The sequence below is a fragment of the Micromys minutus genome, assembly GCF_963924665.1.
Source record: "Micromys minutus genome assembly, chromosome: 20".
Lineage (NCBI taxonomy): Eukaryota > Metazoa > Chordata > Mammalia > Rodentia > Muridae > Micromys > Micromys minutus.
The window spans coordinates 45,498,664-45,600,441 of record NC_137955.1 but is presented as its reverse complement, the minus strand read 5'-3'; the positions used below and the strand labels follow the sequence as shown (position 1 = coordinate 45,600,441).

At 48.0% G+C, this 101,778-nt stretch overlaps 1 protein-coding gene across 2 annotated transcripts; it reads left to right on the top strand.

Annotated features, from left to right (window-relative positions):
• Positions 1-13,794: 13,794 nt before the first annotated feature.
• On the top strand, positions 13,795-80,949 carry ANKRD33B (ankyrin repeat domain 33B; the record flags this gene model as incomplete). Of its 2 annotated transcripts, none has more annotated exons than XM_080933859.1 (4): positions 13,795-14,121; positions 50,920-51,049; positions 72,044-72,184; positions 79,826-80,949. In XM_080933859.1, 4 exons carry the CDS (start codon positions 13,795-13,797, stop codon positions 80,653-80,655), a joined length of 1,428 nt encoding a protein of 475 aa, XP_080789985.1. In that variant the 3' UTR covers positions 80,656-80,949. The 2 variants fall into 2 exon arrangements, with proteins under 2 accessions (XP_080789985.1, XP_080789984.1); XM_080933858.1 differs by having other exon boundaries at positions 13,795-14,148.
• Positions 80,950-101,778: the final 20,829 nt, after the last annotated feature.

The following is a 101,778-nucleotide window of genomic DNA, read 5'->3' as shown; positions in this document are numbered from 1 at the left end:
AGGCAACCTCAGCACCAGCAACTTGAGGTACGTTAGGCCTCAGTGAAGTAGATGGTGATTTGAGTATGGTTGGGTTCAGGGAGTGGCACTATTAAGAGGTGTGGCCCTGTTGGAGGAAGTGTGTCACCATGGGGATGGACAATGAGACCCTCATCCTAGCTGCCTGGAAGACAGTATCCTGATGGCAGCCTTCAGATGAAGATGTAGCAGCTCCTCCTGCACCACGCCTGCCTGGATGCTGTCATGTTTCCACCTTTATGATAACAGACTGAACCTCTGAACCTGTGAGCCAGCCCCAATTAATGTTGTCCTTGTAAGAGTTGCCTTGGTCATGGTGTCTGTTCACAGCAGTGTAACCCTAAGATAAGGAGGCACAGGATTGACTTGTATATGTTCTTCTGGTTCCGATAGTGGCCCATTGAACCGGCCAGATACAGTCAGCCACTGTTCATCTACCACACCTATTGCTGGGGTAATGAAGTCGCTCCCTACCTGGCTTGTCTGGAGCCAGATAGGTGTCAGCCACCCCAGCTCTCTCCAGGACTCTACTGAGGCCCTGCTCTTTTCAGGAGTATTCTCTCTCTTGAGGAATATCTGTCTTTTCCTATCTTAGCGATACGAAGGCACCGCAGTTGGAGACTCTCCAGATTCTAGCTTCATACCCTGGGAGACGGCTGTGGGCTCAGATAGCTTTCATCCTGTTCCTCTGCAAGCAGAGGCATGCCCGGGACCTTCTTCTGTCCTTCCCTAGCTGCAGTGGGCCCTGGAAGGAAACACATAAGCAGAAAATCAGTGCTCAATTAATCATAGTCGGGAGATGATGAGAGCAGAAGGAACGGGAAAAGTCTAAGCAAAGCAGAGCCAGGTCTCAAGGGGAGCCATCCCCTGGGGCACCCCGAGGGCTGGAGAGTCAGAGAGCCAGCTGCCTGCAGGGCGTGTGGGCCTGAGTCACTAAGGGAGGAAGAGTGAGCAAATCAGCGGTGGACTGTGTTTGGAGAGAGGTGTGTTCATCTGCTGTGGTCCAAAGCCGCTTGACTGAGGGCTTACGGATCAGGAGATGGAGGCACATAGGATGTGGGCATATTTATCTTCCTTGAAGGGATAGTTCTGGTGCTGAAAATAAAATGCCAAATGTTCTGGTGAGTTGTCCAAGCGATCTTACAGAGAAGGCACTGTATAAAGTAACAAACTGGGTTGTCACCTTCTGGGTCAGACTAGGACACTGGCTCCTGAGAGCTGTCTCCAGGTTCCGAAGGCCTGGTGGGCAGGAGAGCAGGTTGCTTGAGAAGGCTGGGATTGCTCGGGGGATTGCTCGGCTGTCCCTCCATTATTTGTTGGACATGCTTCCTGAGTCAGGACCACACCGATGTAGATAGATACTCAGGAATCTGAGAAGTCACTGTCTAATTTAATGTGGGAAGGAACTGACTAATTCCCTTCTCTTTCTGGCAGCCTTAGGACAACAGGACTATTCAAGCTCCCAGCAGACCTGGGTGACCACAGTATGGCCATCGGAGTGTGTCCAGATGGCTGAGTCTGCACTTTCTCACTGCTTAGACAGACAAGGGGGCGGGGCCAGTGTACACAAGGCTCAGAGCTGCAAATGTGCAAAGAGCTCACAGAACCGAGGAGAAGAAGCAGTTTCAGGCTTCCTTGGGGAGCTGCGGGAGAGAAAGAGCAGCAGGTACAAACAGCCAGGGGAGACTGTTTGCTCTTCCTCCAGACCATGGTGTGCCTACTAGAAGTCCCTAGAAGCATTGACTTCATTTGTAATTTTCAAATATTTCAGTTTTTGCCTTCAAAATGGACCTTTTTCTGCTCAGAACCAATAATGAAATGGAGCACCTACTGGGCATGAAGGGAGGAGGGAGAGGAGTGAGGGAAAGAGGAGGAACAGGCTTAGGAATTGGTTGTGATTACAGATACAGGGTGAAAAAAGTATGAGGAGAAGCAGACACTCTGGCTCAGTCTGGCCATCTCAACCCTTGGGTGGGCTGAGGCAGGAGGATTACCATGAGTTAGGAGGCTAGTCTAGGGAAGGGATAGGCTAATAAAAGTGAGGGATACTTTTGTCTTTTCTGGGAATACAGGGATTTTCTGGGATTAACGCTCTGCTTCTTTCTTGCTTTAATTTGATTTTTTTTTTTTCTCAGCCACAGCCTGGGTCATTGTCAGCTGACTTGGCGCCAGGTTGTTTAGCATGCCGATGGGATTCTTACGAAGTTAAGGGTCTGTCAGGCATCACACTGGCAAGCCTACCTAAGGCCCAACCAGTTTCAGCCAGCCTACTTAAGAGGGTCTGCAGGCATTCGGTCTTCACAGATAAACAAGATCAGGAAGACAGAAACTCAGGCTTATTTATGTGTCACCCTGAGAAATACAGGGCGTGTGCGGGAAGGGGATGTGGAGTCTGTCTTAGCCTCAGTGAGGAGTTGAGGCCAAAGGACCCAGAGGAGGAGTGATTGAAGCCGTCCAGAGTCCTGAAGGCTTTGGGTTTGGAGTTCAAGGAGGGACAAAGGGCAGAACTTCGGGGGACTGCGGTAGGCCTGAGGTCGCTCTAGGTGCTCACAGAGGTCAGCCTCCACCCTCTCTCCAGAGAAGGAAGCCATAGGTGGAAGGGGAGTGGGGCCTTGCGAGAAGGCCACCTTGGGGACTGGCAGCGAGGACAGGGTGTGGGAACCTGCACCTCAGGAGCTAAGGTTGCCTTGGGGACAGGTCAACAGGCTCTGGAGCTGCTGATCTGGAACAACTTCCCCCACTTCCAAGGACAGACATGAAGATGGATGGGCTGGAGCTCCTGGACCAGCATGCCTTGTTCTTCACTTCCTTAGGGCCGTCATTCTAGGTAGCAATCTTCTCGAGGGACCTTCCCTGGCTTTCTCATCTAAGACATTGTCGTGGACACTCCTGCTTTCTTTTGATGCCCAATCCTTCCTTACCATATAATATTACATAACACACTGTGTATTTCAACTGATTGGAGTCAGGAGCAAGGCCACCTCCTTTGTAGGCAGCCACAGTAAGGGGCCCAAAAGAAAATGTTATGTCTAGCCCCCACCCCCGGTGGAACCAGAAGACAAGGTTTACCATAAACTCTGCCTATCGGTGCCTGAGCACTGAAATACCAACCAAGCCAACTGCTCAGACTGTGTCGTGTTGGACGCTCTGGGCCTTTGCTATTTTTACTGCCTGGTTCTTCCTCCCTGTTGGAAAGATTTCCCGGTCTTCCCTGAGAACATGTACATCCTCCAGAGACAACATACGACCAGTGTTCCTCCCATTTACATTAACATTAACCAGTGAAGATCACGTTCACACTTTACATATGACCTGAGCCATGCTCATTTGAAACACATAAAAGACCGTACTTAAAGCTAAAAGCCAAAAACTAGCCCACCCAAAGTAAAGGCAACAACAACCAAATGTTGATTTCGGTGACTGTGTGTGTGTGTGTGTGTGTGTGTGTGTGAGAGAGAGAGAGAGAGAGAGAGAGAGAGAGAGAGAGAGAGAGAGAGAGAGAGAGGGAGGGGAGGGAGGGAGGGAGGGAGGAGGGAGGGGGAGGGAGGGAGGGAGGAGGGAGGGAGGGAGGGAGGAGGGAGGGAGGGAGGGAGGGGAGGGAGAGAGAGAGAGATGGTTTCTCTTTATAGCCCCGGCTGTCCTGGAACTTACTGTAGCTGGAATAAGACCATGCTGGCCTCAGGCTCAGAGATCTGCCTGCCTCTTTGTCCCCAGTTCTGGATTAAAGGCCTAAAACTCTAATCCTGGCTGCCTCAAATGCTCATTTTTAAGTCCCCAATTGGCTATGAGGAACTGCATATGTCCTTTTTGATAAACCCTGCAAGGCTGGCTTTCTTCTATGGTTCTCCCTCATCTTTCACTAGTATGAGACATCAAACTAGGCTCTGGTTCAAAACCAACAATGATATATTATCTTTTTACTTACAGGTCTCACCAAGTGTCTTAGTCAGGGTTTCTATTCCTACAAATATCATGACCAAGAAGCAAGTTGGGGAGGAAAGGGTTTATTCAGCTTACACTTCCACATTGCTGTTCATCACCAAAGGAATTCAGAACTGAAACTCAAGCAGGTCAGGAAGCAGGAGCTGATGCAGAGGCCATGGAGGGATGTTACTTACTGGCTTGCTTCCCCTGGCTTGCTCAGCCTGCTTTCTTATAGAACTCAGGTCTACCAGCCCAGGGATGGCACTACCACAATGGGCTGGGCCTTCCCCGTTGATCACTAGTTGAGAAAATGCCTTACAGCTGGATCTCATGGAGGCATTTCCTCAACTGAGGCTCCTTTCTCTGTGATAAATCCAGCTTGTGTCAGGTTGACACAAAACCAGCCAGTACACCAAGGTAAGGAGGCAGGAGATAGGAACTGAATGGAAATAACAGTATTTATTAACACTAACACACTAGAGGCTGGAGGGATGGCTCAGTGGTTAAGAGAGCTTGCTGATCATCAGAGAACCCAAGTTTGATTCCCATCACCCACATCAAGCAGCTCACAACAGACTAACTACAGGGAATCTGATGCTTTCTCTTTGTGCTTCAGGGGGTTGCAGTGTACATGTGTGTACATACATATGTAAAACAGCCATGTTGTGTGACAGAACTTTTCCAGAGAGAGTAAACTCAATGTGAACTCACCCTAGACAAGGCACCAATGACATACCAAAGTACAGATCCAAACAAAGTTCAACTTGGTTATTTAATGAGTTTTACTGGAGTTCTTATAGGAGCAGACATGATTCAAAGACTGTATCACCAAGGCCCACCACAGCATGAGTGACAGCTCTCAAAGCTGGGAACTGGAATCACACTACACAGCCTGCAGGCAGCTCAAGGTTGAAGAGTGTCCTTTCCAGGTGCCTAAGTTGGTCTAAACCTCTTCCAGTCTGCTCTGCTGCTTTCTGTTGCTCCCAGAATGCAGATGGTCTGGTCTAGTAGTCTTCTTGAAGCTCAGTTTAGAGTACTTACACTGGCAGGGCCGGGCCTAGTGAGTCTTGTCAGTTTCAGGGACTTCCTGAAGCTGTTGTGATTTGTTTTCCTTCCTGCTTAAGGAATTTCCCTGCAGGATAGAATGGTTCACTCTCAGAAGAAACTGTTATTCAACAACAACAACAACACCAACAAGTAAACTATTATCTTTTTAAAAATTAACATTTGGAAAAACACTGTTTGCTGAGGAAGACTGGAAGCCTTTCCTTTCCTGAGCCTTACCTAATGAACAGAGTATACAAATGGGGAAGGCAAGGACTATCCGGGTCCTGTAAAGAGCTTTCCCCTGAGTAGCCAGATCGCTTTGGGGCTTGTTGCTGAGCTCGTTACTGTGTGTCCACCTCAGGTTGTTTTTCCTTCCTTTCTGTCTCATTGCTGTGTCCTTTGTTGTGGTTTGGCGCCAGCCATGCTTTCCCTAATGTCGGGCCTCTTCACTGTTTCTCTGGTGTCCATGACTAAGTTAAAAAGCAGAACTTTCCATCTCCCTTTTCCTGGAGGCTGCCAGGATTTCCAGTTCACTTATAGTATATATATACTACTTTTCTCTAGAACTCTAACAAAATTGCCCTTGACCTATTTTCTAAGTCTGATTTTTATTTATTTTTTTCTAAATTTTTTTTACTTAAATTTTTTGATGTTTGTGGTTATTTTGCCTGCATGTATGTCTATGCATCTTGTGTGAGCCCAGGGCCAACGGAGGCCAAATGAGGGCATTGGATCCCCTGGAATCCATCTCTCTAGCCCCCCCAATTCTTTTTAATATGGCTAAGAATATAAAAGGGACCCTCAGTTTCTCCATTAAAAACCAATAAAGTGGAAGGCTTCCAAACGCGATGCTGTGGGTTCAATTGTAAACTTCTCAAAGTCATGTTATACCCAACATTCTGAGGACCTGGGGTTCCTCCTGTTACAGCTGAGGATATATATGTGGTTTTACTCGTAAACAGGTATCATCAGAGTGGGCCCATCAGTCTGGGTGTTTCCCCACAGAAAGGGGTTGGACAGACACACCAGAGGTCACATGCAGATGAAGGGAGAGATTTGGTTAATGTTCCCAAACAGCCAAGGGGCACTATAGGTGGCCAGTACACTGCTGTGGTGAGATATGGTACGGAGTCACCCCCCAAGTCCTCAGAAGAAACACACTGGGGACACCCTGACTTTGAGACTCTGAATTTCTGTAGTTTAAGGAACCAAGCGTGTGGTGTTTCATCAGGGAAACCCCAGGCAGAGAATACTGCAGAGAATTTAAATTGCATTTAATTTCTTCTAGACGGGACACATTTAGGTCATGGAGGAGGTCTTCAAAAGGTTAGGAACGGAGACTGCAGGCTTCCCAACATGTACTGCACACTCAGCCAAATGTCTCCCACCTTGAGTTTTGTCTCCATAGAAACATTTTGGTTGGAAACGTATTAAAAAAAAGAATAAGTCAAACTGCAGTTGACAGTGGGGACTTGTGCAGGACAGTAGTGCAGTCGACTGTCTAATCCTGATGCAGCCTGACTTCCATTCCTAACTCCGTTAGGCGAAAGACCAGGGGGTGATTTGGGTCTTTTCCCTCTTGGAGTGTCAACATCAGTTCTGGATGATGCCCAAAGCTGTTTGGTTTGTGTCTCCAGCAGTCTAAAAATAGTGGCAAGATAGACACCAGGTTCTATAGGGAACTGCTGGATTTTAGAACTGGTCCCACAGTCTAGGGTAACCCCAGGGCACCCTTTCTTCCTAATTATGCACTAGGTTTCAAAACTATTCATGACAATCCAAAGACTTTGAGCTATAAATGGACAAAGAAAGGCTGGGTTCCCTCCCAATCCGTTGCTCTGTGAAGCTGTGTGACTCCATAGGTCACGAGATGAAGCAAGAGAATCCAGGGGCATCATCTTGCCATTCACCTGGGTTGTTGAGTATCCACCAAGGTAGTGAGCATTCTTTCTGGATAATGGAATTAAGGGAAACAGATCTGGTCACTGTTCTCAGTTGCAAGGGAGAAGATAGTTCTGCACAATCCCACTGGGAAACTCCATACAAAGAATGATCACAGAGCTCATATGAAGACACTAGAACAGGGAAGGGTGGATACCCGCCCCCATCCCTGCTCTTGGAGGAGATGGGTCATCTCACCCCTGCCTTGTTGTTTCTATGCAGGTAGCCAGAGCTGAGAAGATATGGCATCTGGGGATAGTGCAGGGAAACCCTGGAGTGGGGTATGTGAAAGAAAAGAGAATATGCGGAAAAAGATGATGTCTCGGGTTTTAGCACCAATGTTGGGAAAGAGATGAAGAGAGTGGTGGGGATATGGTCTATGGAGGTGTGGCAAGGGAAGAGGGTAAGGGGGATGCTTCTGGGGGACCCATGTTGGGTATTCCTTCTCCCTGAGGGACCAACCACACAACAACAACAACAACAATATAGTACAGAATAGAGTTTATTCAGGGCATGGGAAGGGGAGTTAAGGGAAGGGGGTAGTAGAGAGAGAGAGAGAGAGAGAGAGAGAGAGAGAGAGAGAGAGAGAGAGAGAGGGTTTGCTTGCATGCAAATGTGCACCAATATGTATGTGGGTTATGTGGGTGCCTACAGGGTCTAAACGAGGGTATCAAATTCCCTGGGGCTGGAATTACAGTTGGTTGTGAGCTATATGATTTGGTTTGTGGGTGCTAAGACCCAAACTTGGGTCCTCTACAAGAGCAGCAAATACTTTTAACTCCTGAACCAACTTCCCAGCTTCCCTACCCCCCTTTCTTCCTGATAACTCATTATTATACACCAAATGGGGCTTGAACTCATGGCAATCCTCCTGTGTCAGACTCCCAAATTCTGGGGTTATATGGGTGATCATTCCAGGCTTGGTCCTTTTTGTTTAATCCCATTTACCTGGAAATGTCAGGGTTAACAATGAGTAAACCGGTTCAGCTTTCTCTTGAGCCACAAGCCATCCTCGTGCATTTGGCTATGAACCAACTCCAGGTAACACACAGCACAAGGAATGTCTTCCCAACATTGTTTTTTTTTTTTTTTTTTTTTTTGTTTTGTTTTGTTTAATCCCATTTTGTGTTAAAAAAAATCATTGCTAGAAATGGAAAAGCAGCTCTGTAAAACTTAACAACAAAGAAGTATGTCAGGCATGCATTATCTTGAGAGAACTGCTTAGGATTCATTTTATTATGATTCACCAGAGTCTCTTCTGGAGTTTGGTTACATCATTTTAGAACAGTGGGAGGCAGTTACGATGTTTACAACCCCTTCCCAAGACCCTAGTCACTGACTTACCATTTCGAATGTAGCAAGATATTAGAGATAAAGCTAGGCTTGATGGTGCATGTCTGCAGTTCCAGTGTTCCTGAGGCCGAGGCAGGAGGATTGCTAAGAATGCAAGGCAAGTCTAGACTACAAAGTGAAATCTGAACTCAAAAACCAAACAGATAACCACGTTCTTTTCGGATTTAAGTCATGCTTCACGAAATGAGGCCCGTACTTGGCTTTATTGCTGGGCATTGAATCTGCAGGTAGACTCTGGGACCGTCGTTCTCAGCCTGTGGATCACAACCGCTTGTAGGTGTCAACTGACCCTTTCACAGGGGTCACCTGAGACCATTGGAAAGCACCGATGCTACATTATGGTTCATAACAGTAGCAAAATTACAGTCACAAAGTAGCAATGGAAATAGTTTTATGACGGGGGGATTACCCCAACACAGGGAACTGTATTAAAGGAGCGCAGCATCAGGAAGGCTGTGAACCACTGCCCTTGGAGAAAGCCTACGACTATTATTCTGCTAATTGATGGAAGATTAAATCGACTGCCAATGCCTTGTCATTATACCTATAGATTATGCAGCTCAGTCCTCATCAGGAAAGCTTTCATTTGCAGTAGATGAGCAACATGAAGACCCACATGGAGAATAAGAACCTTCAGAATGCTCAGCCATAAATGGAACGTCTCTACTGCACCTTCTCCTCCCAAGGCTCAGGGGACATTTTGGAACAGGAAATGGAGGCTGGACTAGCCAGAAGCAGTAAATGAGTTTAAGGAAGTAGTGTCCTCAGGATAGAGCAGGGCAGCTGCACACACGAACTCACGGCAGGTACAACAGCACGCACAAGCTTGTCCACTACCAAGTCCGAACAAGGGGAGGAGAGGTGGACAGGAAGTCCCGCCCCTAGCTGAGGAGCTATTGGTTAACCGGCTGCTGGGAGAGGAAGAGTCAGTTTTCATTCCTCCTTTAGCTCATCCTAAATGGACTATGGTCCAGTGGAACATCACACAGCCAGGACTACACGAGCAACCCAAACTGGGTGTGATGGATGAGGGAATAATACTGCTAATTATAACGACGACGATGACACACAGGTGGGTGGATAGGAAAGCAGGGCATAGATCTGGTGAATATCATCAAAATACATTGTATAAAATTCTGAAAGGATTATAGAAAATAACAAAACCCAAAACGAACAAGCGCGTTGGTGTTTAAGGAGCCCAAGCCACTTGAGGTGCCATGTCCTTCCAAAGAGACACCTAGGAAGTTGTGTACACTTTGGAGAATGCTGGAACCTTGAACATCAAGAGTAGGATATGGTTATCCATACCTGTTCTCCCGGCCCTTCAGAAATAAAGGCAGAGGGTCAGGAGCTGGCCCTCGGGGTTAGCCAGAGCTACGGAGACCCCAAGAAAATGTATAGGAGATGTAGTCAAACAAATACTGCAAACTTACTGTAACAGACGTGCAGAATCTAGTCCCCTGACCACAGGCTCAGCAGTGGTAGGTGTTGCTTAGGAGGCAGGCTGCCTGACGGTATAATGCCCTCTTGGCCCCAGCCACCCAGCCTCCCACAGCACAAGATAAAGCAATATTTCTTATTGCCTCAAGTAGGCTGTCTTCTTGAATGAACTATTTTCGGAGTGAGCCATCACAGAGGATGGCTTTTTTTTTTTTTTAAAAAGACTTGTTTGTTTTATTTATATGAGTACACTGTAGCTGTCTTCAGACACACCAGAAGGGGGCATCAGATCCCATTACAGATGATTGTGAGCCACCATGTTGTTATTGGGATTTGAACTCAGGACTTTCAACCAGTGAGCCATCTCTCTAGGCCCTGTTAGGGCTTCCTAATCCTCCTTTCCAACAAGGAGGAGAAGGGTAGTATAGAGGGTTATACGTGCTCAACACCATCAGGGATAAAGATGTGGCCAGTTTTAAAGACTTTTAATTTTAAGAAGATCTATTATTTTACATGTACGAGTGTTTTGTCTGCACGTATGTGCGTGCATTCAGCATGTGTGTTTCTGGTGCCTGAGGAGATCAGGACTCACAACTGAAATTACAAGATGGCCCTGAGCCACCGTGTGGGCATTAGGAACCAAACCCCAGTCCTTTGCAGAAGCACACCGTCTAAACTGCTGAGCCACTGAGCATCTCTCTGGTCCCCACTCCACCCCATCCCCCGTTTCAGTTTGAACTTGCAGCAACCAGGAAAGCATTGGTGTGCCTGGCTTTACACTTTATTTTTGCATTTGTTTACTTGTGCATGTTCGTACGTGTGTCTCTCTCTGTGTGTGTGTACCTGTGTGCTTATGTAAAGGTCAGAGGACAACTTTCTGGAGTTGGTTATTTTTTTCTGCCATGTGTGTTCCAGGAATTAAGCCCAGGTTGTTAGACCTAGAATCAACCTACCACCCTAGCACTGTAACTCTGAAATGCCTGATACAGAACAGTACCTGAGGTAGTGCTGAAGATACTTTAATGTTGTAAAGACAAGTTATTAAACCACGTGGATGAAGCAATATATCTATATGTAACATACAGATCTATATGTATATATTATAGACAAATCACCTTTAAAACTCACAGACAATCTATTGAATAAACACAACATCTCACAATGCCATTGATTTAAAAATGAGCCTTTGTCTGTATGAAGCTTTGGCAAGCTGTTCTTCTTTGTCACATAGATTTTGTTCACATAATATGTACAGGTTAGCTTTGCAAAAAATAAAAAAGCAAACAAGAATCCCTTTTCCCCTCTATGTATATACATGTGCCTCGTTTTGATTTTTGTTTACTCTCTCCACCTTCTCAAAGGTGAGAGATCTGTTGCTGGTGTAAGAAAGGAGTGTGCGTATGTCACGTGCACATGCACATAATTGTTTTTGAGACTGAGTCTTTTTTTTTTTTAATTTAAGATTTATTCCATTTCATGATTGCAGACTTAGGGCATGGTAGGCAAACCGGAATCAGTAAAGCACCTTTCCCCCACTTAGCTGGATGCCTTTTGCCCTTTATGTGATATGCACATTGACTTTAGTTCATGGAGTTGGAGGATAGCAGCAGCAAACCTGTGATGCAGGTGACTCTTGCACAGTCCCCGGCGTTGGAGTTATGAGTATCAGGGCTGTGAGCTCCAAAGTGTCATCTCTGTCAGCTCTGAATGTTAAGCTGACACCTCGTTAAGGCATGAGTTCAGTAATGCTGTCTTCTACTTCCATAACCTGGACAGCATCAGTTGAAACTTGAGACTGAGTCTTAGGTAGCCCAGGCTGGCTCCAAATTTGCTGTGTCCCCTCTTCAGTGCCCTAGTACTGGGGTAACAAGCACAGTGTCTGCCAGGCTGAAGAAAATTATGCTTTTAAAGATGGGGTTGGGTGGGGGCGGGGCAAACAGCCAGATAAAGAAACTCTATTAGGACCCCTTCTTAGGACCCCTTCTTTGGAACTACTTTGTTTATCCCTCCCACACTTTAAGTGCTATACCCTATACCTGCCCTAGGCCTGCTGCTGAGTTATACCGGGTTCCTTTGGTGTTTATCTTTAAATGGCCAATAATTCTCAGCGCTATTTGGACCTAAACTTCTGAGGAAGAAAAGAGGAAGTAGATAAGTAACCGCTCTCCTTCCATCAGTGATGATGAGCCACAGCTGGCTTCAGGACGCATCCTCCCCCACCCTCGGAAATAACTCTGTCCCTGAAGCTGTCCCGTGGGGTTGAGGATGATGGTGGTGGATCCAGAATTTAAAGCAACCCTCTGCCAAACTGGGAGGAGAGCGAGGCCAGCAAGCCCGTGCCGCCAAGGGCTGCCAACTTCGCTGTAGTAGGCAGGCTTTAGCTGGGCAGCTGCCCCTTGTAAATCCCCCGAGTCCCTCTAACAGAAGTTGACCGGGAAAGGGGAACTTCCCAGCGGGAATTTATGCAGCTGTGGACGGCTACAGAGAGTGAGAAGTTGAACAGTGGTTTCGAGCGGGGTGGGGTGGGGATTTGGGTTTTCAGAAAGAAAGCCCCAGTATACCAGCTCCTCTGACAACCTCAGTGTGACTGGCCCAGTGTTGGTGGCACCAGGCTCTCTGGAATCTAGAATGTCTTTCCGCCCACAGTGCCTGCACGGAGCTCTCCCACTACGCCCTGGCTTGCCCACCCACATCCAGGGTCCTCGTGTCTTGTCTCCAGGATCTCAGTCGTTTTCGCCTTTGGGCCTCCCACAGGCTGGCCTGCCTGGTGGGCTCGCTATCAGAATGGTGGAAATGAAGAGGAGGCAGCGAGGTGAGGGTTTCTTGTCGCCTCAGGAGACGCGGCGGCGATGTACAGGTTTTCCTCTAGAACAGGGCCATGCCACCTCCTGTCTTTAAAGTGAGGGGGCTCCAGGTGACAAATTCTTACACACACTTCCCGCCAAGCTGCCAGGCAATGTCCTTGGCCAGTAATCTCGATTTCTGAAGTGTTTGTTTCTGTCCCTTGATTAAAAGGGTCTCTGGCCATTTCGGGTTCATCTGCCAGGACCCATTACCGGTCCTCCACAGCCCCGTCCGCCAAATGACAATGGCCAGGGGTGGGGGAGAATGGAACCCCCTCAGGGCTCTAGCCGGCTGTTGTCCCTTTTCACCCAGATGTTCTCCCCTGAGGTTCCTAATCACCTTTCCATCTCCCCAAGATTTCTTTCCTATCGACCTGCCAGTCACAGACGGCGTGGGTAACTTGGAGACTCTGCAGATCCTGCCTCCCTTTCAGGTTAGCCCCCCAGAACAGCCTTTGGTCCTTATTTGGATCAGGATTGTCACTAGGGTAGGTTCTCCCCAAGGTGGAATTTTCTCCAAAGTGGACAGCTCCACCATCCGCCCCAGAGTGGACGCCTTTCCATGCTCCAAGAGTTTCCAGGGAGTGTCTGGAGTGCAACTGGCCCAGAACTCCAACTGCCCGGGAGGTGATGGGTTCTGAGGCTGCTCCTCCTCCGGCCCCCGGGCTGATTACCGTCCTCGGTGGGGAGTGGGAAAGGGGCGGGCCTCCAGGTGCGGGTACTTTCCGACGCTGGAAACTTAGCTTTTGCGCCTCAGGACCCCATCTCCGCCTAGGTCTCCAGGGAGCGGCCCTTGGAGGGGCGGGGCGCCTGCTGTCCCTCAGGCTGGCTTTCAGCCTTGGGAGTTGCAGCTTCAGGATCTCCTGCGCGTGCCTTTCCTGCTCCGGACAAAGCGGCTGGGTGGCGGCGGCGCGATCTGGAGAGGACCTCCGCTGCGCCCGGGACTCCAGCTGGAAAGGCGCCCCGCCCGCTGCCTCGCTTTCACCCCGCCCGGCGGGGCAGGGAAAGCCCCCGCGGCTCCTCCCACCCAAGGGGCTTTTCTCCAGTTGCCAGTGACTTTGCTCCGGGAGCGCAGCCGCCTGGAGCCGCTTTCCGCCAGGCTGGAGCGCGCGGGGCTCCTGCTCTCCTGAGAACGCAAGGGGGCAAGGGTCGGTGACCTCGGGGCACGCCCCGTCTCCGTGTCCCCTAATCCGAGCTCCAGCCCCCGGCCCGCGCCTTGGCCTCCAGCATGGTGCTGCTGGCTGGGCCCGGGCCGGAGGGCGACGGGACACGCTGCTTGTCCCCGCAGTCGCCGACGCCACCCCGGAACGGAGAGATAGGGGACGACCCAGAGGACTACGAGGAGTACGAAGACTTCTCGAGTCTGCCGGACACTCGCAGCATCGCTTCGGATGATTCCTTCTACCCTCCCGGAGGCGAGGAGGAGTGCGGCTCCGAGTGCGAGGAGAGCGTCCCGGAGGGCATCCCTGAAGCGGCGACCCTCCTGCGCGCCGCCTGCGCCAACGACGTGGGGCTGCTGCGGGCGCTAGTGCGGCGCGGACCGAGTTCCGAGGAGGTACAGGAGACAGACCGCAACGGCCGGGTAAGTCCCGACAGGGTTTGGTTTCCCTCCGCTCTCCTCCCTTGCCCGCATTTCCGAGTCACCCTAATCCTGGATCTGATGCCTCTCAGAACACCCTTTCCTTCCTGTGAGGTAATATTGGGACCCCATTTGTGGAGTGGGCGGATGATAGTCCAGCCTGGCTCTGTACTTCATCCAGAGCCCTTTACTGCCCCGAGGATCTCCGAATCCTCACCAGGGGAATAATTCTCCGCACTGGAAATGTGTTGACATCTTTGGGGGGTGGGGTAATCCCTTCTACTCAAGGCTTCCCTGACTGTTACATTTCCCCAGGCCCTAGGTAGGTGATGGTCACTTTCAGGGGACATATTCCTACCCTCAGCCCCATTTGTCCGCTCGGCCTCTCCCGTTGGCCTTGCCTAACAAGTTGGTGCTCGAATTAGGATTTGGAAGCTACAGTTTTTCATTACCTAAACCGCTCTGCTTTTCTTAGTGGCCCTCGTGATGACCAGCCAGCTTTATGTGCGGTCACCGCTGCGGGGAGAAGCCTAGGAGCCTCACAACCACGCTTCAGACAGGCTGGGTGCTCCGCAGCTCAGTAGGGGCACACTCCAGGCTCGCCACGCCGGGAAATGGGGAAGCAGTTTCCATTAATCACACCAACACTCAGAGATAGCAAGGAAGTTTCAAAAGAGAAAAAAAAAGTTGGAGAGCTGTTTCCACTGAACATTAACTGGGAAAGTGACCGCTGTGGCCGTGTCCCCATTAGTCTCTTGCTGGGTGGACAAACATCCTCACCTGATTTCCATGTTCCCAGAGGCCCCGTGGGTTTTTTTTTTTTTTTTTTTTTTTTTTTTTTTTTGCAGACTCAGCTTTGCACAAATTAGGGACGCCTGTGCTTCTGCTTGGGAATCACAGCTGACGGAAAAAAAAATATGCGCTTTAATATAGGGACCTGGTGACCCTGTGCCTTTGGCTTATCCTGGGGCTGTTTATGCGCAGCGTTCTGTGCCTGACTGCAGTCTGGGTCCGGCTTGGGCAAGTGTGAAGCTAGTGTGTCACTTTCTGCTTTTGATAACCTGACATTGAACTCGGAGGAGTGGTTTGTGTTAGGACAGGGAGACGGGTCTGATGAGGCAGCGCTACTCCGGTGTCTGTGGTGGCTGTTCTAGCTGGCTTGCAGCCCGAGAGAGGCTCAGGGGGCTAAGACTGCTCCACTTTCGGTTTCAGTCAGTTTTCCGGTCAGGTGCTGGCTGGAGAAACCTCCCCTTCCTAAGCCAGCATAGTAGCAGCTTGGGGTGGTCTTTGCTTGGAAGCTTTCACCTGTGATCAGCCACTGGCCTCTCCATTTTATTATGTTTTCCCCGAACAACAAAGTTTGAAAACAGCAAGGGAAATTGAGAATTAGTTAAACCTTGCACAGAAGGCCTGACAGTTTGAATTCCAAGACCCCTGGAGAGCCCCTCCCAGGCCCGGAGGCAGGAAGGACAGGCAGATAGCTGCCCCCCCCTCCAGTTGGCCTCCAGTGTAGCTCGCCCGCAGCCACAGTCCCTTCTGTGAGGTTTGTGAGCCTGAAGTACCTTCCTGCCCCAGAGTCCAGAGAAGTCCCTCCCACCTGGCCATCTCTGACTTGTCTTTCTCCCTAATTTGTTTCTCGTTTGTTCTGAAGAGAACTTGGAACAGTCTTGTGCCCAAGCTTTCTGTTGGGTCCGAGCTGTTTTTCTCTCCTTTGGTTTTGAAGACAGAGACTGAAGGGCTTTTGTTTTGCTTGAGTCTCCGTCCCTTTGCACCCATCAGACATGCCTGGAACCCGAGGAAAGAGTCCTACCTGGGCTTTTTATCTCTGGGTCAGAGGACCAGGCCTATGTTCTGTGTGCCCTGAGAGGAGAAAGCAAGAGACTTAGGAGTGAGGTGGTATGTGGCAGAAGACATTTTGGGAACATGCAGAATGGTTCTGTCTTAGCCTAGGGAGGAAGGGAGGGGCCATGGGAGCTAAGGCTAGAGAGGCCTATCAGGCCAAGGTGAAGCTGGCTCAGGTGTGGAGAACTGGGAGTGAGGGAGTGTCACCAGGCCAGTGACTGGTCTGTAGTGCTTCAGCACCTCTTCCGATGGTTTTCTCATCAGAAGAGATGACTGGCTTTCTCACCACCTATCCCCCATCTAAGCCCTGAGCTGGCTAAGGGTAGTCCATCTGTTGAGACATAGGAAGAGGGGGAGTTGGGGGAGGCTGAGATTGTCAATAGCATAGTCATTCGCAAGCAGGCTTCCTTAGAGCACAGGGAAGAGTCTTTAGGCAGAGAGGCCAAAGTACAAAGGTCCTGGTGCTCCAGCCTGGCCTCCAGGTTGATCTTGATTTGTCCTAATGAAAATCATAAGGCTGGCCCCAGAGCTTTGGTGGAATAATAGCAGGGTGACTGCATTACAGCAGGTGACCTCGAACTCTGCTCAGGCACAGCTTCTCAGAAGCCAGTAAAGCAGAGGCTCTCAACTTGTGGGTCCTGACCCCCATGGCCTATGTTAAGCACCCTTTTATATATCAGATATTTGATATTACAGTCCTTAACAGTAGCAAAGTAGTTGTAGTTGAAGGAGCAGTAAAGTAATTTTATGTTGGGGACACAAGAGGACTGTGTTAAGGGGTCACAGCGTTAGGGAAGTTGAGGACCACTGCTCTACAGGGCTTTTGAGTGTTGCTGCTCTTCTGAATCGGTAAGGAGTCCAGTCTCAGCAGCTAGCCACACAACCTCACCTCTGAGACAGTGTCCCGGAAGGATTTTAGGATTTACAGTATTTAAATTATCTGTGACATCATTCCCCTGTAACTGCACACATGCTCTCCCTGTGTTTTTGGATGCAGGTGGTTTCACATGCTCTCCCTGTGTTTTTGGATGCAGGTGGTTTCACATGCTCTCCCTGTGTTTTTGGATGCAGGTGGTTTGCTTCATTAAAGGATGGTTTCCTCCAGGAACTCTTTTCCTAATTCTTTTCTTTGCACCCAGCCTGTCAGGCTTACTCCTACAGCCCAGGTGGCTCTCCCTTAGTCAACAGCAAAATGGAAGACACATTTGGGGCATCTAAGTTTGTCATGGAAGGACGTTTGCATGTCAGATACCCAAGTGTCTCTGTGTGAAATCTCAGGACGTTTTCCAAAGTCACTTTATTTTATGGGCACAGCAAAGCCCCCTCCTGTGGGGTGCCTCCTCCCATGAAAGGCTTACATCCCAAGTTTTACAGATACTCTGGTGTGAACACTTTACCTTGAAATACAATTGGAGGCATCTGTTGCATGTTTTTTAAATGAAAGATTTATGAATGTAGCAATCTCATTTTCCCAGAGGGTCACGGTGTTGGAATCCACGCGCAGCCACCGGTCTTCCCAGGCCTCAGTGTGTATGGCCTGTGTGGACACAGTCAGGCTGACTCACAGAGAAGCTGAGCTCCCGAGTTTTTGCTAATTACTGTGGACAGTGGGTTCTGGCCTTGAACCTCCAGAGCTTGCCAAGGCTCATAGTCCACAAGGAGAGGTTTGCTTTGCAATTTAGGACAATGTGCTCAGTTCATGTGTTTTCCTTCTCCTTAATCTTGCTTTTCCTTTGCCCCCCCCATCTGTGTGTGTGTGTGTGTGTGTGTGTGTGTGAGTATTCTCACCACAGTGCTTGTGTGGATGTTGGAGGGCAGCCTTGGGTATCTGTCCTCATCTTATACCTTTGAGTCGAGGTCTCTTATTACTCATATCAAAGCGGATAGATCCCTCAGTCTTATAGTCTCCTTTGAGGACACACACCTCAAGTGATATGAGAACCTCATGTAGAACCCCACCTTCTAATGGTTTCATCATTTCTTAGGAGTACCACTTTGGGAACCAAACTTAACCCAAGGGCCTTTGGAGACATTTTTTTGTGGTAACCTCTCCAAGTAAGCCCATGCAAAGAAGGCACAGCTCAATTAATGTGAATACAAGCTGTGCCTAGATTGAGCAGATCAACCACTGCACTACTCTGTTCCCAGCTATGAGACCCCTTAGAACCTGTGGTTTCTCCAGGCCACGTGCTTCAGCTCCATCTTCCTTCCACCTCCTCCTCCTCTGTCCTCTCCTTCACCCTCTCCTCCCCACCTCCCAACTCTTCAGCTCCACCTTCCCTTTCCCTGCCCAATCACCAGCTCTAGCCTTTATTTTACAAGCTAAAATGGGGAGAAGGTTCCAATGAAGTCACCTGAGTACAGAATTCACTCCTCATCCTAGGGGAAGTGGAATTACACCAAAATACAAACAGCAGCAGGGCAATCCACAATCATTATGCAAGCCAGACCACCATGTGACTCACTTAGGAAACCCCAGAGGTTCAGTGGTAACCTCTCTGCAGAGGATGGCCAAGTCTAGTCTATGAAGGCTAGGTTTTTCATCTGTCTGCACCCAGCTGGCGGTGAGCTGCTGGTAAGACCAGGATGACATCTGCTGATGACCTCTCTCTGCTCCTTGTGACTGCTCCTCTTCCAGCAAGCTTGTCCTGCTGGCTTTCAGTGGCACATGCAGGCCCAGGTTTAATTCCACTTCTGTTGAAGCAAGTCACAGGTCAGGCCCAGGCTCATGTGGTGAAAATAGACCTTCTTCTCAGTGGAGGAGCTGTGGAGTTGGGGATGACTTGCTATGTCAGTCTAGCAGACGGAAGATGAGCAATTCTAGGACAATGATATTATGCATATACCCATGTGTGTATGTGACTATTGAACAGTGATATGTGCATCTGTGTATGTGTGTATGTATATGTATAAGTGTGTATGTGCATCTCTCTGAGTTCATGGGGAAGTGCTTGGGGGCTTAAGAGGTCATGGTCTGAGGGTGACCCTCCTTGACCATTGGAGTTGAGCTGTCTGTTGTTTTGATGATGAGTCCTCAGCCACCATGTCAGCAAGATGCCTGGGACTTCTAAGCCACTGAAACAGCCTTTGCCTCAGAATTCAGCTCCCAGGAGGCTATGTTGAGGGAGTGGTTGTTTCAGAACAAGCAAGGGGACCCAACAAGATAGGTCAGCAGGTAAAGGCGCTTACTGCACAAAGCTAACAATCTAAGTTTAATCCAAGAAGTGACATCTGGCTGGGAGGGGCGAACTCACTGGGGAACATTGTCCTCTGATCTTGCCCACGTGCAAGCTGTGGTGTGTGCGCCAGTAAAAAGATTTATTCTGGCTCATAGTTTCAAAGGTTTCAGTCCGTGGCCACTCAGGCCTATTTTGGGCCCGTGGCTGCACAGTTCAGCATGGTGGGAACATTCGGTGGGAGGCTACTCACTTCACAGCAATCAGTAAGCAGAGAGAAGGGCCGAGGACCTATTATATCTCCCAGTAGGTTCTACCTCCGGAGGGTTTTATCATATCCTGGTATGATACAAGTTAGAACCATGCCTTCACCCCATCGAGGGGAACCGCCAATGTTCATTTTATAATAAGATAATATATAGAGAGCTTTCATTTATAGCTGGTAACTAAACGAGACTCATAGGGCAGGCAAGGAGGCTCAGAGGGCAGAAGCACTTGCTGCCCAGTCTCATGATCACAGCTGTCCTCTAACTTCCACACACATGTGTACCAGCACATGGGATGCTAGGTATTAGCCCTCTGCTGGCTGTATGGCCGGCCAACGTCTTCTGTCATTCTGTAGGCTGCTTTCCCACTTGGTTGACTGTTTCTTTTGTTCTGCAGAAGTTTGAGTTTCTTGTGGTCCCATTTACAATTGTCAACCTCATTTCCTGAGTAATTGGATTCCTATTTAGAAACCCTCACCCGTGCTTGCGTTCTCTAGTGTACCCTCTACCATCTCTTCAAGCAGCTTCGGGTTTTACGTGGAGGTTTTTGATTCATCTGAGTTGTTTTTTTTTTTTTTTTTGTGTAGTGAGAGCTAAGGGTTTATCTTCTTTCTGCTATATTCGGTTTCCCGACACCATTTATTGATGTTCTCTTTTCAGCATGAATCTTTGTAAAGTACCAGGTGGCTATAGTTGTGAAGAATTAAATCTGGAACTTCTGTCTACATGCCTGTTTGTGTGCTGATACCACGATGTTTTATTACCATAACTGAAGTATACCAGGTGCGCTGAGACCTTAGTCTTTTTGCTTTAGATTGTTCTTGGCCCTCCTGTTTGATTTCTGGTGGACCAGTGTTTCAGCTTACTGGGGTAGTAGTTCTACATCATAGCCATGGGGCAGACAGAAGTCAAAACCATCCCTTATGTAAAACAATGGTCAGTATTTGTTTTAATTAAAATGAATGAGAAAACTAAAGGTGTTGAATTGGGTGAAGGCAGTGTGTTTCTTTCATGAAGTTTGGGAAGTAATTTGTGTAGGTGGGTCTGGGGTTTGTGCATACAGACACACATACACACACACACACACACACACACACACACACACACACACACACGAACATGTGTAATCATGCCATTCTGACTCTTCCTGATTTCGGTGGGAAGGATTCAGATGAGACACAGAGTATGGTGTAGAGAATGAGAGTCTATTACTGAGTAAATGGCATCATTTCTAGTGGGTGAGGTTGCCCAGTGGCCAGAGAGACCTTTGCAGAGAAGAATGCTCTTAGTAGGAGAGCTGGACAATGGCCCGAGAGACTGCCGTGTAGCACGCTCTCCATGGATCAGCATGAAGAGAGCCAGACACCATTACCCCAACTCATGTTTCAGGCAGGTTCTATGCTACTTCAAAGTCTCCGGGACAGCCTCCCCAACGGTCATTTTCCCAACAGATGATTGACAGGCATGCTTGGATTGACTCTTACCGGAGGGAGCAATGGTATGTAAAACCTCCTGTTAGATAGCCATCTTGGAGGAGTCCGGATTCCTGGACCCAAGGCTAGATACCGATCAATTGGTAACCTTCCAGGAAGTCCAGAATGTCATGTCTCCTCCCCTGGCCAGAGATAGGATTCAGGTCCCATTCTTCTGACTGGTCATTTGAGCCCTGTCCCCATTCTTGGTTTTACAAGGTATTGATTATGAGGGAGGAGACCTTACCCAGTGCCTATCGTGTCTGCTGATACCTAACTGGATGCTTAGCAATCCTAAGAGAAAGATCTGGGTGGGGAGGGTGGTGGACGGAAGCCACAGAGTACTTACACCAGGAAGATCTGGGTAACACGGGGAGAGGTGGAATATGGTCTCAGCCTCTTTGTAGCTCTCAGGAACTTGCATTTAGATCAAGTAAGACACTAAGAAATTGGGGCTGGAGAGATGGCTTGAGGTCAAGAGCACTTCCTACCTTTCCTCAGGACCTAAGTTTGGTTCCCAGTACCACATCAGATAGATACTGGCTGTTCTTCTAGAGGTTCTGAGTTCAATTCCCAGCAACCACATGGTAGCTTACAACCATCTGTAATGGGATCTGATGCCCTCTTCTGGTGTGTCTGAAGACAGCAACAGTGTATTCATATAAATAAGATAAAGAAATCTTAAAAAAAAGAATCTTTCTTGTCATTCTGCATATATGTATGCAAGACTCTCGAACAAAGGTTTTATTTTTTATTTATTTATATTTTTCCAAACAAAGGTTTTAAATGGTGATTTGGACAGACGGAAGCAAAGTTGTCTTATTTCTGCTGAGTCAGAGAAAAGGAAATGCGGCAGCCATGGTGTCTCCTGTGACATTTGGCTTCATGGGAAGATGCATTAAAGTGGTGGGATTTTTAGAGCAGTATCTAAGTAAGAACAAAATCAACGCAGGCTTCAAAGACGTATTCATGTCAGAGCCAGAGAAGCTCGTGCTCAAAGCAGGCACGGGATGAGCAGGGAATCGGCATTCTGTGCAGCTCCAGCTGGTTCCTCAGCTGCCCTGGGATGTCTCAGCTGAGGTGTACTGGGTGTGTGGATGGAGGGATGGATGGAGAGGCCCATCTCCGTGTGTCTGTGGGAAGTGGGAATTTAAGGGGGTTACGTTTTTAGTAGCACATTCTCCAAAAATATGTGTTGATGCTGAAGATGGAAGCTAGGGCCTCACGCATGCTAGGAAAATGTCCTTCCATGAAGTTGGTTAGAATGGAGAAGTTGGTCTTCATAGTGCAAGCCTGTAATCTCAGTTACTGAAAAGGCTAAGACAGGAGGATGAAAAGTTCAAGGCCAGCCTGGGCAATTTATGGAGGCTTTATCTCAAAAGAAGAAGTAAAAGGAAGGACATAACTTGGCAGTAAGAGCTCCTGTAGCCTGAGGGGCCCTGGGTTCAGTATCCAGTTCTGGGAGTCGGGGAGGAAGACAAAGACATTACACTGAGTGAAAAAGGACCATTCGCAATGGTAACACTCGAATAATGTGTCTGTAGAGACGGAAGGGAGCTCAGGCTTGGGGAAGTCCTTCTGCTGCTACAGAGAATGGAGGAGCCGTGGGGACGGAGTAGTTCTGTTCCTTATAGTGGCTATGGGAAGACATAAATGGGCTCAACATACATGGAACAAATACAGGCATGCATATTCCCTCACACACATGCATGTCCACAGTCACGTATGTGTGCAATATTCTCTCTCACACATGCATGCACATATCCTTTCACACATATAAGTATGCACCCTTCATACACATGCAAGCACAACCCTATACACAGGTATGTACAACACATTCTCCCACAGTGCAAGCACACGCTCTTACACACATGTATGAACATACTATCTCACATGCATTCATGCACATACTCCAGTACATATGTGTGGACACACCTTTGTACGAATGTATACAGACATACACCTGCACACCGCACATGCATATACATACACCCTTAAGCACACGTGTGTTCACCCCCGTGGTTTGCAGCAATGTCAAGTTCCTGGTATTACTGTTATGTCATTTTTCAGGGGAGTGGCGTCAAGGACAAATGCTGCCACTTCCTGTGGACCATTACCTATTTCCAGGGACATCCCCTGTGGTGTCACCTCCACCTGAATTCACCTTTGGTGATGAGGTTGGAATGAGCCTGGCGCAGCACTGACAGCAGACCCATGAGTGTGGGGAGTAGGAACCTTCCTAAATTCGGGGTCTTGGGCCTCCTGAGGCTGCTGATCCCGGAAGCAGTGTCCTGGGTGCTGAGGGCCACTCCAGCCCCTGCTGCTGGACGCTGGATACAGATGCTGCCGCTTCAGGCCTTCTCTGCCTCTGGGCACCGGCAGGCACTCTTACCTGTGATCTTGGCTGGAAGCTATGCCAGGTCAGAGCAGGAGTGAAGCCACAGCTGAGCACGAATCTTCATCTTTCCAGATGTGTATTTTCCATCCCCCTGCCCAGCTCCTCCTTCTGGATGCTTGGGGGAGGGGTTCCCAGAGACTGTTGTGATGTTCGATTAGTAAACGTGACTCTGAACCAGTTTCTCCTCTTTCCTTGGGATTTCTACTGTAGTGGACCAACTGAAGTTTTTTTGTTTTTTGTTTTGTTTTGTAGCAGATCAGGAGCACACAGGCTTCACAGCCCACAATGGCACTCATTGCAGGTTTATTATTTCATAGTAATTAAAATTCACGTGTAGATGCCAGTCTCTAGTGAATGATCTGGTCAGGCAACTCAACAGTGGGTCATTTTGCTGTTAAATCTATTTGCTATTTGTTACCAAAAAAAAAAAAAAAAAAAAAAAAAAAAGCGAAGAAGGCGTGCATTTGTTTTTGGGCCCGCTGCCACATTTAGCTAGTTTTGGAAAGGAAAGCGTGGTCAGAGCTGGTGGCTATGTAGGAAGAGGATCTGAGCCAGGGGCATCGGTGACCCCCGTGTGCAGGGCTTCATGCCTCTTCCATGCCTGTTGAAAGGCCTCCAGGTGAGTCTCACGTGCCCATAAGTACAGGAGCTCTGGAGAATTACTTGGTGTAGATACTGAGTCTGGTATCCAAGGTGCAAGTGGCAGGTCACATGATCCTCTGCGAGCCATCTGCTCTTTTAAAATGTATTTTTTAAGGTTTGTTTGTTTCACTATTTTGTGAGCATGAGTGTTTTGTTTGCAGGTATATTTGTGTGCCCTGTGCTTGCCTGGTGCCTTCAAAGGTCAGAAGAGGGCTTTGGATTCCTTGGGACTAGAGTTACAGATGGTTGTAAGCTACCATGTGGTTCCTATGCAAGAACAACGCATGTTTTTAATGGCTAAGCCAACTCCCCAGCCCTTTTTTATACTTATTCGTTTTCCTCGTGTGTGGGCACATGTGCCCGTGTGGGGGGTCTGAGCGCAGCCAGGCTTCCATTTGTGAGATCCAGAGTCTGAGCAGGTTGCCAGCCTCAGCAGCAAGTGCCTTTCCCCACTGAGCCTGATCTTTTGATCTTGTTTCCTGTAGGTCTGAAATGGAAAGGCCTGTGAGGTTAGCACCACCTTCCTGTGTTTCCCTGGGGGATACGTAAGCTCCTTAAACAGGAAGCATTCCTCCAGCGGCAGACATTCATTCGGCAGCTATTGTCTCTGAGTTATATAAAGGTCGTTTCTCAGTACTGCTGGCTGCGCTTTAGCCTCGGAAAAGGCGCCAGTGAAGCAAATGTTTAAGCAAAAAGCAGCGATTAAGGAAATGGAGCTGGGTGTGGTGGTTTACACCTGTAATCCCAGCATTCAAGAGGCTGAGGCAGGAGGATTGCTTGGCTGTGAATCTGAAAGCCAGTCTGGGCTGTAGTGTGAGAACCTGTCTCAAAAATAAAATAAAACAAGAAGGAAAAAAGGAAAGGGGGGAGGGAGTGGGGTGTTGTGGTGGCACATGTCCCAGCACTTTGGAGGGGGGGATGGGAGAAGCAGGAATTGGGAGTTCAAGGTCATCCTTGACTGTGCACAGGCGCCCACAAGTCAAGGACTGTGGAAAGGGGAGCTGCAGGGAGATGAGGAGGCAGCTGCGGCACATATCTGGGCACCCCGAGTCTGAGCCGGTGGGGACTCAGGTGCTGCGGTGGAAAGCTGAGGAGAGGCAGAGGGGCCTGGAAGAACTGTCAGTGACGCCCGCAGCCTTACATCTTTCTTGAATACAAGTCAGGGCAAAGATGGCAGCCCTGGGGGCAGTGGTGCCGACCCACCCTAGGTCTGCTATTGGGGTCACCAGTCAGCCGAGGTGTGATTCAGAGGTCTCCTGTAACTTCAGTGCGGGCACAGTGCCAGTTCTAAAAGACCCGCCTCCCACTCTGCTGCCTCTGCCGAAGCCTTCAGTGTTGCTATTCGACAGTTCACGGGACAATAGTCATCTACTAAAAATAGGCAGTGACCCGACTCCTTCTCCACTGTGGCTGGTGGCACTAGGCTTTTTCTTTTCCCCTTGGTGAGAGAACATGGGTGGGTTTCTAGGAAGTGAGTTTCGGGTGGGGAAAAGTTGGCTCACTCATCAAGTTAATAATTGAACCCAGCTTACTGAACTGTGGTGACCTTCTTTTCTCTGCAGTACAGATACCTGAGCAGGCCAGGGACGTTTCCCGAAGTTCCTAAGGCCAACTGTGGGCACCGTGGAACAGGGGAAGGAGAGACTACTGAGGTCTGTCGTTTGTGCGTCCTGTCTTCAGTGGTAGCCTGGGCCAGACCACATTGATTGTGATGGTGGGAAGGTTACTTACAAGGCACCAACTGGATGGGGCTTCCCACTTATACCGGTCACTGTGTGTGTGTGTGTGTGTGCGAGCACTTACTGTGTAGGTGCATGTGGAGGTTAGAGGTCCTTCACCAATGTCCACCTTAGTTTTATGGCAGGGTCTCTCAGTGAAGAAGCTCCCATTTCAGCCGGACTTGCTTAGCCAGTGAGCCCAGGTCTGTCTGCATCCGAGAGCCTTCACCTCTCAGCAGAGGGTTGCGGATGTACACACACGGTTCCTGACTTTCACCTGAGTGCGGGCATCCAGACTCAGGTTCTACTGAGCAACCTACCTTCCAGCCTTACACTCATGACGTGAACGCCATCATATGCAGCGGGGAGCAGGGCACAGAGCAGAGCTGTCTGCTAGGGCAGGGGGTATTTGGGGGGGGTGGAGAGCACTGGTTGGAGTGAAACTGGAGTTAGGGCTTCCAACCCCTGAAGTGTGCAGGGAAGTAAATAGACTCTCTAAGACAGTTTCATCAGGACACACTGTGGCGGCAAGTTCATACTGAGCTATGGGTTGGTTTGTGTTGGAGCGAGACTCTGTCTCAAACACAGAGCCAGAGAGCTGTTTAGGGGATTTTCCAGTGAGTGAAGCTACTCAACACTCCCCCCCCCCAGGCGTGTGTCAGTAACCCTGGCAACCCCCTAAACTGAACTGGCCAGCCAACCTGTCAAAATCGGTGAGCTCATCTTCCATGAGTGAGCACCCCTTATATCAACCTCTGATCTCCACCTGCATGTATGTACACACACACACACACACACACACACACACCCCACCCCCAGCACAGCAGAGAGTGAACAGACAGAAACCCAACTGCAGCACAACGTGAGATCTGCCCATCTTCATTCTTTAGGGCTGCCCTGTGGATTTGATATTGGCTGCTCTCACAGTCATGCAAGCCGGTTCCTTAAAATAAATCTCTCCACGTCTGAGCCTCCTATTGGGTTCAAGTCTCTGGAGAACCCGCACTGACTCTGCCTCAGCAGTATGCTCTGCTGGCCACGCCCCCTAGTCTCTGGAAGCTGCCCACTCAGCCTGGCTGCTGCCTTGAGGGTCACACTGACAGACTGGCAGGTTTCCTCCTGCTGCCCTCCTCCCTCCTCCTGCTTCCCTCCTCCCTCCTCCTGCTTCCCTCCTCTCTCCTCCTGCTTCCCTCCTCCCTCCTCCTGCTCCCCTCCTCCCTCCTCCTGCTCCCCTCCTCCCTCCTCCTGTTTCCCCTCCTCCCTCCTCCTGCTTCCCCTCCTCCCACTCCCCCTCCTCCCTCTTCCTGCTCCCCCTCCTCCCTCCTCCTGTCCTCTGCATGGAAAGATGTTTAGTAGTGTCCCAAAGTTCTCCTATTAGATGATAGAATAAACTCTCCCCAGTGGTGACAAAACTATCTGGGCACTACCATGTGTTCTCTAGGGACATAGTTACCCTGAGAAAGTCCCTAAGCCAGGGCAGGTGGCCGTGAAGCTCTGGACGTTGTCCTCCATCTGGAAAGGAGCTGTCTGCTTCTTCTACCTCTTCCTTACCAACAGTCTGGTCAAATGGTTCTTAGCTGCACAGTCATTCTTTTTGTGAAGAGCAGGTTGTGTGTAGCCCAGCATGACCCCCAGAGACCACTCTTTTGAAACTTGAAGAATGTAAATGCCTTTGAAGAAAACTGTCTACTGGCTCCTTCAGAACATGCCTATCACAATGTCTTGTAATCAGGGTTCCTGGCCCTGCAACGTGGCTGCCTTTTTCCCCCTTCTAAAACAAAAGCAGGATCTCATTAGGTAGCCCTGGATGGCCCAGAACTCTATGTAAACCAGGCTGCCCTCAAGCTCATAGAGATCTGCCTTCCTCTGCCTCCCAAGTTCTGAGATAAAAGATTGTGCTACTGCATCTGGCACACAGCTGCTTTTTATTCGGAGTCTTTATTGTTTGAATATTAGTGTTATATCATATTTTCCTTTAGGAATTATAATAGAACAAATGGATTTGCAAAACTCCGAATTGAGGCGCTTAGCCCCATCAGGCCAAAACCTCTGCTCCTAATTCTATAAATTCCTCTGAGTTTCCCTGTCACCCTCTGTTATCCAGGGCTTGCAGTGAGGGACACTGAGGCAGCCAGCATGTGCTCAGTGAGGACACAGTAGAGCCAGCCAGAAGCCAGAGACGCCTGCTTCCTCCTGCTGCAGCTGTGCTTTACCAAGAAAGCTGTATGTGTGTGTGTGTGTGTGTGTGAGAGAGAGTGAGAGAGAGAGAGAGAGAGAGAGAGAGAGAGAGAGAGAGAGAGAGAGAGAGAGCCTCACCACACAACCCCAACCACCTTTCTAGTTGCCATTTCCCTCCCCAGTCTTCCGACTGTTGGAACCACAGGCATGGACCACCTTCTTGGCACACATTCATTTTTGACTTTTTCAGAGGGACATTTAGTAACTAGCAGTGCTTTGATATAAAAAAGGACATGCACAAACACGCTAGAGTCTTCATAAAGCTGCCTCAGGGTTTAATGTATTTACTTATTTTTCAAATAAGTAAACCTGTGTTGGGCGGTTCTGGCAATAGGGTGCAGGGATGAAGTTGGGGTGCTGTTGGGGGGGGTGGCTGCAGAAATGCCCAAGTGAGAACTGTGTCCTGAGGGAAGTGTAAACTGAATAAACCTTTTCCTCCCCAACTTGCTTCTCAGTCATGATGTTTGTGCAAGAACAGAAGCCCTGACTAAGACACGGTGTCAGTCTCCCCCTCCCCCCTCCCCTGTAAAGACCTCGGGCTCTTTGTTAATCAGGGTCTTTATTTCTGTCATCTGTTCATTGCCGATTGCTTCTTCTGTTTTTGCTGCCAGATGAGAAAGCAGAGTAACATGGCTGCACGTGGGGAAGAGAGGAGGGTGGCACTGGTTCCCAGCCAGTGACCCCCTATGTGCTTAAGAGCTGCTGTTTAGATTTGATGCAGTGTTAGAATACAGTGTGCCTAGGGCTTCCATAGCTGTACCTCTGTGTGTGTGTGTGTGTGCACTCGAGAGAGTTCTCTTAGTTTCCCAAACACTCCGTAAGATGACATTTACGTCAACAAATTGTTCTCATCAGTCTTTTAGCGCAGAACCAGTTTTGCTGTGAGGCACTGTAATGCCTAATTTAGGAAGTTGTTATCCATATCCTGTAGTCAGAGCCAGATTCAAATGTCGATCTTTTTTCTGGGTAAATATGGGCCTTTCCCGATACATTTACATTGCCAGGGCATTACTCATATTTCCTGGTGTTTGACTCTACAGTGCAAATGTGTGCCTTCCCCATGCATTTACATGTACCAGGACATTATTCACGTGGTTGCTTGCTTTTAACTCACTAGCAGTGTGTGCTTCTCTACGGAGCTGGGAAAACACTTTTTCTTGCTCAGGTGCATTCTGGGGGTATGGAAAGTCTTTACTGCAAGAAAAATGCTTCTGCTTTTAATGACTTGAAAGACCTAGTGTTGTACAAGTTCTTTAGGTCATGCTCTTAAGGGACCATATGGGGTCCCAATGATGGCCCTGCACCTGAGCTTCATTCAAAATCATCCCTACCTTTGCCTGTAGAGGTCTTTCTCCCTCCCCTTCCCACCTATCCCATGCTGCTTTGCTGCCAAGGTGTTGCATTAAACAATAAAAAATGTAAAGAGGCACCATGCCACGCTAGCGCACTGGTGACCACATGGCACCAGCAGGCCACGTGGCACAGGCAGGCTGTTCTCATCTCGGCTGACTTTGGCCCAGAGCTTCCGAAACCTCTCCACCCAACTTGCTAAGTTCCATGGCGAGTCACTGCCACACCAGCCCCACGCATCCCAATTCCGTGGAGGGCTTGGCGCACCTTGCCACCGTACTTTTCTCGGGAACTCAGTTATGTTCCCGTGAAGGAAAACACCACACAAATTTAGTTTAAAATTAGCAGGTAGCTCAATCGCTGGGCGCAACAACTAACATCCTAATTAGTACGCCATACCAAAACTAATCCTCCTTTGGTGGATCTTGGCGGATCTGCCATTTTAAGGGGGGGGGGACGATCTGATTCGTTCTGTCTTGTACCCCTAGCTCTGTCCTAGTCCCCAAAGCTGCCAGGCCCTTTCTTTTCCGGAAGTCCCGCCTACTCCTCACTCAGTGATTGGTCCCTGAAATCTTTATTCATTAGGGGAAAGTCCTTGCCACACCAAGGGGCCAGGGTCTGGTGGGAGTGCCTTCTAGATTATCTCTCTTTCCCTTCTTCAAGGAGGCCTGCAGTTTCAGGCAGTCTATTCTACCACCCCAAGCCTTAGAGAAAGTAGCATCGGAAAGAAGCGGTGGGCCTGTAGTGTGAGCAAGAAGGAGATGCTTGCCCAAGCCATTGGGCCTGAGGCTGGCTCATTACCCCATCGTCACCTAGCAGGGACTGACCAAGCAGTGCAGGTGACAAACAACCGCTCAGGAAAAGAGATCACCCTTGCTCATCATGACTTACTGTTTATTGTTATGACTCTCATGACTCCCGTGACTGCCTCAGTGTCTACCGTCTCTCCTGTCCTTGCCTCATGACCCTTGACCAACATACTTCAAAGCTATGCCGCCTGAGCTCCCATTTTTGTGTTGTAGAAAGAGAAAGCCCTGTCCTCTCAGCTGCTTGTCTACGCCACTCCATCTTCAAACCCGGTGAGCCCGTGCACAGCCAGAGAGTCCAAGATTTGCCTTGCGCTTGCCCCACATGATCCAGTTCAGTTCAGTCAAACCGCCCAGTGACGCTCGGGACCCCAGATTGTTAAGTGAGCTTTTCCCAGGGTGGCTCCTTCCTCCTCATTGACTCTGCAAGGGGTTGCCACCCTCAGGGTCTGTGAGCAAGACAACTTGCTCATGGTCCAGCTGGAATCTCTTTCATTCCCTCGCCTGACTGTCAAATTTGTTCAAGATTTTACTTTAGGGATCAAAAGTTACCCAGAGTGACTCTTATGCTCCTGTTTGTACTTTTATTTTCTTGTCTGGCCTTAAAAAAAAAAGTTAACCAATCAGCCCTTTTGATACTTTTCTCCTTGACCTAATCTTCTATTAGTTTTTAAATTAGTTTTTTAAAAAACGTTTTTAACTACTGACATGAAACATCCGAATTATACACATTAAAAGGAATGTTTTGATCCCTGCACGTAGTGTGTGACGTTTGAGACTGGGTAAGTTAATGTCTCCTCGGATAGATGTTATAAAAAGAATTTTATGTAGTCGCCCCGTGTAGGATGATGTCATTATACAACATGGCGGGTCGAGCCTATCATTGGATGAGAAGGAAAGGTAGGCGGGGAAAAGCTTAGGAAGGCGAGAGGAGGAGAAAGAGGGAGACTCAACAAGAGGCAACAAGGAAACAGAGGTGGAGGTTTCTCTAGGCACATCTATATGGATAAGGTTGTTATGAATATTTTTATGTTTCTATTCAATATTTTTATATTCTCTCCCTGTCTTTCCTTCTTTCTTTCACTTTGAGTCTTTGCTAGAAAAATTGCTTTTGAAGAAGTTATTTTAATGTCTGAGGATTTGATATCTGGGTCTCCTGGAGGATGTTTCTCTTGGTCTTCTGGTATATTCTGGTCATTATTTCCTGTATTGTCGTATGACAATTAAGTAGCCCTGAATGGCTGGCCTTCCTCTAGAGAGGCAGGCAGAACAGGGCAGCCGGTTGCAGGCTGGCTTGTGGTCACTGTAGTGCATTCTTCTTCTGGTTTACCTCACTTTAGGGCTAGCTTTAGGTTTCCTTATAGTAATGACGGGCTTTGAAGGCTCATGTCATCCAGTCTTCCCAACCATTACCTCCCTGTTGGGACTGTCGTGCCTTGCTCGCTGCTGGCTTGGTTCTCTGCAGCCCTGTAGCACGGTCACGGTCACGAGGGGAGCTGAGGTGCTTTCACCTTTCTGGGAACTGGGCTTGCCACGCCTGCTTGGCTGGAAGAGGGTTGGGTCCACTGGAATTTTGTTTTGTGGAGACAGCGTTTCACGATGTACCACTGGCTGGCCGGGAACTCCCCGTATAGACTCAACTGTGGAATGTTTAGAAAATATTTAGTAATTTTAATGATTTCAGGCACCCAGTTCCCACCCGTCCGGCTCTGCACAGACCCAGTCTCCCTCTGACCCCGGGCGGTCCCTTGGCTTCCGAGGTGGGCTTGGTGCACCCCGCCACTGCACTTCCTCTTCAACTCAATTAAGTCACCACATGATAGAACACACCAAAAATATTCATAACGACCTGTTATTTATGTGCAGAGAAAAATCTTAACATCTGCTTCCGTGGTTGCTCCCGGCTCCTCCCCTTTTTTCACTCTTGTTCCTCCCTCTCTTTCTAAAACTGTTGTTTCCGCCCATCCTTCCTTCTCGTCCAATGACAGCTCTCTTTTAATTTCAACCACACCTTTTAGTTTTGCGTGTGATGTTTTAAAGCAAGAGAATGCTAGATTTTTGCATGTCTGTTAAACTTAGATTTATATTTATTTCATTGCTTCTGTGCTCCCAAAATGCTTGTCTTATGACGAATAAACCATTTTAGGATACATGTGTATATGTACATACATATGCGTCTGCTTTTGTCCTTAATTTTTCATGTTCCTTCTTTTGTTTGTTTTTGTGGGATGGGCCAGGATGCATACTGTGGCTGGAGGTCAGAAGACAGCTTGCAGAGACTCCATTCTTTTTCTACTCATGTAGAAATCCTAATATTAGGATTTGAGGCATGAGTTCTCATGTCCCCCCATCTCTCTCTCTCTCTCTCTCTCTCTCTCTCTCTCTCTCTCTGTGTGTGTGTGTGTGTGTGTGTGTGTGTGTGGCAGTGGGTGTGAGACACATTGTCAATTTAATCTCAGTCTACCCTGGAGATCTCAATCCTGCTGCCTCCTTCTGAATTCTGGGATTGCAGGCGTGTTCCACTGCCACACCTGGCTTTAGGCATGTGCTTTTATTGCTTAGTTATTAACCTGCCCAACAAATTGGTTTGTGTATTCTTTCCATTGTCCATGTATTTCCCCAACACTTAACTCAATACGCTGGGCTGTTTCTGGGCCGCCTGCCCTACCCGTACTCCCGTTAGTGTATTCTCACTCGTACCCCCGTTAGTTTGTATTCTCACCTGTACCCCCGTTAGTTTGTATTCTCACCCGTACCCCCGTTAGTTTGTATTCTCACCCGTACCCCCTTTAGTTTGTATTCTCACCCGTACCCCTGTTAGTTTGTATTTTCACCCGTACCCCTGTTAGTTTGTATTTTCACGTCTATGTTTAATTTCCTCTCTCTTATTGCTTGAAGTATCAGACACATGCATTTAGAAAGCCATTGAGAAGCCCGTGAGCTTGCGGCAGTTTTCTCCCAGACCGCTTGCCTGGATGCTGCCCCGAGTGATGGATCTCTTCCCACCATATTCGCTTCCACGTTCATTCCATCTGGCCGGGACCGGCCGCTCTTCTGGCAGGGAACCTGCTCTCTCCTGATGAGCCTTGATTTATCAGTTCAGGGTGACGTTCATGACTCGCTGTTGTGGCAGATGGAGTTTTTTTGTTCCTATCCCTCATTTTCCCCCTTTAGAGTCAGACCCGGCCAGCCATCTGCATAATTTCGTATTTAGTATCCTCATTCCTTCTATGGTGGGCTTGCGTGCGTGCTTCCGTGCGTGCGTGGGTGGGTAGGTGCGTGCATGTATTTGGAATAGGTTTTCACTCTGTAGCCCAGATGGGCCTCAAACTTGAGCTGCATGTGTCCTTGGCCTACAGGGTATTGGGATCACAGATGTAGATATCTACCACCATGCCCGCCCTTGCCTGTTTTATTTTACCTAAGCCCCATACCCTTCACTCTGCCTTCTCTGGTAGATAAAGGAATTCCTCGCCCCCTTCCACGGCTACTTCTGTCTTCAGTATCTTTCTGCAGACAAGATTAATGACATTTTCTTGACTTTGTAACTATGCCATGACCTCGGCTTTCTAGTTTGACTTCACAAACTGAAAACGAGTAAAATTTGTAGTGTCGTAACCAAGCGTTGAGACAGGATCACCTCTTCTTTTCGGTGTGGTTTTAAGCTACCGCGGCCTATCTTTTACTCAGTCTTTATCCTTTTTTTCAGGGGCAGAGCCTTAGCTCTTAACTCATCACTCTTTACAAAATATAAAGCAAAACTGGTGTTTCACCGCTCCACCCTGGCAGCTTCCTTCAGGCACTGCTTCAGGTATGAGAAGGCAAGCGTGTGATTAACCTCCCTGCACCTGAGTCTAGAGTCATCCAAGGGGCACACGCACAAAGTGTTACAGTTGCGGCCATGAGGACTCTGAGCAGGCCGGAGGTGACAAGCATCCCTTGGTCACATCACAGATGGCAAGCGTCCTTTTCTACTGTCTGCTTGTGGGTAAAAGATGCTTGCACAAAATTCTCTACATGATGAAGATCTTGGAACTTCCTGAGCCCTGCTGCTCCCCCACCCCCACCCCTCCGAGCTGTATCTCCTAGAACCATAAGCGCTGGGCTGGCTTCTTCTTGACTTTGTGATGCCTCTTTAAAGATTTGTGTATTTACCTTGTGTGTGTGTGTGTGTGTGTGTGTGTGTGTGTGTGTGTGTGTGTGCTCGAGAGTCATGGCGCATGGGTGAAGGTCAGAGGACAACTCAAGTCCTCAGACTTGGCAGCTGATCCCTGAAATTCCTGCCGGTGTGCGCTACCCTGAGGACCTCCTCTTCATCTTCCTTTGGTTGTTTTTAAAGCAGCAGAAGACATTTGCAAAGCGTTTGCTCTGTGTATTTGCTCTGTCAGCATCATTGTCCCTCGGTACAAGCTGACCCAGCCTTCCGGTCGCTGGAAGGAGAAAAGGTACGCAAATGACAAGGGTTTTGAGTACAGTCAGATTTCATTTTATTTTACTTCATTTGCCAAACAAATACCCAGTTTTACAACAGGTGCCACTGCCAGGGTGTGACTGAGGCTGGCAGGACCCCACTTCCCACCAGGGATGACAGCTGAGAGACGTTCTTTATACCCCTCAAGTAAATTGCTGTTTTTTTAAAACTGTTTTTATCTTTTCTGGTTTATTTTATGTATAACTCATATCCTTTTATATATTTGAGATGATCAATTTATAGCTACTTGGGTTTGATATTTATATTACCCACGAGGGAAAAACATGTCTTTGATTAAAGAAACTAGGTACAATGTTTTGGATGTTTACTAGAAGCTTAGTGAAATTCCCAGGATCTAAATCACTTTCTTTCTCACAGTATCTTTTACAAAGCTTGGATTCTGCACATTGATACAAAGAAAGAGTAAAAGCAGCTGTCAGATGCAGCCCTGTGAGCCAGCAGAATGAAGCAAATGCCTGGCCCTCTGGTTTGCAGTGGGCAAAGTCTCAGTTAGTCTCTGTTAGCTTTAACTCAGGATAGACAGCTCAAGCACTTCCCAGAAGTGTGTTCACTCAGTTGATACTCTTGTAAAAAGTTGTGTTTGCAGACATGGTTCCTATGTTCCTTTGAGGAATATGAAGGACCCACTGTTTAGCCCAGGCTGGCCCCAACTTAGACTCTTTTTGCCTCTTATGATCCTAACATTTATAAGACAACTAGCCAACTTCTCTTTTCCCCTTAACTTCCTCCTTGTCTGATAACCATATTTACCTTTACAACAAATCTCCCGGTGTTAAGAATGGAATGCAAGGATCACAGGAATCCCAGCTTCTTTCTGGGCCAGTCTCTCCCTTGTGCCCCAGCTCAGTCTCCCCCATCTTGCTCACCTGGAGACGCCAGCTTCTGTCCAGTCACCCTGTACCCCGGCACACACCTGACCCTGGCAGAATACCTGCAGATGTGCCACCCATCCTGTGAAGCCATGTTTCCCTCCTCTGTCTGAGCCCACCCTGTGCCCTGCCTCCGCTGATCTCACCCAGCCTTAGCAGCTATGGCATCCATCCCTGGGAACTCCTTTCTGGGCTCCTCACTTTCTGCCAAGAAGCCATTCTTATTAGCTTCCTGTCTTACACAACAGAAAAACCATCTCTAGGAACTTCGGGAGCCCTCACATCCTTCTGTCTTTAGACATGCCCTCCCTCACTGAGGCATGAGAAACAGTTTGCAGGCCAAAGGGAAGAGAATTGCCACCCCTCCCCTCCCTTTCCCTGTGAGAAGGGAAACCCTCCAGGGTTCTGAGGTGGTCATTTACTCACCATTTGGTCTGACAGCTTTGTTCTTGGAGGGGACTTCTAGACAAATTACCTGTCATCATCACCTGGCTGTCACCCCAGTGAGCCACATGAGAGTTGCTCATCACCATCCAGTTGGTTTCCTGGGACCTGAGTCCCAGCCTTTGAATGGGAGGGGCTATAGAGGAGGTATCAGCTACAATGGAGGTCTGGGACCCAGCAGTGGGAGCTGAGTCGTGGAGGGCTCAGATGGGGGAGAAATGGGAAATGGGGCAAGGGTGACACCCTAGCATGATGGGAGTCAGGAGAAGGAAGTACTGGCCTGATGCTGGGTCGGGGAGGGGTGCCGGTTTCTACCTCAGTCCTTACTAAAGACTACAGACTGGATGGGCCATACTCCCACAGTCCTGACATCAGGAATCCAGGAGACAGCAGAGCCATGCTCCCCATCTCTGATGCATAGCTCTTGTGCCTCACCTTGTCCCTAGCGTAGCCAGGCACTCCTGGGTGTGTAGTGGTATTGCTCCAAACATCACCCCCATTTTCTGGCACTCCTGTCTCCTGGATGACCCACTATGATCTTTAGATTCCTATTCATGAAGGTACTGTTTCCAAATAAGATCACATTCATATATACCAAGAATTAAGAAGCACCCCCACCCCATGTGAATCTATGTTGTGAAACGGCATCTCATCAGAGAGCTCATGTTAGCCTCAAACTTGGAATACTCCCGTATTTCCTTCTCTGGACCTAAGACTGCCATTCATGCCGTAGCACCCCACTGCGCATGTCTTTTTGGGGTGTGCGATGGTAGCTGAAGGAGAGAGGAACCTTTGGCAGGGTGTGCTGAGCAACCCTCAGGGATCTGCACGCTTTCCTGAGGGGCCTTGTGAGTCCTCACCCTGACACTTCCCTATCTTTTCTGGTCATAGCCTGCAATGATTCTGACTCTGGAAGTCACCAGCGGTTTCCTCTTGAGTGGTTAATGCCAGTCTGAAGCTGAATAGCTTGTTTGCGGCGAGTACCTTCTTGAAGGGGGAAGTGCTTTCTTAGAGAATTCAATCCAGGGCATGGTGGAGGTGCTGTGGCCAGCTCAGCAGTTGGTGACCCTGGCTTGGTTGTCCCTGTCATCGGTTGTACCCGGAATAGCTGGGCAGCGTGTTCCAGGCAAAGAAGAAAACACCAGAGCAATAGGATGCTTTCATTATGAGTGTAGCTCTAATCCCAGCATCCTTTGCAAATTAGGAGCCCTCACCTCAGCTTGTTGCTAATATGAACCTGTACTTCAAACTGCTGTATGTGGGGTGTACACATGGGTGTTGTTCTAAATGGTTCTGGATTTCTGAACGTTGCTGTCTTTATGGAGCCCTAGACTTCTTTTCCTCAATGTCTCCTTCAGGTGCCTAGTCAGAGGTAGATCTCTCCGCTTCTCCTCTGCCTTGCTCGCTTTCTGATGTGTCTCTCCCTGCAGTTGCTTTCTCTCCACCCCGAGGAGATGCTGCTTTCTCATCCAGTGGCTACAGTGCTGTTGGCTCCTGCTCGGAGCCCTGCCCTCTAGCCCTGCAGTGCTTGACCTATATTATGTTAACAGCGCCTCACTGAGGTGCTGCTTACGTACAGAATGTGTAAGAATGTGTACACTCGGGCAGCTGGGTGCTTTCCAACAGGTTTGGCCATGCACCGTGTATGTAGGTATGCCCTCTGAAAATAAGTTGTCAGGCAGTGTACCGAAGCCATACATTGTGCTCCTGAAAGCAGAGGAGGGCCAGGTCCTTGGTGGCCTTGTGGTGTAGTAAAAACAAAATAAATGGGGAGACATAAAGTTGTTGCAACCATACCAGAATATCCTGTTTTACTAGAAGATTCTTTTTGCTGGTAAAAGGACATATGGGAAACAGTGGTCAGAGCTTTAGCGTTAGCCCGGTCTCCTGTCTGGAGTTCGATCTCCAGAACCCACATTAGTAAAAGCCAGGGTGGTGGAGGGCACTTGTAATCCTTGTGGGGTGGAGATGGAGATGGATCGTTCCCTGACTCATACGCCAGTCCGCTAGTCTGCTCGACAAATTATAGGCCACTGAATGACCTGAGGTTGCCCCCGTCCTCTATAAGCATGCACAGTATGTGGCTGCATGCCTGCACATGTGCAATTTCACATACATGAACATGCACACATGTGTACTCATGTATATGCATATACAAAAATATATGAAAGGTGTAAGATAGGACTTGCGCAATCCAGGAACACACATACTCACATGTTGTTATCAGAGTCAATGTGCGAAACATCACGTATGTGCTATGCTTCCACGTGACTGTCAGCATAGTGAATTACAGTCAGCGCATCCTCGGTGGGACTGTGATGATGGCTGTGAGGTCTGTGGCAGCAGGAAGCTCCATGATCATCTGACATGCGTGGCATGTGGCTGTGTCTGCGTGTGCGGACATCTCTCACTTCTCACTCCGTCTCCAGTACGCTTCCCTTTGCCCACTTTCTAGTGAGTCTCTGTCCGTTAGAGATGGCCGCTACGCAGGTTGCTTTAAATCCACAGATCAGTACGACAGCCTCAGTTGGATCACGCAGCCTCGGCCCTGCCTGGTTTTCTTCATTCATCGTAAAGGGTTTTGAGATTTATGTGTGTTCTGTGTACCTCTTAAGTTGCCTTTTCTTTGTTTTCTTTATTTTTTATTTTTTAAGTTTTGTGTGTGTGTGTGTGTGCGCGCAGGAGCCCACGGAGTCCAGAAGAGAGCATGTGCACTGGAGACAGCTGTGCTGTATTACCATGGGTGTTGGGAACCCTGCTTCAGTCCTTGCAAGAGCAAGATTTCCAATGTACCGATCCACTTCGCCAGCTCTTTTCTATTTTAACAGCTGCTGGGAGAAGAAGCGCTTTACCTGTTAGTTCCCCTGTTTGAAAGAAACAGCTCAGTGTGTGTGTGTGTGTGTGTGTGTGTGTGCGAGAGAGAGAGATTCATATTTCATTGTTTTAAAACATTGCCATGTGTGTAATAAAACTGTCTCCTTTAACCTCTGTTGCAAGAGCGCAGCTCGGTGACATAAATGACTCTCTCTCTCTCTCTCTCTCTCTCTCTCTCTCTCTCTCTCTCTCTCACACACACACACACACACACACACACACACACACACACACACACAGAGCAACTGTGAAGTCTTCACTAGCTCCATCAGCCCGGCGTCTGGGCTCTCTAGCTCACTCTGTCTTTATGATTTACTCTTTATTCCACATAGACAGTAGTGGTTTGAATGAGCCACCCTGCCACCCCCTCTGGTCAGGTGACTAAATGAGCCATCTCCCCACCTTCCTCAGGTCAGGCGTTTGAACACTTGTCACTGGTTGATGTGTTGTTTGAGGAGGTCACTGGACAGTTAGGATGTACAGTCTTGCTGGAAGGGGAGCTTTGGGGGCTTATAGCTCACCCCATTTGCAGTCAGCTCTCCCAGCTTCCTGTGTGACAAAACGTGATCAGCCATCTTGCACCTGGTGCCCACTGCCATGTTTTTCTTGCCATTAAGGACTTCTCCTTAGGAACTGGAAACCAACAGAAACCCTAACTTTGAGCTTTTGTTGTTGCTGGGTTTTTTTTTTTTTTTTTTTTTTTTTTTTTTGAGGGGGGTGTTGTATTTTGATTTGGTCCCAAGTTATTTTACCCCAGCAATAAAAACTAATGAACACACACGGGGATGCGTGTGCCCCTTTGTACCTGGCTCACAATACTTGCAGTTACTTACGTTGTTCTCCAGATTCATGTGTGCTATAGCATGTATTTGAATTCTGTTTCCTTGCGGAGAAATAGACTTGTGTGTGTACACGCTTTATCCATTTGCTGACACCTTGGGATCAGTTTTAGTTTTTGTGAGCAATGCAGCTGGGAATGGGAGTGCCCAGGTCTCTCCGGAATCCCTGCTTTGAACCTCCTCAGGCGAGTCCCTCAGACTGGAGTCGCTGAGTTCTGTGGCAGCGAGCACTCCCTGGGGTTTGGCTGTTTGGTTCAGTGGAGGAATATTTGAGATCCGTCAGTGCGGTTGCACGCAGCGAGATTTTATTGTTAGGGATGTTTCCTGCATTTGTATATTTCCAGGTTTACTCACTCAATTCCCCTTTCACTTCTCTTCCTCCCCCGTTCCCCCTCCCGCAGCCTAAGAAGTAGAGAGATCTGGAGCCACCCTACCCAGCTTCCTTAGGTTTCTTGGTGACGAACATCTACTCTGTTGGCCATTTGGAGCTGTGTGTTATGAATCAGGCTCCCGATGTTCTTGAGTTGGTCTTAATTTGGGGACAGATATTCTTTCTCTGGAGCATGTCTGTGAGTGATGGCACTGCTGTGTCATGAGGCAGGCTCATGCTAAGCTTCCACAGAGACTGGCTCCCCAGGGGTGCTCACACCCCCATCTGCTGGGAACACGCAGGCTCCACTCCCTCGCCAACATTTGGTATTGTCAGTCTTTTTAATTTTAGCCGCTCTGGTGGGTGTGTGGTGCTGTCTCTTTGTGGGTTCGACTTGCATTTCCCTGGTGACTAATGATATTGAGCACCTTCACATTTGGAAAAGGTTATAATTTAAATTCTTTTACATAAAGACATCTCGTTGGGAGACATTAACGAACACCTGTAAGCACAGACATTCCACAGCCCAGAATGTCCCATTGGAGTCATCTGCCCTGACAGCTATGAGTCAGACAGGCAGATGTCAGTTTCAGATATGTCTGAAATCACGAATGAGGTGGCAGCCTGGTTAGAAAAAAGAAAGAAAAAGCAGAGAGGAGCATGCACTTAAAGACTATTTTAGAAATAAAAGAACATGGAAGGCTGTCTTTCCTCCTCACCCCCATGGGAGAGCCAGGCTTGCAGGGGAAAGTCTGATCGTACTTCATGCTGGGAAGACCCTGCTGTGGTTCCCTCTGACCTAGCCTCAGCCATAATTGTGAACCACCTTGACCTGGAGGCTTCTCTGCATTTGTGACATGGTCCTGTCCTCCCTGGCTCCTTTGGTGGCAGCCTAAGAAGTCTCTGCCTGCACCGTGCCAAGCCCTCTACAGCTTGGACCAGTTCCACCTACTGTGCGCCACCCGCTATCCCCCTGGGCCACCCGCTGTCCCCCTGAGCCAGTTTTCATTACACTGTCTATTTCCTGGGCTCCTTCCCCAGAGGAAGGACCTCGTGCATTCATCTTGGTTCCTCTTTCGATTTCCGCACCCCACCAGGTCCTAGCTGGCTACCGGTGCCCGCTTGTAGGGTATCGGGTGGAGACGGTTCTAGAGGCAACATGACTCCCCTCCCAGGAGACTTTCTGTGGACATTTGTCTAGTTACCCATTCTTAGCAGACATAACTATGCCTATATATTCTGAAATCTAGAAGACAAAGTACGAGCCGACATTTCCTGACCTTTCTTCATGACGTTGTACCCAGCTGGTCCTCATTTGTTCTCAGGGAGGAAGCCTACTGGTCGTATCACTTAGTAGGCATTTGAGGCTGACTGTGTGTATGTAACTGGAAATCGGCAAGCATTTATAAGAATATAACCACGAGAAAGACAGAACCAGGCAAGAGAGCGCCTGGCATTGCTGCAGGAGAGGAGGTGTGTGGATTCGGCTTCCCGGGCAGTGTGAGCATCTTCACTGCCCAACTGAGACGAGAGACTTGCTCACCCAGCATCCTTGCCTGCATCTTCCCGCCCCATGTCCTTTCACTGCTCTGCTGAGAGTCTCATTCACCCCACAGCCTTGTTCTACATCTTCCTGCCTCATGTCCCACAGGTCACTTGGGAGCTTATTAAAAAATGTAGGTTCTGACTCAGGAGGCCGTGGTTGGGGCCCGAGGTGTGCATTTCTCTCCAGCTCCTGGCAACACGGATGCTGTCGGTCCAGAGACCTCCCTTGAGTGGCTGGGGCCGAGGGTGAATCCAACCGGGTTAGGTGTTTGAGGGAATCGTCGGCCGGCTTGTTCATTCTCCACCCTTTGCATTGGTGGTATTGAACCCTGGCACCCTTCACATGCTGTGAACTAACCTTGGAGCATCTAGCTCAGTATTTTTGGAGATATAGTCTTTTAAAAAGTTGTGGGGAGACTGGGAGATGGCTTGAGGTATAGCATGAGGATCCTGAGGCAGGATCTCCAGTACTCACCCCAAAATGTCAGAAGCTCTTTAAGTAACAAATGGTCCCAGGGGTTTACTGACGAGACAGTGAGCTCTCGTTGCAGGGAAAAGACGTCATACTTAAGACAAGTTGGGAGAGAGGCTGAATTAGACATGTGACATCAATCTCTGGTCTCCACATGTACATACATGTGTCAGTGCACATGCCTGTATATACACACAGATGCATGTGCCAATGTGCACATAGAGACAATCATACACAGACATACTAAGTAGACTGGGTTGATGTCTGAGGGCCTGCAGATAACCTAATGTGTTCTACGTGTTCAAAGGGGTTTAATTTTCTGAGTCTGACACTAGTGGGCAATTTAGGTTCCTATATTGAATTTTATGGAGATTTTCTTCCCCAAGAAATCCATAAAGTTTATCATAAGCAGTAGCCCTTGACAGGTTCAGTTTCTTGTTCTCTTACTGGCTGATGGCTGGTGTGGTAAGCTCAGGGGTCCCTCCCTACGCTTTCTGTGGGACAAAAGCAGTTCCCCCCCACCCCGTACTATGTCTTCACAAACCATGGACTTGCCCATGGACTTGCCCGTGAACAAACAGCCCGTGAACTTGTCAAAGGCAGGAGCTGAGAAGCTTTGCTGAAGCTTTTATTTTCTTAAAAAATAAGTTTTTGATGATTAAATCAGACAAACCATTCATTACTTAAGAATGAGACTTACTACAGTGGAAGAAAAAAATGTCATTCTGAGCTGCCGTGCTGAGGGCCTGGTGCTTTTCTTCCCATTTCCCCTGTACTGTTTATGTTCATTTTCAGTTTTTATAAAAGTTCACTTGTTTTTACTTTATTTTACTACTTAATACTTTCCCTCATGATTAAATCTCTTCATATATATCACTTTAAATGTTTAGTGAGATCGCACAAATAGAAAAATTATTCTTTAACTCTTTGTCCCAATTTCAGAAGGAAAACTTATTTTGAAAACACCAGCGTTGATCTCATTGTCTTCTGAGCATATAACAAATCCTGGTTGAAGTCTAGAGAGAAGTTTCCAGGCTGATAAGTGGTGTTAATTATATCCATTTAGCCACAATTAATATAGCATCCAGTAATTTTTCATGATTCTGTATTTCAGTATGTTGGTTATTTTTCTTACCAGCGCTACCAAGTACCCAACAAGAAGCAACTTAAGGTGAAAGACTTTTAGTTCATGGTTCAGGGGATACCACCCATCTAGTCAGGGAAGAGCTGACAGAGGGACCAGGTCATGTCTAGTGTTGGGAGCTGCTTGCTCACATCTGGGCAGATGAGGAATCAGGGGAAAGGGATTGCTGATCAGCTGGATTTTTCCTATTTTATTCAGCCTGAACCCTAGTTTAGGGAGGGTACCACTTAGGGTAGATCTTCACCTCTCAGTCAAACCTCCCTGGATACGCCCTTACATACGAAATCCCAAAGTAGATGCTGTTAATACCCTACACCAGTAGTTCTCAACCTGTGGGCCACTAATTTTTTGGGGGGATTGAAGGTCTCTTTCACTGGAGTCTCCTACGACCACTGGAAAACCTAGGTTTACGTTCTGACTCATAGCAGCGACAAATTACAGCTATGATATATCAATGGAAATAATGTCATGGTTGGGGAACACCACAACATGGTTGGGGAACACCACAACGTGATGAACTGTGTCACAGTGGCAGCGCTGGGAAGGCTGAGAACCATTGCCCCAGTCAATTCTTAATCCAGTCAGGTTGACAGTCGTCACAAGTCTATCTTTGGTCAACTGACACCCAAAAGCCTCACCTCAAGTCATAACCATCGACCTTAGAGCTCAGATTCTTACGCTGATCCCAATGCAGCTGCATTAGTTCTTCTCCAGAGTCCCCACAGGCTAGTGTCCTGAGCTGTTCAAACCTCAAATTTCAAAGTCATCCCGAAGACTCAAAATAGTCTCTTAGCTGTCAGCTCCAGTGAACATCAAGAATAAGTGAGAGCCTGCGATGCTTTCAGTGTGGAATGTCTCCATAGGCCACTGGTCCTCAACTTTTCTAACACTGCGACCTTTTAAAACAGTTCCTCATGTTGTGCTGACCCCCCCAACTGTTAACTTTTTTGTTGCTATTTCATAATTCTGATTTTGCTACTGCTAGGAATCGTGATGTAAATTACCTGTTTCTCTGTGGTCTTGGGCAATCCCTGTGAGCCATTGGACACCACTCCCATCCCCCACCCTGTGCACAAAGGGGTCGAAAACTTCTGCCATAGGCTCTTTATTTGATGTTATTTGTTTTTGAGATGTAGACCTGGCTAGCCTGGGACTCGCTGTGTAGACCAGGCAAGCCTGCAACTTACATCTGCCTGCCTCTGTCTCCTGAGTGCCAGGGTGAAAGGGGAGTACTGCCATGCCTGGTTTGTAGGCTCTCTGTTTTAGCTCATGGTCCCTGGCTATGGTACCTTGAGGTATGGCCTCACTGGAAGAAGTGGGTTTCTGGGGGCAGGCTTTGAGGTTTTAGAGCTTGGCTCTACTTCCTGTCTTCTTTCTGCTTTCCTACTGAAGGTACAATGTGACCAGCTGTCTCCTGCTGACATTAGGGATTACCCCCCATCAGAGCTGATTGTACCCCTCAACTATAAGAGGAAATAAAGCTTTTCTCAGAAGTTGATTTATTATCAGGCGTTCAGTTACAGTGAAAAGAGGAATGACTAATTCACAGATGTCCAGGATACAGAGGTACAGGGTAAGCATTCCCGTTCCAGGAGGGATGTGGGGCAGGAACTTAGCAAGACCACTGAATGTGCAACTCCATGTTTGATATTCATGGCTCATGGTGGCATCATCTGGGTTCCAACGGGCTTGAGTAGCCCTGTCTCTCTGTGTGCTTTGTATATCTTATGGCTTCCCTCTTGAGGCACTATAGTCTGTGTCTCTGTCCTGCCTCATGAATGTCCCACGGATCTGGTATCCTAGATATCTTCGGAATGTTGGGATGTCCACTATAATTTCTAGACACTCTTCAGAATACGGTCTTGAGTGTTACTTGGGTCAGAGAGAAACACTGGATAGTGTTTTACTTCTAGCGACTTCTTTTACTGCAGATTGTGTGAATTCCTTTAGTGTATAGTGCAGCAGTAAGTCAGCGACTCTGAACAGTGGCTTCCTTTGTTCTTCCCTGGGAGATGCAGAGATTCCTATTGCTGGCAGCCTAGGCATCATCCTGGGCTGTCCTCTCAGGGCCTATGGCCTGGTGTTTGGAAAGTTTACTCATTCCACTCCTAATATGATTTGATTAAAAAAAAAAAAAAACAAAAAACAAAACAAAAACCCCAAACCTAGTTAGTGCCTTAGTCTGTTTGCTATAAATTTAGTGTCCATGGAGTAACATATATACAATGGCATTGTGATTGTCCCGGGAAGCCAGGATCTAGATTATGGAGCCGATTCCGGCAGATCCTTTCTCCCTGTGCTAGTCTGTGGCAGGATGAAGAAGTGCTAAAGAGCCTGCATGCTTGAGCAAGCAAGAATTGAAGTTGCTGTCTGAGGCTCTTTATATAACGAGTGTTAATCCACACTTGAGGGTGACTCACTGCACACTGCCACTTAGGACGTTAAGTTTCCAACTCGGTCAAACCTTAGCACACTTGGGATAGAAAGTCTGCAGTAGTGTTAAGAGCAAGGAGATTAAACACTACAGTGTGAAGTCAGGAGCATTTGGTGGTTGATGGGACCAAGTTCCAAAAGGCACTCTGATATTCCTGAGTGCAGTGTTACCGACCAGTGGAGATAGAATTTGTCCACAAGTTGTGATGACAAAGTTGGCTTACCATGTGGAAAATGGAAACATTAGACCTCTACAAATTATCTATCACCTATAGAACTTAAGGCAGTAGTGGGTAAAAGACCTAACAATAAAAAAGGAAACCCCGAAACTTTCCAGATAAAATATGAGTATCTTTGTGGTGCTTTAATAGAAAGGAAGTGATTTGTTTGTCTGTCTCCTTTCAACTCTGAGTGCTCTGTCTGCAGGTACATCTGCAGGCCAGAAGAGGGCACCAGATCCCATTACAGATGGTTGTGAGCCACCATGTGTCTGCTGGGAATTGAACTCAGGACCTCTGGAAGAGCAGACAATGCTCTTAACTGCTGAGCCATCTCTCCAGCCCTGAGGTGTTTTAATTTTATTTTTTAAGTTCTCATGTAACTTGAGGCTGGCCTTGAACCCCTGGTCCTCCTGCTTTTCCCCGAAAAAGCAGGGAAATTAGAGAAATATAACAGTGAGAAATAAATTAGAGAAATAATTAGAGAAATAAAGCAGTGCTGAAATTAGAGAAATAGAACACCATGTCCAACAGGAAGGGGTTTCTCGTTTTTTCGTTGAAAAAGTTATTATTGCATGCGTGATGAGCATGTGATGCATGAGAGACACAGCACGTATGTGGCAATCGGGGACAACCTTGTGTCAGTTCTTTTCACCCGTGTATGGGTTCTGGGGATCAAACTCGTGTCGTCAGGCTTTTGTGGCAAGCACCTCTTCTTTCTGGTCCATTTCTCCAGCCCAGGCAGGATTTCTGAAGTTACAGAAAGCATTACCATAATGGAAAGCACTAATTATTTTATTACACCAAAATGAAAATTTTGATGGTGAAATAGAAGGTAAGTAGGAAGGAAGGAAGGAATCTCCCCTCTTCTGAACTGATTACTATTGAAATGGAAATATTTTGAATATGTCGAGTTAAATAAGAGACACTTTCAGGATAATTGCTTTTATTAATAGGGCCATTCAAACATTTTATATATGACATTCATTGATGACACCTGTTCTATCTCTCTTGGGCAGAGCTGACTTTGAATACATAAAGAACTTAGTCTGACCAGTGAGGAAAAGGTGGAGAAGCCAGAAGGAAGTGGACGAAAGATATACATATTGTTGATTAGAGCGGAAATGTAGACAACGACGATGGTCAGCCTTACTCTGAGTTGGGGAATTGCAAACTAAAATCAAATAACGTGGGAGCCCTGAGTTGTTTCAGCCAAGACAGGATTCAAACTTAAAGTTTTTCTTTTTTTAAATTACATTGAGAATTTCAGACATGCTTTCAACTTATATAATTGTATCCACCCCTGTAGTTCCTCCCACCTTCCCTATTCTACACCCATCCCGATTTCCTGTCCTCTTCTTTCATGTGACACATTGAGCTGCCTCATGTATACAGATGTGGGGCCATCTACAGGGCACAGGCAGCCCACGAAGGCCCATGTCCTTGGAGAAACCCAAATCTCCCCTGCAGCCTTCAATCGTCAGCAGCTCCTCAGCCAAGGAGGAAACTCATGAGCAGCTCTCCTTCATTCTGGAATGTAGACTCAAATTTTAAATGTGGATATGCTGGTTATTTGGACTAGTCCCCAGAAAGACAGGGAACTTGATTTTGCATAGTCACCAAGGCCTGCGGATGGGGGTGGGGAGGTGGATGGATGAGCGTTGCTGAGCGTCACTGCTTCCTGTCTCTTGCTGTCTCATCCAGAACCCCCAGGTTTAGTCATCTCTCTCTCTTTCACAGCCTTACTTTCTGGCTACACGTCAACAGGGCGCCATCATCCGAAGCCTGGTTCCTGTTCTGGGAACTCTTTATCAGGCAGTAGGTGGGACACACTCCTCAGTAGTAGGGGAGCAGGATTACAGTGCCAATGGTCCCGAGAGAAGGGCTGGTTAAGACCCAGGGACCCCAAGAGTCACATAACTGCCTGTGGAACTGGAGTATTTACAGGAGAACAGCCCCATGGGATGGCAGTTGGGCTGTGTGTATGATTTCAGCCTCTTATCTGTTCTTAAATCTAGACATGATGCACGGATGCCTCCCAAGAGCATCAGGACCTGAATGTAGCAAGCCTTAGGCCCTCCAGGATTTAGCAGGGTCTATACACTGCTAAGAGAGAAACAGAAGGGCTTTGTTCGGTGACTGTGACTCTTCTAGGGCTAAGAGTTGCTATCAGAGGTGCTTTTGCTGATGTAAGAAAAACTGTGTGCATGCATGGGTGTATGCACGCCTTACTGCCTGTCATCACACAAGGAGGATGTTATAGTGTGTTCAGTCAAATGTTAGAGCAATGTTCCCACCCAGTGATGTTCAGGAGGAGTATGGATGCTCCCATGATGAGCTGAGAGCATTCTGTCTCTTTCGTGCAACTGTGAGCCGACAGTTGAGGTGGGAGGATGGAGAAATTGGTGCAGGGACCGGATTGGCAGAAAAACTGTCAACTACAGCATCTTGCTGATCTAGCCTTCCTGCAGCTGCTCTGTGCTCTTTCTCCTTAAAAATCAAGAACTGGAGAATAGTTTCACCTTACATATGGATGACCTATTTCAAAAACTCCATCTGCTAGAGAGTGTCAGTTAGCCTTTATGGAGTTGATTGTGCTGTCTCGTGGATGTCAGTTTAAAACACCAGTATCGGGCTGGAGAGATGGCTCAGTGGCTAAGAGGACTGTCTGCTTTTCCAGAGGTTCTGAGTTCAATTCCCAGCAACCACATGGTAGCTCACAACCTTCTATAGTGAGATCTGGTGCCCTCTTCTGGTGTGTAGGCATACATGTAGACAGAACATTGTTTACCTAATAAATAAATAAATAAGACCCACCAATATTATTCCTTAGAGCTTGAAGCACACGGGTACATCATCTAGAATTTGTTGTGGTAATAATCTTACTCAGGGGTTTCTACCCCACTTTAGATCATTCAGTTCCCAGATAAAAGACACAGAACTTTTGTATTTATAGTAAGACTTTAAAGCACTAGCTATGGGCAGATCTGTACCCTCTAAGCTATTGTGTCTACTTCTCTATTGATAACCCTGTGATATGACTTACCATGTTCTGCCTGGGCCACTGTTACTTCGGCTGGCCATCCCTCATGGCCAGCTCTCAGGATAGTTTACCCCATGGTGTCTTCTCTTGTGGTCTTCCAACCCCAAGCCTGAGAACTGAAACCCCACCAACCTCTCTTCTGCCCAGCTATAGGCTGTTGGCATCTTTATTCAACCAGTAAGGTCACATAGCATCATTTGGTGTACATGAGGATTCGCTTGTCCCGTGACAACCAGATCTTGGGAGCCAGCATTAGCACTGCAATACACAGCAGAAGATGGAACCTCAACAAAGTACTTTTTGGCAGGGCAACTAATAATGATAACAGGAAAGGTACCATATGGAAAGTCAGCCTTTTCCGTACTTTTGAGTCAGCTCTGCCCCGCAGCTCAGGCAGGCTTTGTGTTTGCTGCCTCCGCCCCCGGGAGCCGAGATCACAGCAGCATGCCACCATGCCCAACTCATAAGTGACACTTTCAGTGAAAATCTGGTTGTGCTAGTGCTGGGCCACTGTGGGAGTACTCTGAATTTAAACCTGGCCCCCTCCGTGTAGCAGAGCATGCATTGGCTGTGCTGAAAGAGGGTTACTCATCTAATCTTGCTCTCCAGAGCTGGTATGAGCTGACCATTAACATCTCCTTGAACGTGTGTGTGTGTGTGTGTGTGTGTGTGTGTGTGTGTGTGTGTGTGTGGTGTGTGTGTGTTAGAATGCTGTGCCTAAATGGTTTGTTTGTGCATTTCCAGTGGGCAGTATGAAATTGCCGCTCTCCTCTCGGTGTAGCCCTGGCTGTCCTGGAACTTGCTGTGTGGACTAGGCTTGTCTGCAATGTCAGAGATCCTCTGGAGGGTTGGGACTAAGCACACGCACTCCCACCACCCAGCTTGTATGCACTTGATAATTTGGCAGATATTTGATCAGTAATCTCCCAAATCAACCATCACCCTGTGGCCCTCTCCTGTTGCCCCAGAGCCTTCTCTCAGATGCAGTGTGTTCTGGTCTGCTTGCCGCTTCTTAAAATACCTGCTCTACCCAGAGCACCCTCCTCATCTGATGGTGGACATACTTAGTTGCTTAGGGTGCAGACTTTGGGGTCTGCTTGGTTTTTCGGTTCTTCTCAGGTACCCCAGGTCCACCCTGACAGAAAAATACCTTCACGAGATACCAGAAGCCACACATACTTGCTACCCAAGGCTCCACCTTAGTCTACTGTCTCCTGATCAGCTTTCAGAGCACATGCCTCTCTGCTCTCCTGGAACCAATTTCTGCCCAGCAGACCGAGTTAATGCAGAATATTGATCGCCAACTGTTCAAAGAGCTCTGGGGTTCTTCATGGCTTCTGTGGGCTTGGGCACCCCTCCCCCAGTTCACTCTGTCCAAGTCTCTGCGCCACCTGGGAATCCCCTGAAGGACAAGCCCAGCTCTGGCTTCGCTCCTGCTGTTTTTCTGCCTGAGTTGTTTCCCAACCTTGCCTCCGTGGCTTGTGTGTGTGTGTTTTTTTTGCCTCCTTTGTATCTGGGTCCAAACACTCTTTGTGATTCGGCTTTATTCCTGTTTGCTGTCATTCACTCATATTCGGTCTTACCCCACACTGATGAATACTACACATGGTACTGGCTGTGTGTGTGTGTACATGCATGTGTGTGTACGCTTGCTTTCTCTCCCATCAGGGTCTCCATTTTTGTTAGGGTCTTACTGCTATGAACAGATACTATCACCAGTGCAACTCTTATAAGGACAGCATTTAATTGGGGCTGTCTTACAGGTTCAGAGGTTCAGTCCATTATCATCAAGGTGGGAGCATGGTAGCGGTAGCATCAAGGTAGGCGTGGTGCAGGAGGGGCTGAGAGCTCTGCATCTTCATCTGAAGGCTGCTAGTGGAAGACTGGCTTCCAGGCAGCTAGGGTGAGGGTCTTAAGCCCACACCCACAGTGACACACCTACTCCAACAAGGCTACACCTTCTAATAGTGCCTGTCCCTGGGCTGAGCATATACAAACCATCCCCGTCCCTGTTGCCTTGGGTCCAGCCTCCTGGAAGGCAGCTGTTTCCCTCAGGGTTCCCAGAGCTCACTGATGATACTTTGGCTGTGTGCCTCTGACCCACTTCCCCTCTTCCTTTCTAGACTGGCCTTATTGTTGCGTGCTACCATGGCTTTGTGGATACCGTGGTGGCCTTAGCAGAGTGTCCCCACATTGATGTCAACTGGCAGGACAGCGAAGGGAACACGGCCCTGATCACCGCCGCACAGGCAGGTAAGAGCTGGCGTTCATTCTCCCTCCTGGGCGCTGACCCCCCCCCCCCGCCCCCCGAATGCATCCCGCAGAGATGGCTGGATCTGCTAGAGCACGTGGCAGGAGGGGGCTGGCCGGCATGCAGGAGAGAGTGCACATCTCTCTCTGTGCTGTTGCAACATTCAGAATGGCACGGCCACCAGCTAGTATCTTCACCATAGAGCTGCCTCAGGAAGGCGGCTTGCCTGCCCCTCAGAGCCCTGACATCCCCTGAGATTGGGTGGCATGGTACTGGTGAGCTGGAGCCACAGTCACATGCTTTACTGACAGTTCTGTAACTAGATCCACTGAGAAGGTGACCTTGCTTTTTACCTATAAAGAAGTGCTGGGGACAGTTCTCTATGAGCTTCAGAGGATTCATGTAACAGAGTGAGACTAAATTAGTTAGAGTCACATGAAAGTGGATCCGAGTTCATGTCAGGCTGTTTCTGGAAGTGGATGTATACGCCACCATTACCAAGTGCATGGGGGTGCCCAGGGATTTGCAGTCCATTCAGAGTGCTGGGATGAAGCTCAGTCGGTAGTGTGGTCCCCAAGGATGCTTAATAGCCCTGAGTTCACTGTAAAAGTCAGGCATGGTCTCTGCTTACCAGTGATGTCAGCACTCAGGAGATGGATGACACAGGACCCGAAGCTCAGATCATAAGGCCACCTATCTGGAGTTAGAGGCCAGCTTGGGATATTTGAGACTTTCTATAAAACAAACAATTCATCCAACCACTTCAACGTAAATGCTTACACGTTTCCAAACAGTCGTGCCACTGACTGTTCCCTATATTCTTAGCCTTTACACATCAGTCAGCCCTTTGTATCCTGAGATTCCCCATCTGCAGATTCAACATGGATAAAAAGAAAAAAGAAATCCTGTTCTAATCGGATCTGGAAGAGGGGCTATAGATAGCTTGGTGCTAAGTCGCTTGCTAACCAAGAATAAGGCCCCAGATTTGATCCTGAGTGAAACTACTAACAACAGCAACAACAAAACCCACTCAAAGGACAAGTGTGTGAGCACCAAAGCACATACAGTTCTCCCCACCATTATTTACTTAAAATGCAGTCTAATAAATATTTGTTATATCTACACTGCATTAGTTACTGTACATAATCTAGAGGTGGTATAAACACATAATACAATGTGTGTTTTATATTGTTATACAGTATATGCCGATTCTACACCATTTTAAAAAATTAAAAATTATTCTATTTTATGTGTATGGATGCTTTGCCTGCTTGTATGTCTGTGCACCAAACACGTCATGCCCACGGAGGCCAGAAGAGGGCGTTGGATTCCTTGGATGTGCAGTCACTGATGGTTGGGAGCCACCATGTGGATCCTGGAAACAATCCGGGTTCTTTGTAAGAACAATAAGTGCCCTTAACCTCTGAGCCATCTCCCCAGCCCCACTACATCATTTTATAAAAGAAAATCGGGAACCTACAGTTTTGGTATCTACAAGGGCTCTGGATCCTGTCCCCAAAGATACTGTGATGGTTTGTATATGCTTGGCCCAGGGAGTGGCAGTATTTGAAGGTGTGGCCTTGTTGGAGTCGATGTGTCACTGGGGATGTGGACTTATAAGACTGTCACCCTAGCTGCCTGGAAGCCAGTCTTCCACTAGCAGCCTTCAGATGAAGATGTAGAACTCTCAGCTCCTCCTGCACCATGCCTGCCTGGATGCTGCCATGTTTCCACCTTGATACTGGACGGAACCTCTCTGAACCTGTAAACCATCCCCAATTAAATGTTGTCCTTTAAAAGAGCTGCCCTGGTCATGGTGTCTGTTCACAGAGGTTGGTATCAGAGACGGGGGTATTGCTGTGACAGGCCTGACCATGCTTTTGTTTGGAAGAATGTGGATTCTGGGACTTTGGATTTGGACAGCAGTGGAATGCTTTAAATGGGGCTTCATGGGAATATGGAATGTGGAAGATTTTGTTGCTGATTTGGAACTGTACAGACCTGGCCCAAGAGGTTTCAGTGGGGAAGAATCTCAGAATGTGGCCTAGAGACTGTTTTTGTGGATTTTGGTGAAGAGCATGGTGACCTTTAGCCCGTCTCTGAAGAGTCTGCTTGAGGCTAAGGTGAGGAGACTCATATTAATTGTCTTGACAAAGAAAGTCTCAGAAATGGCCACCATAGACTTTGTTCTCTGGTTCAGTCTCATGATGAACATGTTGAACAAGTTTAGAAAGGAAAAATATAAAATATATGGTTTGAGTGTTAAAGGGGCACCAGGAAGTGAAATGGAGCTGAATCCTGTGTTCAAGGATATTAAATAGATTAAGGAACTGGTGACCTTGGGGCAAGATTCCACCCAGCTAAGTTTAGGTCCAGGCATGGTAGTAAATCCTTTAATTCCCAGAGGCAAAGACAAGCAGATCTCCTGAGTTCAAGGCCAGTTTGGGACAAAGCAGGTTCCAGGTGAAGAAAAGCTTAAATCCAGGCTTGGTGGTACACGCCTTTAATCCCAGCATTAGAGGAGACAGCTGTGCAGATCTCTGAATTCAAGGTCAGTCTGCAGAGCAAGCTCCAGGAAAGCCAAGCTTAGGCAGAGAGGGAGTCGGAAAACAGAAAACTGGTAATAGAATAAGGTGGGGGGGCATTCCAATCCCAGAAAGCAGCAAGAACATGGCAGCTTCAGCCATGTGGCTTTGGCTTTAGAGTCCAGAATAGAAAGGACTACTGGGACATCTGATACTGCTTAGCTGGAGCTAAGAAGTTAGCAGTGATTAAGAAGAGACCAGCATTGCTGAGGTGCAATCTTCTGAGAAGTGTTTTCTGAGAGCACAGAGAAGCTGTGTTCCAGAGATAGCCAAGATTGTAACCCTTACTGCAGGTGGACTCGGTAACGTGTAAGAGTCACCCAAGTGGTACTGGTTTTGAAGGTGTAAAAGGGTCATGAAGAGCAGCTGAGGCTTGGCACTGTGCAAGGCCAGGGAAGGCCATTGGTGAAGGCACAGCCTCAGTTGCAGTTGGATGCCTCAGGACAGAAGGGGTCATTCAAAGGAACTGAGGCTGGGTACCATGAAGAGAGCTCATGAGAGGCTATTGGTGAAGCCTAGTTGCAGTAGAAGACCCCAGAGTATTGGAGATGCCAGTACCATGGGATGATCACCAAGAATGGCAGTGGAGTGAATGAGCCTGTGTTGCAGAGGGCAGAGCTGAAGAAGTGACACCAGCCCTTTGGAGGAGCCCAAAAGATCATGTGTGGATCCCAGACATTGGAACAAGAAGTTGTAACATTGAAGTTGTCTTGGAGACCCCAAGATGTTCAAGATGACAGATCCATGGGCTATCTGCTGAGGAAAGATGCTAACAGGGAGTGGAACCCGCCCAGGAGAAAGAAGTTTGTTGCAGTCAACAAAGATAAAAAAGGAGTTGGAGATCGGGAGATCACTTTGATATCAGACATGGCGATGCAGAGTTTGAAGTTTGCTCAGCTGGTTTTCTGTCTTGCTTTGGGGATTCCAGTTAAGTGATTGGATGAATCTCAGAAGAGACCTTGAACTTTGGATTTTTAACTCCTATAGACTATGGGGACTTTGGAAGTTTGGACTAAATGTATTTGTCATTATTCTATGTTTAGGTATGACCCCCATAGACTCATGTTTGAACAAGTCTGTGAGGGCTAGAGAGTGGAATGTGATGGTTTGTGCTTGTCGCAGGGAGTGGTACTATTTGGAGGTATGTCCCTGTTGGTGTGTCACTGTGGGTGTGGGCTTAAGACCCTCACCCTAGCTACCTGGAAGTTAGTCTTCCACTAGCAGCCTTCAGATGAAGATGTAGAGCTCTCAGCTCTGCCTGCATCACGCCTGCCCAGATGCTGCCATGTTCCTGCCTTGATGATAATGGACTGAACCTCTGAATCTGCAAGCCAGCCCCAATTAGATGCTGTCCTTGTAAGAGTTGCCTTGGTCATGGTGTCTGTTCACAGCAGTAAAACCCTAAGACGGATACCTAGGATGACAATATAGTTCACCAGTCAGGTTCTTAATGGCAAGTAACTTGTACAGTTGCCCATGGCTGTGTCAGAGAGAAGAGTCCTTTGTGTCCCGAAGGAGTGTGGACACCTTGTGTGGTGTCTTGGTTAGGGTTTCTATGGCTGCAACAAAACATCATGACCAAAACAACTTGGAGGAGGAAAAGGTTTATTTGGTTTGCATTTTTACATCATTGAAGGACAGGACAGGAACTTCATCATCAGGACAGGAACTCAAACAGAGCAGAAACCTGAAGGTAGGAGCTGATGCAGAGGCCATAGAGGGATACTGCTTACTGGCTTGATCTGTCTGCTTTCTTACAGGACCCAGGACCATCAGACCAAGGATGACACCACTCACAATGGTCTGGGTCCTCCCCCATCAATCACTAATTAAGAAAATGCCCCACAGGTTGGTCTGCAGCTGATCTCATGGGAACATTTTCTTGAGACTCCCTCCTCTCAGATAACTTTAGCTATGTCGCTGATTTAAGACTCTCCTCCACAGGTGGGAACTGGGCACAGGGATCCGAAGCTGTGGAAAGGTGCACAGGTGTGGTGATATTGGTGAAAGTGTTGGCAGCTCCCCCAAACAGAAGAGACCTCTCCTCTCCCTCTTGCTTCCCTAGGCTCAAGAACACTGTGGGTAGATCTCATCATGTGACACAAGGGAGGAGAAACACCAGCATCTGTCTGCGTCATCTTCCTCAGAGGGAGGTAGCCTGTATACCCAACAGCCAGTCCAGATGTTCTTGCTCTAGAGTTCCCCAGAGTCATTGTCAGCACGTGCCCCTTCCTCCTCCAGTTCTAGAGCAGGGATTTTATCTCTGGCGTAGGATTCCAGATTTTGGAAGCCCAGATCTCAGCCGCCAGCAGCAGGTGCATCACATCATCTCTGTTATAGTTGAATTTCTGTTGCTGTGATTGAATTCCCCCTAAAATGGGCAGCTTAGAGGAGAAAGGCTTGGCTTTAATCCAGGTCACATTTGACACATTGAGGAAGTCAAGAACACAAGAACTTAAGACAGGCCATAATAGCCACAGTCAAGAGCAGATAAAATGATGCCCGCGTGTATGCTACTCAGTTCTCTTTATTTACTCAGTTCCATCTGGAACCCACATTCAGGGATTAGCACCACCCACAGTGGACTGGGGCTTCCTATATCAACTAACATAACAAAAAACACCCCCCCCATATTTGCCCACAGGGAGCCTGATCTAGACAATCCCTCATTGTGACTTCTTCCCTGGTTATGTCAAGGTGATGATTAAAACTATCCAACACCTATCCATCCCAGCAGTGGTAGTTGTTTGGTGAGCACAGCCATCATGAAGAATATTCTATGGGCCCAGCACTGTCAGGAATCAAGGGCCCAGAAGTGATGGCCCATCCTGCCTTTTTCCACCTCATAGGACAAGAAGAATAGACACAGGACCTAGCGCCGCTTGCTCAGGCATGGGGGAAGGGTGCCTCGTTGTATGCAATAGGAGCATTTCATCTGGCTTGGGTCCAGGGCTAGGACTCAGAACACATGGGCAGAGAACCCAGAGCCAGGTTTTTTAGCTAAAGTGTCTCAAAGCCTGGGGTTTGGATGGAGCTGTAGAGATGGATGGGTCTCAGGAATCGAGGATGAAGGGATGGTGTATGTTGTGTAGTGTTGGAGAGTCAATAGAAGAGAAGAGCGTTCAATGATGAAGATGGGGGCTGGGCCAGGCAGTGTCCTGCAGGATAGTTCCAAGTGTCATGGTGTAGGGAGGGTGTGCAGAGGAAGGGGGGCTGAGAGCTGTGTGCCAGGAAGAGAAGTGTCAATGGTGGTGCTGTCATAGGTGCTGAGGTAGGAGTCTAGGCTTGACTAAAACAAATGAAGGAAGAGAGGGTTTATCTGGTCATCTGGTCTGTGTGGTCTGAGGGAACCATCCATCATGGAGGTGAGGGCAGCTTTAGTTGTGGTGGCGGAGACTTGAGGCTCTAGTCATATTGCTACCCCAGTCAGGAAGCACAGAGCCACAGATGCTGATGCTCAGCTCTCTTTTTGTTCAGCCAGGGTCTGAATGGTTCGATGCTACCCAAATTCTGGTGGGTCTTTTCTTTCCAGTTAAATTCTCCAGAAGCACCCTTACAACATATCCAGGGTGTGTATATAGGTTTAGATGTTTTAATAACTGACTTTAATAAGAGCTCTTTAGTGCTTCAATCTCCCTTTTAGCCCACCACCAGAGGTAATGGAAAGGAAAGGTTAGTAGAGTAGCGGGGGAAGCGGACCTGTTTAGAAATAGTTCTTTTGGGTGATTCTGATATTCTGTGTCAGGATAGCAGCAGTTCAGCTCACACGAATCGGCAGCAGTAGCTCCGCCCACTTGCAAACACTGTTCACGAATCAGCAACAGCAGTTTGATCCACAAGAAACCACAAGGCTCTGCCAATCAGCCCAAGTCCTTGGAATTTCACGAGAAGTTCTTTGGTGCATTTCTCCCTCTGATGTCACAACATACCATGATCTGTGAAGAAGGCAAGGTGAACCAATGCCACAGCGCTGTCCACTGTCTGCTGGGTTATACTTACACCCTTTCCACACATCACGTTACATCATCTCAGGTGTCCACTCCAGCAGAACATCTCACGCCCTTCTAGGCAGCTTCCAGAAAAAACAAACAACAACAACAACAACAACAAAAAAAAAAAACCAAAAAAAAAAAAAAAAACCCACATGTCTATTCTCAGCAGAACATGCTCTCATAAGACAGTTTCCCAAAAAAAAAAAAAAAAAAAAAAAAAATTACACAGCAAAACTGAGTCCCCAAAGAAACCAGAAATTTCTACTTCAGGTGTGTCTCCTGTTAATTCTGAAGGTGACAGCAGAGATCAGCTATTATTACCATCTGAAGGTCAATCACCCATCCTCTGGCCCCTGCATGCTTCGTAATCTAAGATAGGCTGTACAACCTATCATTGCTGTACACAAGGAATACATCATGGATGCAGATCCCATGCCCCCAAATTGAGATGAAAAGTCCTCACTGTTCCCACCACATCCTTATAGGCGAGGGCTCTGCAAGAGCTATGTCCCTAACAGTTTGGCTGCTCTTCAAACTATGTGACATCAGTACCACACACTGCAGTTAGGTGTCATGCCCCATCTGCTCAATGTCCTAAAGGAGACCTATGGTCTGGCCATAGGAATGTCCAGATTCTTCTTTTTAAAGAAGATCATATGTAAGTACACTGTAGCTGCCTTCAGACGCACCAGAAGAGGGCATCGGATCCCATTACAGATGGTTGTGAGGCACCATAAGGTTGCTGGGAATTGAACTCAGGACCTCTGGAAGAGCAGAGATTGTCCAGATTCTTGTGCTGCAGCTGTGCATACCCATGGGTACTAGGGACGTTACTGAGGTTCTGTTAAACAATCCTCTCTGTTTTGAGTTCCACTGTCTTCCTGCCCACACGAGGGTTGCTTCTCCTCTTTATATAGGGACACGCTTTTCCTGTACTAGTTTAATTTCCTGATGACCTGGGTCCTAAGTCAGAGGTTCTGAAGCTGTGCTCTGGGCCCAGGGTCAGTGGATGTAATGGGACTTTCTCAGCAGCCTGGGGCTATACTCTTTCTCCTTCTGCTCCCTCATTGCCCCATCTCTATTCTTTCCATAGTGTGGGGTCTGTGAGGGCTGAAGTGGTTCATACCTGCTGGTCTAGAGAATGGGGACTCGCTTCAGCCAGTCCTGGGTTTGTCAGTGGGTAAAGTGGCTGCCATGCATCAAAGGGTTGTGGAGTGGCATGGTGGCATCCACTGACCCTGCCTGGCTTGAGCAGTTGAAGGGTGATGAACCTGACTGTGCAAGGCCCCCAACACAAGGCCTGGTTGCTCTGTGTGCCGCTCATGTTAAGAGTGGTACCCAGTGTTTGGAAAGAAACGCAAGCAAACAAGGGGTGAATGGCAGCAAAGACTTTCTCCTCTCCCAGTGTCCCAGTTCCCAGGAGTGTCTGGCCTTCTGACATTGCAACATGAAGCTATTGTCTACAGGGTTCACAGTCACACTTGAGAATGAATGTGTGCAAGGCGGGTAGCTAAAAACAAACAGACCAATAAAACCCCCATGGAAATGGCCACTCCATAATTAGGGGAAGGCTTTTATTATAAGTCAAATAGAGAGTAAGGCACAGGGTGGGAGTGGGGGTCTGCCATGGCTTAATTTCAGGGATTAAGAGAGTTAGAAGAGAGTCAGAAGAGAGTCAGGAGAGGAGCAGACTGGCAGTTGTCAGGGCGATGGGAACAGAGAGCAAAAATAGCAGGAAAAGTCCTCCCAGGTGTAAGGGGCTGTGCTGTGGTGGGGGGAGGGCAGGGCAGCTGGAACAGCCTGGGACCGAGCTCTGGTCAGTTGGAGTTAATAGAGAACTAGATGCCCTCTCCCGAGGTTGGGGACCTGTTTATAGGAGGGGAGAAGAAAGAAATGGCTTCTCCCAGCCAACAGAAACCCACTTCACACAGTTTCTGAGGAGTGCTGAGTGTTTGCCTTGGTGGAGTGCAGCCTCAGCTGAGTTCACGTTGTCACTGTGGAGGGCTGGGACCTGACAGTCACCAAAAACCAGAAACCAACCAAACACCCAACAAAACAAACAAAACCACACAAAGCAACAAGGAAACCCTCATGGCGTTTTCAGTACAGCAACAATTTTGGGTTGGGCTGCCTCGGCAGCTATTCTTGGCCACATAGAGCCGGTGGTTTGTTACGACAGACCTGTAGAGGCGACCATAGTGCCTGATGTCTGCATGAGGGTTTCATGACTTCAAAAAAAAAAAAAAAAAAAAACATTTTTCTGTTCTTTCCCTTTTGTTCTAACGGTGTTTGTTAGCGGTGTTTTTCTCTTTCCCCGGCTTTTGTCATTGCCCCTGTGTACCAGATTGCTCATCCACCCTGTATTTGGCTGGATTGCCTGTGCCCACTCCACTTACTGCTCACAAGCACCAGCCCAGGCTCCCACCTGCTTCTGCCTGCCCAGGCTTCAAGCTCTGCAAATTGCTCAGGATGCTGTAGGGAGGAGGTGTGTGCACAGCTGTTAAAATGCAAATTGAAAAGCTTTTCCTTGGTGCTTGGGGCAATCCCAGGGTTTCTCTTATGCACTTACTGGCACCCCCAGCGCCTCCTTTTTTGTCTTAATTGTCTCAGCCCTAGGAAGATTTTTTCCTAGCTTAGAAATGCCAGAGGCAACCTTGGCCCCATGGCAAACTGCATCCACAGCCTGCCCCCAGCATCTGTAGAACTTGTCCTGCTTAATGGGCCCCACAGTTTAATACAGGGCTGATTAAAGCACTGAGTCCTCATGCTAGGGATTTGTGCTCTAACAGTCTGGGCCTGTCACCAAGTATGAAGCTAGCATACTGATTAGGGAACCCACTGTGAGGGCCTGGGTGTCAGGTTCTCCAGGCAGATTTTATGGGGGAACCTCTCAGGAGCCACTTAAGCAGCAGAACCGCGCTGACCCGCATGAGGGGCCTTTAGAGGGGCGCAAAGACACTGAACCTTCAGAAGTAAGACAGGAAAGTAAGGTTGTTGGTTTACCAGGGAGGCCACACCCCTCTTATCAAAGTTGATTTCTTAATTTCCAGCATTGTCTAGAAATTGCTGCTTTCCTAAAGTCACTATAATTTGTGCAGTTGAAAGAGAATGTCTTCCCCCTTTAATGCTGCTGTTTTACTAATCTGCACTTAGCAGGTCCTCAAGTAACCATGGTAACCATGCCATGCAATGCCAGGCTTTACATCACCATTCTTTATTCTCTGTCCTTTGCAACTGCAAAGCTTGTCCCCAGTGACATGCCTCCTACAGCATGGCCACAGCTCCTCCAGCATGGCCACGCCTCCAACCAGGCCATACCTCCCAATCCTTCCCAAACAGTTCCACTAACTAGAGTCCAGCATCAAATACATGAGCCAATGGGGGCCATTCTCATTCGAACTACCATAAATGACTAGGATAATACTGTTGGGGTTGTGGTTTTAATGTTTTTTCCTCCTTGATCTGGCTAGGAGCTCTTACTGTGAGACTCTTGCTACTTTGCCTGGCTCTCATGGTATCTAGGCTCACTTCGATCTCCCACCTAGATGTCGAGTGTAGAGCTGGTGCAATGGCTGATTTCAGTTGTCAACTTTACAGGATGTAGAATCACCTGACGCGAGAGTCTCAATGAAGGATCATGTAGATTAGCCTGACACTGAACACATCTGGGGGGTGGGGAGCATTGTTTTGATTATATTGATACAGGAAGACCCTGTCCAGTGTGAGAGGCACCACTAACCTCACCCCCACTCTGACGCCGAGTCTGGGTTCCTGGTGTATAGATGTAGAGAAGGTGGGTTGAACAGCCAGCGTGTATCCATTCTCTCTGCCCTTGACTGGACATGTGATGTGGCAGATGTTTGAACTCCTGCCTCAATGTTTCCTCAGTGATGGATTGTGACCCAGAATTCTAAGCTGAATAAGCCCCCTTTTCTCTAAATTGCCTTTTTCCAGGGCATTTTGTCACAATAGAAATGAAACTAAAACAGGTGGGGTCCTGGCTGCAGTGAGCTCCCTGATGTGGGGACCCACTGTAAGGGCAATGGGTGCGCAGAACCAAACTTAGGTTCTCTGGGAGAGTGCTCTTAACAGTGAGCCACCCCCAGCTCCTTCCACCCCTGCTCTCTCCCCCAGCTCCCTCCACCCCTGCTCTCTCCCCCAGCTCCCTCCACCTCTGCTCTCTCCCCCAGCTCCCTCCACCCCTGCTCTCTCCCCCAGCTCCCTCCACTCCTGCTCTCTCCCCCAGCTCCCTTCACCCCTGCTCTCTCCCCCAGCTCCCTTCACCCCTGCCTCTCCCCCAGCTCCCTTCACCCCTGCTCTCTCCCCCAGCTCCCTCCACCCCTGCTCTCTCCCCCAGCTCCCTCCACCCCTGCTCTCAGCCTCTTAGGAGGTGGAGACTGAGGCATATCCAGAAGGCCACTGAGCCACGTCCACAGTCCTCTGGCTATTCTGTTGAAGCAGGGTCCTTCTGACCCAGCTGACCTTCATCTCAGTATTCTCCTGTGACTGCTGGAGAACCTGTCCCGCTGTGCCAGTCCTTCATTTGTAAGGCAGGGTTGTTCTTATTGTGCTCTTCGTGTGTGTACCTGTGGTGATGGGATATGTGCACACAAGTCCAGGTGCCCATGGAGGAGACCTCAGATTCCCCTGGAACTGGAGTTATGGTGGTTGAGAGAGAGCTGCTTGATATAGGTGCTTGGGATTAAACATGGGTCCTCTACAGGAGCACACAGACTTAGCCATCCAGTTACCTCTTGGGCCCTGTTTAAAAATATATATTTTTTGTTATTTTAAATGTTTTGTATGTGTGTGTGTGTGTGTGTGTATGTGTGTGTGTGTGTGTGTTTACACACATGGGAATACAGGCCAAGCCCTTCACTTCTAGAACAACCTTCTTATCCTCTTCAGTCATCAGGATCTTGTACTTTGAGTTGTATGAAGAGCTTGTCCTCTCCCCACCCTCCCTCCCTCTCCCTCCCCCTTCCCTCCTCTATTGTTTTAAAAGATTAGGATTTGGCCAGCCTTTGGCTTCCTAACCCTGCCTGCTCTTCCAGTAAACCCAGCTATAGCACGCTAATGCCTGCAGTGAAGTCAGGCAGAGCGGGGTGTGTGTGTGTGTGTGTGTGTGTGTGTGTGTGTGTGTGTGTGTGTGTGTGGTGGGGGGGGGTAGGGGGAGCTAGCTTCTGCTCTTTCCTCCCCTCTTCTCCTCTCCCCTCTTTTCCCTCCCTTCCCCTCCCCTCTCCTCCTTTTTCCTCTCCTCTCCTCCCCTTCCCTCCCGCCCTCCAGCTCTGCTGCCCCTACTCCAGCTTTCCCCCATCTTTTAGTAAGGATTCCTCTAGCATCCAGCACACCCACCAGGGTACTGCCTTTCCAAAGCCAACAGTTCCCTCTACTGGCCTGATCTGAAGAACTACACTGAGAAACACCAGACAAGACTAGAAAACCAAATTCTCTAACAGTGGTTCTCAGCCTTCCTAACACTGAAACCCTTTAACACAGTTCCTCACATTGCAATGACCCCAAACCATACAATCATTTTTGTTGCTACTTCATAACTGTAATTTTGCTACTGTTGTGAATCACAATAAGTATCTGACATGCACGGTGTCTGATGTGGGATCCCGTGGAAGGGTTGAGACCCGCTGCTCTAACGGTTTCCATTTCTAAGTCAGCTTTGTGCAAACGAAAGAAGGCATTTCTCATCTGTCCCTGTTTTTAGTGACAGGGAGACTTTTAGCCTTCATTTGTGCATGTGGTAATGTTGCACGAGTCAGTGATTGGTTACTGTGGTAGCCATTTAATCTTCAGTGATGGGGTCATGGTTCATGATTATTAAGTGTCTGATAAGGGGGCTTCTCTGAAAGGAAGCATCTTTTGATCTTTTTATTCCATAGGTATCCACTGAGTCTGGAGTCTTCAGTGGTTGGAGGGCTGTTGCTCACTTTGGCACACTGTGGGTGTGAATTTGTTGCAAAAACCAGGGGACAAATGTTGGAAAGGACGGCCCATTAGGTGGTCAGGCGAAAGGAGGCTGTATGTTCTGGGTAGGGTGTATACAAGGGAGGCTGTATGTTCTGGGTAGGGTGTGTACAAGGGAGGCTGTATGTTCTGGGTAGGGTGTATACAAGGGAGGCTGTATGTTCTGGGTAAGGTTATACAAGGGAGGCTGTATGTTCTGGGTAGGGTGTATACAAGGGAGGTTGTATGTTCTGGGTAGGGTGTATACAAGGGAGGCTGTATGTTCTGGGTAGGGTATATACAAGGGAGGTTGTATGTTCTGGGTAGGGTTATACAAGGGAGGCTGTATGTTCTGGGTAGGGTGTATACAAGGGAGGTTGTATGTTCTGGGTAGGGTGTATACAAGGGAGGTTGTATGTTCTGGGTAGGGTGTGTACAAGGGAGGTTGTATGTCTGGGTAGGGTGCATACAAGGGAGGCTGTATGTTCTGGGTAGAGTGTATACAAGGGAGGCTGTATGTTCTGGGTAGGGTTATACAAGGGAGGCTGTATGTTCTGGGTAGGGTGTGTACAAGGGAGGTTGTATGTCTGGGTAGGGTGCATACAAGGGAGGCTGTATGTTCTGGGTAGGGTGTATACAAGGGAGGTTGTATGTTCTGGGTAGGGTTATACAAGGGAGGCTGTATGTTCTGGGTAGGGTGTGTACAAGGGAGGTTGTATGTTCTGGGTAGGGTTATACAAGGGAGGCTGTATGTTCTGGGTAGGGTGTGTACAAGGGAGGTTGTATGTTCTGGGTAGGGTTATACAAGGGAGGCTGTATGTTCTGGGTAGGGTGTGTACAAGGGAGGTTGTATGTTCTGGGTAGGGTGTGTACAAGGGAGGCTGTATGTTCTAGGTAGGGTTATACAGGGGACACGGGTTAACAGAGGAGCCGTGGACACCACAGAGATACATAACTGTTGATGGTGGCATTATCCGTACAGCTAAGTTATAGAGCAAATGTAGGTGCCCAGCAGCTAGAATGTATGAGAACTTGTCTGTATGCACATAACGGCCATTGTTGGCCATTAAGTAGGAAGTTACATTATTTGCGGGAAACCGAATATGACTGAAGACAAAAGTTTCCACAAAGACCAATATCCTGTGTCTTTTTTCATTTGTGGTTCCTTGTTCTATACAACTGCATGATCACACACACACACACACACACACACACACACACACACACACACACCCCACCGGACAGAGGTAAAACTGCCTAAGGCAGCAGTTCTTAACCTTTAAGCTTTCACAGGGATAGCATATCAGATATCCTGCATACTGTCTGTTTATATTATGATTCATAACAGTAGCAAAGTCATAGTTCTGAAGTAGCAATGAACTAAACGTATGGTTTTGGGTCACGTCAACATGAGGAAGTGTATGAAAGGGTTGAGGCACACTAGTCTAGGGAACAACAGGGACAAATGAGGATGGGTGGGTGAAGAAGAGTGAAGGTGTGAGGAAGAATGTGCTCAATGTGCCATGTGAGTGTGTGTGTATGTGTATATGTGTGGGGGGGTATGTGTGAGTGTGTGTATATGTGTGAGTGTGTGTATGAATGGTTGTGATTGTGAATGTGTGTGTAAGAGTGTGTGTGTATATGTATGAGTGTGAGTGTATGTATGAATGTGACTATATATGAGTGTGTGTGTATGAATGTTTGTGAGTGAATGTAAATGTATGTGTGAGTGTGTATGTGTGAGAGTGTTAAGTGTGTATGTGTGAGTGTGTGTATGAGTGTGAATGTGTGTATAAATGTTTGAATGTGTGTGAATATATGTATGCTTGTGTGTGTGAGAGTGTGTATGAATGTGAGTGTATGTATGAGTGTGTGTGTATGAATGTATGTGTGTGTGAGAGTGTGAGTGTGTTTATGAATGTGTGTATGAATGTGTGTGTGAATGTGAGTGTAAATGTGGGTGTGTGTGAGAGAGTGGGTTTATGTTAGAGTGTGTAAATTTGTGAGTGTATTTGCATGAGTGTGTGTGAGTGTGTACATGTGTGTGTGTATGTGTAAAAGTTGAAGACCCCCCCACCCCAAGAAAACCATAATACAGAGGATAGCTGTGAGGTCACCAGGTGAAGGAGAAAGTCTCTGGTTGGGGGACAGAGCATTCTCCATATTGCTCCCTTAACTTTTAATGTTGCCTTATACTTTCTAAGCTGTTCCACTCTGCATTCTCCTTCTAGTCTTGTTCTCTTCTCCCGCTCTGATGTAACAGTGCCCTTGCTCCCAATGCTGTGTTCCCAGTGCTCTCTCTCCAGTGTTACGCCTGCCAATGCATCTTTCTTCCTCTCTGTACTTTTTCTAGGAGAATAGATGACATGGTTTCCCCAAGTATTACTTTTTTTAAACAAAAGTTCACTAGAAGTTGAAGCATAAATTCAAATCATAAATTGAAGAAGTTTGCAACAGATAATGTTTACATGAATATTCATTAAGAGTAATCATTTGTCATTAGCTCTACCAGTTCATGGAGCGTTAAAGACCATAACTTTTGTGACTAAGTTATTAGTGAAGTTGTATATAGATAACCATTCAATATTTTGTCTTCTGTCTTTGTACCTATAGTAGTAAATCATTAGTCCTCTACCCCTTTCTTTGATCACCTTTGGTTAATGGTTTTGCAACCTCTTCGAATGTGCTCTACGTTGCAGATGCCTCTTGCTATCTCAGATGCAATTAACTCGATGACACTTGAAGACTGGCAGAGAGCTCTCATTGCAGTTTTGATATCAGAAAGGACTTAATAGCCATTTTATTATAAAAGATCTTAATAATTACTAATATAATTTTAGGAATACTTATAGGATCATCACTAAGAAGTAAACCATCTATTTGTCTGTACAGCATCACTACAAAGACAGTGCATCTTCATTGTTCTGCAGAAATTTGCTCAAAAGCGTGGGCTAACCAAGTGATTGTTTTATATATATATATATATAATATATATATAATATATATAATATTATATATATATACACACATACACATATATACATATATACATACATACACGCACATATATATACATACATACATACACAGATTTTATATATATATATAAACAGGACAAGCACATTAATAGCAGGAATCTTCTTGGCCTTGCCTAGAGAAATCATTTTGTCATTAACTTTAACAGGAATAGCGCCTGCTAGTTCTTAGCTCCTACATGGTTCCTGGCATTGGAGATTGGCAGAATTTGCTGTCTCTTGACACGCAGGAGATGGGGGGAGGGTTTGGGATGGAGCACAGATGTGTGGTGGTACCCATCACTGAAAAAGTCATGGTAGATGTTTGGGATTTGATGCAATGGGTTTGGCTTAGTTGTGGTACTCCCAGGGTAAATTTGCAGTATTTGCAGTAGATGTGTAGACGAGAAACTAAAAGACAGAAGTAGATGTGGGTGAGTTGGAGATTTGGAGGTAATAGTTGGATACACGGAGCACATGGGATCATGAAAGGGAGAGCATGTGGGATGAGAAGAGGGGTTTTCCATAAACCAAGGAGCAGCAGTTTCTCAGGAGCAAGAAAAAAAGCAAAGGGGTGGAGTGTCAGGAGGGTGAGCTTCAGGGGTACTCATGGGGAGACAGCTCTGCCCCACCCCTTCAGTGTCCCACAAACAGCACAGCTCTCCCTGGAGTCGGGGAGGAAGTCCTACACATTTCTGTTCCTGCCTCAATTGTTTTCCTATTTTGTTCTAAAATAAACTTTCAATTTCAGGATAGTTTGGATTCAGTAGAACAAACGTCAGACTTCTGCATGCGGCTCACCCAGTTTCCCGTTAAGATCTTGCATTAGTGTGAGTGACACAGTGAGTGAGCCCATATCCGCACACTGTTAATGTCTTGGTTAAGTTTCTATCACTGTGAAGAAAAAAACAAAAAATGCCATGACCAAAAGCAGCTTGTTGAAGAATTTAGTCAGCTTACATATCCAGGTTACAGTCTGCTGAGGGAAGGCAGGAACATGACAGCAGAGAATGACTCAGAAGCCGTGGAAGAAAGCTGTTTGCTTGCTCTGCACACCGCTCTCAGCTTGCTTGCTTATACACCCAGGACCACTTGTCCAGGAATGGCACCACCCACAGTGAGATGAACCCTCACACAGCAATCACCAGTCAAGACTTGTCTACAGGCCAATCTTACAGAGGCATTTTCTCAATTGAGAGTCCCTCTTCCCAAGTGACTCTTAGACTGTGTCAGATGGACGTTAAAACTAACCAGGACAGTCAGTAACTAAATTTCCTTCTTAATGAGATTTCCTTGGATGCTCCCCCACTGTCATTTCCCCTGCCCCCTTTCCCAAGGCAGTGTTTTGCTATGTAGCCCTGGTTGTCCTGGAGCTTGCTGTATAGACTAGGCTAGACTATAGAACTTGCAGCATTCCCCCTGCCTCTGTGTCTTCAGTGCTGGGATAACACATAGGCACTACCACAGTTGGCCTCTGATGTCCTTTTTCATCCCAGATTTCCATCCGCGAATCTGTATTGCATGTCTGTGTATCTAGGCTCCTGGTGGCTGTGCCACTTTCTCAGACTGTTTGTGTTTGATGGTCTTAATAGGTTTGCATTCAGGATCTGGTGTATTGTAGGATGTCCCTTATGTGAGCTATGTCTTGGAATTGGAGACAGGAATTCTTTTGAGCCACACAACCTTTTCATTGCTTCAGAGGGCACATGCTACAAACACAACTTTGGTCCCCTGGCTCAGTAGCGGTGGCCTGTTTCTCCACCATGAGCTCCACCCCCCCACCCCCCCGTGTTATAGATGCTCTGGAGAGAGGTCTCCATTCTCAGCCTTCCAGTCAGCCTCCAAGTCACCTTCTGCTTGTGGTGGTGAGTGGAGTTTTCACCTGCTCAGGTTCTTCAGTTTCTATGTGTGGTTTTGCTCGTTTGTTTGGTTTTATTTGTTTGCTTTTTCAAGGCATGGTCCCATGTATTCCAGACTAGCTCCAGACCTGTTATTCAGCTCAGATGAGCTTGATCATCCTGCCTCTGCCTCCCACATGCTGGGGGGATAAAGGTGTGACCGGGACTTTTCTATATGTCTTTTTGGCTGGGAACTTTCTGTACACTCTCTTGGCTGTGCCTTTTGTAATTGTGCGTTGATATTATCCCTCCACTTTACAGACAAAGACAACTTGGTCCCCTTCTCAAGAGCACCTCGGAATCTTGAGAGGCAGGTCTGGGAATTGGACTTTATATTTTTAGAGTGAGCTCTCTTAAGGGTAGTGGTGACCTCTTAGTTATGCTGGGTACCACTTGTGCCTTTTCCTTGGGCAGGGTAAGGCTCATTATGGGAAGGTAGAGAGTCTCTGTGGTGAGCCTGCCCTTAAGATAGAACCAACCAGTGTAAGTTGGGTTAGACCCACTTGAGTATCTGGGTGCCTTTGCACTATAAAGAGTATGTGTTTAGTATAAATACACACCCTTGGCAAGTTGAATGGGAAGAGAACATCTATAAAGCAAACTGCCCATTACACAGATATTTTATGTAAATCATGTTGAGGTCAGAAAATCCAGCATGGGGAGCCCGTGTCCTGACTAGGCTGGGGTTTGATGATCTGAATACTTCCCTATCTCCAGGCTTTTTCCAGAAGGGAGAACAGCCAGGTTACCATGCAGACCGTTTTTCAGTAGAAATCAAAGATGGACCTAATGTTTTTTTAAAAACTATTTATTTTATGTATATGTATACATTGTAGCTGTCTTCAGACACACCAGAAGAGGGCATCGGATCCTGTTATGGATGGTTGTGAGCCACCATGTGGTTGCTGGGAATTGAACTCAGGACCTCTGGAAGAGCAGCCAGTGCTCTAACCACTGAACCATCTCTCCAGCCCAGACCCAATGCTTCTAACACTATGTAAACATTAACTGTTCTCCTTAAAAGTCTGGGCAAGTAGAGATTAGAATAGCTTGTGTGTGTGTGTGTGTGTGTGTGTGTGTGTGTGTGTGTGTTACACAATGAATACCTGTTGCAGATTGTGACTGACCTGCAGTGTCACATTTTTAAAGAAAAAGATTGAAACAAATCACAATTCGTTTCACTGAGACCTAGTCTAAATCTGACCAGTGTGGCAAATGTTCAAGCAAAACACTAGCTAATTCCAGATCAAAGGTCTCCTTCTACCCTGCTGACTTGAGAGCGATTGAGCAATCATGGGCTCCTGACCCCCAGCTTCATCCCGAGCCCATCGCACAGAGGAGATCAAGAGGTCAGCAAGACCAAGCTGGAATCCGTGTGTTACTTGGCCAGCTCCAGCCTGGTCTTGTTAGCGTTGGCACCTTCTGCAGGGTGCTGGCCTGTGGGTGAACTCAGCAGTGAGCTGCAGCCCTGCTTCTTCAGCTAATGTGACTTGTTTATTTCCAACCTATGAGTTGGCAACAGGCCAATCCTGAGGATTGAATCTGGAGGGTGTGGGCAGAAGCCTGGACTATATAATGTCCTTCAGAAGGGACCACAAGGGTTCCAGCCTGGCTCTCTGTGTCACTTGGGTGTGGCTTGGCTGACAGAAGCCTCTCAGTATATTAGGCGGATTTAATATTGTGCTCACACAGTAGAAGGACATCAGAGGAGGCTGAAGGCCAAATACATGTGCACTCCCTCTCCCGCCCCTAGCTTCTGCTTCATCCTGAAACCCACTCTACTGGAAGCTCACCCATAGAGAAACCGATGGGTGATGATGTCTTAGTTAGGGCTTTACTGCTGGGAACAGACACCATAACCAAGGCAAGTCTTACAAGGACAACATTACATTACGGCTGGCTTACAGGTTGAGAGGTTCAGTCCATTATCATCAAGATGGGAACATGGTAGCATCCAGGCAGGCATGGTGCAGGAGGGGCTGAGAGTTCTACATCTTCATCTGAAGGCTGCCAGTGGAAGACTAACTTCCAGGCAGCTAGGGTGAGGGTCTTGATTTAGCCCAGTGACACACCTACTCCAACAAGGCCACACCTCCTAATAGTGCCACTCCCTGGCCGAGCATATACAACTCATCATGACAGGCAAACAGGAGAGCCCTCAAGTGCCTCCTGGTTTCATGTTGTAACACACATTCATCCTCTGCCCTGGAACCATGGCTCGGAACGGGGCTTGAACATAGGGCCTGACTTCCCCACATGGAAAGGGACTGTGTCAAGTACAGAGTGGGTGGGAGTGCCCCTGAGGCTCTGTACCTGTGGGTCTCATAGTGGAGTTGAGAGGAGCAAGGGTAAAGTGGAGCCCCCCCCCCGCGCCCCATTTCAGGGAGCATTCAGTCATATCTGGATACTTTCTTGGTTGTCAAAGGCTAGGGCGGAACGGCATTTGGTTCTTGTGTTTATAGGTCAAGAATTCTGCTGACCAGGTTATGGTGTCCACATCAGTCCCAAGTTTTCCAGGTCCAGTGACAAGGCTGATGGAACTAGGGCCCTGAGTTTGACCACTGAGGGGGTGTGGCCAGGAAAGGGGAGCTGTTGGCCTCGAGTGGCCCAGTGACCAGGGGTGGTAAATCCAGCAGCTATTTCTGCTGCACAGGTAGCTGTTTTCCTTCCTTTCTCGTGGTCCTCACCAGAGAAGCCTCCTGGGTGAGTGCCTGTCATTTCAAAGCCCCGGGGATGAGTATAAACCAGGTTGTGTTTGGGGAAAACAAGGTGAGAAAAGGAAGACCTGTGTTCTCCTCAAATGCAGGTCTTCAGCTGCTTAGATTTTATGGCTCTGTGTGTGTGTGTGTGTGTGTGTGAGAGAGAGAGAGAGAGAGAGAGAGAGAGAGAGAGAGAGAGACAGACAGAGAGAGAGACAGAGACAGAGACAGAGACAGACAGAGACAGAGACAGACAGAGATACAAAGACGCGCGCGCGCGCGCACACACACACACACACACACACAGAAAGAGAGAGAGAGAGAGAGAGAGAGAGAGAGAGAGAGAGACAGAAAGACAGAGAGACAGACAGACAGAGAGAGAGAGAGAGAGAGAGAGAGAATGAGGTGGTGTGGAGTGAGGAGGAAAAGAGGAGAGGGAGAAATACAACGTATTTTGAGTGGTAACAGAAGGTGCCGCACGTGAATTAAGGTATACTCTTGCTTTGATGGGTTTCTCCACTGAGGCTCCCTCCATACCTGGGAATGTTTCCCTTACAGCCTGGCATCTGTTTGCCCCGTATCCTGCCTGTGGGGAAGCGAAAGGGAACCGCCAGACTCCACCTCTGCCTCCTGAGGCTGATGGGCCACCATGAGCTGCCCTGTGTGGCTGGAACAGGGTCTCCCACACTCCACTGCCCCCAGAATTGTGTTGGGGATTTGAAGGGCACACACACACAGGTGACAGCCAGCTTGGGCTGATGAAGAGCCGTGTCTGTCTCTTTCTCTGTCACCTAGGTGTGGTTTCCTTTGTGGGTACAGGAACCTTCACAGATGTTGGATTCTCTTTCAGGGCACGCGACCATCACTAACTACCTGCTGAATTATTTCCCTGGTCTGGATCTAGAAAGGAGGAACATATTCGGCTTCACGGCCCTCATGAAAGCGGCCATGCAGGGAAGAACGGAATGTGTGCGAGCCCTGATGCTGGCAGGTAAGGCCTCCTGCCCTGCACAGTCTTAGACTAAAGAATGCATCTTGAACAGACCCGTGCCTCTCTCACAGAAACAGCAGCAGTAAGGGATAGATTTTTTTGGTTGTTGTTGAGCTGTCATCATTTGGCTGTTTAACAGCCAAAAGCAAGCAAGGATGTCTAGGGTTCAGTCAGCAGAATGCTTGTCTAGTGTACACAGAGCCCCGAGGCTTGGTCCTAGTGCAACATTAACTGGGTGTGGTGATGTATGTCTGTAATCCTAGCACTCAAGGTGCAGAGACATGAGGGTAAGGACTTCAAAGGCATCCTCAGTTTCATAGCAAGTCTAAGGCTGGCCCAGAACACAGGAGATCTCCAGTGTTCTTGTCTATGTCTGGGAGGAAAAAGCCCAAAGTAAGTGACTTCAGGGCTGGCTAAGGGTTGGTCACAGCACTGGCTGTTCCCTGAGGCCCCGTTGCTCCTTGCTGGCTTCTCCCTTTACCCCTGTGTCTGTCTATCAACATTCTAGCAGACTCCATAGAGAGTGTGTATTCTGGGGGCCGGATGTGTTGCTCAGTGGGCAGAGTTTTGCCCCCCATGTGTGAGATAGAAATTGGATTTGTAGAGCCCCACATAACCGCTCAGTGGGTGTGGCAGCCCAGTGTGTAATTCCACACCTGGAAGACGAGGACAGTTAGGGGTTCTCGAGAACAAGCAGACTAGGTAGGCTCGCTGAATGAACTAAGGGATCAAGGAAGATTCCAGATCGGGTTTGGGCATCCGTGCGCATGTGCATATGCACCTAAACACATACATGTAACAAAGGGAGTGTTCATTCTGGCCTTGCCTCTGCCTTAAAGACACGTGTTGAAGATGGCAGGGATGCTGGGACAGAGGCTGAGCTGGGCTGCTCCTGGCAGGGCCTCCAAGGGGAGGGATATCCTTTGGTCAAATACACTTACTCCAAAGGTTCCCCACCCGGAGACATCCTTCCATGTTCTGTCTTCTTCTCCCACCCCCTTCTCCCTCCCCCGAGGATGTATATGCCACGACTTTGTAGCTGTTGACGAACGGCATGTGAAGGTCCCTGTGACCGATCTCTTGTTCTTTTCCGGACTTGAAACTGAAATCGTTGCTAGGGTAACCCGAACAGCATCTTCGGGAATTAATTGAGAAAACAAATGTAACCTGCACATAACACTGGGTTTGGAGTAAGCACCTAACACCTCAGAGGGTGTTGTTGTTGCTTAATGTGGCTCTCCTTTAAATTCTCTTTGTTCTTGGCGTGGGGTGTGGCCAATCCGGAGGAGCCGGTGCTTATAAACAGTATCTGCCGGCTGTTCTCCGTTGTAGAGCATGGGAAACCCAGCACCAGTGCGTCAGCAGCTTTGATGTCTGGCAAGGAGTCTCTGCCGAGGTTCTTTTAGAAGGGCAGTGATCCCAATTATGGGGACTCGCTCTCAGGACAGAGGATGTCATCATATTGGGTACAAAGCTCCAGCAAAAGAGGTTTTGAAGACACCATGGTCAGAGCACAGGGCCCCTCCCATCCTAGTCACCTAGGGGTGGCGACATTGTTGTAGGTCTTGGTCCTTCCATGAGTGGTCTATTTCTATTCTATTATCCCAGCTGATTCCACATGCAGTTCCCGCCTTGGAGGGGGCTTCAGTACGAGCTGGTTATGATTCGCTGTCACTACCATCCCTTTATGCCATTGGGAGTCATTTGCGAATGAATGAAAAATAGAGTATATTTTTTTTCTTTGTAAAACTTAGCCTTGTGGTGAGATGTTTGTGCTAATGGGCACGTAACTTCTTGCCACTGTAGCATGTGGGGGTTGCTTAATACTTATGGAGCCTTCCTGCCAGTGCTGGGTGTGAGCGGCTTCCATGGCTTCCACTTACCAGATGACTGGAGTGTTTTGGGACACCCCAAAACTCTTGCAGAGATTGCCAAATGACCCTACATATGTGGCTGTCTCCCATCAAGGCCACAGATAGAGCTAATTAAAATGGATTAGGATTTTAAAGAGTCAGAAGAGACTTGTGTGTCCTCAGACACAATCATCCTTCCCAGCCTGTTCTGCTCCAGAGGATACTGGCATGGTAGCTCCTTTAAGGTGCATTTGAGCTCCCCAAGACGCCTTAACCTCTAGAATGTTCTCGCACACACCCGTCTCGTTAGCTCTTAGTTCTTCTCAGGAAGTTGGCTTTCCTTTTTGTGTAGATGTGTGCATTTGAAGAGAAACCGGTGTGCCAGGCGAATGGCCTCCGCAGGATTTTCAGGCTGCAGTAAGGATACCTGTTGACATATTTTAAGAATTTACGTCGCTGTTTTGATCCCAATTTTCATTTAAAATACCAGTATTAAGTAACCAGAGGTATCACGGGACCAGTTACACGTGCTTTTCTTTAAATGGGCCCTCAGCACAGAGTGTGTTTGTGTGTGGTAGACGTCAGTGATTCAGTGGCAGACTGCACCTGTTATAAAAGCAAAAGGCACATGCACTGCTACACAATAACAGAAAAACACGTCTCATTCTGTTGTTATTTTGTTGCTGTGAGAATTCAGCATGCTTCAGTTCCTGGGTGCTTTTCACACAAGATTTTTGCTTCTGCCTTGCAATTTGATTACATTCCGTTGGAACCACTTCACCTAGAGATGCTGAGCGATTGAACTGGCTGACCATCTAAACTCTTTAGATTTTTCCCAGAGTCTATAACACACAGGCGCACGTCAGCCCTTATCTGCATTGTCAGATAGAATAAAATAATGTCGGAATTATCTGGACTCTGTATGTAATGACAAATGCAGCCGATTCTGCAAGCCAACCTGGTGGCTGTTTGGATTAGGTTTTCTGATAATGTCAGCCATCCTGATAAGAATCGAAAGGGACACGCAGCACCTTGTCAGCCCAGTGGAATATTAATGCACTGAAGTGACAGGTCTATTTCTGTAAGTGGCTCTGAGGAGCTGTGTCAATGATGTTTTCCCCCCATAGAGTTTGCCAGGTTCCAGACTTGCTCAGCGGAGCTCACTTTATTCCTGAAGTGTGATGTAATCGCTGCAGCCTGTAGGAGGAAGAAAGGAGCACAAAGCGGAAACCTAGCATCCATCCTCCCGTGCTTCCTGGGAACAAATGGCTTGGAGGGAGGCAAGGAGCACCCGGCAGTCCCTGTTCCTTGTGCATTTGCTATCATCTCAGACGAGCATTCAGGGCACGCTTCTCAAAAGCCAGGTGACTTGTATCACCACATAGCTGCTTTCAGTTTATACGGAGGACAGGAATTTCCTGTTCCGGTCATGAGCCGGAAGGATGCCTATGAGCAGGAACTCTGCATTGAAAAGGTCGCAGTGTAGTGTTTGTAGACTGTGACCTTAGCAAGAGGTACAGAGGGAAGGAGGTGACAGGGACTGTATTGTGGGCCACTGGGCTGCAGCCCAGCCTCTGTGTGACCTAGACACCCCAGGAGTGCCAGCCGACAACCTAGGTGAGCTATGTTGTTATCCTGGCAGTGCCTGGACCTGGGTCTTTCTGCCTCCTAGAGAAGAGTGGTCCTGAGTCTGAGTGTTCCACCTGTTCTCTCCAGCACTTGTTTGTGGGGCTTTCTCTTTCAAGTAACAAAAGTCCCGTTCTAGGGATGATTCTCATGTGTCATTAGAGGTCATGAAGCCAACAGATCTGACCTTGGTTCCACAACACAGACCCTGTTTCTTTTCTCTAGTTTGTCAGTTCTCTCACTACTTCCTTTTCCTCTCCCTCTCCCTCTCCCCCTTCCTCCATCTCTCCCCCACCTCTCTCTCCCCCTCCTCTCTCCCTCTCCCCCTCCTTTCTCCCTCTCCTACTCCTCTCTCCCTCTTCCCCTTCCTCCCTCTCTCCCCCTCTCTCTCTTTCTCTGTCTGTGTATCTTTGTGTTCATAGACTTGTGCACATGGGTGTGTGGGTGTGCATGCATGTGAACATGCCTATATGCAGAGGGCAGAGGCTGATGTTGGATGTCTCCTGTTGCTTTCCATATAGTGTTTCGAGACAGGGCCTCATGCTGAACCCAGAGCTTTCTGACTCAGCTACAATGTCTGACCAGCCTGCTCCAAGACCTCTGTCTCTGCCTCACCAGCACTGGGATTGCAGGTGAATTCTATGCCCAGTGCCTGGCTTTCTATAGGCTGAGAGTCCAAACTCAGGTCATGGGCACCGCCTTCTCAGCCCAGGTTGACACTTGTTGGTTCTGTGGCAGTTACCAGACATCTGGGCTTGTGATAAGTGTTTCCAGTAGGGGTCAACAGCAGCAGGAGGCAAACAGCTCTTGGGGTTCACTAACCAGGACTGGCTCTCCGGCCACAGGAGGCTGGCTGGCTGGGGAACAAGACTGCAGCCCTCAGGTTAGACCAGTGATTCTAAGATGGAGCATGTCCCCTAGGTGGTATTTGACATGGCCAAGAGTTTGACTGTCACAATAACCAGGTTCCTACTGGCATCTTTTACAGACTAGGGGTGTTCTCAAAATTCTCGAAGTGCACAGGCTAGCCCCATAATTAAGATTAACTGGCCAAAGATTCCTGTACTTTGAACACCGAACAACCCTAGGACAAACCAGTCATGATGCATCGTGTAGAGCCGAGTATAACTTCGCTTTGAGTGTAGAACACTTTGCATAGGCAGCTTACAGCACACAGCATGGCAACAGTGAGAGCCCAAGTCACACGTGTCTGGTTTTGTTCAGTGGGTGAGCCGGTGCTGCTGCGAATGAGGGCGCTGGTGATCCGTGGCAAGCAGCAGTTCCCGATGCTCTCCCTGAAAGGCAGCTGTATAAAGTGTGAATCATCCTCCAGGATGGTAGGGCACTTGCTTGGCATGCACAGGGTCCTGGGTTCAGTCCCCAGCACCGCAACATGTTCTGCCAGCCCGCGTCTCGGATTCTCTGTCTGTGGGTTCAGCTAGCTCTGACAGAAAACACGCACCCACACACACACCCATGCTCACACACACACACACACACACACACACACACACACACACACACTCACAAAACAACCTTTTTTGTTGCCTTTTTCTAAACAGTGTTATGGTGATTGTATTGAGTTAGGATTATGGGTAATCAGGAGATGTTTCAGTGTATCAGTAAATAGCGGTGGATTCTCAACCTTTCTAATGCTGTGGCTCTTTTCTACAGTCCTATGTTTTGGTGATTCTCTCTCTTATATCATATATATATATATAAGTATTTTGATGCTCCTTTATGTCTGTAACTTTTGGCTGCTGTTATGAATTGTAAGACAAATATCTGATAGGCAGAATATGTGATCTGCATTGGGGTTGTGACCCACAGGTTGAGAACCGTTGGCATGTAAGAGGTTGATCTGTGTGGGTACTATGCAAACACACCATTTTCTGTGTGGGACCCGAGTCACCTCAGAATTTGATGTCCAATGAGGATCCTGGGCCCGAGCCGCTGTGGAGGCCAGGGTGACTGTACATTTCTCCCAGTTCGGTCGCTGTTGTCCTTAGCAGCAGGTTCTTGAGAAAGTGGGTCAGTAACTTGGAGCGTGTGACTGGGGCCCAGGGCCGCCGTGGCAGGATTGGCCTGTCTTCTTGATTTATAGCATGTGTTTTCTGATCATGTTAAAAGGTTAGAGGCAGACTGCTAAGCTCTGGACAGCCATTCCTTTCATTTTTCATTAGCATTTGAAAAATGTCTCTTTTGTGCAAGTGTTCATTACGGTTTTAATTTCGCAGTTTGTTCCCTTTTAACGTGACATGCAATTAATTAAGGTTTAATGTGTCATCTATTTTTGCAGTGGCATTTTTACTGCCCCCTTTTCATTTTTGCTAGTTTAGAAATTGTGCTCTGGCTAATGAGTTCCTCCTGAATTCTGGCTCCAAATAATTGCCACTCTTCTAAGACAACTATTCTTTAATGTGTCACCGGACTGAGGCTGTTAGCAGGTGAGCTTAAGTGAGGCGGTCTTCTTAGCCATGAGGCTGCTGTGGGCCTGCATGGCAGGAATGTGGCTGAGCCCTACACTCTAGGCTCAGAAAAACTGAGCAGCCAGCATGTGTCAGACTCGTGGGTCTTTGTGAGATACAAATGCAGATGTGGCTGCTGGCTGGGTCCCTGGGGGACTCAAGGGCTAATTGCCCCAGCTCTCCTGCAAGCTTGGCCTGTAGCTAGCAATGGGCTTTGAACTCCTGAATGATTTTTAACTATGTTGCGATAAGATTGGACCAAGATGAACTGAACAGCAATTTTGTATCCATTTCTGAAGGCAGAAGTAGAAGTGTATTGCTTATCTCGGCTGAGGTGGGGCTTTAAGTCTGTACTGTGTTTTGCAGAAGGGGCCACCACGGTAGAGATTTTCAGCAAGTGACCATCTAAGGAAGACAGGGATGTCTTTAAAGAAACAACCCATAGGGCATATAAATAAAGTGATCCATTTTAGTTGTCTTAGGCAATTGTAGGGATTCAGAAGTCTGAAATTTGTAGAGAGTGTGTAGGCAGGACACCCATCCTTGTTCTTACAGCCTGCATCTGATTGGAGGGGGCTCAGCACATTTGGAAAGTAGCCCTTTTGACTAAGAATCAAATCTCTTCAGGCTTGTGCTTAGCTTTGAGTTTGATAAAAACAAACAAACAAACAAACAAAAAAACCCAAACCACCAAGTGCTTTGGCCTAGCCAAGGGAATACAAAATGAGCCAGGATAACGGTGCTGCTTGGGCTGGAAGCCTGTGGACAGGAGTATAGGGGACCTGAGGCAGGGACTGTTTGGCTTCCAACTGTGGCTTTGCAGCTTCAAGTAGCTGCCTCAGCTGCTGGGACACTATTTCATCAGGAGTCCTTGTTAAATTCTCAACATGCAGGGTAAGATGTTTGGAGATGTTATGTTACACCTCCATCCTGGAGTGCCCACTGGCTTGTGTGAGCAGCTGTCTGCCCACGGGAGAAGCAGACATCACCTTGTCCGTAGGACGAGACTCTACCATAGCTATGCACAGTGAGACAAGAGGGCAGCAGGACAGCCCTCGCTGGTAGAACGCTCTCTTGCTGTTCAGGTGATGGTGGGGCTTGTTAAAAATTCTTTTAAAAATTGCATTCATTCACTTATGTGTGTGTATTTGTGTGTATGGGTGCATGTGGTCATGTGTGTGTGTGCGTGGCAGGGTAGCACAAGTGCCATGGCACACATGCAGGAGTCATGATCATGTTGGGTTCCTGGTATGAAATCCAGGTTGTCATGCCTGGTGGCAGGTACTAAGCCGTTTCACCAGCTGCATGGAGACGTCTTTAAAACACACACAAGCGAGCAAGCCCGTTTGCTCACTTTTGGCCTTTTCGAGACCCACGTGTTTCGATGTGCAGCCTCAGCTGTCTAGAACTCAGTATTTGGCCCAGCTGAGCTTCACACTTGAGATTCTCGCCTCTCCCTCCCAGGTGTCTGGGGTTACAGGCACTTGAGACACCTTGCCTGGCTTCTTCGCAGGTTTTTATCTAGGAAGGATGAATCACCTGAGAGGCATTTGCAAGGCTGTGGGTGGTGGAGCTTTGTGAGCACAGGCACTGTGACTGGATTGGGCCAGGTTCCCTGTAAGTACCGTCCGGTTCTGCCGCCATTCTTTCCTGTGAAAGAGCGTCTTAGCTACAAGTGTGCTTTTGTTTTTCAGGGGCAGACATTCAAGCAAGGGATCCCCGACGCGGGCTGTCACCGCAGGAGTGGGCTGCATATACTGGCCGAGCGGAGGCTGTTCGCGTCATGCAGAGGCTGATGGAGCGACCCTGTCCAGAGCAGTTTGGGGACAAGTACAAGCTAGAATTGCCACTTCCTGCTGAGGCGGTCTTGAAGAAGGCAGGTTCCAAAAACTGCTTGCAGAGATTCGCTGCGTTCCTGCGGTCTGCTCTGACCTCCCGCTCCGGCCAGAGCCTGGAGGATGGAGGCGTCCTTGACCACATGGTCAGGATGACCACAAGCATCTATAGCCCCGCGGTCGCCGTAATCTGTCAGACTGTGTGCCCGGAGAACCCTCCCTGTGTGGGGAAACGACGCTTGGCGGTGCAGGAAATCCTAGCTGCGAGGGGCAACGTGGACGCTCAAGCGCAGGACAGCAACAAGGTAGAGGGCTCTGAGCCGCAGTCCCAGATTTTGGAGACTCCCAGAGTCAGCCCCCGGTTTCCCCAGACGCCCGGCTCCGGGTCCAGTCCTGCTCCGGTCACTCGGAAGGCCAGCCTCCTGCCTTTGCAGTTGCTGCGGAGGAGCAGCGTGCGGCCGGGCGTGGTGGTCCCCAGAGTGCGCATCAGCAAGGCACCTGCGCCTACCTTCCAGCCGGAGCGCGCAGCGCCCAAGGGCAGCTCCAAGGACAACATCTACCTGCAGATCCCCAAGTGGCGGTACAAGGAGGCCAAGGAGGAAAAGAGGAAGGCGGAGGAGGCCGAGAAGAAGCGCCAGGCAGAGGCTCAGAAAGAAAGGCGGGCGCCACGCTGGAGGAAAAGGACGTGAAGGGGGCTACGACTCTCATAGCGCCTGTGCCTGGTGTGGGAAACAGTGTAGGGATGCTGCCGCGAGGCTGCGGGTGCTGTAGACAGCACCACGGAGACGGATGCTTCTGTCTGCTATGGGGTGCACGCTGCATCGCACAGCCTCGGGGCCATTCACCTTTCCTGGATCCCCAAAGGACGGTCCACATTGCTCCCAAGACAAAACTGGGAAAAGCACAGGTGGTTTTGTTTAAGGCCAGTTCCCCGAGCATTCTCATACACTAAGAGGTCAGTTTACCTGGAAGTCACCCTTAAAGAACCCCAATTAAGAATTAAAAAAAAAACCCAACTTATCAAAGGGCATTTCCTCATAGTTTTGTATTTTGTTACTTACGAAAATTACAGCATTTTACAAGTGACAGGCTCTTTGTAATTACGTCAGTTTTAATACTTGTATTTGAAAGACCCTCTGTTTAAAATGCTGTCTCTAGCAATAAATCCTTGTAATGACTGTGAGTTACACAGAAAGGGATTCTCCCCTTGTGGTTTGGTTCTGGCCTCTGCCTTCTTGTGTCCTATGGACACTCCTGTGCACTGGCTTCTCCTGTTAACCCGAGTGATGCCAAACGCCTGTTTTTACTTGAGAAAGGCACCGACCTCTACCCGCAGTCATCAAGTGAGAGGAAGTTTTACGTCTTTCATTCTTTAAACCTTTGCTCCCATCACCCCAGCCCCACTGTCCAGCGTCATCTCCCAAACACTGATTATGGCTCACTGCAGACATATTATGTCCTTAGGGAAAAACCCACCTTAGATTGGATAGACCATCTTCTGGGTGATTTGAAGGAGGTGATCATGTCATGGCGGCAGGTTTTAATGAAGTAGTAGGAACAAAGTCATATGTGCTTACACACAGCCCGTGTGAATCCTCAAAACTGTCTTGAGATGCAGAGGGTAGGAAAGTCCGAATGCTGCCAAGTGTTGACGGGCAGACGGGTGGGTTTTAGAATGGGCGCTACACTGGATACTAGACAGGGTAGTTTGGGGAAGGTTTTCCTGGAGTGGGGCACACTCTGATGGCCACCATCTCCTCCAGATTCAAGTCCAGAGGATCCCGTGTGTTTTTCTACCGAGAGTTGCCCTTTGATGACTGGCCCTGGCATTTGGCTCGTGCCCATACCAACTTTATAGAACTTCCAATATGTGGGGACTTTGGCAGGGGCAGAGGTGGGATTTTTGCCTGGGTGCAAACACGTCAGTGAAAGTTTCCTTTCTATACTTCCGTCTCCAAAGCACTGAGAAATCCCATCTGGGTCTTAGAGTATCTGTCACACATGCACTTTCTTTGAATATTTAATGTAAATACTTGGAAGCTGTGGAGTCAGAATAACACAGACTAATTTGGAAACCCTTTGCTGAGGGTCTGTCTTACACAGGTGGGGGAAGGGGGAGGGAGAGGGAGACAAGCTGGCTTAAACTTATATCTTCCTAATTAGTACCATTAGGTACTGTATAACATTATCTCATGCCAGCCTTCCCCCAAACTATAATACAGAACCTTAGGCTGCTCCCAGGTGGATTTGACTCTGGTACTACCAGTCAGTGTTTAAAAAAAAAAAAAAATTACACTTTAGTAAGTGTCTCTTTAACCCTAGAAAAATACCAAGGTGAATGCTGGGGCCTTTGTCCCTCCTCTAAAACTACTGATAGCAATTGTCTGGGTTCTTCACCCTTGTGACCTAGGACTTTGGTTTAACTACATCTCCCTGGGGGCTGTGAGGAACTGCAGCCAACCTCAGTAATCTTTTGGGGTCACTTTCCTGTCTGTCCAGGCATTGTCTAGCTTGTACCTGCTAACCAGGGCAGTGCCACAATGCTTCCAACCCACGTCCCTCATGCTGGTTGTCCTCAGATACAAGAACAGTTTTAACCCATTTCCCTGCTGCACATGGGGAGCTGTACCCCAGTATTGTATCAAGCACCAAGGTGACTAATGCCTTGGGATTGGAACTGAGGCTTCTCAGCTGGGGCTGTGGGTACCCCTTATTTCCTTTCAGGGGGCTCTTCTGGACATCCAAGTTGAACTCCCGTAAAAGGTTCCATTTCTGTATGTTGCCTGGTTGTTACAGCCAGTTCAAGGAAGCTCCTGCAGAGGATGACTTGGTGTCTGGCGTCAGTACATTCTGTTTTCACTATGTTAACATCACGTCAGATGACACATTACCCCGCCACGCCTGGGTCCCTGCTGCAGACCAATTAGAGATGCACAGTTTGGGTCCCTCCAAATCTACCTGTCCATGGTGTTGCAGCAAGGGACTCACGGGGGTTTGTTTCCTGAGTATTTGGACGTGTGCCTAAGTGTGCCACCCCTATCTAGGCACTAGGGAGACGTTGGTCCTGGCATCTGACTATGTGACCTCTCCAGAGGTATATATGTGATGAATAGCCCTTTCTCTGCTGTCTCCAGCAAGTGTCCCTATGGCTTTGCTGGCATACCTGCTCCCTGGCACCACCTTTCCTCCCACTTGCTTCCTCCCCCAGTTTATCAAACTCCTTACTCATCCTTGCACCAGATGCCTTGGGGTCTAATAAGGCAGAAAAACAAAGGCCCTCGAGAAGCCGTTGGTAATCTCTGCATTGCAAGGCTGGGACCTCTAAACCCCCAGGAGTGGGTAGAGGGCAGAGCTGTGGCTTCTGCTCTATGTTTTCAGAAGGGAGGTCCAGTCCATTCTTCTAATTTGGAAGAGCAGGCTCGGGACTAGGCTTGCACTGTGTTTATTAACTGTAAATAGTGAACTCCAAGCTGACAGGTGTCTTCTCAGGGATTTATACATAAATACAGTTAGGGGAAAAGTTGAAGTGTATTTTAAATCTTTAAAGTTGAAGTGTGTTTTAGATCTTTTTGGTGTTTGAGTCAATTAGAATTAGGCTGGGCAGAAAAAATATTTCTGAGATTGTGTCTGTGCTGTTGTTTCTAAGTGAGATCTTGGGACTTTTGTCTTTGTGGAGATTTATGGGGACCACGGCCATGGGACTGACTGTGCGTATGAAGCCAGAGTTGTATGCAGTTGCTTCTTCTGGCTGTGACTCTTGGGTGAACAGTTGCTTCCAGCTGAGCAGAGACAACTGTTTCCCAGATGGGCCGTCCATAGCTCTCTCCAGAGCAGTTTATTTGCTGCTCTCGTTTTTTTTTTTTTCCTCCTTGCTTTCAAGAATACAATGTTTTGTCATTGTGTAGAAAGTCAGGAAGCTCATCGGGAAGGATGGGGAAAGTCCTGCACACTTCGTCTGCCCTTGATGGGGCAGTGTGTGCTTGCTGTGCTAGAGGAAGACAGCAGGTGACAGGAGGGACTTTGTGCCTCTTCCAGCTGCTACCAGGCTCCTGGCCACACTTGATACCTCAAGGGCAGGAAGATGGTCCCCTCTCAGCTTTGTAGTTCCCTGACTCCCAGGCTCATCCTGCACATCTGCAAAGAGGGCTCATGATGTGGTTAGAAAATGAGTTTATAGACTCAGAAAGTGTGTCAAGTAGTTTCTGCCCATTCCTTCCCAGCCGGCAGCTGGAACCAGGTCTCTGGAGTAGAGATAAGGCAGTTATAGGTGTGAGAGAGGGCTTGTGGGGAGGGTTGGCTTCAGTTCCCAAATGATCGAAAGCCTACCATCCCATGGGAGTCTAGAAGCATCATCAGTTATCCTGCATGCAACTTGAGGGATGGCATCTTATTGTAAACCCCTCCTCTCACTACTGTTTGAGAAATTCCAACAGGTCCCCCAACTGTTCTCCAGTGTTGGTCACTGCCTGGATGGTGGTTTGTGCTGCCAGCCCTTGGCCCCTTCAAACTGGGCAACCCCGTGGAGGGCTTCTAGAGAATGAAGGAACCCTGGCCGTGATGGATCCTTAACAACCAAAGTCACATGTGTAAGGGAAGGAGAGCTGGGACCATGAGAGCGAGGGCAGAGTTAACCATGAAGGATGAAACGTCACTTCTTAGTCACCCATCAGTGTAACTGGAATCAGATATTCAGTTCTTCACCCTAGGATCTATGTGTTTATTCCTGAACATGCTGGATAAGTGGCTGGAAATGATTCTGCAGGCATTATCATCATCATCATCATCATCATTATTGAAGCAATGATGCTATCAGGAATGCTACCTGGATTCAGTGTTTTTCAGGTGTTGCTATTGGATACAACACATTCTCACCCTCTGCCCCAGCCTGAGGCAAGACAGTGGGGATGGTGAAACCTCTGTCTGTCGTACCTGCAACATACCATTGGCAGCTCTCAGCATGAGGCTATGTTAATGGGGACCTTGCATGGCATCCACTTAAACATGAAAACTGAAGGGCCAGAGCTGTGCTGGTAAATGTACTAACTGGGGTGGCTCACAGGGACCCTCCCCCTCCCCCAGGAATGTGTCTATAGCCTGTTCCAATGGTATATATTTAGACAGAGTCAGAAAGTCTACCAGGATTCCCCAAACAATGTGAAACCTGGTATGGCTAGGGTTTCCGGAACCTAGGCTGTTCCACTAGAAGATGGTGCTGACCCAGGTGGCTAAGAGCTATAGTGTGGCCGTATTAGCAGCAGCTCTGGTTTGCATATGTGACATTGTAGGAGGGGCCCATACTTGAGAGGACTCCCCCTGGAGGGCTCCCATGGCCTCCAGCCTACCGCTTGGGAATGAGGGTAGATTCTGTGGGACCTGGTACAGGTTCCCCCTGGGATAGATCTAGGGAGCACTGGAATTCCTAGTCTGCCTCAGTATTAGATCTGCTGCTGACCAGCGCTGGCTTTGAAAGCATTCTCATGGCTGTGATGTGATTCCTGTTGTTTTAGAAGAAAAGGAAGGAGAAAGATGAAGCTGGTCATCTCATATAGACCAGTAGACTTTGAATAATCAGTAATCAGACAGGCACCAGTTAGAAAGTTCTAGAAACTGGTTCAAGACGGTCCAACTCTGAGTATACTTGTAGAGTGTGAGGGAACACTACATGTCCAGAGCAGCCCCATCTTCCCACCCCGCCACCCCAATCTTGGAGCCTGCTATGGAGTTAGCTGTCACTTGAATGGAGCTCTGGGTTCTAAGTCTACTATGATTGGAACCTTCTTGGCTCAAATGACAGTTCTAGAAAGTAGACAGAGTCCCGCCCAGCGTTTGCTGGGTACGAAGGGTCTTCAGCAGTGGTGGCCAAATGAGGAACGGAAGCAGACTTCTGCCCCACCAGGGTTCTTGTTCCTCTCCTCCTGGTTTGAGCATTGTTTTATTATTTTTTTTCTTTAATGTGAAGCAATTTTCTTTGTCATTTCTAAAAACTCCTGTCAGTATCTGGATGTCCTAAAGCTGTTGGAAATGGATGTAACTGTAAATTCCAGAGTGTTTTATTTTGAAATGAGAGTTTTTGCTACAGTTTATACAGGATATTTTCCTATTTAGACCTCAGGGCTATCTCGGGACCCACTACTAAGTGTGACCCTCCAGCAGCTTCAATTCTAGATAACGAGTTATATAACCACTAAATGTGACGTTACTGAGCAGGAAGAATGTGCTTCTCTTTTGGCAAATTTTGTTGTAAAGGTCTAGAAAAAGACACTAGAAGAAAACAGAAGTAAAATAATTAAAGATCAACTGCAAAATAAACATTCTCATGGTATAGAATTGTGATATCTGAATAAACTTATGTGCATAAATTATTTTAAAATGCTATGAAACGTATGGTATTTTCCTGTCGTTTGGGTTGAATGTTTTATCTATTTTGTTTGTGCTTTATTTTTCAAAGCTGAGGGTCTTACATGTGGTGTTTCATCATGAGTGCTTCCGCACACCTCAGTGATCTAGTCGTGATCTATCCCTTCCAGGAGGGGAGCACCCCTCGAACAAAATGTACCTCTCTTTTCCTGTGTCTCTCTTTACCTGAGGGGCACGTCATATGTGGTGGTGTTCAGGGCTGTCCCCCATCAATTAAAATGTCCTTGAGATTTAAAAATAATTTAGAAATATATTTTTATATTGTGTGTGTGTGTGTGTGTGTGTGTGTGTGTGTATGTGTGTGTGTAACATGCTGGTGTGTTAGTGTGGTGGATTAGAGGACAGCTGTAGAAGTTGATCTCCTTCCACCATGTATACACAAGGGATCAAACTCAAGTTGTCAGGCTTGGCAGCAAGCTCCGTGATCCACAGAGCCAGCTCACCGGTCTGAAGGTGTAGTTCAGGTTGACCTCAAAGTTGTGATCCTCCTGCCTCTGCCTCTTTGGCGTATCCTTCTTGCATGCAGCACCACAATTGGTTTAAAATATTTTTAAAATTGGTTTTAATGGCAAAAACAAATATGAGGGGACAATCTAGAACTGCGTCTTTTAAAATTTGATTTCACTTTATGTGTCTGGGTGTTTTGTACGCATGTGTACCTGTTGCCGCCAGACTCTCCAGAATGGGTCACAGATGGCTGTCAGCCACCATGTGGGTGCTGGGACTTAAACCTAGGCCCTTAGAGGAACCACCAGGAAGTACTCATAACAGTTGAAACATCTCTCCAGTCATGTGTCTTTGTTTTTAAAACCTGAATTTCAAAAACAGTACAGCAATAATTAATAATAGTTAATATAGCAATACAACAATAGCATAATAATATATGTATATATGTGATGTCAACATCTTAATAGAATTTGATACTTTTTTTTTTATAGTACAGATAGAGTTTGTTCAGGGCATGGGGAGGGGAGTTAGGAGGGTAGTAGGGGCAGAGTGAGAGAGAGAGAGAGAGGAGAGAAGCAGAGGCTGGCCATGAGCATGTGGAGAGGAGCGGGGAGGGACTGGGGAGAGGAGGAGGGAAGGAGGTGGGGCGGGGAGAGGGAGAACGGGAGAGCAAAGAGCAGGAACACAAGAGACCAAGAGCTTGATATGGTTCTAAATAGAAGGAAAAGAGAAAAATTCAGGTTATCAAATCCCTCCCCTAGAACAAATTTATAAAAATAACTTCCCTAGGTTGGGTCAGTGTGACTAGTCATGTCTAATTCCTATTTCACGAATGGTTGGTGGAATTAAAGCCCAGATTCCACACTCCTTGCCTCAAAGGTGTAACACATGCCGGATTCTTTTGAAGTGCAAACTGGTTCTTGTTCCTTCAATGCACAGAAAGTTAGATTCACATATCCACCGTGAAACTAGAGAAAATAAGCTTTCTGCCCTCGTTCACGTCTGCGTGGGCTGTCGCTGGAACTCCATCTTTCGTCGCCCACTGTTACCCATACTCACAGAGGCATGTATAGGCATCTATACATTATAAGCACATGTTCTATCTGGACACTGGCTTGTCTAGAGTCGTGTTTTTAATTTCTTTAAGATTTATTTCATGTGCACACTTGTGTCTGGTGACCTCCAAGGTCAGAATATGTTCTGGTATCCCTTGGAACTGGAATTACAGGGGGCTGTGAGGCACCATGTGGATGCTGGGAGCCAACCACTGAGCAGCTCTCCTGCCCCGGAACTGTGTCTTTAACGTGCCTGCCTTTGTTGTACAAACAAGCTCCTTCTCATTGTCTATGTGGTGTTTGTTGGGAACAAACTGTTTACAGGGAACAATTTTAATCCCTCAGTTTTCTTTACTGTGTAATATTCCTGACTGTAGTGACTGTGGATTGGTCAATCATCCTTTCATGGATTGGCTGTCAAATGCTCTTGGATTGGATATTGCCATTTATAGATAATACAAAACAATTTGTGTGTGTGTGTGTGTGTGTGTGTGTGTGTGTGTGTGTGTGTGTAGTATGAGTAACGAAACAGCATTTGGTGGAAGGAAATAAGACATTTTACTATGTCTTCATTTTTTTTCATTAAATTTTTTCATGCAGTCTATTTGATCATATTCCTCCCCTCCCCCAGCTCCTCTCAGCTCCTCCCACCTCCCTACCTACTTCATGTCCTTACTTCCTCTTAAAAAATGAAAGAAAGCAACAAACCCCCAAACCCAAGAATCAGAACAAACATATAAGATAACAAAAAAAAAAAAAAAAAAAAAAAAAAAAAAAAAAGGAAGACAAACCCCAAGGCAAATGAACAGGAAAATATGAAAATATGTTGGAGTACGGTTCATGTGTTCAGTGGCTGTGCTCCATTAGAGAAAACCCATTTCCCCTCCCCAGCAGGTATCAGTTGCAAATGGTTTCCAGGGTAGGAGTGGAACTTTGTGTCCGCCTTCCCCTCTCAGTGCTGGGACTCTGTGTGGCTTGAACCTGTGCACTGCTGTGTGTGCTGGCATAGTCTGTGAGTTCATGTGTGTCATATGTGAATCAGCCCTGTTGTGTCTGGAAGGCATGGCTTCCTTGAAGTCACCCACCCCCTATGGCTTAAAATCTACCTGCTTTTCCTTGCTTACAGGTCCTCTCGGAGCCTTGTGGGAAGGGGCTAGATGAAGCCCTTCCGTTTGGGGTCAAATGCTCCGAAGTCTGTCACTTTTTTCTCATTGATCGTTTTGTTACCTCTCATGTACTTCAAGAAGCTTCTGTGAGGAGGGTCGAGTGTTGCTTTACACCACAGGCACGGCAGTGAGTCACTGGCCTCAACTTCGTTGCTATGTTTCTTTAGCAAGATAACAGTAGTAGGTTTTCCTCTAGGACCCATTCTCTAGGTAGTCTTAAAATTCTTGGCCTCTTTAGCGGTGTCAGGTAAGGGTTCATATTTCATCTCATGGAGTGGACATCAATCCAGGTTTTAAAAAATGGTTGGTTGCTTCTGCAACACCTGTGCCACTATTACACCAGTGAGTCTCACTGGCAGGTCTCTGTTATGTCAGGTTTATAGCTGGATAACATTGATGGTTACTTTTCTCCTCTGGCAGTGCACAGAGCGCCTCTCAGCACCATGAGTGCTAGCCAGTGGGGGTGAAGCTTTTGTCGGATTCTTGCTTGCATTTTCTATATTCAATGGCAAAAGGAAATTGAGTCTTCAGTAATAGGGCCTTACCACCAGGTTATGAAGAGTAACCACTTGGTCATACCTGTGATGTTTGGGAGAGTTTCTACGCGACTGTTTTGGCCAACAAGTCAACCACATGGCAACGAATTCCTGGCACTGCAGGTTTTGCTTGGTGCACTGTCTCTGATTATATGCGGATGCCATTTGAATTCCATTCATGTATGTGTGTAGTTGAGGAAGCTTCTGTGGTAGTTGGAATCCTGCCCTCTCTCTTTTTAAAAAATTATGTAGTTGTAATAATCTTCTCCATTCTTTACAATTTGTTGACTGTTTCATGCAAGTATATAGTGGACTTTAGTCTTTTCTGTCACCTGTCCTCCTCCCACTGCCCCTATGGTCCCCTTTATCTGCTGGGTGGCCCTTTCCAGGGACTCTGCCTTACTCTCAGCCACCAAGAGAGGGCGATAGAGGTCTAGCTCTGCTGTCCGACTTCCCAAGGCCCACAAATCGCGAGGCTAACACACCAGGTTCCGTCCTCTTCTGCACAGTTCTTGCTGGTGTTGTAAGCTTTCGTGTTTCTCACCCATTTTTGAAACAGTAGTTTAGTGTTCTTATTGATGTTTGAGTTTACATTGTTTTAGGTTTTACTTTTCATGACATCTCGTGGTTTGGAGGCATTTGTTGTGTATGCCACACGGTTGTTTTTCTCCCAATTTATCACATACGTTTTCGGTGAAAGTTTGGGGTTACTTAATCAAAACTTTCAAAACTAACTTTTATATGTGAATATTTAAGAAGGTCTTTTCTATTCCTTCAGCTCAAATCATTTAGGTTGCTTTACGTGGAGCTGAAAACAGAAATCATCTCCCATGGGAAGTTTTACTCTGAAGAGGGAAAAACGGAAGTTTATTTAAAAGAAACAAACAAAAAAAAAAAAAAAATCACAATTCGATGGTATTTTAAAGGAAAGACTTAGGAAAGAAAGTGTAAATGATGCTTTGTTTTTAGAATGATTACTGGAAATTATTTGTGTTTTGTTGATGAGAGTGAATGTGTCTGTGATGTTGAAATACTGCTTCGGAAGCCGTTGATAAAGCATCGTCCCCATAAGCAGTCTGAGAACCTGGAGTTAGAAAGTGGGGCGGAGTGGCTGGGAAAAAGTCGACCTTGTCCTTATCCACTGGAAGTGCAGGGGCAGGCTGAAGCACCAAGGTCCCTCCCGTGGGATACACCTGTGCTCCTGAAGGGCCCACTGTCAGTGGCTCTTCCACTGTGGGGGGTAGCCACACAGGCTGGCAAAAGCCAGTTAAGGGCACCTGCTGAGGATTTGGTGAGCAGGTCCCTTCCTGTGGTCACTGGCTTCTGGTAAATCACACTTGCTGTCTCTCTTGATGAGGACAGGCTGGTTTCCAGCCAGGCACGCAAATACATGAAAGGTAGCCCACAAGCCTTCTGGCTGTTGACAACTCTCATATACAAATTGTTCTTGTAGATTTGCAGTTGCTAGCCACGGAGTCAGCAGGGTGACTGTCTTGCAGCAGGACACAGGATCAGCCTGCCAGCCCACTAAGGCCACCCCCAGTGTCACCTGCGTGGCTGGGCTCTGTGCCCAAGCTTGCTCATGCTCTTCTTTAAAAAACAAAACAAAACAAAAAAACCAAAACCAAACAACTCCCCCCCCCCAACTAATTAAAATACAAAGTGTGACAAAATTTAGCACATTCTTCTGTCGATCAGTCAATCAAACCAACTGATCTAATTTAAATCCACCTTCACATCTCTTAAGAGTTATTTTAAAGATAAGGAGCTTGAGACCCTCCAGGGAGGGACCTGTGATAAGGAAGTTACCTCCTGGACTAGAGACGGACAATGAAATCCCGTGGGCAAAGTTGCCCCTCAGGAGGGCTGCCCTGTCTGTGACCGGGTGTGGTAGATGAGAGCGCTCCCACGATATGGGGCCAAGCGACTTGGAGCATTCCCTTGAGTATATCCCGTCGTCATCCGACTCTCCTGCCTCGCCGTCAGCTCTCCCTGCATACATGTGCCCTAGCTCAATGTTCCTCCTCATGGCCACCAAAACAACAGAGCCGCACATCTTCCCCCTTCAAGTTCATTTCCTCGGGTGTTTTGTTACACCAACAGAAGGCTAACAAGGACTAAAGTCAAAGCCCGACATTAGGCACCACTTTAACAATTAACTTAGCCAGGCCAGACTTTCAGCCCCAACAGTTTTGTCACTCACTGTATCCCTACCATCTGCCCCTCCATCCACAATGACCTGCTGGCTGCGTCTTTGTTTTTCTTGGATTTGCTTAGCAGCAGCTGTTCCACTGTAACCCTCATGACCGAGGGCGAATGAAGTGAGCCCCGTGTTTGCTTTCTAACGCGGGGCTGGGTCTTCCCCAGGCGGAGCCATGAGCAGAGTCCGGCTTTTGACCTTTGAGAGCCTGAAAAGCATGAACTGGAGGCAGACCGTGAGGCTATCCTGCGTCATGGCCAGGGTCTTCGGAGACCTGGCAGAGCCGAAGCATCCCACTCCTAACCCGACTCCTTATCTGCTCCCAAGCCCCCTTACATTATCCACAGCCCTCCTCTATGACCTCCTGGGTGCTTTAAATGGCCAAACTGAAAGACAGATGACTACGGTAATAAAATATAGTGAAGGTGCCTAGTGCCCCTGCTGACAAGAGCAGTACAACCCATAGAGCGGAAGCAGAGCCAGAGAGAGCCCCATGACTCAGTTTTCCAGCCCCAGGGTCTCGTCCCCCACCCCACCCCCGCCCCCCATCCCTCCTCCCCCCGCAGGTTAGTCATTCTGTTTCCTTCTGTGCTGTGGTGTTTCCCATCATTCCCTGTGGTGAGCGCTCATCATCCTGAGCCTCTCACAGGAAGTCAGAAAAAGGGCTTGCGGTCCATTAGCCTGGATGTGGTGACTGTCCTTTAAAAGGCCAGTCTGGACATTGCAGATTGGGCCATGTTGATAAGGGCACTGACACTTTGCTAGGGGAATGTTGAACAACAGCAGAAACCAGCTAAGTCAGCTCAGCTGAAGACACAATGTGGAAAACACCCAGCTTTATTAGACCCAGTCTGGCTCCTCTCCCAGAAAGGCATACAGGAAGAAGATGCTTGCCTTGCTTAATTAAACCAAATGACACCATGCGTATTCTAAGCTGTGTGAGGAAAGTCTTTGGAGGCAGACAGACTGGAGTCCAGTCCTGCTTATATTTTTCCTCTGTGATCTGCATTTTGTTAGTGAATCCACGAATTCTGACCCCAGGCTTGAATCTTGGAAAGTATCTTCTGGGAGCTACCCTACGCACAGACCCAATGTCCACTTTCTTCAGAGTCCCCAGAGGTTTCAACCCTCCTCTGATTTCAAGCCCTTAAGACCACCAGGGATATCTCTCAAAACCACCAGTAACTCCCTGTGGAAAGTCAAGTAGCAAAAAATGGCCCGCAGGGAGGTGAGATATGTGTGTTTTGGGGGCTTCCTGAGTTCTGTTCCTTTGGGGAGGCTGAGACTCATCGAGACCCACTCAGCCTCAGGCTTTCGTGAACTCTGCAGCCAGCGAGTTGCGCTGGACTCAGTCTGCAGGTGGAAATGTGGATTTGGCTTTTCCCAGGACCAATTGTGGTTGTGCTCCATCCACAATGCACAATCCATAATTTGTACAACTATGTCAATATCCTCAGGACCAGAGACAGAATTCCCACCCTTGCAACCAACATCTCTCTACTTGTCTTGAACCTCGGGAATGGTGGCTGATCACAGAACCTGCCATGTTCCCCATGCCCAGTGTGTGGAGCTTGGCTGAGGGTGGGCTTTGGTCCTTCTGGAAGGAGAGCCTTTCCCCGCCCCACAGTGGGGCCGTGTCTCTTGCCTGCCCTCTGCTGTCCAGCTACATGGAACTGCGAGCAAAGCCGGGCAATAGGAGACACAGCCTACTGTGAATGGGAAGGCCTCTACAGTCACGAATCCAAACTAAGCGCATAAGCCACCGGACCTGCTCACTAGCCCTGCCAGATCCCGAGGTTAGAGTCACACACTGCTTCCAGAAAGCAACCAGCAGACCAAATAAATATTCAAGTACTTTGCACTTCCTCCCCTCATCTATAGGCAGGAAATGCTCATATTACTTCCCTAAAGAAATTTCAGACATCTGGGATGCTACAGGAAACCGAAAAGGAAAACCATGTGTTACATTGTACTGAGGTAGCCTGGGGGGTTTCTTGTGCCCACCTCCAATTAAAGAGTGTGTGAGAAAGTACAGTTCATGACCTCCGTAGAGAGTAAGCAAGAAGGGTCCTCCTGTCCCTCGAGGGCCTGAGTTGGCCTGTCTTTATTTTGTTTACGTTGCTCTAATAAAACACCACGGCTCCATGCTGAAGGAGGAAGCAATCCCAGGAGGCTTTCTGATCTTTCCAGAAGAATCCTGGCACCAGGTCACACCCGAAGGTCAGGATCCGAGAAGAGGGCAGAGAACACAGCTGAAGCAGAACTGGAAGCTCACTTCACATCCAGTGATGTGGGGCTGATGCCAGCTTAGGGTACAGAGATGTGTTCACAGCAGGCACCACACAGAGAAACACCACCAGACATTTCTCAGTGGCCTCAGCTCCCCACAGCCCCATCTGCGACTCTTAAACTTTGGACCTCCTTTTCTTCCTCCTTGGCCTTTCCTTTCTCTCACATACCCCTGAAGATCTTCTTTCCTGTGAAACCAAACAACCCCTGTCTGAGCAGGCCACACACTACAACATCCTTGCAAGTAGCCTCTGGCTGGCTTTCCTTGGGGTTCCATAGAGGAACCAAAGCGAGCAAGGAGGTAACAATGTCTCCTCCTTCTTCCAGAGGAAACTTGGGCTTTGTGAGCATCTGTACCAGGCAGATTTAGGGCCAGTTCCATGTAATAGATAACACAAAACAGTTACAGAGTATCTTCTGCAGGGACCATAAGTAGGTCAGGCATGTTAGAATATAGCAACACAGTGACTGTGTGATTATTTGTGTCTTACAGATGGGCAAACTTAGAGACAAAGAGACAAGTACCTAGGGGGTCTCGGTACTGTTATTCAACAGGAGATGCTGAGATGCAACTAGGTGTTCATTCTCAAAGCTGATACTTCAGTGCTGTAAGCTGGGTGTGGTGGGACACGCTTATAATGCCAGCGTTGGGGAGGTTGAGGAAAGAGAGTCAGTGTGAGAGAGGCTGGGGCCATATAGTAAATTTGTGAATTTGAGGATAGCCCAGGCTAGCAATGATGCCCTGTCTTAAGAGATATGGAAAAATAATAGCATTAGAGAGTATAGAACTTGGTAACAGATCAACCAAAGCTTTGCCACCTAGTAACTGTGTGAATAAGGCTTGACATTTTACTTCACTAAGCTAATTTTTTTTTTTTTTTGGCCTGAAAAATAACAATATGTAGCAAGTAGGGCTGTTAGGAAGGTCTGGCACTTAGGAAGTTCAATGAATGTGAAAACCTGATAAAGATGGTGGTGCTGAAGATGGAGATAAAGATGGCGGTGCTGAAGATGGAGATAAAGATGGCAGTGCTGGAGATGGAGATAAAGATGGCGGTGCTGAAGACGGAGATAAAGATGGCGGTGCTGGAGATGGAGAAGCCAGTGTTGGTGGCACGGGGCTTCTCACGATGAGGGAATGATAATGGAAGCTGTGTGGTGACCACACTGGCAGTAGTTTAGCCCCAGACTTTCCTCCAGGGGATATCTGTCTAGTTCATTCTCCCTGTGATTAATGAGATACGGTGTTTCCATGGTTAAGTTTATGCGGTTTATACAAAGCAAACAAGTGTCTACCATTCATCATTATCTCATTAACTCAGGTTATCTAAATGTCCTGGGAGAAAATACCTGCCCTTCGAACCACCTCTCCTTCTGAGACAGGCGAATTCTTGTGCCTTCGATGCAATAATAGTCTCTTCATTTTGTTGCCATGTCCTGGGCTAATTTTAAAAATTTACTCTGTGTATGCGTTTTTGTGTATGGTATAAATGTGTGTGTTTGTGTATGGTGTGTGTGTTTGTGTGTGTGTGTGTTTGTAAATGATGTGTGTATGGGGTCTCTGTGTGTGTGAGATGTGTGTGTGTGTGTGTTTGTGCAATGTGTGTGTGTGTTTGTATATGGTGTGTGTGTGTTTGTGTGTATGGGGTGTATGTGTGTAATGTATGTGTGTGTGTTTGTGCAATGTGTCTGTGTTTGTATATGATGTGTGTGTGTGGTGTGTGTGTTTGTATATGTGTGTGTGTGTGGTGTGTGTGTAAGTTTGTGTGTGTGTATGGTGTGTGTTTGTATATGATGTGTTTATGGTGTGTGTGTATGGTATATGTGTGTGTTTGTGTGTATATGGTGTGTGTTTGTATATGATGATGATGATGATGATGTGTGTGTGTGTGTGTGTGTGTGTGGTGTGGTATGCATGCCACAGGTCACACGTAGAGGTCAGAAGACAACTTTGTGGAGTCAGTTCTCTCCTCCCACCCCTAAGTGGGGTCTGGGTGGAGTCAGTTCTCTCCTCCCACCCCTAAGTGGGGTCTGGGTGGAGTCAGTTCTCTCCTCCCACCCCTAAGTGGGGTCTGGGTGGAGTCAGTTCTCTCTGCACACTCCTAAGTGGGGTCTGGGTGGAGTCATTTCTCTCCACACACCTACCACTTGCTCAGGTTGTCAGGATTGCTCAATGAGCATCTTTACTCCAGAGCCCACCTTGCTGGCCTTCTTCTCGGATAACTAGGAAATTTTCCCTTTGTGATAAGGACAGCTATAAGAACAGATAGATAATTTAACTGGCTACACTGAAGAAAATTAGCATTGCAGCAGGGGAGCTCTACTGTCAGCTGTGACAGCAAAACAACCCGTTTCTGAAGGAGTCACTTGTCGACAGTTGCTTTAGCACACCCCAAGGGGTGTTAACTGAGAGGAGAAAGACACTGCAAGTCATTCAAAGTGGGTTCCTTATTACACGTTATGGACATGCGACTGTCTAGGTTTGCCTTGTCTCTGACTGTTGTTCCTGATTTGCAAGCCTCTTACTGTTGAGGTTCTGAGGGGAAGCACGTCTCAGGCCGAGGGCTTCCTGCACTGGACACTGGTCAGGTCAGGGCACTGGGGGCAGCATCGGGTTGGGGAATAACGCTGGGGAGAGGGAAGCAGGCTTTGGCAGTTTGTGCTGTCCAGTGCTCAGACCTGTCTTCACAGCCATGTGGCTTCACCCAGCCGCAGCTGAAAGCCGGGCAAATGGACGACAGCTCATTGCAGGAGCTGTCAAGGAGCCATGGTCCTGTGGTCATCATCAGGCTGTGTGGGGTTAACTGAGTTCATCCCACCAGGTTTCTCCTCCTGGAGGGGGGGAGGAGGAGGCTTACCAAACACAAAAGAAAGTAAGAGAACTCAGAAGAAAGGCACAACCTCTCCAGGGTATATCACTGCTGGGGGAGAGAGTCTTAGAGCTACCTGCAGGCTGTGCAGGGGGCTCCCGAGATGCAGCATTTGTGAGTGGTACCCATGCTGAGGTTGGCTTTCAATGATGCAGCTACCTGGAAGGGGGCCCTCACCCATGCTCTTGTAAGGAAGCCCAATAAAGTCATAGTTCATCACCAAGCCAGGCTTGGATGATGGAGTCTGGTCAACAGTGTCCTATCAGTGGTGGATGGGCGTTCATTCAGACATCTCCAGGAACTCTAACCAGTTAAATGAAGGTGTGTTGAGGACAGTGATTTGTAGGGACTGTGCTAAAAGACAGGGACACTGGGCAAGACCAAGGTCCCTTCTACCCGAAGGCACTTTACCTACTCACGTTTCTTTCCCAGCAGCCAGTTCTATAAGCGAGACACCTGTTTCTCTTCTTTGTCTACATGCGCTTTCACAAAGAGTCCTGATAGCTCTGAGGTTAATCAGCTCGAATACTCACTGTTCGCTGTGGAAAAACGGGCTGCAACCCGCAGGAAAGAGGTTTCTAGACCTTTCTTAGAGGAAATTTAAATAGCTGAGCCAAAAGCCCGCAAGCTTGTCCTGCCTGCCCTCTGCGAGTTGGCTGGGGAAGCCACCAGGGGACGTTTATCTCTGTTCTCCTTTGTATGAGCTTCGGAGGAAACAACCGTTACACTGTAGCTCTGCCGCACGCTCTCCCTGAAGGAAGAGATTTGCTCTATCTAACGCATCCAGGAGCGAGTCTGCATCACGGCAATTTGCTCCGCAGGGCTTCAGGGACGGGGAGCTCAAGAGTGAGGGCTATGGCTGCGGCTTCCACCAAACGTGCCTTCAGCGCAGCAACGTGGATTATGCGCTTTCGAGATTCCAGACTAATGGGAAATTGCCTTTGAGTGTTTAGTTACATGTTTATAAGCCAGAGGCAGGCTCATACGCTTTTAATAGTCTTCCCGCTGCAGACCTTTTGAGTGGGGACACTCTTTGCATGAGGGGATGTCTGTCCATCTATGTCCTGGCCTCTACCCACCAGATGCTACCAACTAGAGAGGTCTTCTAGGTCAGGGAGGTCTCCCGGAGTCAGAGAGGTATCACAGAGTCAGGGAGGTCTCCCAGAGTCAGAGAGGTCTCCCAGGTCAGAGAGGTCTATCACAGACCAGCCCTGGGCTCCCACTGTCATACCAGCTCTTCCCAGGTCTGCATCTGGCCACTCCACACAGTCTTCATAGCCTCATGAGCCAAGTCTTCTAAAAAGGTTTGTCTACTGAGCAACATGGTTCATACTTGCATTTTTTAAATATTTAATTTTAATTTTATTTTTAGATGGGCTTTCTACACATGGCCCTGGCTGTCCTGAAACCATGTTCACTAACTAGGTTGGCCTCAAACCCGCAGAGGTCCGCCTGCCCCTGTCTCTCGAGTGCTGGGATTAAAGCTGTATCACAGTTACTTGTGGTCCCAGCGCTAAGAGAGACACAGGCAGGAAGATGGCCAACATGGTCTAGCCCACCGACTCCGCCATCACCCGCCACAACAGAAGGAAGTGGAAGTAGGAGAGGCAGTAGTTGGAAAGGCGTGGTTTGGACCAGAGTGACAGGAGAGGGAAGGCGTGGTTTGGACCAGAGTGACAGGAGAGGGAAGGCGTGGTTTGGACAAGAGTGACAGGAGAGGTAAAGTAAATCTGGTCGAGACACATCTTGTTTCTAGAACTGGGAAGAAACTCCAGAAGCCACGTTGCAGGGCTGAGAGCTGGCTTAGCAGTCAAGAGGGCTTGCTTCACAAAACTGAGGACCCAAGCACGCCCACACATGTGCATCTCTCCCTTGCTGTATAGATCAGAAAGAGGTGGCTTGCTGGCTGCCTGCCTTGCTCAGCGAGAGACCTCGTCTCCAGAGAATAGGGCAGAGAATGAGAAAACATTGCTGCCTTTCTCTGGCCTCTGCCTGTGCTCTGGGGCATAGTTCTCCACCAGGTATCCACAGACTGCATACACACACACACACACACACACACACACACACACAAATAAAAAATAAAACGCAATGTACACGGATATGAAACTGTAAAAAGCATTAGAGCAAACAGGTTTCTATGAATGTACTTCTGCATGCACATCTGCAGACACTTACCTGCCACTTCAAACAGCTGTTTGTTCTGAGAAAGGAGCGGTGACACAATATTGCCATTCTCAAACCCCGTGGGTGCTTACACAGTCCCTAGGTGATGTCATCTCAGGGAAATCCCCAGCAATAGAGACACCGGGAGGCCCACTATTGGCTACAATGTTATGAGCTGTGACTGTGCCGTCACGCCCTTTGGCTCTGGTTCTCTGGGGACCCTAGGTCCAGGGCACAGTTAGTTCGGTGAACACAGAAATTCCGAGTGCTCAACACTCTGCTGCTGCTTCCTGGTTCCTCAGGAGCACACGGCTGTGGACGCCCCTCTGCAGCCTTGAGAAAGGCATAGCTTTTTTGGTTTGGCTTGTGTTTTGATCCTGCAGAGACCAGCAGGATGCCCTGTCTTGGGGGGAAAATTTTACTTTTGAGTTTGTAAAAAGTAACGTTTAACCACCACAGCTGCTGGGAAGCCAGGGACCAGCAGAAGACCAGGGGCTGTGCAGGCAGATGTTCAGGAAATATTAATTAATCACAAACCTGCTGGGTTGGCAAGTATCTGCCCACTCCCCCCACCTAGTTCCAGGTTGCACTAGGCCAGGATATGCCCTCTGTTTGGCTGATGGCCATTCCACGATCCACCAAGAGCTACAAAAAGCCTAGTTTCTGCTCCCGGCTGCACTCGAAGGCTCACCTGGCTTCCACACTTGCTCATATCGAGGAGTGAGGAATGGGTGTGCAGGGTAACAATATGTATCTTCCAGGCAGCTGCTAAGCTTGTGGTGGCAGCTCTGTTCCTGAGCACACCCCAGGGTTGTTCCCCTTCTCTTCCCCCACCTCCTCTTGGAATTGGGTAACTGGACAGAATTCACAGTATCTCCGATCTTGTTTTATAAACAATGTCATCAGAGAACCCACTGTCTTAGTGTGTACAATGCTTATCAGGGAACTTCTGGGAGGTTCTGCAAAGTTCCTAGTTCCCTGGGTTATGATGATAAAACTGAAGCTTAGAGAAGAGAAGCAAGCTGCCCAAGGTCTTCTGGAAAGCAAGCAGACAAGGAAGAGCTTAAATTGGGGCCTACTCGGAGCCCTGGGGTCTGCTATCCCAGACACTAGGAGCTCAGGAGAACCTATAAAGTGGATGGGTGTTGATTTACCGAGAACAAATCCAGGACTCATTTGAAGTTGGCATTTGTCCTCCTTGGACAGGAGGAGGCAATGCCAGCTTTCTTCTCTGCTCTAGGCTTCCTGGGTTATTTATAGAAGCCCATTAGCCCAGGATCACCTGCTTAGCGTCCCGGTCCTGTTCCGTCTGTCTCATCTGCCATGTGTGTATTCTGGCATGCCTCTCCACCCTGCCCACCAGCATCTCTGCAGTCACATCTGCACCGTTCCCAGGGGAGTGTCCCCTCCCCTCTCCTTCGCCAATCCCTAGCCTTTGATAGCGCTCCCACACTGATAGACCCCAGGCTGCTTCTGGCCTTGGCGTCTCTCCCAGGCTTCATTTCAACCTGTCAACTCTCTAATCAGAAGCCCTGCCTGAGGCCATGCAAGGCGTAGTCTCTTCTCCCACCCCAGTTCTTTCTCCATTCACACTCACGTCCGCACCACCATCCCCAACATCTCGGCTACATGTTGAAGGCAGGGCAACAGCGTGGCCGCTGCCTCCCCACTATGACCAGACAGGCAGCAGTCCCTCCTTCCATATGGCCAGAGGCTCGAAGCTCTGTGGAGAAGACGGTTCTGGAGTCAAACAACGTGGACATGAGCCTCAGTCCTGCCGTCACCCGACAGTAACTTTTAAAGAAACTATCTTTATTGAGAAGTGATTTCCATCATACACATCCACCCACCTAAAGTACAAAACCTGAGTTCTTTACTCAAGCTGTGTATAGACCACCCCCTCGGATCATTTTAGAGTATCTCCACACCCTCAAAAGAAACCTGTGCTGTCACTTTTCTTTAAAAACATTTATTTAAATTTATGTGTGTTTGTGTGTGTGCAAGCATGTACGCAGGTGTTCAGGGAGGCAAGACGGGGAATGGGATCTGCGGTTGGCGGCCCTGAGCTGCCTGACTTGTATGCGGGGAACTGAACTTGTGTCCTCATTGAGATCAGCAAACAGTCAGCTGAGCTGTCTCCATGGCTCCCCGCTGTGACCTTCCTAGTCCCTTCTGCCACAGCCTCACCTAACAGCCCCTCCTCTGGACTTCCGTTCTGGGTTGCACAGGAATGGCCGTATGTGCCGTGTGATGTTTTGTGACCGGTGTAGTGTTTTCGGGGCTCGTCTGTGTTGTAGTGTATCATATGCCATTCCTTTTTTATTATTGTGTTAGATTCCATTATGCGGATATACCGAAATCTATTCTTCAGTAGGCATTTGAGCCAGCTCTGCCTTTCGTATAATGCTGCCGTAAAGATCACGTGCAAGCTTTGTGGAGGCGTGCCCTGGTTTCTGTTGGGCTGGGAGCACCATGCTGAATCGCTCGGGGAACTGCACAGAGCTGCATGAGAACAGTGCTCGCCACACGCCCTTGTCTGCTCCTGTAGCCATCGGTCGTGCAGTACTTCACGTGGGGCCGAAATTCCATTGCTTTGATGACTAAAGACATAGACATCACTCTACATTCTTTTCCTTTAAAAAAAAAAAATCTTTTTTTTTTTTTTT